The following is a 144,179-nucleotide window of genomic DNA, read 5'->3' as shown; positions in this document are numbered from 1 at the left end:
ATTATGGTTGTGACTCCTGTACCAGCCCTAGAGGCAGTTACAAAGGCTAGCATTCCAAATGCAAAAGCTTTACATCCAAGATGGATACAATGGGTTAATTCTCTTGCTGCAACTGATGTTGAATACAAGCATTCCTGCAATATGAACACAAATGTTGTCTGCCTACTGAAATTGTACGACCAGTACGAATTTATAATTTATACTGACGGATCTGCACAGCCCGCTACGGGGAGTAAACAAGCTTACAGTGCAGCGTGTGCGATAGTTAAAGGTCGCACGCGAGATGGCAAATTCAGACCAATGGTCACAAAAACACAATCTCTAGGAGATTGTACAGCTCAGCGAGCTGAACTACAAGCATTTAAGATGGCACTTGAAAATACAGATCGAGAATTCCCCACACTGATAGTGTGCGATTCTTTTTACTGTGTTCAATCTTACAATGAATATTTACAGAATTGGATTCAAAATGGTTTCAAAGATGCAAAAGGTGGCACAATCAAGCACAAATTGCTTTGGGAACTAGCAGTTCAGTTGCGAAACGGACTACAGAACACTCACGTGATACAAACGCTGAGTCACCAATGTGATGGCGTTCACGTTGAAGGGAATACATTGGCTCATGAAGCCGCGAAAGGGGCTGTGCAAACGGCTTCTGTAGCTCCAATCACTCATTCAAAAACAAAAATAGACAGCGAAATAATGCTGGCTGTCAATGCATCATGCAAAGGCAGTGGCACGGCATCAACTAAAAAGTTTTCACTCAAATACTCATATATAATTGATGCGAATGGCGTTCCGTTTGCTCAAATCCCTGGAGTGGGGGATAGAGTAATTCCAAACATGGAACATAGACTAGGGCTAATCCTAGCAGCACATGAAGGGCTCGCCTCTGCCCATGCAGGTGTTTCAGCCACAGTAGCATTATTAAAACAAAGGTACTGGTGGCCTGGCATAAGGAAACAGACTAGAAATTATGTTTCGGACTGTGAGATATGCCAAAGGATGAAAGTCTCTACTGTGAAACGTCTTGCGCAGACGCCCCAGTTAATTTCAGATAAACAATTAGCTTGTGTTTACCTGGACCACTGCGGTCCCTTACAAAGTGATGGGAACTATAAATATATCATGGTTGCAGTGGATTCGTGCTCTAGGTTCCTATGGATGTGGCCTCAGCGCTCGGCTGACGCTCGAACAGTTATCAAAGATTTGCAAGTCTTTATCAGCACATAGGCAATAGGCACACTTCATTCTGACCCGGGTCCTGCGTTTAGCTCTAGGGCTTACAAAGAAGCCATGGCCAGTCTGAGAGTAACATTGTGGTATTCTTCTCCACTCCATCCTGAGGGAAATTCTGTTGTGGAAAGAAAAAACCGGGACATAAAGCAGTCTATAACAGCTAGGGAATTAGGTTCGGGTGATGGGTGGTTCAAACATTTATATGGGGTCCAGCACGCAATAAACAAATTGCCAAGAAGTTCTCTAGGGGGTGTCACTCCATATGAGGACCTGTTTGGGACTAGAATGTTTGTTTCGGAATTAGATATGAAAGGCACAGTGGTGGAAAACAAACAATTTGAAATCAAAGATCGTTTGGCTGTTGTATAGTACTTAAATGAACTAAGAACGCAACAAAGCAACGTGGTCCTGAAGCCAACCACCACTGAGAAAAATCCGGCAGTTCCAGCAAGGCCTGTCTGGATCCCAAAGCTTGGGGATCTAGTCAGAGAAAAGATTGCGGACAAGAAGGAATTTGGGCCTTCATACAGACAACCAGTACCTGTCCTAGCAATCCACGGATCAAGAACAGTACTTTTGCCGCTCCTTGCTGGTAAAAAGGAGACAAGATTTGTGTCCATTGACCTGATCTAACCACACTATGTGGCCGATACTGAACAGTAGGCCAAGTGGACTCCACCAATGTAGCAGACACACTCCTCTAGCTACAATCCAAGAGGTTCAAATTGAGAGACTCATCACCTTTGAAGATTCAACAGTAAGAAATAGAGGACTAAGCATCAATGCTATGAACCTTGTACCTCTTGAGACCCAAATAAAAGTTTGTCCAGATACACCTGTTTACAACGAAGTAACAAGTGATCAACTGGTTCCAGCAATTTCATCAAATACGGATGCAATTCCAACCATTGGCAGAACTGCTTCTGGCTATTTCATGAACTTTGATACGTTTTCTGAGGATCCCAGCAAGCCTGAAACAACGCCAGTACAAAGAACTTTCAAAGAACAAGCAACAGACTTTTTTCTACTGGAAAAAACGTATCTGGTTTCACCATGGATTGAAGTATGGATTGTTTTGGCAATATTCTTCTTTCTAATTTGGTTAGCTCTGGTAATAACTCTGGGTATGCTGATTAATGGAAGATATATTCAAATGGACACAGCAAGTAAAAGAGTGTCCTTACTTCTCCAGCCACACAAATCATCCCATCGTGAAGCAAGAGACTTGTCAGCAGTGATCATCACAGAGATTCCTATACCTGATGGTGTAGTTTGGGACAAAACCGAATATGACATTTTTGGCCCGTCGGAGCTTTTGAAGATTCCACATTTATTTAATATTTAATGAAGTGACTTTATTACCTCCAGTACCTTTTCTGATGATAGGGACTTCGAAACTGTTAATAATATGATGTCTGATCTAGAGATGTCAACTGCATTCACTAATAATGAATATTTACTAGGTTCATCAGACTATGAACAACTGTATTGTTATAACCACTATGGTCATAATTTCTTGCAGAAATCTGCAACACCTAGAAATTTAATGTATGTATAACCAATGGGAACATTGTCCTAATCCACCAAAGCGTAGCTCGAAAACATTTGCAATGAAATATCCATATTTTTCAGGGTTTAATATCTCAAATGCAGAGACACTTTACTTTAAGAATGTCAACAAGACAGGAATGAAAAATATGTTAACGAATACCAAATAGATTTATTCCACAGCCTTTATTGCCCAACTGTCTAGACAAGGTTACAACTTTTGGAAAGGCAACATTGAGACGGAAACTGTCTGGGGTACTAAAGATTGGCAAGTACAGGTAATATAAGCTTTGTTTAGAGCATGTATCATCCCTGAGCAAATTATGTTTTTGAACAACACTGTCCAACAAACATCATGCCTTGGAATAGCAAAGATAAAAGACATGAACACTCCGTCTATATCTGCACCTACAAGTGAAAGCACTACACAGGGGAAGGTCGACGTACATACTATTTTGAATATTAACAGATCAGATCCTGAATGGAAAAAATGGTTGCTCTGGCCCTTAGACACAAACAACTGTCAAGATAGATTCCTGAACAAAACACAAAGTTTTACCTTTCATAGGCCAGACCCACATTATGTCCAAAGACAGCATCCGTGGGTAGTAACAACTTACAGTGTAGGGAAACTTTTCCTTGATTGGCTACAGAAAGCTACACTAGAGGATGTAAAACAACACTTAACTTTACTTCAAGAAGGTGCAGACCTTAGGGAATTCTTGCTAGGACCAAGAAAACCACGTAAAAAATGTTTCAAATATGCTGGTGTCTACGCTGCTCATAATGAAGCATGGAAGGTCACCCAAGCAGAGACTGCAGAACAAATACGAGAAATTGATCTTATTAATTTAGAGAAATCTCTCTCTGTAGTAGACAATGGGTTAACAACTCTGTTGTCCAGGATATATTCTTTGGACAGCATTGTATCCTCTGTCATAGACATCATGGAACAAGACTTAGTCATGTTGCAACATGGTCAGTCACAGCTACGTTCTATCATGCTATTGCTGGACGCTTCAAAACCTGCGTTCTGGCTATGTGCCTTGGCATTTAATCAATACTACATTACTGTTTGCAGAATTCAATCTCACTGATAGACAGATCAAACTAGCACAAAGGGGAGCAGACTATACTGTGCTGAGCATTGAAAAACTGGAGAAATAACCATTCACTGTGGAAGAAAAACCAGGTACTGAGTGGATCATACATGGTAAGATTACCCTGCCTGTTATGACTTTCCATTTTCAGTATTGCCTAAAAAATATACCAGCAGGCAAATATGAAAGGTTGGGTAAAGAATACATCAAGACATCCTGGGATTTACCTTACACACACAGATGTTGGAGTCGGGGACGTTAAGTGTTTCTTAGCAGTGAAAACTGTGAACACGCACTAAGCGGTTCTCTCCTTTGTCAGGGTATTAACTTACACGGGGCCTGAGACAGTTCCACTACAAACTTATCCTGCCACATGCACGGTTCACCAGCAGCAGTGATTAATCCAATCTTTGGTCGACTTTCAAATGGGAGTTACATTATGTTGAATGATCACAGCTGCTGTGGCATGCTGACAGGTATCCTATATCTAGTAACGGTTACATCCAGGGTCACTTGCTATATGCAAGTCTTGTTTCCCCAAATAGACATAGTCAGGGAGTCGCCTTTATAGCCTTCACTGAATATCTCTTCTATACGAGTTGATAATTTAAGCAGAATGAAAGCCATTCTTTAACAAAAAACTGTGCCTTTGACCTCTGCCAAAGAAACCTATGATCCCCAAGTCACAAGGACTTCTGCTGAGATACATACCCTTTTGTATACAAACTGCCCTGTACATGTCTCAAAAATGTTAGGTCGTATCTTATACATGCCTGATACGAGCGGTATAGTACATGTATTTAAGAACGTGTGTGCAGGACTGTTAGCACCTTTCAAGCAGTCCTCTGAATTTTTCCAAACTTCGTGCACTCTGTGTTTAGCAGACTGCCGCTCCTTTTAGCACTCGTTGCAGGGATACTATTTTTGCTCCTACTGCTACAATATGGCAAGCCAAATCACCAGCGACACCCATTTCACCATGGAAAGAACTCTATTGGAGATGAAGTGTCATGAGCGCATCGTCCAAATTCTGGGTTTACCTCGTCTACGAGAATTAAACACCACTTGGTTTCTATCATTCAGACCAATCTGGCAAGATTGCATCTTACCTCTTCTACGCTGCCTGCTTTGCGGTGAAGAATGCGTGCTGGACATTTGTCTGACACTCCCATCAGTCATGCCTACGGATATCGATACTCTGCTGGACCCGATAATGACCCATGCTATGTGTTGTCCCCAGCGGCTACCAATCCTGATGGCGGCATTCATTGAGATCTCACAGATGCACCATGCTACTACTGAGGTACGAGAGGAAACACCAGCTGCACAGGTAACATACAATCCGGACATTGCTGATGCTTCCCATGCTGAAGGCGATAGTTCGCATCTATGTGCTGTTGATCTTCTACACGAGGTATTCCAATTCTCACCCACAACGGTAGACGACTTGTTGTCTACAGGATTAGAAAATGTTATGTTTTCTCCATCCCCACACACTGACTTTTGATTCAAGCGCACAGTGTTCCGGAGAGGCTCTGAATTTGCCCTTCATTCTTTTTCAAACGTGATACGGATTTTGGAACTTTTTCTATGATTATATATTTTTCTATCCCCATCCCAAAATTGTATTTTTCATTTTTTGGCACAGTGATCTGCTTATAGTAGAACTATTCATAGAGAACAGAATTTTTTGATAACACTTCCAGGGACAGTATGCCACCTTGCCATGAATAACAATTTGACTTGTGTAACCTGATATGAAATGGTTTCGGCCCCTTTTTCTTCTGTATTTACGAGCCATTTCATCACATGTATATATTTTGGTTCATTCATTTAGCATTCCAATGTGATCCTATGCTTAGAATGGAACATTGCCTTTAATATGTACAACACTTTATGCATAGCAATGGTTTTGTAATGTATTTTTAGGACATATGTTTTAGATATGTTTTTAGCTTATTTTAGAAAACCCATGCCATACTCTGTTTTAAGATATGTTTAGAACATTTAGGATTTAGTAACGTTGTTCATACGAAACTGGAGTGGGTGTTGTTTGCAGATTTAGATTCCATATATAGGTTTCCCGATTTATGCCCTTATATAGGTACAATTCACATTGCCCTTATTTGGACATAGAAATCCGGCCCTTATTTAGACATTGTCAGTACAAACCAAATACAGGCATGGCCACCTACATCCGTCCATCCACGTCACAACGAATTCTTGGAAAACCAGACACTTAAGGATTTAGGAATTTTCTTCAGCTTGAATATTGATTTCTCCAAGAGCTCATTAAGTATTCATGAACCTCTATTCATTATGGGTTCATTCATGTTGTTCCTCTGCCCGACTTTTACGTCAATACTGGCATTCCTAGACACCTTCAAGGTATAAATATACCAGCACTTGCCCAGGCAAATTGCGGTTCCCAGATGATTCGATCCAACCCAGACTACGCGGTCCACCATGGCAAGTTTGGAAGGAGATCGAGTTCCAGCCTGATGCACTGACCTGACGCCGCCATCCTCCTCGCAGAGAATCCAGCTCCAGTGCTCTCTGACATCCCTTGCGGGGGGTTAGACTATCGAGTCCAGAAAAGAGATTCCAACCTCTCTCATTCTCAGGTATGCAGTTGACTAGAACTTAGAGAAACTTTTGGCAACTCTTGGCTAAACTAAAAATATAACAAGCTATACTTTATAAATGGCACCTACTTCAAACCTCCTACTGCACTTAGGTTAGGTACACTGGGGTAGAACAATTTAGAAGCATAAGATGAGTATCACATTTTAGCCTATGTTATTTATGTATGTATTTTGATTATTATATGTCATAGCTACAAACCATGCTATTGCAGTATTTTATCTTACTGCTAACCTCGTACATATTGTACTTCGCAGTCTGTCTTGCGATTGTAGCAATTCATATCTCTTGCATGAGAAATAAGACTGTTCAATAAACCCTTTTATTGAAACGCCTGTCTCTCTATTTCTGTGCAACTCTGTAGAAACAAAGCATGCACGATTGACTGAGTGAAACTGTTATCTATTGTTTCCACGATTCTGAGACTGTTCCGATTGTAAAAGGAAACAAAGTTGTCATGTTTATGTGGTTGTCAGAGACTAATCCCTTCTTGTATAGTCGAGAAGTTTCTAGTGACCTCTGAGTTAGCTGGCACACACAAGTAATTATGTTTAATATACTCGATAGAGACATACTTACCTTAGTCCTATGCCACAAATATAGTGTATATTATTCCAATGCGCAGAGCCTATTAGGGATATAGAAACTACACTACAATGTAAGCCCTGCAGCTGTCAAGTGCACATGTTCCCCCAATGCTACCCACATCTCAAGGCATCATATGATCTCACATTATACAAATGCTACAGTTGAGTGACTGAAAGCACAAATCGGTAAACATGAGCACATCACAGTCCGATGAGAACGATTTCATGCTGCCTGCACTTCAATGTAGAATAGACCATTAAGCACAGTTAAGTGATCACACACCTATGTGTTACCCCATTGTGCTGATCAAACAGCCACATCTCAGCTGGCTGCCCACCCCAAAATGTGTAACACCCCAGGAGTCTAAAAAGCTAGGCCACTCCAAAATGACACAGGTGCAGACACCTGATTGCACATTCCACAATGCACTAAATGTAGGCTGACATACAGGAGTAGGAGAACAGAGTGTACTTCATGTCCGGAGTAGGCATACCTGTCCTGGTCCATGTGCAACATGATATTACCCTGAACACTAGGCATGTGTCCATGCATGTGTGACACATATGATGTACATTCTTCTGAGGCCCCAACATTGTCGCACCTGCTGCATGGGTATGTGGTAAATACCCCAGAAACATATGGTGAGCCAGAGAAGCAATTAGAACACATATTAATGGCCCACACAGAGTACATGTCAGATTACTGGCAATGTGCAGACACATGTCAATCCATTGCCTTACTCATGAAGCCCAAAACAATGCCCCGGTACCAGATGCTGTTTACCACCTTAACCTTGGACAACAGCAGGGACACACAACCCAAGTGACACAAGTCACAGACTGAAAGGTAGGGGTGGGCGGAATTTGCGAAATCCACTTTCGCAAATTATCGCGAAAATGTTAAAAATTATCGCAAACACGCGGAAATATCTCAAAGATGCGGAAGTTTTTTTGCCGCATATTCGCGAGATTTTCTGCATGGTTGCGGCTCGCCAACTTACCCATGTGGTTGCTTGCGGGCGCGGCCATCTTGTTTTCAGTTGTCTCGCGGTGCATGATCGCGAGAAGAAAGACGTGATCGCGCGATGCATGACGGCAGTGCGGGCGCGAACTGTCGCTAGACAGTGCAAATGGCTAAAAACAATACAACATCTCATGGAGAACGCGACCGGATCAAGAAAACTTGTCGGCGAATGCAGGGATTCAGGTAAGGCGATCGCGTGCGCCCGAGAATGTATTATTTTACAGCGCGAGCAAGAAACAAATTATCGCCAAGCTGCGGAATGCGGAAATTTTGAAATTTTTGCGCTTTCCGCGGAACGCGAAAATGTCAAATTATCGCAATTTCCGCGAACGGAACGACATTTTAGCCCAGGCCTACTGAAAGGGCCACACCTGTATATCAGATGATGATGGGCTATAACCTAATTTAGGCACAAGACTCTTGTTCAAGCAGACAGACGAACTGTGGGAGTGTAACCAGGCTGAAGGAGTGCAAAGAGCATGTGAGACATAGTTTACAGAATAGGCATGCACTTACCCCCTCCTTGCTGCTGTCTAGCCTTTAACTGCCCATCCAGGTCAGGGAAGACCACCGCTGGAAACCGGAGCATGTGGGGGGTCAGGGTCCATCGTACGACCCTTCTGCGAGGAGGCAACAGCTTCAGCTGGACTCTTGCGATCCTCTGGGTCCAGCCACAAATGCCCTGCCACCTCTTCTGGCAGTTGCTGATGCGGAGCCTGTGGACCCCCACAGATTGAACTGCCCGGGCAATGGTCAGCCAGATCTCCTGTATCTGATGGGCATCAACCCGTGAGGATGACAAAGTTAAAAGACCTTTAATGCACATGCAACATATTTGTTCATCACACAGTTGGATATACATGTCGTTATCACAAGGGCATATGATGTACACAGGTAGTGCAACTATGGTGAGGGACAGTTGTCCTGCATTAACAACATGGAAACATTGCCCTGGTATTGTAACCGTTTAAAAAGACACTTTTCCAGCGCAGTTCCTGTTCACTATAGGTACCTACACACTTTGAGGGCTATAGCTACTCAGTGAGCATGCTAGCCACTGGTGTACACAATGACATCAGTGCTAGTCAGACAACATGATGAATGAGAAAGGATGTGGACTGCACACTCACCTGCTCCCCTGGTTTCCCATACAGCTTGCTGTACTGTGGAAGGAGTGTGTCCAGCAGGACCTTGTTCTCCTCCTCTGTGAAGGCTGGGGCCCTCTCCACAGTCCGTGCCATTCTTGGAGCTAGAGGATGCAGAGACAGCAGCAGTGATAGCAGAGATGTCAATCTGGTGCATGTAGTGCAGGTAAGTGGGCTCTCAGGGTACCAGACAGCCTTATATCTGTGCTGCAGAGGCAGATTCTGTCCCATGTGTCCAAAGCAATAGGTCCAACACGTTTGCATCCTATGAATCCAGCCAATCCATCGCATTGCATGCCTCGTACATGCCTTCCGCATCGTTCAAAAATTTCAAGTTCATGACACCAATGAGTTTGATACATTGTTGTAGGGAGCCAATGGATTTTTCAGCACACGAATCGTACAAACATCAAATCCACGTCCGTCTCCATGATAGTCTATAGGCAATCCGTGCGCCCGGATAATTCCCTAGGTGTGCAACGCGTCTTTTGAAAATTCACACACACCCGTCTCCATGATAGTCAATAGCCAATGCGTGCGCGCGGATCGGTCCCTAGGCATATGAAGCGACTTTTGAGAATGCCACCCGCATCTGACACCATTGCAGTCAATGGGCAAGGCATGCGCGCGGATCGGTCCCTAGGCATACGACGCACATTTTGAGAATGTCACCCCCATCTGACACCATTGCAGTCAATGGGCAAGGCGTGCGTGCTGATCGGTCCCTAGGCATACGACTCTTGAGAATGTCACCCGTGTCTGACATCATTTCAGTCAAGGCATGCGCGTGGATCGGTCCCTAGGCATGCAACATGACTTTTGAGAATGTCACCCGCGTCTGACACCATTGAAGTCAATGGGCAAGGCGTGTGCACGGATAGGTCCCTAGGCATACGATGTGACTTTTGAGAATGTCACCCGCCATTCAGGTCAATGGGCAAGGCGTGCGCGCTGATCGGTCCCTAGGCATACGGCGCGACTTTTGAGAATGTCACCCGCGTCTGTCAACATTGCAGCCAATGTGCAAAAAGGATGCCACCCACCATATCTTTCCAGGGAGCCATGTGCACACCAACAACAATACAGCCTGTGACACAGTATATCAAAAGCATGTCAGGCTGCATTATATGTTTGTGTATGTGGGACAACATGTGATTTAGTAGGTGGAACTTAGTGGCACCCACTCCCAGGCTGTGCAAGGTGTCATGGGGATAGATACCTTGGTGTGTTGTGCACATAACCACTGTGATTGTCAACTGTACAGTTCAGAGCACAAGGCATGAACACAGTTCCAGGGGTACATTGTTTATGACATGTGACAAACACCCTGACTCTTAGGTGGAATGGTATGTGTGGCACAGGGTGTCCCAGTGCCACAAATGTGATGTTCATCTACAGTATGTGTGCATTTTGCTATGCATATGACTCTGATTCCATGTGCTAAATGTGAAACAGTCACCAAATCCATGTGTTTTGTCAATGTGAGTTGATATTGCGTCTGTGTGTCACAGACATCAATGTATGACCTGCAAAAAATCAGGTGGCACTTCATGTGGGTGTCATGTGTGCATTGTGGTGTGTACATGAGACGCTACATGATAGTGGCCTGGCAGCAATACAGGGTCCCTGTCCGTGTGTCTGTCAAAAACCTGTGATGTGGGGAAAACATCTGTCCTCACTAGTCACTGTGGTGTGTGTTTGGTATGTGACGCTCGTACTGATGTACAGTGACAGAGCCCATAGATTTGTCACAGCACAACATGGACCTTGTTGTGTAGACATGCAGAGGTGAGATGTCAGATGATGGGCATGTATCTGACATATGTGCCCATACCCAACAGCACACGCATCAGGTACTTGTGTCCTGTTATGATGTTTCATGTGCTATATAGGGTGGACACTGGCACATAGATAGGGTAACTGACAACCTTTTTTTGCTCATCTATCTACTGCAGGAGACCAGCTGTCCATAGACTGTTCCCTGACCTTGCAACCATGGTTGAACGTGACTGCATCCGACAGTACCGCTTCGCTAGGCCACTGATTGATAATTTGGCGGAGCAGTTGGCCCCACACTTGCAATCTGGCCAGACATACCCTACAGCGCTGACCCCCAAGGTGAAGGTGATGGCAACCCTACACTTCTTCGCCACTGGTACCTTCCGATACACTGTGGCTTCTGCTGGTGGGATGTCACAGACCATGTTCAGCCATGTGCTTTGAGATGTGTTGGAGGGGATTTTGCATTTACTCAACCACTACATCCATTTTCCAACAACACAACAACTCACTGACATCAAGAGTGACTTCTATGCACAGGGGAGGATGCCACATGACATGTCATTGGCTTCATTTAAGGGACACATGTGGCTTTGGTACCACCACAGGCACATGAGCAGACATACCGAAACAGAAAACATTTCCACTCAATTAATGCTCTGGTGGTATGTCTGGCGGATATGACCATTTCACATGTGTGTGCACGTTTCCCAGGTTCAGCACACGACGCTTACATCATGAGGAGTAGTCGCATCCCGGCGATGATGTCACAGATGCAGAACCAGCATTCCTGGCTTGTCGGTGTGTACTGACTGTTTACCATTGTGTGTGTTTTGTAACGTTGTTTCCCACCCTCTTTTCAGACTCATCTAATGTGCAATTGTCTGTATGTAGGTGACTCCGGATACCCCAACATGCCGTGGTTGCTGACACCCCTCAGGAACCCTGTGACACCGGCGGAGCTGCGCTAGAATGAGGCACATGGTCGGACCAGGAGAGTGATCGAGCCGACATTTGGTCTCCTGAAAATGAGATTCTGCTGCCTGGACAAGACAGGAGGGACCCGCCCATATGCACCTACTAAGGTGTGAACAATCTTCATAGTGTGCTGCATGCTACACAACCTGGCAGTGAGGAAGAAGTTGCTACTCATCCAAGATGATGATGACCCACATCCACCAGCTGTGGAGGATCCTGCCCTGGGGCATGATGCCAGTGATGGTGAGGGTGATGTCCGGACCCAGCTGATCCACAACTTCTTCACATGAATGTCAGTATACAGTTATTTGTTGTCAAAGCATTGTGTTTGCCGGATATATGTTGGTGGTGCACTGGTGGTGCTTGAGTGTGGCTGTGTGCTACTATTTTTCCGGATGGTTGCCGTGATGTGTCCTCTCAGGTAGTCTGTACTCCGAAACAGTGTTTACCTGATTACTAGGTTGCGTTTACGTAGCTTGTAATTTGTTTTGGGCATGTATATTGTAGTTGTATGCTGTAATTCTGTGTTTTTGGTTGTGTTTTCTGTCCTTCACAGGGTACTTTGGCTGCTGTATGGTGACGTCTGAACCCCGCCAGCCAGATTGCTCTTCCAGAATGCAAGTTGTCATTGCCCCAAACAATGATGTGCCACACATTCCTGAACATTAATTGTTTACCAGTTGGTTACTTTTTGATCACTGTCACATGAGGTTACCTTGCATCAGTTGTGGAAATCTCAGGTTGTGAATATTTAATAAACCTGTGCTTCACTTTGGGATGTGCTTTGTCTATATCCAGACATTTGACAGTCCTTTGCATTCTGTACCTGTGGGCTGATTGCCACTGACTCAGGATGGGTGTGGTGTATGTAAATTCCACTATCTTTCCTGTCAACATCAGTGTAGGCGATGAGTTAGACGACCATGGTGAGTATGTGTTGTGTTGCCCTAGTGGTGTGTCTCCCTCATATGTGTCACAGTACCATGACTCACATAACGGTGTTCACATTGCTGCAGTAGTTTGCATGCACAGTGCTCATTAGTAGATCATCATCTCCATGACACAGAGCAAGTTTAAATCACAACAGAGGCAAGTATAGTGTAATTGTGATTTTATTTACAAACATATGTGAGGATAGTGAACGTAATTGGAAGTGCTGTACAGTGTACTGGTAATCCAAAGTTCACAGGTGAGTTGGTAGTGTTGGAAGATGAAATGTCCAGAGTAAAGTTCACAGTAATTTGGTGCATTGTTACAACTTAGACCCTCCATGTCAAGTGGGTAAGTTGGGTGTCAGTCAACAAGGTCAAATGGTTTGCACACAAAGGACTATCTCAAGAACAGGTGTTGATTTCCTGGGGGATGTGCATGGCCATCAGCGTCTCACTTGCCCTTCTTCGGACGTCCCCACTTTTTTCTCAGGGGACCCTCAGGTGCAGGCTGCTGCGGTGACGGGGAATCTCCGCCAGAGTCCTCCTCCCTCCCTGTGGCAGTTGCGGATCTTGTGGCAACAGATGTCGTGGGCGCACAGGGAGGAATGGTCATGTTGGCACTGATCTGGCGGAGGCCTGACAGTATGTCCATATGCACCGCTGTTTGATCATCCAATATGTCCCACTTGGACTCCATGCGGGACATGTGTGTCTCCACCCGGGACATATGGGAGTCCTAGCGGGCATAATGGGCAGCCTGCTGTTGTTTGAGGTCCTTGAGGATCCCCACTACCTGGCCAAAACCTCCGGTGCTTTCCTAGTGCCCATCTATGATGGGTCCCAGCTGTATCTCATCATACAGTCCAGCACCGTCTGCAGGTTGTGTCCTCTGCCTGCCCGCCTCCCACCGCCCCGACACACATGGGCAGGACCTGCCGTGAAAGTCACAGGCGACACTGGGCCCCCTTGGGTGTTGGAGCTGGTGCTGTTGTCGGTCTCTTCCAGGGTGCCCTGTGTACCTGTGCCATCGGTGGTCTGTGGCCTTGGTCTGTCCATGTGGGCAGGTGTACTCCGTCTGTTTTCAGATGTGGCAGGAGTGGTTTCAGGGGGGGCTGATGTTCCTACTGCTGGTGCTGCACGATGACTCACACCGGAGGTGCCAGGTCGTTCGTGGTCATCGTCCGAAGAGGACAGAGACTGATCCAGACAGGGGAACTCAGGGTCCGCCAAGGTCTGGGAATGGGACTCTTCTTCAGTTCCTGCTGTCATCAGACATTAGACATCATTATGAGCGTCGGTACATTGCATTGTCCTAAGTTGTGACAGACAGAGGTTGATATTGTTGAAGCACTTCGTCATGGTAACCTGAAGCATTTCAATGTGCCAGTCAAGCTGTGTGCATGACGAGCTCATGTATTGATCAATTGTCTGTACACGGCCATTGCTGCTCAAGTGCCATCACATGCCTGACACAACTGTATCATCCCTGTCCACATTTGTGCTTTAACGATGACATACGTACTCTTACACCTGGGGTATGTTGCAAGCTTGGGTCATGGGTGGTGGCAGTTATTGCTTGTCTTTGTGCGTCACGTTGGTGTGTCTGGACAACATGGTCACAGTCCGGTATGCCTGAGATCTAATGGGAGATACCATTTGGTTGTCTGTGTTCCTAGTTCACATCTCATTTCATACAAGTCATGGTGTTACCATAGCTAATGATGTTGGGGCAGAGTTTTGTCCACGCTAACATCATTGATCTTGTCAATTTACTCCCTGGTGAGAAGGATTGAGCACAGCAGCTCTCTTGCTTTTCCATGCTCATAACCGTGATGGCAAGAGGTGTGTAAGTTTTAGTTCTGCTGCTGTGAGTTGCACTCCACCTCCAATGCAGTCCAGGTTAGTCATTGTGTTTGGAGGGTCTATGACTGTAAGTGATGGGTTGTGTGAATGATGCATACAATGCAGAACGATGTGGGATTAAAATGCATCTCACAACTGTACCTTTTGGGAATGACACTATGCTACAGTGTCAGCTATATGGGTGTGTCCATTCTAGTCACTGTCGGGTGTCCCCTGTCAATAATGTATAGGTGACATTGTGTGTGCTTGGTGCTATGTACTATGTCTGCATCTACCCAATTGTCATCTACAAGACACACCTTCACAGGCAGGTGTCAGGGGACACCCCAGGGACACTGCATCCCCAGACAGTGAGAGGATACCTACAGTCCCAATGGCTATGATTATAAATGTGTTTGAGTTGGCCAATACGTAGGTGAGACTTGCATCCAATTCAAACATCAGGACCATGTGTCAGCCATCTTGCCAAGGCATTTACTTTCGGAGTGACTAGTCCCAAGGGTGGTATTTGTACTGGCTGAGAAGGTGTGTTTTGAGCCAGACTTGATAGCATTTGGAGTCATTGCAGGACCTCCTTCACCCACAGAGGGCAGGTAATCCTTCATGCGGCATGATTGCATTACAGGGAGTCACAGTTGACATTCAGGATGTGAGGCTGTGGTGTCCTGTTGTTTGTTTATGTCTAAGTCCCAGCAGGGCCTTGTGCTCCCCACAGCAGGGCCTAGTGTCAGCCATCTTGTCAGTACTTTGGCACTCCCTGTGAGGTGAGCATGGTTCAATGTGGGCTTGGTGGACCATGTGGGTGGGGGACTATTGGCTGTGACTGCAACTCCCATCATTCTTTTGGCTACACCCCCTTTCCCAGCATACCCTTCCTTCCTTCCTGTGATTCATTATCCCTGTGTGGTGGTGTGCCTGTGTTGATAAAATGGCAGACCGTGGATGTCTTGGTGTTTGTTTGAACAGAAAGTCCCAACAAGCCCATGTGCTTCACACAGCAGAACCCAGTGTGGTAAATCTGTGTGAGATATTTTAATGGAGTCTGAGGGAATGTAATCCCAGGTGAGTTGTGTGGAGTTTGTCTGGGCACAATTGCCAGCAGGGTCTTATGCTCCCCACTGCAGAGCCCATTGTCAGAGTTCTTGGAAGTGGCTTTTCACTCACTCTCTTGTGGAGCATGATCCCAGGTGTGTATTTTGGTGTTGGTGGGAGGGGTGTGTGTGACAGGGGCTGCTGGTAAATGTAGTCAGAGCTGGTGGTCCTCCTCCCCCCAGGGCACATATCCCACCATGCAGCATGCTTCCATTGCAGGGAGTGGAAGTTAACACTCAGGATGTGAGGCTGTGGTGTCCTGTTGTTTGTTTGAGCACAAGTCTCACCAGGGCATTGTGCTCCCCACAGCAGGGCCTAGTGTCAGCCATCTTGTCAGTACTTTGGCACTCCCTGTGAGGTGAGCATGGTTCAGTGTGGGCTTGATGGACCATGTGGGTGGGGGACTGTTGGCTGTGACTGCAACTCCCATCATGCTTTTGGCTACACCCCCTTTCCCAGCATAACCTAATTTCCTTCCTGTGCTTCTTTATCACTTTGTGGTGGGGTGTCTGTGTTGACAAGATGGCAGACAGTGGTGTCCTGTTGCAGGTTTGAACACAAGTCTCAACAAGCCCATGTGCTTCACACAGCAGAACCCAGTGTGGTAAATCTTTATGAGATATTTTAATGGAGTCTGAGGGAATGCATTATAGCAGGTGAGTTGTGTGGAGTTTGTGTTAAGGGGTGTGCGTGCGCAAGAACATGCTGATAGATGTACTCAGAGCTGGCAGTACTCCTTCCCAGCATGAAGCATGCTTCCAATGCAGAGAGTGCAAGTTACCTTTGCGGCTGCCAGGCATTAGTGTCCTGTTGTTTGTTTGAGCACAGGTCTCAGCAGGGCCTTGTGCTCCCCACAGCAGGGCCTAGTGTCAGCCATCTTGTCAGTACTTTGGCACTCCCTGTGAGGTGAGCATGGTTCAGTGTGAGCTTGATCAACCATGTGGGTGGGGGAGTGTTGGCTGTGACTGCAACTCCCATCATGCTTTTGGCTACACCCCCCTTCCCAGCATACCCAACCTACCTTCCTTTTGACTCTGTTTCCCTGTGAGTGAGTAAGACAGCAAATGGTAAGATGATTGACAGTGGTATCCTCTTGTTTGTCTGGGCACAATTGCCAGCAGGGCCTTATGCTCCCCACAGCATAGCCCATTGTCAGAGATCTTGGAAGTGACTTTTCCCTCACTCTCGTGTGGAGCATGATCCCAGGTGTGTATTTTGGTGTTGGTGGGATGGGTGCATGTGACAGGGGCTGCTGGTAGATGTAGTCAGAGCTGACAGTACTCCTTCCCACTAAGCCAGATTTCCCACCATGAGGCATGCTTCCATTGCAGGGAGTGGAAGTTAACACTCAGGGTGTGAGGCTGTGGTGTTGTTTTGTTTGTTTGAGCACAAGTCCCAGCAGGGCCTTGTGCTCCAGACAGCAGGGCCTAGTGTCAGCCATCTTGTCAGTACTTTGGCATTCCCTGTGAGGTGAGCATTGTTCAGTGTGGGCTTGATGGACCATGTGGGTGGGAGACTGTTGGCTGTGACTCAACTCCCATCATGCTTTTGGCTACACCCCCTTTCCCAGCATACCCTACCTTCCTTCCTGTGATTCATTATCCCTGTGAGGTAGTGTAATAGTGGTGGCAAAATGGATGACAGTGTTTGTTGGTGATTTAGGCCAATGCCTTGCAGTATTTGTTGTTAGGTTTGTACATGTTATGACATAGTTCCATATTAGTATGTGATAGCAGGTATTCTGTTTGTGTAACTGGCAAACACGTCACAGGATACTTGCCTTTCTGTTTATATGGCTTTGCTAACAGTACTTAGTTTAACTGTCGTGTGCTCACCAGGCTCTGGTAATTCTGTTAATCCACAGATGCTCTCTGGTGGTAGGATGGCCCGCACCTTCTCCTCCGAGGACCTGAAGTGTGTTGTTTTGGCAGGAGGGCCACCACCAGTCTGCTTGCTCAAGGCGTGCTCCCTGTCGATGAGCTTCTTGACCCTCCTGCGCACATCATAGTACCTGTTCTGAATATCGTCCTTTGTGCGCAAACAAGGTGCTTGTGTGTTGACCTTGTCGACGATCCTCTCCCACATCTTTGTTTTCTGTGACATGGGGGTCTGTTGGACCAATGTGCCAAACAACTGTGGCTCCACTCTGAGGATTTCATTAATCATGACTTCCAACTCACTATCAGTGAACTTTGCATTCTTCTTGGGTGGCATAGTGCTGGGTGGTTGTGGGGATTAATGTGTGTTGAGGGTGTGAGTGTGGTGGGTGTCAGCTTATCTGTGCATGTGTAATTGATTTGTTGAGAGGTGCAACTGGTGTAGATGTTGTGTGGTGTGTGAGTTGTGGTGTGACTCTGCATTGTGGTGGTGTTGTCTGCTGTCCTATGTTTGTAGTTTGCAAAGGGTCATGGGAGGGAGTCTAGCCTTTATGTAGGTGGAGTTGTGGGTGTGCCTTTGTTCCCTTTTTTGTTGTTGTATTTATTGGCTTTGTCATTGCTTGTTTGGTCCTTTTTTTGTGTTTTTTCCTTTGGTTTTGTTGGGCATGATGGAGACGTTCATTTGACCGGGTTAATCCGAGTCTGTCTGTGTTTCTACGTTGGCGTACGTGTCGGTCGCAAAGAAGTCTATTGTTTGCTAGTCACAGCTTTCTGTACGTCTCGGTCTTCTGGATTGTGCACTGTGCTAGTCGGTCTCGTTTCACACGCATTGCATTGTACTATGCGGGTCGCACAGCACATGTATGTGTCAGTCGGGTCCATTCCTGATGCGTGTCAGTCGGTACGGTTCCCGGTCCGTTTACGGGCGAATCACTGATCTCCATTCCCGGTCCGTGTCGGTCGGTACGTTTTACAACCAGAATCAGAATCTGCCCCATGTGTTAGAAACCATGTAGGTGTACCAAAGTTTCTTAACTGCATTTAAGTTCACCATGATGACGATACCAATATTCATTGGTGCCACATTGACACGCCATCAAATTCATTAACTAAGATTCCAAGTTTTCATCTCTTTGTTCAACTTTGTCTATGAACTCCTTTGCAGAAACATGTTGAAGATGAACTCCTGTCTTTATTATATGGTTCACTGTATATGAAAGTGCAGACAAATCACTCTCAAGCAAAAGATGAACTATATATGGAATGCACTGCCTAAACCTTGGATCTCCAGAGTACAATCTTGTTGATTGGTATTCTGATGCTGGAATCCGTGCAGCTCACTCATCAAATCGTCCACCTTCTCCAGTGGGGAATAACGGTGGAAAACAACGAGCTTCTATACTTTTTTTCCATATACTCATGGGAACTCCTTTTGCTTCTTTCATTTGAAATAATTCAATAGTATTTTCTATGATTTCTTTTGAATGGAGGGGATGTATGGTATAATGTTCAAAGATCTTTTCACTCCTGGATTTGTCCATTTTTTCAATTTGTCTACTTGATATTTGTGTTTCATCTTTCAAGCATCTTACTTCTTCATCAACATTTACATTCTTATAATAAATATTATTCTGTACCAGTTTTAATGTAGCATTTTGAAGTTTATTAATATCTTCAAACTGTTGTAAGAATTTTTTACACCATTTACTAGAATTTTTTTCTTAAAATCTAAAGGTAAATACACAACCCTTCTTTTGAGACGGTTTTGTAAATCTGTTGGTGGCAGCTTACCTGTCTTAGGCTCCATATGGACTATGGCCTGGAACGAGTGTACAGACTGGATAAGAATAGACTCATACACATTTAAATCTGTCAGTTCCTGAGGAATATGTATAGGTACCAACTCTAAGTTGTTATGTACTGCACTAGCTGACAATTTTTTTTCTTCTAATTTGTTGTGACAGTACTTACAAATAACGTGATCACTGGACAACTCAAATTGTCCTTCTACAAACAAATAAAGAGCAAATTGTTGCCACTTATCATTGTTTTCTTTTTCACTTTTTAAATGGAAATCAACATTCCTAGTCTGAAGTCTATAGTGAGTACGTAGGCAACAAATACAAATATAGTTTGGTTTTTGAGAGGAAACAGTGTTAAACTTTATCATTTCTTCTGCAAAATCATCAATACTAATCTCTTTATACTGTTCTACTTCACCTAAAGTTGCCAAGCCCTTAGTTTCTGTACACTTCTATTCAGAAACAAAAAAAACAAAACTGTACATTATCACAAACTTTCTGAACATCTGCTACACAACATTGCAAAAGAGATGTATTCATATCACTTAAACATAATGCATGAGTTTTTTTACTTAGTAAAGCCTCCTTACTAACTCCTGCATTTCAGAGTGATTGCAGGTAACATTCTTAAATGATGAAAAGTGCTTTGGCACACTTTTCTTGCAAGACAAGCAAGAGAATGACCCTGTCGCTTAGTATATTTTCCTATTTTACATGGATATATTCCGTGCAACATCTTAATCTTCCGCTTTACACTTTTATTTGCATTGTTGCGTAAAACAATTTGTAATATGTCAAAAGACTCTTGTTGAATAAAGCAAATACTGCAACAATCCCAGTTATATACAGGAGCTTGTGTTACTTATTCTACATTCCTAGGATCTATTTTGTACTTTGAAATGCTGATCTTCTTTTATATTGCTTTAATTTATTTAATAAATTGTGAATTACTCTATTTCTAAACATTCTTTTTCTTAAATCCTTATACTCTTTCGGCCTCCTTGTTAGATGACAAGTTTTTTTCACATGACTAATTCTCTTTTGTATCTGATTTGTTGTTAAACTTTTCTTTTCAACATTTTCTCATTTTTTAATCTTCGTGATTGTGTTTTAAGAAACTGTTAAGTTCTCTTACCAGAAGATGCTTTTCCATCTATCACATTGTGTGTGGCATCTAATTTCTTCTTTTCACTCTTATTTAAATTTTTTGTTGTCTTCTGTTTTCATGTTTTCTTGCCATTTTCAAGTTTTTTATTTAATGAAGTAAATATCAAAAAAACAAACAAAGGTTTCAATAGTAGGTTACATGAACTAATAATTTTAAATTAAGTACATAACATTATTCATCATCATCATTAAGATTTATTTTGACTGTTCAAGTCATAAAAGCTACACAAAACTTGCATAGTAAAACACAGTTAAAAATATAAAAGAAGAATTCAAACAAGGCGACCCACAATAGACATGCAAAACTTATATCTCAAAATTGTGATTTGACAGCAAATTACCTGCATGGCTAAAAACTTGTTAGACTAATGTGATCAAAATTGCATAGGGTGCTCAGTTCAACTACTCACAACAGTTAGAATAGAAAGCACACCCCTGTAGCAACCGGCAAATATATACCTTATCTGTACGACAGCAGCCAGTTGAGAGTTGTACATTATAAAATCTTTTGTACATTTAAAAACATGATTCAATCATTAAAAACGAGTGTGAAACATAAAATTAGTGAAAGATGGTATTTGAAGTGCATCCCAGTGGTTCTGTGTGCCCAGTTGACGACAGATCGGTTTGAGCCACTTGTCCCTAGGCTATGCACTCCACTGGGAAGTTGCAACTGGGGCAAGTGCTTAAATTTGAAGAATTAGGGTGCCCACTTAGCTGTAACCTCACCCACAGGAAGGGTACCAAATCTGAATTGAATGTATAACTTTCTATCCTAGGGGACCTGGATTATATCTAGATAGGGTTCCATCGATCTAACCTGTTTAAGGAGCAAAACTTCCTCTGCAAGTTTCCCCAGAGTAGGCATGGTAAGCTCACGTTGCTCCACCCATTTCCAGAAGTTTTGCTTCAGGACCTCTTTTCGTAGCAGGGTGGGATCTGACTTGTCCCAAAGACCATTGAGCCCGAAATCTGAAACCAAATTCCTGACATTTTTAATCCACCCTACCTTATCGCACGTGTCAAGACAGGCGACCTCTGCCAGGGCTTCCGCAAAGGGCAGCAGCTTCAGTGTCCTCATAATGTGTGCCCAGTAAAGCAGCGGGCAAAGCTTTGCTCTGTCATTAATAGTGCGTATGCCCATATCGAGCATTAGTGGTGTAAGCGGGGTACTTTGGGGAAGCATCACGAGATTCCTGAGCAATTTATTCTCTGAGGTACTATGCTCTGGTGTCTTATCAAATCCCCGCAATTCTGCACCATACAGCACTGCACTAGACGCCTTCAGATCATAGACCTGCAAGGCGGCAGCAACCGGTCTACGATGTGAGGAGGAATGTTCCCTCCCTAGCAGTCCCATGACATGCTTGTGGCCCAGTAACATCTTAGTTATGTAGGGATTTCAGGACATTCTATCTGAGAGGCGGACAGCCAGGTAGTTGAAGGTACCGACTCTTTCCGGGGGGGATCCATCTAGCACTACACTGCCTTTGAAGGACTTATGCAGGTTAAAGGCCATGAATTTGGTTTTGGTAGTGTTAATTACCAAACCTGTGGTATCACAGAATGATTCAAATCTATTGAGAAAAAGCTGAAGTCCCGCCGGAGTCTTGGACATCAGCAGGGTATCTTCTGCAAACAATAGGGTTGGCACCTTGTCCCCCCCAAGGTTGGTGCGTCTCCAGGTTCTTGTTGCAGAAAGCTGACCACCCCGTTCATATAAAATAAAAAAGGGTGGGAGCCAAGACGCAACCTTGGCGCACTACCCTACTAACTGGGATACGCTCTGTAAGTTGTCCCTGTGGCCCCCATCTGACCTTATTTATAATAATCACTAACCAGTTTTTTACAATTACATTGCCATTGTCTCCCTTAGCAAACAATATGTGCAATATCTAATCATGCACTTTAGAAACTCTGTAAATGGTTTAAAATGTGGCAGGAACGTTTTATAAACTGGTATAACCTTTCATTTTCAACATTAAAGACTTTTTATTTATTTTACAGGATAGACTGGTATGAACCTGTGTAATCAAATGCTTACATCAGTCCTATCTAGCAAACAGATTTGTCTTTGTAGTACTAGAATGTTAACTACATTTCATAATATTATCCCATGGGTATGATAGACTGTATACTTTTTTACTTAGTGTAAACAGCTGTACTATACATGTTAAACTAAATGCAGAAGTAGGGAGATACCTAACACATGGTAGCAGTCAGCCATTCAAATTCTACTAGTATATACCCCAATATGTAAAACATACTAGCATTGCACTACTGCAGAGACTTATATGGAGTACTATACAAGTACATCCAGCAGCATGTTTTAAAAATCAGATTTCTCTTACAGTTTCATTAGCGAGGCAGACCTCTCAATGCCAGGCCTATCCTAAATTGAAAGGCCAACTACTATCATGCCACTCCTCTGAGTATCAACATCTATCTAGAAACGTCAATAAGTGTGTCAGTGTCAGGCAAGATAAAACATTCAAACAACTGTATACGTACTACACTACCCTTGTTTCACATTGTAAGTTTTCAAAATGTGTGTTATAAGAAGCTCAATCAATATAAAGTACACACTTTACTATCTATGATCTACTCCCAGAATAGCTATGCAGAAACTTATATGGACTAGGATAGAGGTAAATACATTGATGAACATGCAGAAAACCTTATCTTTGTCTAGCAATTTAATTGGAGAGCCAGCCGAAAGAAAAGACCAGCTCCTGTCATATATCTCTGATGAATGTCAACATGTTTCTAGAGACCAGAGTGGGTGTGTCAGTGCATTTCTGGAGGCAACAAAATACATTCAAACAACATGTACATAATAGAATACCCCTGTGACACACTGCATGCTTTCTACATGTCTGTAGAAAAAGCTGCAGGAATCACTTTCTCCTCATTACACAGCACAGCATGTTAAAGTTTTATAACTATGCCTGCCTAAATGAGGCATCTGTGCTTCTGCGACTGCATTCTGTAGTAGCTCTGACAACATTAGTGCAGCTGTAGGATAAGCTACATAGTTTTTAGGTGAGGGTCATAAGCAACACCACACATGTCAGAAAACATATAGAAGTACAGACATACCAGAGACATGGTAGTAGTCAAATATTCCAACTTGTCAAGGTATGTTTTGAATGTAATGCACATACCTCACTATCTACAGCCTACTTGGAATGTCCCTTTGCAGAGACTTATATCGACTGGAATACAGGTCAAACATCTGCCAACATGTTTTAAACCTGACCTTTCTTTACCAGCTTGCTTATTAATTCAGCAATGTTAATGCCAGGCCTACACCAAAATGAAATGGCAACTTTTCTGATGCCATTTTTGTGAGTCTCAGCATCTTTCTAACCATCTCAATAACTATCTCTCCACCTTTTACAAGTGATGTAACACATCTAAAGAGCCCTATAGATATCAGACTGCCTCTGTTTCACTATGCATCCTCTCAAAATATTTGTAAAAGAAGCTGTACAAATTACTTTGTGCCCATTATACAGGACAGAATCATATTGAACTCTGCATTCAAGTGCTTCTGTGATACCTACCTAGATAAGACATCTATGCTTCTTCGACTGAATGCTGTAGTAGCTCTGACAAGAATTGTGCAGCCGTATGTTAAGCTACATAGTTTTTAAATTAGAGTTATCAGCTGCACCACACGTGTCAGAATACATGTAGAAGTACAGACATACCTTAGACATGACAAGAACAAGAAATTCCAACTTCACAATGTACACTTTCAGTTTGAAGCAGACGCCTACATTTCTACAGCCTATGTCAAGTGTACCTTTTCAGTGACTCATATGGACTAGGATATAGATTAATACATCCGCCAACATGTTCTAAACCTCACTTTTCTCTGGCAGTTTAATTATAGAGTGACAACTCATAATGCCAGGCCTACGCCAAAATGAAAGGCCCAAGCCTGTCATGCCACTCTTGTGAGTCGCACCATCTTTCTGAATATGTAAATGAGTTTGTCTGAGGCTTTTTGGGGTGAAATGACACATCTAAAGAAGCCTATGCGTGCTAGAATACCTCTGTTTCACACTACATGCTCCTTAAATTTGTGTAGAAAAACATGTATGGATTACTTTCTGCTCATTATATAGGGCAGGCGAGTACAAACTTCTGTATTCGAGTGCTTCTGTGATGCCTACCTGGGTAAGGAATATGTTCTTCTGTGACTGAATGCTGTAGTAGCTCTGACAAGATTTGTGAAGAGGTATGATAAAGTGCAATGGCTTTTAAGTTAGGATCAAGAACAGCACCACACATGCCAGAATACATGTACAAGTATACACATACCTGAGACATGGTAGCAGTCAGACATCCAACCTTGTCAGGGTATGTTTTCAATTTAAAGCACACACCTCACTATCTACAGCCTACTTGGAATGTACCTATGGAGAGATTTATATCGACGAGTTAATACATCTGCCAACATGTTTCAAACCTCAATTCACTCTAGCAGCTTGTTTAGAAAGTCAGTGATGACAATGCCAGGACTACACCTAAACAAAATACCAACTCTTCTGATGCCATTCTTGTGAGTCTCAGCGTCTTTCTAAACACCTCAAAAACCATCTTTCCACCTTTTACAAGTGAGATGAGAAATCTAAAGAGGACTATTCATATTAGACTACCTCTGTTTCACTCTGCTTAATTTCAATACTTTGTGCTCATTATATGGGACAGACTCATATTGAACTCTGTATTCAAGAGCTTCTGTGACACCTACGTAGGTAAGGGATCTGTGCTTCTGCGACTGAATGCTGTGGCAGCTGTGGCAAGAATTGTACAGGTATATGATAAGCAACATAGTTTTTAAATTAAAGGCATCAGCTGCACCACATTTGTCAGAATACATGTAGAAGTACAGACATACCTGAGAAATGACAGCAATCATAAATGTAAACTTCACGGAGTATACTTTCTGTTTCAAGCAGACACCTACATTTTTACGGCCTAATTCAAGTGTACCTTTGCCGAGTCTCATATAGACTAAGATTTTAGATTAATACATCCATCAGAACATTACAACCGTCCAATTGTTTCTGAATAACTGCCTAGATGCCACCTGTGCACTATTTTACCCTCCCACACACCTTGGTTAGACTCCACATCACCGCCAATACTATCGCACTAAGACACTTGACTAATTATGTGACCAGGGCCTACTCAGCCTTGCTGCCTCCAATGTATAATTGAGTACACAGTTTAAGCACGTTCTACAGCCTTTCACCCTCACGCGTCATGTTTTTAACTTAAATCGCAGCGATTGCACTCGCCTTGGTTGACACTCCTGCATATGCTTGTCTGTGCGTGCAACTATTTAGCATGGCTCAACGACTTGTCTAACTCTTCGTCTCAATGCCCCATCGTGGCCTTACCTTACTAGGTTAACCACCATACCTTGTCTACACACCGTATTATATACATTGTCCATATACCACTTGAGCATACCAGCCTTTTTCACGTCCCATACTATTCACAACCTACCTCTTCCCATGTTGCTCTCGTATCTTAATGCATGCTAATCAGAACCTTAGAGTCTGAAATGCATGCTTCTGTCACTGCGTTGCCATTATTGAGTTTCCTAGTTATCTGTAATCCTCCTAACTGTTTTCGCGTATGTATCTTCCTTCCCCCCTTGCTCCCCCAGGCTAATGAGGCTCTATTTAACAGGCATGTTATTAAAGTCCTGATGATGATCCGCTCATCCTTTAAACGGATCGAAACGCCGTCGACATCCTAATACATCCTAATACACCTTATACGCAACAAACAAACCGGAAAAGCTTTGCCTGAGCCCCCTGTTGTTCGTTTTCTCCCTTGTTTATGTACTCTACTGGCTAAGTAGGACACAGGATTGTGTCCCATTTTATGTATTGTTTTGTATGATTATATCCTAAACCTACAAGTAAATATCAGACCTCTGACCGGCTGGACAAGTCCACTAAATATAGCTACGATTGAGTCTATATTCATTCCTTTGGTTTCCATTTCACTTTCTGGGGACCACTGTTGTTGAAAACTATTCCTGATCTAACACTTCTCGGACAAGCTACTAAATACTTTCATTGTGTAAGCAGCCCTTCCCCACAATTGACATCGGAGGATCCTAAGGGTGCCCATTAAGCATGGACCCCGCACCATACTTCTCACCTTACAACATCCTAAACTCAGCTGCCCACAACGCCCACAAAATCAATTACCCACCAACTCTAACAAAAAAAGCCAGCAAAGCCCTCAAAAACCGACTTCTCAAACAGCATCCAGAAACACTTATATCCAACCAATACATCTGCGCATCAAAGGTGTTATAACTAATGATCTCATATTTTACACACAAAAAGAGCCCAATGGAGAAAAACCATCTAATCGATGCTTTCTATCCCTATATCTAGGAAAACCTTTCACAGCCTTAGACTTTCAGTAGCCCCCTCAACAGCCCTCAATGCAAAATTAACAATTAACATCTTTAACAATAGGATTATTCTCTTTCAGGCTTCAGACCACCACCTCGACCTATTCAATAAATGCTTCCCTATCATCAAACAGGAGGTAAGTAAAAATAAGACAGCCCCCTGACCATCCCCATATCTTCACTCAACCAGCCTCAGGTTTTATCATCCCAGAGCTCAGCCAACACAGACAGTCCTCCTCCCACCCACCACGCTTCATCACACCTATCAGACCACACTTTAATAGCGTAGACACTCCCCCTGACAAGGTAGAGACAACCCCCCTCTACCCACTCCAGCCCATTCGCTCTCAACTATTCCAGTAGGGCCTTAGAGTGACGCAATGACAAAAGTATATCTATTACTCCCTCCCCACACACAAGGTGAGAGGATAAACCCAAATCTCCCTCAATGCATCCCTCCCCCTTCTATTATTCACATCAACGAGACTCAGGAAAAACACACACCTCAGCACACCATGCCCCAAACCCCGTCCTCCTGCTACTATGCCGGGATTGAATCTAGACTAGGGGAAATGACACTGGTATTGCAACAACTTAAAGAAGATTAAACGCTTCACCAGTAAGCTAGCCTACAACAGGTGTCCATCAGACCTGCAAGTAACGGGCCAATCCTCCATGTTAAATTCAATCACTACTCTGACCGGCCATTAAAATCTTACAACTCCCAGACACCCCAGCGCACTAGATGGTGATCCACTCCCCTACACAACTCCTCCTCAAGACCGGCAAGGACCAAGATCCCTCTATCAGACAATGACAACCAAGCCATTCTCTGCATGTACAAATACCATGACCTGCCACATACACTAAATGCCATCTTAACAATTGTCTTGAACCCACACAGAGAACAGAGACCAAACTCCAGACAGGTAAATAAGGCCAACCTCAAACCAGTACCCATCACAGAGATAACCTCACAGAACACCAAACCCCAACTGCAATGCATAATACTAAATTGCAGATTGGCCTGGAAACACAAAGCCGACATAGCAGACCTTTTCCTCAAACATGACCTTGACCTACTCCTTCTAACTGAAACCTGGCTAAAGAACAACTCTGCATCAATATTTGACATTCTAATCCCTCCAGGTTATGACATCAGAAGAGGAGATAAACCAAAAAGGTCCGGGGGTGGCATAGCAGGCATACACCGCATCAACCTTATGGTGACCCAGTCACAAGCAACCGACCATACCACGTGTGAATACCTAGGCATAATCATTGTGAGCAACAACAGTCACCAATGTAAATTACATTTGATCTACCACCCTCCAGGCAACAATCTCGCATTCCCCGAACAAATCATGGAAATCATCTCCTCCAACTAGGGGCAACACTGCCCCCAAATCTTCCTCGGTGACTTCAAACTTCATTGGAACAACCATAACGACCCCACAGTTAACAGCCTAAAAACATTCCTAACTGACCTTAAACTTGCCCAATTCTGCGATAGCCCAACGTACATCCTGCTAGGTCAAACTCCATCATACTTAAATCAATCGACCCATGTGACTGGATGGACCAGCACAGAATCTCCTTCCTCATCACTGAACCAATGAAGACACATAATCTCCAACATATGAAGCCCAAGCAATGGAAAATAAATACCAGAGACATTAACCACAACGTCTTGTCATCCCTCAGCAGCATCTACTACCGCCACCAGCAGACATGACAGATGTCCACAACCTCACAACCTACTATAACAACTCAATGACTAGCATTCTTGACACAGTCGCGCCCTTTCAACTAATAAGGCGTCCTCCAAAGACTCCAAACCTTGGTACAATGGGAGCCTAAATGATCAACGACGCAACCTAAGACTAGCAGGATGGGCCTGGAGATCCTCACCATCCCTAGAGCACCTTAAGCAACTACGTTCGAGGAGGAGCATCTTCTACAAACACATCAGAATCTCTAATGCAAACTTCTTCAAAGATTAACTAAACAATGATAGAAATCGACCAAGAAAATTGCTCGAAATTATCACACATCAATCCTATCATCAACCCAACGACTCTTCTTTAGGTCCTAATTCGCAACCTAATTGCAACACATTTGCCTCCCACTTCTTGGTAAAATATAAAATGATAGAAAAAGTGCTTCTTACAGTAAACAAACATCTCACATTGTCACCTCCACTCAAAAGCAATGCGTCTTGGAGCACTTTCAAAAGCTTTGATGAAAAGGACATCCTCAAGCTAGTAACAACACTCAAACCATCAAATCACTTCTGCAATCCTCTCCCTGCCAACATCTGTAGCGAGATCAAAACTTCTCTTATACCCACTGGACAAAGATAGTGAATGCATCACTATCACAAGGAACCTTTCCAGACTCCCTAAAAGCACTTTACGCTCATTACACAGGGCACTCAGACATACATGTGTGTGTTCAACTACTTTCATTTTGCCTGCCTAGCTAATAGAATGAAAGTGTGTCTGTCCCCATAGGAGTTGTATTAGTCTCACCATGTTTCTAGACACACCACTGATTGTCTCAATACATTTTATGGTGCGGTAGCACATGTAAAGTATAGTATACATATAACACTACCTCTATTTTACATCTTATCCCTTCCAAATATGTGTGTGAAAGAAACTGCATGGATCCTTTTTCCTTACTATACAGAGCAGTCAGAGATGAAAGTATGTGTTAAATTGGTTTCACAAATCCTGTTTACCTAACTGATCTTCGCTGTTGAAATGCAGTCCTAATGCAGCTTTCACAATATTTCTCTAGGGGTATGATAGATAGAATATTTGTTAAGTTCTTATCAATACCTCTATCACATGCATCAAAGAGCACAGGAAACAACAAAAAATCAGTATGTACAACCTATTTGAATCTTCATTTCAGTACAATTATGTAGACTACAATACAGGGTCCTAAATTTTGAAAGCTTTAAACCTCACATTTCTCTAATGCTTCTCAACTTTTATAAAAACTGCATCTCAGAATTAAAAATGTAATTATATTCACTGAATCACTCCAACACCATACATAAGACACCATAAACATTTGTAACTTACCTCTCAAATCCTGTTGTGCAACAAGAAAATATATCAAACACCTAAATAATTTGTGAGTATCAAATCAAAATACTCCTTCATTTTTTCAAAATCTAAAACCATTTTCTATTGGATACTCATATTAACACCTTATTACTCTCTTCTTAAAGAGCCCAATCTGCTTCTGTAATTTACTGGAGTCGTGACCTCACTGCGGCACCCCACTGTAACATCCCAATGGAGTCATAAACCCTTATGGGAGTTTAAAAACCCCTTTCAAAGACTACTAGTATATTTCTTTAGGAACACACCACTTCTAAAATACTACTGATTTGTAATTTCTTTTATTTTCAAGCATATAACATATATATTAAACATTCCATTCTATGTTTTAAATCCACAGTGTACTTTAAGCCCATCCCCCGTAGTGGTTCATCTTTGTTTCCATAATAACAGTTTCTGCAACATTCAAATGCACCAGTAGGTCAGAAGTTCACTATACTTTTAAATGCAGCATACTAGCTTTCAAATCCTAATAATAGGTGTGGTTGACGTTTGCAAAATGCTACCTTGACCAGTCTACTGTACCTTTCAAACTTTTCTCCATAACCAATCAGAAAGATGCTTTTTTTTCAAAGTAACATGCAACCTATTTTTAAGTACACAAAGATTATGAAGACCCAATTACTTATCTGCTTTTTGTTAAACAACATTTTCCTCACCATTTTGCATACCTCTCATTATACCAAGTGACTTACAGACCTCTTTTGATACCTGGCACACATCGATTCAGAATGCTTACAGTATGGATTGTAGGACACAGCTATATTTTCTGGGGCAAAAGGTATACTTAACACAGAGGAATTCACAAAGACCTGGGTTTGCAAAATGTGAATATTAAATGGTTTGCGCTGAGAGGGATAAAGTGGCACCAATTGCTGCCTTTGGTTAAGACCTTTTTGACATTCCCATCCCCTGAACTCATGATCTTACACTGTGGTGGCAATGACCTAGGCACACTGAATGGGGTAGCATTGTATATCCTAATGAAGGATACCTTTGCACAACTAAAATCACTTTTCCCTCAAACTGGTTTTTTGCACTCTAATATATGCCAAAGACAGAACTGGAAGTGGTCAAATCGGTTCTGTACACAGATTGACAAAGCATGTGAATAAAGCTGTTTCTGAATACCTCAGAGACCATAACATGGGCTGTATCTACAACAACAACCGACGTTTTGACATGGATGACATCTACTGAACTTATGGAGTTCACTTCACAGATGAAGAGAACAGGGTGTTTATCAAACACCTCAAATTGTGCATTTGCACTTACATGAAGCTGCAACCAGCTTATAATGAACAAAAGGCTCTTCTTAGAGCCATCCTATAACCCAACATTGAAAGTAAATATTTTTTAACAAATATACTCTTCATAAATAATTTTGGGGTTAGTGAACCTATCACAAATCCGCAAAACGAAAGAACAAATTCAATTAACAGCATCACATTTCACTTTTTTAAGTATATTTTTCAATTTATATATTTTAAAATGCTTTATAACGAATAAGACAAGTTTATTTATTTATTTTATTTATTTATTTATAAAGTTTTATATAGCGCAAACAAGATCCCAAAGGATATCAGAGCGCTTTACAATCGAACTAGAACTAGAAGGGCAATAATGTAAAAACAACAACAAGTAGGGATAAAAACACGAATGATCATAAGTTACATGAAAATTCCAAATGGAAGTAATGTTAAACAATTGTACAGGGTGGCGAGAAAGGGACACAGTATGTCATAAAAATTGTAGTAGTAAATGTTGGAACAATGGAAGTAAGAACAATGTCAACGGGCCAGAGAGCCTAGCCCACTTACTGAAGGAATGTATTAATCAGTAATCTTTTGACTTCCCGTTTGAACACCGTTGTTACGGCGATTCTGCGTACTTCTGGTGGAAGAGAGTTCCATATCTTTGGAGCAGCGCCAGAGAAGGCTCTGTGACAAGTTAAGGATAAGTGGTTTCAGGAGTAAGTAGTGGCGCTTCTAGAGGCTCTTACACCGCAGGATAGTTCAAGTTTTTATGCCAGGTACCTGGGAGTATTGAAGTGGATGGCTTTGTGCGTCATAGTCGCAATTTTTAACTGGATTCGTGCTTCGTAGGGGAGCCAATTTAGAGTTTTTAGGACTGGCGATATGCGCTCATTGCGTTTGGTGCCTGTAACCAGTCTAGCAGCAGCATTCAGTGATGCCCTTAGAGGAGCCAGAGTGTATTTGGGAAGGCCACAGAGGGTAGCACTACCGTAATCTAGCCTTGGTAGGACAAGAGCTTGGACCACCTGTTTGACATCCTTAAGTGGAAGGAAAGGTTTGATATTTCTGAGTGTCCTCATCAAGTGGTTTGCTCCTTTACATGTATTGCTGATATGATTTTTCATATTCAGGTTCTTGTCCATGGTGACTCCTAGAGATTTGGCTGAGTCTATGATGATGGGGGTGCAGTTGAAAGCAGTGAGGTGGCTCAGCCAGAGGTCAAGATTGGGGATGTGATTCTGAGGGGAGATGAGCAGGAATTCTGTTTTTGAGGTGTTGAGCAGGAGATGGTTCTCAGTTAACCAGTTTTTAGTATACGTTAGAGTGGTGTTGAGTGAGATGATGTTTTCCGGGGATGAGATTTTCAAATAGAGTTGCGTGTCAAAAGCGGAGGAAAGGTCATGGAGGATCAGGAGGCAGGATTCGTTTTGATCGAGAATCTTTAAAATGTCATCCATAACATGAATGAGGGCCGATTCGGTGCTGTGCCCCATCCGAAAGCTGGATTGATGCCGGTCTAAGAGTTGGTAATTCTCAATGTGAGCACAGAGTTGGGATTGAAAGCATTTTTCAAGGAGTTTCGCTAGGGTGGGGATGTTGGAGATAGGTCGGAAATTATTGAGATCGGTCCTATCAGCATTAGGTTTTTTTAGTATAGGGCATACTTGAGCTGCTTTTAGGCAATCAGGGATTTTGCCTTGAGATAGAGACCCATTTACGATCCTTGTCCAGGTGGGGAGGAGTGCATTCTTGATTTCCTTGAAAATGGACAGCGGTAACAGGTCACTGAAGTGGTTGGAAGGGTTGATAATCAGGAGAATATTTTTGATGTCTTGTTCACTAAATGGGGTGAAGGTGTCCCAAGACACATTGTTCTTAGCGTTCAGGGGGGTAGAGTTGAGCTTTTCAAAGCGGTCGGGTGGTGAGGCTGCCCGGGAGGAGAGAAGAACATCCTTCTTAGCAGCGAGGTCAGAGGATATGAGTTTTGATTTCTCAATGAATAAAACAGGCAGTTCGTCACAAGAGGGTGGACTGCCTCCAGGTTCAGGGAGGTTTGGACCTAAAATTGATTGCTGTTTGACCAATTCGAAAAGTTTCTTGGGACGGTTTGCCGCTTGATCTAATTGGTGTCTGAAATAGTAGACTTGGCGTTCCTGATTTGTTTGTAGTAGAGGCTCCTTGCATCTCTAAGGAGTTTAAGTTGGTCCGATAAGGGATTTGATCTCCAGGAGCGTTAAACTGCCCTAAGGTTGCGACGTTCCGTGTTTAGGTTATCATTATACCAAGGTTTGGATATTTTAGTTGAAGCATTTTTATGTTTGATTGGAGCAATGTCATTCATGATGTTGGAGATGGTCCAATTGTAGGAGTCAGTGAGTAACTGCACCTCAGTCAGGTCAGCTTGTGAGGAGAGGCAGATGTACAGTGGGCGGCTAGCTCAACAGAGTTTATTAGTCTGAGGTCCCTTTTACATATCTTTGATTTCATTGGTTGAGCCTTCCACAACTGTACCTCCTTGTTGATATAAAAAAAGATGCAGTGGTGGTCTGACCAGTCACATGGGGTAATAGAATCCAAGGTGACGGTCTGCGCTTTCGAAATAATGAGGTGTAGAATTTTTCCTTTATTATGAGTTGGTTGGTCACAGTGCTGGGTCAGATCATGATCATTTAGAAAGGCTTTAAGGCTTGAAACTGCAGGGTCTTTGGGGTTAGCCCAGTGAAGATTAAAGTCACCAAGGAAGATTTGGGACATAGCTGAGTCAACATTGCTAGAAATGATTTCAAATAATTGCTCAATGAAGGGGAGATTGTCTCCCTGGGGGTGGTAGAAGGTGTGAAGTTTGCAGACCGGCAGGTTCTTACTTGAGATTCTGAGACAGAAATATTCACAAGAGGAGGGCGCAGAGGACTCAACAGGAGAGATCAAAAGTGTGTTTCTATGAATACAGGCTAAGCCCCCGCCCAGTTTCAAAGCTCTGTCTAACCTAATTATATCATGAGAGGGAGGTACTAGGATGTCTAAAATAGGAGTGGAAGCGGGATTTAACCAAGTTTCAGTGAGGATGATAATGTCTAAGTCCATGTGTTGTATGAGGTCGAAGATATCAGTGCTGTGTTTACTGGCTGATCTGCAATTTAGAAGTACACATTTAATTCGTAGTGTCTTTGTGGTGGGAGGAGTCTGGGTGATATTCACATGAGTGAGGTTGATCTTATTGCTGCCTCTGGGATTGCTAGGAGGTACTCTATTTGGGTTTGAAAGGATGGATTGTATTTGTCTCGGCGGGCTCAAGTTGGGGTTGGACTAATTAGGGTAAGAGTTGAGCAGGTCCTATAGATCTGTGGACGCAAGGTAGGTCTCATATCTTCTAGGGCGAGAGGTGTCATTAGGTAGGGGGATGGATTTCAAGATGGAGGAAGGTAAAGGTTGACCATTGGATATCTAGCGCTAGAGGGAGCATTGGACAAGTTTGCAGAGGTGAGCAAAGATCTGAGCATGGGGAAAAGGTCATTTGAGAGGGCTTTCAAGCCATGTAGCTCAGACGTTAGAAAGTGCAACTGAAGAGAAAGCTCATCTAGGCGCGTAGCCAAATATGGGTGTTGAGCGAGAGGAGGAGGGTGATAAAGGGAATCGATCAGTGAGGGGAGGTCTCGGTGTCTGCCTATGGGGTCCGAGGTGGTGAGGGGGAGATCCTGTGGAGGAAGATGGTCATTTGAATCTAGCTGAGATCCAAGTGCTTTTAATAGTGAGGTAGGTGCCTTAGTAAGGGGGGAGTGATCGTTAGGCTGAGGGTTAGGTCCAGGACTCACCAGATTGATTGACGTTGTCTGATCGGTGGTGGGCATTTGCTTGGACTCCAGCCTCATGTGAGACAAAGGGAGAGGACTCAATCATTGGAGGCAATGCAAGTTGGACAGAATGGGTTCTCTCTAGTCGGGGAACAGATAGGCTCGGACTGGCTAGATGTGCGTCGGGTGTGACTGAGAAGTCTCTCCCAATCAGATTCAGGGGTCTAGATAGTTGGGGTGCAGCAACCTGGGATGGCACCCCTCTGTGGTGATCAGGTGGTGAGGAGTGATTTAGAATGAGAAGTGGAAATAGCCTTCCTGACGTAGTGGGGAATGGACTCAATGGGTCCTGAGAGATGGGAGGGTGATTCTGGGTGACATTAGGTTTCGAGGAAGCAGCGTTTTTGAGTAACGGGAAGATGTTGGTTATCTTAAATAGAATGACAGTAGACGCTTGGATTAGGATGATACCATTGTTATAGAGGGTGATGGTGGTATTGGCGTTGAGTGAGGACGAGGGAGCTGTTGTAGGCTTGAAACCATGAGGTGTTTTCCTAGAACTTGTTATTCGGAGCATAAAGTACAAGACTTTTTGCCAGCATGCTCTTTTCCTGGTGTAGAAAATATGGTCATTCACTCTGGTACCGGTGATAGTGGAAAAGTAGACGTCAGAGATTAAGGTTTCGGGCCAGGCCCTGAGAAAGTGATGCTTGTATTTTTTGGCCGCATTTTCGATAGGTTGGGTGGGTAGTTGATGATAGAAGCGTTGGATCCTGAGGGATCAGGACTCAGAGCCATTGTGAGAAGTGTGTCTATTGACCCATGGAAAAGAATTGTCGGTGGGGGGAGGATGGTGTTAAAGTGAAGAAAGTTGGAACCATAAAAGACACCAGGACCACTCCAGGAAGCAACCCAACCGCAGGGGATGTCGAAAGCGTTTTTCTCTTATTATGCACTGCCAAGATGTATGGCTATAAGTTCACCTGCCCATTCCAAGATGGCCACCAAACTAAGAAGGTGAAGGTTGAGCCCGCTCCTTTCTATTTCCATGCTCAGCTGAACATAGGGACCGGGGAGGAGGGGCATCCAGCTTCCAGCCCAGAAACAAGATGGTAGCCAAGCACGGGAGCAGTCAAACCAAAATGGCAACAAATGCAGCAGCAAGTCGTGGGAGCACACAAAAACGGTTGCTCCAGTGCAGTTTTCACACAGTGCCTACGAGCCAACAGTGAAGTAAACCAATTAACAGGGTAGAAAAAACCCTGAACCATTTCTCTGAAAATATAGGAAGGCTGCTTCACCTCCAATCCTGCACAAAGTTCAAGAAAGACCTGGCCTCAGAAACAGACAGTGCCCAGCTAGCAGCACGCAGACACTCCAGGTTTCCCCCCGTACATGTGGAGCGACATCCGCTATCCGACCCTGCTCTTCACCCAGCTCCCGCAATGTGGAGGTGGTGAAGCAAAGCTGCAAGGCGGAAGGAAGAGACGCGGGGGATCGGGAGATAAAGGAATCTCCTACCTGTGAACGAAGGCGCAGCAGACGGACATGACGGGGCTCCCGCAGTGTGGAGGATGCGAGGAAAGGCAGCACAGACTAGCGGCAAGACAGGGAGATATGCACCAATCAATCCCCGCCTGAAATGGATCGGCGCCACCAGCGATCCGCGGGTTCATCGCAGCCTGAAACACAGCCGCGAGACCAACCAAGAGACCGGAAAGGCTGCACCATCAGGTCAGATCGATCCGCAGCAGGGCAGCCACCCCATTGCGGAGGTGGCTCCGATATATCAGCGTCACTGAATGAGATTCACGCAGCGGTTGGAGGCATTGGGTCCAGGCATCCGAGGCAGATCCGACCGGCGGGCTGAGAGCTACGCTCTTCGGGACAATCACAGAGCAGGCTGCAGCGGCACGATGGAGAATCCCTCATCGGCTGGACAAATCGGTGAGAAACGGGTCGCTGCGATGGCGACCGGCAGCCGAATTGTTGGGTGTTCCGTAGATGGTTGGATGGCGGGGAACATACAGGGATATACGGGGATATCCACCAAAAGGTGATCCCAAGCCCCGGAGCTCCTCAGTCGAGCTCCTCCACGTCGGCCATCTTGATGCCCAACGTTACAATGTATGTGTTACAATGCGTGTCATTACAACACATTTTTACAACACAAAATCCATTACAATGCATGCCATTACAGTGCATGTCATTACAAGACATAATCCACCACAACGCAATTCCTATTCTAACTCTGCTGGGGCGTTACTTTGGTGAATTTGTTGCAATGGCATGTGTTGTAATGACATGCATTGTAATGAATTTTACGTTGTAAAAAATGTATGCAATGACACGCGTTGTAACACGTGCATTGTAAAGCATGTTTTACCTCTATAACTCTCCCAATTTTAATATAATTATATAGTTCACTCTCAAAAACTCTTTGTACTGTAAGAGTAGCTCTGTAATTATATCATATTTATTTATTCATTTAAGGTAGATCCGCGACTCCACTGTGACGTTGTGATGGGGTTGGGGTTGGGGTTGCGAATCCTACCAAGTGTGAAAAAAAATATATATATTGTTTAATGCCCTACCTTCTCTTTGTCCATTTTGTCCCCGGGGACCCCATCCTCCGGGGCATGGCCATCTCCTTGGTGACTGGAGCACTTGTTTGCTATGGTATAGTGGGAGCAGTGCTCCAGCCATCCCATAGCAAACTGCAATGTCCCGGGGTGGGCACCCCCGGGACCGGCACGGGGGGTGGCAATCCCCAGGGACATTTATAGCTCCAGGAGGGAGGGCGTGTGGCCCCCCTCCCATTTCCAAAATAGCTCCAGAGAAGTGGTAGTACCTGGGGCTACATGGGAGGCTGGTGCTCCCCACACAATTTTGATAATAAAGCCCCGGGGAGGTGGCAGTCTCCAGGGCTGAGTAGGAGTACTGGAGGCCCACCAAGCATTATTGTAATAAAGTCGTAGGAGGTGGCAGTCCCCAGGTCTGCGGGGGGGGCGCATGGTCCCCCGCATTTCAGATAATTAGCCCCAGTGGATGTGGCTATCCCCGGGGCTGTGGAGAGCAGCGTGGCCCCCTCATTTCAGATAATTAGCCATGGGGAGGTGGCTGTCCTTAGGGCCGCGCAGGCCCCTGCATTATTATATGGTATTGCCCACTGGACCTGGCCCACCCGGTGGCCTAAAGTAAATGAAGAGCCGGATTCGCAGATCCACCGCGAGTCCTGCCAAAAACTAAAAAAAATAAAATATGCTTTTTTTTGGCCCTAGGGGGCCCTTTTTAACCCCATGAACATGCCTAGGGGGTCAAGGTGTTTCTACCCTGCCCCCTTTTCTTGTTTTTTAACCTTTTTTCTTGTGACTCAGTTCAACCGAGTCACAAGATAGCTGCCAAAACTTCCTGATTTGAAGATCGCATCCTCTGCGGCCACAGTTGTATATTTGAGGTTTTTTTTATTTCTCAGGTACTATTCAACAGATTCACACAATTTAACAAAAGGGGTGCTTTCTGGAGGAAGAGTTACCTTTGTGCCAAATTTGGCGTAATTCCGTTGAGCAGTTCGGGTTGTAGCAGTGTCTAAAGTTTCCAATTGAAAATAGCATGGAGAAAAAGGATTATGGGACCCCCCTTTATCTCGGCCCATGCTTGACCAATCATCCCAAACTTTTCAACAAAGCAGCTGAAGTGAGTGGAGAAATAGTTTTAAAGATTTTGTGAAGATTTGTCAAGCAATGCCAGAGTTATTGCCATATCAAAAGCAGCTTTTTGATAGAAATCAGGTCCTAACTCTAACTACCTACTGGCAACCGCCATGTGGAGTTAAGAGTTCTTACCTATATGCACTTACTTTCTTGATATTTTAGTCCTTGATATGTTGGGTATGATACCTGAGCTTACAATCTCGCAATCAGCATCACAGTGAAGGCCAGCTATCAACTTTGATACTACTGGACATATATGCAGCATGAAATGCTTATGATTTAAGAACTATACATAGAAAATAGAAAATGCCTTGAAATAGTCCTGCTCTTTTTTATCTCACTGCAGTCAATTGGTCAAAATCAGATCTGTGATATCTGCCGCCTTGGACAACCACAACCTAGCCCCAGCTAGGATAGGCAGATCCCCCAGAAACTCTCAGTCGGACACCTGGTTCTCTGAGGAACTCAGAGTAAAAAAAGTAGATGTAAACAAAAGGAACGCCTTTGGAGGAAAGAATACTTTCCTTTGGCCAAATTTACCTACAAGGAAGCTCTAAAATATCTTCATAAATCAATGAGGTCTAATAGAAGAGACCACTTTGTAAATCAAATTAACACTGCGGCGAACTCCTGCAAAGAAGTTTTTAGGAAAGTTAGCTCTTTTACTAAACCAAGAGCACTTGAAAGTAAGATACCACTGTCACGGTTGCTGTGTGCTAAACTGTCAGACTTCTTTGAGGAAAAAATCATGAAGGTATATGGCGCCTTAATGTTAAAAATGGATACTGTTGAAACTGAAACAATGGCAACCCATGCTGGGAAGCTCTTCCTCTCAGACTTTTCCTATATCTCTCAACAGGAATCCCTGGCAGAGATTCTGATTTGCAAATCTGGGTCCCGGAAGATCCATGCCCCCCACTATTGTGGAGAGCACTGGCCCATTTTATTAATCCCACCCTAAACCACTTATGGAACAGCTCACTTGCCACAGGTATCTTCCCGCAGCCTTGGAAACATGCCGTGCTCCTGCCTCTTTTGAAGAAGCCCAATGCTGACCTGGGTGAACCTAACAACTAATGCCCGATCTCGCTTTTGCCAGCACCTGTGAAAATGCTGGAAAAATTGGTCCAACGTCAAATGACCAATTTCATTGACAGACGTGGCATCTTACACGAAACGCAGTCTGGATTTCGAGCTGGCTTCAGCACGGAGCCAGCTCTGTTGGAGGTGGCAGAGTCTATAAGAATGTCGGTGGACTGAGGAGCCATGTTAGTGCTGTTGGACCAGTCCGCTGCATTCAATATGGTGGATTACCTTATCCTACTTGCCAGGCTTAAAAGCGCCAAAGTAGAAGGGTCGGCCTTGGCTTGGCTAAAGTCTTATCTTAGTGACCGTACGCAAAGGGTCACTCTCCACCCTTTTCAAGTCAGAAGCCAAACCTTTATGATGTGGGGTACCACATGGTTCGGCATTAAGCCCTCTACTTTGTAAAGTATATCTGGCTCCCCTCCTCTTGGTTATTGCAAAATGGGAAATAAAAGCTATTTTCTCCGTGGATGACACCCAACTGGTATTCTCTTTCAAGGACCACTCAGCACACTCCTTTGCTAGATTTAGGAGATGCCTGAGGACATCTCCAGCTGGATGCACAACAACAAATTAAAGCTTAACGCAGAAAAAACCGAGGTCCTGCTTTTTGGCAAGGCACCCTACCCGGTAGCCGAACTGTGGTGGCCGGAGGAAATGGGTCTTCCTCCATGCTCCTCTACCTAGGGAAAAAACCTGGGAGTCAAATGGGAACCCGACCTGACGTTCTCAACACAAATACATCATATGGCAGCCTCTTGTTTCGGGAGACTGAAAAGCATTAGAAAACTTCTACACATACTGCAGATGAGCAGCCACAGTTCCGTTGTTCACGCTTTAGTGACATTGAGGCTGGACTTTTCAAATAGTCTTTACCTGGGGCTGCCTGCACATCTGACCAAGAGATTGCAGACGGTGCAAAATGTGGCTGCGAGTTTGATCAAAAGAGTACCTTTTAGACATCATATCTCTCCGCACATTAAACAGCTTCACTGGCTACCTGTAGCCAAACGGATTGAATTTAAATCGCTAACGGTAGCTTTCAGGGCTCTGAGAGGCGACTGTACCAGCTACATTAGGAAACTTATTCGGCCCTATCTTCAAGAACGCTCGCTAAGATCCAACTCCCAGAACTTGCTCTGTGTACCTCAATACGCAAAGGCATGTATTAGGGGCAGATCCTTTAGAGTAGTTATGAGTAGATTATGGAACTCTCTTCCAGTCAAGCTTCACCTAATTTAATAGGAATCTGAGTTCAGGAAAGCCCTGAAGACCTGGTTATTCAACCAAAGCTAGTCTCTCTAGTTTTATTCCTGCCTGCTTGCCTGCGTTAGCGCTGTTACACCTCTGTCAGAGGTAGCTGGCTCGCTTTATAAATGTACTTTATTATTATTATTATTATTATTATTAAAAAAATAGAGTGCACAAGATCCTCTTCCAACAGGTTTCTTTGCTATCTTTACCTCTTTTCAGCATCTATATGCGTCAATTGGCTGATCGTTACAGATCCTCACTTATTTGAGATGTATACTAATGATACTGAACTACACATGACTGTATAACAGTGTTAATAATTACACTAGTATCACCACCTGTCACAAACAGGGCTGGAGTTATAGGAGGTATGGGGTAAGTCGTAGACAAGAAGAGCTTTGTGCTACAATTGCACTGGGTTGAGGCACAGCCCTGTCCACCTGAAAATAATATATTGCAGTTGCAATGCGAGCATTCATTTTTGAAACACAAGCAATTATTTACACTATTGCATGCAATAATGAAAACTGCTGGTATTTGTAGCAGTGTGTGCACAGTTATGTGATTGGCCGTGCTCACCTTTCCAAGGAAAATTAGTACGTTTATTTGTTTGTTTTTTAATGTCACAGGAAACTGCAACGCTGTCGCCAAATTTAGATTATTTAAAACAATAAAATTAATATATTTTAATATAATCTATTTATTTATCACAAACTTGAATTTAATTATTAGATAATGGACCTACTTAAACTCATTCATTCATTAAACCTAATTTAGACCATTATAACTAATTAAATGTACACAAACTTATAAACAGCATCTATCTATCTATCTATCTATCTATCTATCTATCTATCTATCTATCTATCTATCTATCTATCTATCTATCTATCTATCTATCTATCTATCTATCTATCTATCTATCTATCTATCTATCTATCTATCTATCTATCTATCTATCTATCTATCTATTGATCTATCGATCTATCTGTCTATCTATCTATCTATCTAACTTCTGGGGGTCGCCAGTAGGTAGTTATAGCTAGGACCTAGTTTCTATAGGAAAAGCTTTTTTGTTTTGGTATCAACTTTGGCACTGTTTGACGAATTTTCACGAAAATGTCAGAACTAGTATGCCAGGTACTTCAGCTGCAGTATGGAAAGTTTTGGGGTGATCCGTGAAGGGGACTGAGAAAAAAAGGTGGCCCCAAAACCCTTATTCCCCATGCAATTCCTCACAGGGGTTTTGGACATGACTACAGCTGAACGATTGAGCAGAATAATACCAAATTTAGCAGAAAGCTAGATCTTGGTCGAAAAAAAGTTCTCTTTGAAATCTGGTGTAAATCTGTTGAGTAGTTTTGGAGTTGTTAAAGTAAAAAGATTTATGTACATCTAGAGATGTGGATCCAGCGCGGAAACTCCATTGATTCGGGGGGAATCATGGATCCACTTACCAACAGCAATGCTGTGATTGGCTGGCCATGACTTTAGTGGAAAGTTGCAGCTGCCATTTTGTGCACCGGGACACAGTTCTCAAAGGAGAAATTAGAATGTAAAAGTGATAGAAGGGGTCCGGGTAGAGGTACCCTGTCCCCATGGGACTGATGAAGGGGTCTGTGAGGGACCTCTCATGGGCAAGAAACTTTCCCAAAACCATTTTGTTTTAGTGCAGGAGGATCTGTGTATCTACTTGGATCCCCCTGGATACAGGGCCCCACACTCCAATTTAAAAACACATAAACCTACTCACAGGCCAACACAACTATCCTCACATACACTGACACACTCACACAACTACTTACTCACCCACACAAGCATTCACACACTTGTAAACCCACTCACACAACCACTCCCAGACTCACAAAACCACTCACACATCCACAGTGAGAAAGTCATTTTTTTTACCATGAGCACCCCCATTTTCTGACTGATACTAGTTGCGACTGACTCTGTGCTTTGCTAACCAGACTCAGGGCCAGTTCTCTTTTTAGAAGGTGTATGTTAATTAGGTGTAATTACAATTGGCATGACAACCTACCTAGAAGTCTCTAGTACATGATAGGGCATGTAGGTTTAGAAGCCCAGTAGACTTAATGCACCCAAATGTGCAGTGCTGTGCTGCCTGCTGTCATTTTGATGGCAGCCCTGCTTTGCAGGCTGCTTTTAAAAGTAAATTTAATGCATCAATATTCATTCCGCCTGGTATCGTACTTCTTGTTGCCAAATTTCACTTAGACTCAATCCATTGAGCACAAGTGTCCTGTCACCTCCTCTTGTATTTTTTGGTAGGTGAACTATTCTAAATTACTTAACAACTGTCCAATAACCGTTACCAGTAGCTCGTGACCTAAAGTAACTATCAGTCGAACACTCACCTTGCACTGCTAACTACCTCACATATTACATCACTCATAATGTGTTCTATGACATCATGGGTAATCTCATTGCAACATCTTAAATGTCATCATTCATGACAACTTTGAGCGTAGTGGGGAACAAATTAAAATTACTTTAGGGCATGAGTTACCGTTACTTGAGATAACTGTAACTGGAGAATTTCAGTTGTTTTGTTGGTTTAAAACAGTATGTTTTAACTGACATTTTAACCTTACTATAACGTCCCATACTATTCTATTCTCAAGCTTCATTCACACAATTCAGTTCAAGTACAGGCAAGCTCAATCAATGGTTGCTTACATCAGTGGATCAGCCCATAGCACCTGTTTGTATTTCTCATAGGTCTGTTGTTTGCCCGTGGAGCAGGCGTAAAAGCGCCCAGAAACTAAACTTCAGATTTTTTGAAACGTTGTACCATTTTTTGGAAACACCAGGACAACATAATAAATAGTAGTAGGTGTTTACAAAATGTATGCCAGTTTCTTTCATATAATTAAGCAAAATTTCAGGAAAATTGTGCATAGTTATGTGAAGGGCAACATTGCCAAATAGTGCTATATTTACATGCGAATTGCACCGTCGAGGATGCATTTTGTGCACAAAATTGCATTAAAAAACACAATTGTCATGATCAACAGCCACCCCCGTTCTCGTTCTTTACCTTGTTCCCACGGTCACGTGATATAATTTTACAAGAAACGACAGCATAATTAGGCCAGTGGTCTTTTTTCCTCTCAAAATGATGCAAATTATGCTGGCGTAATTGATATTTCGATCAGGCCTAATAAACAAAAGGGACTTTCTTTCGAGTGTTACTCAATTCAAGGGGCGCTGGGATAAATTTCCGTACAGGAGCTATTCTCCCTCATCTGTTACCCTCCCTCAGGCAGACATGGAAAGCTGTTGCTGCTTATAGAGAACTGTGTAAACACTTGTGACATTTGCAATCTGGGACAGGCTCACAACTCTCTCTACTTTTAATTAATTCTTGCACGGCAATTAACTGTTTTTCTCTAGAATATTGGACTGCTAACAAATTTCGCTCATAGGCTCCATTAGCAAATCATTTTCCTTCCAAAAAAGTTAAATGCTACTATGTTGCAACCTCTTATTCAAGATAAATAGAATGAAAGGCAAGCAAGTAGTGTTGATTTTATATACAAGATATGCCGTACATTGTGTAGGGAAAGATACCACTTAAATCAATGGCAAAGTAAAAGAAAAAAATAACTCCGTCTGGCTTATTAAAAGGAAAATAATTCAAATTTTTCCTTATCGAAGATGAAACGTAGCTGTTGCTCACAAGTCCATAGTCATTAGAAAAGGATTCAAGTGTGGCAAGAACAATAATGGAGACTTCATGATAGCACGATCATGAAGCTAACTGCAATCAAAAGCAATATCAAATCCACTGTCACACAATTGTCATCAATGTTGAACCACAAACAAACCACAGATAACTGTTCTGTCAGAAAAGAATGTATCCAGGATGGGTAATAAACGGGATAAAGTCCCCACTGCAGTATATTAAAAGGATGTTGCAAGCCACCAAGCAATCCCACAACCACACAGAGAAATGAGGCAGAAGTCTGAGTTCCTTTGTAAGGTATGGAACCACGAGTTGGCTCGTAATATCTTTATCATGGGGTACCTTATCCCATATAATACATGGTTACATCATCACATTTCCCACAAACCTATTAAAACCTTGGTGTGTAGCTCATATTAAGAGCAAACATGAAAAATAAAAATGGGAAAATTAAAAGCAAAATGAAACACTACAAAAACATGTTAGATATTTGTTGCAAAAAAATATTTGAAACAGTTCAATACAAGTCTTTAAAACGAAAAGGTAGCTCGGAATGTGTAGAAACATGCAAAGAGATTATAGCTCTTCTCTATTTAAGGAGTACAAAAAATAAACATATTGTGCCTTATTATGACTTTAGCGGTTCTCCTGCGGCACTGCCACAGCTCCACCTGCAGGACGACCACCAATGGGGTGGTGCGCCCACCGCATTACAACTGTAATCTATGGTGGGCGGGCAGTGCTGCGGCGGTCTCACGGCGTCGAGCTGTTGTTCTCATAGGAGGGTCTAACATGCAGTCCTTGAAAGCTCCTGCAGCCCATTCCTGCACAGTATAGCATGCATGCAGGAACGGGGGTGCAATTGTAGGTGACACAACATTTGATCCCCCATACATGTACCCCCAGGCCCAGATCCAGTAGGGGGCCCTATTAGGGCCTCCTTAGTTGCCTCTCTGTCACCCATTTCATGGCAGGCACAACGACATGAAAAAGGCGGTGAAAAGGCAACTTGTAACAATTCATGCTCGTGCAGACCACCTGCCCAGAGGTTTCCGTGATCCCTTGTAGTATGCTCTTCATGAAGAAATCCAACATGAGATGCTCAAAAGTTAAATTGTAGTTTAATGAACAAACAGGACCCACGACCACCTGCTAATAGCTCCACAGCAGGTTCTCAAATAATGCCCACATCAACATTCTATGAAAGAGAATGCTATTACATAGAACATTCCTTACAAAGATTCCTTAAAGAAAACACAACATAAGAATACGTTACCACAAGGACTTGGGAGATAACAACACCCCCTTTTCTGGATAAACTGGAGGAATCCCCATACAACACACACTTGCAGGTCTTGCACCTTATACTACTGATGACATACATATAATGACCTTCACACAACACCCAAAATACTTTTAACATAACATAGAAAAGCTTCATAGGCATCAGAACAAAAAAAATGATAAAGTATGTCAATAAACGTTATGACAAAAACATAGATGTCTCATTCGAGAAGCTTAGCAAAACAGTCAAAATGACCGGTGAGCGAATTCTCACACGAGGCTCACCGGTGCCTTTTATAACAAGCGAAATGAAAAGGGAATCTTCCATGTGTCTCTGCCTGTCCCCTGGTAACCGTGGATAAAATCACCGCTACTCCAATAGAGCCCTGAACCAGTTCCTCTAATATCGCGTTGCTGAAAAATGCCACCGACAATTTAAGAATAAGCTGTGCTGTCACGAACAACAACATAGCGGCATTGCGATTGAAAAATCTAGCAGGAAAGTCAAACAATCTCAAAACTCCAATCTTAAAATGGTGGTACGTAGGCGACAGCGCGTCGGGTGGCTCTCGGCACGTTGCTGCATGCAGGTTACAGAACAGGAATCCACAGCGCACAGTTCAGAATGTCGGAGAGGATCCATGGAGACATCACAGCTCCTCATTTTTAAACTCCTACACCACGGTTAAACAGTCACTTGAATAAAAAGACGCTTGAAATTGGGATCGAAATACCATTGCTCACCGTTGTGTCCCACCGTGTAAATTCAGCAAAAAACTCCTCGGTTCAGGCACTGCCAAGTCTCTAGTCTCAACACATTCTCTTGGTACGCTGTTGAACTGGCTGTTGAAAGTCCGGTACATTGAGGCAGATCAAAACAGAAAACAGCAGAGCTCCTCAACACCACACCACGATAAGAACAGGTTTCAGAGATTTTGCCATCCTCTGCATCTCTGAATCAGTATAACAACTTGGCAGGAGAGTCAGTCTTCCACAGCATACTTTACAGAGTGTGCAGTACGTCACAGCAGGCCAATATAGGGGAAAAAAATTAGTAGTAGACAGGCAAACAGAAACTGGCACAATTAAGTTGTGGGCGACCGTTGACAGGGTCACTGGTGGGGCATTAGGGGTGCCAGGTTTCTTCAAATCCAGGTGATTCACTTACTTGAAATTCCTTTAATTTCTTCAGTTTTAAAAGTCCAATCTCCATTGAAGTAGCACGCAGGTTCTTTAAAATCGTCGCCAGTGTTACAATTAAATGAAAGATACGTGGTCCAGTGATGTAGTTCAGGATCACAGCTTTATTCTTCAGATAGGATCCATATTAAGTCTCATGCTAGGCCTCATACAATGCCAAGCAATGCCCCACCAGGAGCAGCCTCCTGACTGCTCAGCCCTTCCACACCAACTGATTCCTTCTTCCCACTCAAACACTCTCAACATTCTAATGACATCACATAGACTGAGCAGCAAGGCATGGGCAGCCACAGAGAGGATGCATTAATCACTTACTAGATCATAACACATCCCCCCTCATCAAAATTGTAAAAATACAACCATGCAAGATCAATGTACACACATGCAATACGACTAATTATAAATAAAATGTGCGGTGGTGGAAATACACACATACAAAAATCAACGAGCTTCAAGAATGACACAAAGCTTCAAGACATAACACTAAAGGGTAATTTTGCAATGAAGTATGCTCTTCATGAAGAAATCCAACATGAGATGCTCAAAAGTTAAATTGCAGTTTAATGAACAAACAGGATCCACGACCACCTGCTAACAGCTCCACAGCAGGTTCTCAAATAATGCCCACATCAACATTCTATGAAAGAGAATGCTATTACATAGAACATTCCTTACAAAGATTCCTTAAAGAAAACACAACATAAGAATATGTTACCACATATTACATCCCTGCAGAGCCAGCGGTCTTGTGAAGGTCTGACTGCCACACTGAGAATTCTGCGGCAGGACCCACAGGATAGCCGTGGACGGACCAGCAAAAATCAATTTTCTGTTTTCATTGCTTTAAACAGCTGCTTCTATTTAGTTTCATGACTTGACCTGCCTTTCACTTCTGCTGCTGGCTCTGGCAGAAAGGCACTGTGATGTCAGAACTCTACTGTCTTTTCTTTATAATCAGTGATTGAGTGCGTCACAAGTCGCCAATTAAAATGAAATTAGAGAGGTGCATTTATACAGGGATTACAGAATCCCATGCATTATACAGTAATAATTACTCAGCTAGTTGAAAGTGAATATGGGCTGGAATTGTCTATTTTATATTGGAGTTCCCTTATTTATTTCTTTAGCTGTGTTAGCAAGCTCTACTGGATCGGATACTAATGCCCAGAAGAGAAGAATTCTAGGTAAGTAAGCTATAAAATCATTACTAATTCTCCTTGTGAATAGAAATGAGCTTCTGAAACACAATTGATTTTTATTTTTTATTATCACCAAGGTACACATATATCTTGATTCTAACTTACCAATCCTGACGTTAGGTATATTGGCACACACTCTTTTTGATTCTGGCTCGTCAGCTTGCAAGCTCTTTAAGCCCATGTGGTTGTTACACAACAAGCTAATAAACTTTTTACATTTCCCTTCATATCACCATATGGAGGTCTGCACCCCGAGGATGAATCTCTCCCTATTATAAAGTATAGAAAAAATGTATTAAACTTGAAAATATTTATTTGTTTAAGATTAATGTTACTTAATTTTAAACCTTTACTTTAAATGTAGAACGTAAAAAAAATCTACAGCACAATTAATTTAAGTTTAATTTTAAATGTAATTATTGTATCGGCGAAGGGAAGATGGCTGATTGCCTCCACCGTGGTCAGCACACACCCGAGACTGCTCCTGCATCACCACGCTGACCGCCTGACAAGGGCTGATCCGGCATTGTTCCCGTCCCCTTGCAGTGTACCACAGGAGATAAAGGTGTTCCTAGCATACCTTATGTTTAAGGAAAACATTTGTATCTTCAGTTAAAAAGTCTTTCTGTCTGAATGAGGTGGCAGCACACCAAGGGGAGGTTAACTAAGATTTTGGGCCGTGTTTGCATAACAAAAGTGATGCAAAACAGTGCAATACTTTTTTTTTCTAATTTTCTTTCCAGTTCTAAACTTGCTTAGAGCTGGAAATAACGTCAAAGTAATGAGAAGCAGCACATAGCGCTGCTTCGCATTACTTTGCACCACAGGGCATGCCAAGGGTGATGCATGGGTGTTCCCATGCAACCACCCATGGTTTCCCACACTAAACCCAATTTACCAAATACAGTAGATTGGGTTTAGTGTGAGAAAACTGTGCCCTTTTAAATTAGGCGCAGGAAAGAGAAATGCTTTTATTTATTCTTCCTTTTCCAACTTTGCATGTGTGCTGCACTGTGCAGCACGCATACAAAGTGGGAAAAGCTTTCCCTCGTATCTAGGCATATTATTTTGTACAGGGTGGATATCCTTCCTGAACAAAACCTATGTTGGACTCACACAAACACACCCTAGCGCTATAGCGCTAAGGTGTGTGGGTGGCGTAAAGCAGCTGTAACCAGTGCTGGTGCAAGGGAAAGGGGGGAAGAGAGCCAAATCTTTGAAAAGTTGGTGCTCTCCTGCTCCTTCCCTGTCATGCAACGCAGCGCAGCCTCGCGGGGGGCTGCAATGTGCAAAGATTTGGTTAATCTCCCCCAAAGAGCCTTCACAGTTGTCTGCTACAAGTCAGGGTGGCGAGGTGGCAGATCTGTCTTTGTCTCAGCTGCTTTATTTTTACCCTGCCGAATCCAGTACCGGCAATGGCTCCACCGTGGTTAATCGCTCAGCGTGGAGGACAAGGGAGTGGCACTGCGACAGCTACAGCTGTAGCAGGAGCCACAATTGGCAATGCAGCCGGCCTCCTTCATGCCTGCCGGGAGAAGCATAGTGCTTCTGAAGCATCAATGGAGGATGTGCTGCTGAATGCGGTGCAGTGTGGCTGTAGCAACAGGAGCTGAGTTTTCTCTTTCTGATGCTGCAACACTTTCAGCTGAACTGGCCCCCAATGAATTGGCCAGTGGGTATAAAGTAACGGACTCCCACACAGCTGGTCTGGCTCGGCTGCAAAGTAAATGTTGTGGCCAGAGTGTCTTTGAAAATCCTTGTGACAAGGTTTTTATGCCCCTCATAGTGCATCCTACATTACCGGGGGAACCTTGAAACATCTTTTTTGTTGATCCCGAAGGGGCTGGTTTAGAGAAATGATGTGAGCCGAGTTGGAAGCAGTGCTCATGTGAAGTGGACACATCTGAACACACTACAGCAGGCTCAGGGGGCTCTAAAGCTGTTGAAATCAGGGGTAAATTCATTACTGCAGAATAATTCTGGAGATTTAGAAATAATACTTAATTACACAGTAGTATCGAATATAGCATAAGCAGCCTGTTCATGTTCAGGACGAGGGGCAATTAATAAACTACCTAAGCCTATTGCAAGCCAGAACGATACTTCAACCTGTGCACAAATGGGTCACCTCCAAAGGGGAGGTCAGGCTCTGATTTCTCGATTGTCTAACATGGGTCCCGCCAGCAGAACCCACTCGCCAGCACCTGGGATAGACATGCATGTACCACTGGACAGCAATCTTAACATCAATGCTACTTTTAGCTCTGAGTTTAGTAACCACCCTGGGGAGCCATAGATTCTCCAGGCAGTCCACCCCTCGGGGGTCCTCTCCTGCAGCAGCATTGGATCCTAATATTCTTGACCAGACTAATATGTCTTGTGCAAAAGAGCCCTCATTGTGCACAATTCTTCAGTTTCTGCAGGTGCAACGATTGGAGGTGCAGTAACACTATGCACAAGTCAGAGAAAACAGTATGGCATTAAATCACTTGCTCCTGAAAGTGACTAGTAAGGTGCCAGTGCTCTCATCTGAAATAGCGGGTGGCTGGGGAAGTTGGCTCAGCAGCTGTGAAATCAATTACAGGGCAGGAGAGCCAGCTGATGTTCTTCCAAAGCAAAGTCGAAGTTTTGGAAAATAAATAACACAGAAATAACAAAAGGGTTTTTGGAATACCCGAGTGGAAATAAGGAGGCGACCGCAGAACCTATGTTGTTAATCTGTTTCAGCAAGCTGTCCCGGACATGTCAGATTGGGATATGGACTCTCAGATCCAGTGGGGTTATTGACTTCCTATTTCTACAAGGCAGACAGCTCAATCAAAGTTTTTGCACCCTCACCCTAGCCTAATTTTTGTTGGCAATTTTCTCTTGAGTCAGGCAATTTATTTTAAAGCCCGTCCTGCAACCCCTATAACAATAGACTCCATGTCCAATTCTGTTTTATCCGATTTATTTAAGGCTACAAAGGAAAGCTGCATCAGCTGACAGATCCTCAGAAGGCAGTTGATGCACAGGTAATTCTACAGGAACCTGCAAGACTCAAGGTTATCAAGGATGGACAATCACAATTTTTAAACTCCGAAAGAGAGGCCTCTCAGGCCTTGAGCCATAGACAATGAGAACCATCATTTTTCAAGTGGGGGTGTCAAAATTTGGCTATTCCCAGTTGTTGAATTGTCCCATAATTGTCTTACAGAGGAATGTTTGCTGGAACTTACATTGTGCTGCTCTCATTTTCTTCCCCCCCTCTATCCCCTTTTTTGCATAGTGTGGTGTGCAAAAAATAGGGGGCTAATAATTATCATTATTTTATGTAAATTGTGGGTGGGTATTGGGTTGGTGTTTAGGGTAGGGTTGGTCCCAGTGTGTGCTCCGAGAGGTCTGTCATATCAGCTGACAGAAAAAGGGGTGGATGGTTCCTTTCTCCAGACATGGGGTGGGATGGGTGATTCCCAGGGGTTTAACGGGGGTCAAGGGAGAGTTAATTTTTCTCTTCTATTTGTATTACTCACTTGGGGGAGGTGGGGTTGGGGGGTTTAAAGAGTCAGAATGATTGGAAATGGGATTTTGAATACTATTTAAGACTTGAGAAAGAAATTAACGTTAGGGAGGGACTAGTAAAGCCAAGATCAATATAAAGCCTAGTCTGAAATATATGAGTTGGAATGTTGCTGGATTGGATCAACCCAGAAAGAGGAAATTAATATCGGAGGAATTAAAATCTTATAAACCACATATATTGGAAATCCCTAAAAGTTAGAACAGCTGGGGACCAATTCCAATAATTGCACGTCCTAAACAGCCTCAATACAGGATGTGGCCATAACAAAATCTTAGAACTTGAAAGTCAGAATTCTTATAACCTCTGCACATAGTAGGGGGAGGTGGGCTACAGTCCAACTTGTGATGTATAGGTGAAAATATACTATTTTGGTTGTTTCTGGCCCAAATTTGGATGATCCGGATATGATCGACTATTTAACGATGGAACTGCTGGATAGGTCCGGATTTAATTTTTATGGGTGATTTAAATTGCATAATTGATTATAGTATTGCCTCTACTAACCGTCAAGACACATATAGGATGACTAAAACTTGTGCTTCTATTTTGGAACTCATGCAGCTTCATGGGTTAGTGGATGGATGGAGAATGTTATTCTCTCTGATACCAGGGTGCACTTTCTGCTCTTCCACCCCATAAGCAGTACTCACACATCGACATGATTCTTATGAAAGGGCAGATATTGGAGGGAGCATGTATTAAGATATACCCTAAGATTTCATCAGATCACAACCCTATGATGTTGAGTAAGCTGGTATCACAGTTTCTTTTCCTAATCACCTTCTTGCCAATCTAGATTATTGGCATATTTTAGAAGTTCATGTATTGAATACTTACGAATAATTAAGGACTCTGCTCCAGCTGTAATTGTATGGGAGTGCATGAAGACATACATTAAGGTGGTTGACACTCCAGTTTATCTTAAATAAAAACAAATGTATGCAGGACGAAGAGTCTCAATGCTGGCAGGATTGTCTGGTGTTAGAATTGCAGCATGCACAGGCAATACTTACTAGAAACATATGCAAGCAGTTCATTTATCTGAGACTGATTGAGAAGTGGCAAATGCTTAATGGGGACTAACGGACAAGGTGGCTGCTATCGGAAGAATAAAAAGTATCAATATGTATATGGTGAGAAAGTTGGCCGCCTCCTAGCACATCAGATCTCTGATGAAAGGTCTAGATGTACCATAAAGCGCATTATGGTTGATGACGGGGAGGTACATACTCACCCTCAATCTATAGCTGAGCAGTTTACCTCCTGTTACGAAAGGATTTATAGTAAGCCCGATTGCTTTGACTATTATACTGTCATAAACAATTTTAGGGGAACAGCCTTCCTCGGCTTGATGCCCAGCAGGAACTTATACTAAAAGGGGATGTTGGCTTGAGGAGATTGAAGCAGCTATCAGTGTTTTGCCATCAGGGAAAGCGGTGGGAGAAGACAAAATACCCCTTGAATTTTATAACATAGTTATGGATATTCCGGTGCCAGAAATCATTGATCAGATCACATCTATTGGTGGTGGAGATACAGCTCCGGTATTGTGGGGGAGACTAATATTGTGTTGTTTCTTCAAAAGGATAAGCCACCTGCGGAAAATAGTTTGTATCACCCTATTTCATTTATAAATTCATATGCCAAGGTCTTATCCAAAATCTTGGCAACAGGATTAGCTCCCCTCATGCATAAATTAGTGTAAGACCAAAAGCATAATTTGGTCCCTGGTAGAGATACTACAGCAAGACCTAGGGACGTTCTCTTGCTCCTGAGGTGGAAGCCGGGAGCTAGTCAGCTATTGTAACACATTTTAAATTGTTTTGCCTGTACTTTTAAAAAAATAAATATTTTACCTGCTTATTTGCACCTGACGTTTGTATGAGTGACTGAATACACCCACCTAGCGCCGCACCCTTCGGGGACCTCTTAGTTTCTTCGAGCCGAGTTGGGCACTCTGTTTTCCGGGACCTAGAGGGGCCGATCCACTACAGCGGCCATCTTGGGGAGGACAAGGTTGCCGCGCTAGTTGCTGGGAGGTAGGGCTGGACACGACGCGAGAAAGCGCATAAATTGAAACGGTCCATCTACGCGCTAGCGTACGCGTTTGCGGTCGCGCCTTAGAGCGCCGAAGGAGCGCCTAAGGAAATCCCGTCTGTGCCCGTCCGTGCCAGGCCGGACTAGGACGGGGCTCAGGGCCATATTAATGGAATCCCCACCTCCAAACACCCTCAGTTACAGTGGTGATCTGCTAAGGGCTCTAAGAGGTGATGTGAGGTCCATTTGTCTGATAGAGACCTTACCAGAGGACGTAATATCCTTCTATCCCCATTGCAAGCCTTTAAAGCTAGTGAGAGCTGATATTGCCCGTTTTACATTCGCCCTGTTAAGCTGCAGATCTCTCCCGAGGCACGCCATGGAGATCCATTTGATCCTAGAGGAACGAGGCCCAGACGTACTCTTTTTAACTGAGACTTGGCTGACCGAGTCATCCGACCCGGATATAGTCCAGGCGCTCCCGTCCAATTATTCGATCATCAGAAAGGATCGTCTAATAGGGCGGGGAGGAGGTGTGGCAATTATCTATAAGAACATCTTTAGATGTAGAACCTCTGAGAGTCCACTTACAGAATGTGAGAGTCTTGGCTTCTCCATATCCTTTTCGCCCACGTGTACTTTTTCAGGGATTTTGGTGTATAGACCCCCGGGTGATTACCGTGACTTCTGTAATAACCTTCTAGATAAGATTTCTCTCTCCATTAGCAGTGCCCCCAATTTCTCCATCTTGGGCGACCTCAACATTCACCTTGATGAAGTTGATGCAGCTGCATCGCAATGTCTGCTCGATACCTTGGGAGTAGTACACTTGGAACAAATTGTGACAAGCTCTACTCATGTAGCCGGGCATCTACTAGATCATTGTTTTACTAACCTTGCGAACATTGTGTGTGATCAGCCCTACTTTGTTCCCTGGTCAGACCACGCCCTACTCTCCTTTGTGTGGTCTCCAGAAATACAGAATCATAGGGTTACCCTTTCAAAGAAAGTTGGCCGAGTTTGGTCTAGATTACCGGTCAGGGACTGGGGGGCAGCCCTGAAGAGGTGTCCGCCTATTCCCCATGAGGATCCAGTGGTTGCTAATGAAGCCTTTGACAACTGGCTTAATTACATCTTAGATGCCACCCTCCCAAAAAAAGAGATGCGGCATCGGGAGGGTCATAATAAACAACCGTGGTACTCTGTAAAACTTAAGGAACATAAACAACTGTGCAAACGAGCAGAAAGGAAGTGGAGAAAGGACTTTGCACCTGTTGCAAAAACTGAATATAAAGCATCCCTCAGATCATACAAAAAATTATTGAAATCCACGCAAGCAGCATATTACCAGGGTAAAATCTCGGAAGCAGCCAATGCCCCCAGAGAGATTTTTAAAATCTTTCAATCTCTGGTTGCTACTCCTAGGGCTACCAATCCTGCTCCGGACCCTCAGAAACATTGCGAGGACCTAGCCATGACAACTCCATATACTCCAGACGAAATGGAGAGTGGTCGAATGGGGGAGCCCCTAACTTATTTGGAGATTTAAAAGCCTTTCCGCTGTTAGATCTTGCTATTGTTGAAAGGCTCCTTAACAACTTAAAATCGGGCTCTCCTCAGGATGTTGCTCCTCCGACGGTTCTTAAGCAGGTTTCGGAAACAGTATGCCTGGTGATAACGCAGGTCATCAACGCGTCTCTGGCCTCAGGAGTAGTAACCCCCAACTGGAAGAAGGCAAAGGTGCGGGCCCTGTTAAAAAAACCTAATCTGGACCCGGAAGATCTGGCTAACTACAGACCTATTTCGAAGCTTCCGAGTCTCAGCAAAATAGCTGAAAAACACGTTAATCAGGCCCTCTCTTCATTTGTTGAGTCTACGGGCTCATTACATTCAACCCAGACTGGATTCAGAGCCAAGCAAGGAACAGAAACTGCTCTGGTGGCTGTGGTGGAGGTGACTAGGGGTATTGTGGATTCGGGAGGCTGCGCTGCGGTGGTCCTATTGGACCTCAGCGCAGCCTTCGACACTGTAAACCACTCTCTCCTGCTGCATCGGCTACGACTTGCAGGGGTCTCTGGATTGGCCCTTAAATGGCTCCATTCCTTTCTATCGGACAGATGCTTCTCCGTTTTTGAGGATGAGGTGTCATCGAGCCAGCTGCAACTGAGTCACGGCGTTACCCAGGGATCATCACTCAGACCCACGTTGTTTAACATTTACAGGAGACCTTTGGCTGAGGTGGTGCTTCCCTGGGGAATCCAGCTTATCACCTACGCCGATGACACGCAGCTGGTTGTTTCTTTAGTGAGGGACGATGCCTTACATCAGGGGATCAAAAATCTGACCTCGTGTCTCACCAAAGTCCTTGAATGGATGACCTCATCTTTTTTAAAGCTAAATGGGGCCAACACGGACATTATGCTGCTGGGCTACAAAGCCCCAATTAACCTGGACCCTGGTGGCCGCATTGTTTGGGACCTCCTCCGGTGCCCAAGACCAAAATAAAAAGCTTGGGGGTCTGGCTGGACTCCGCCCTGAATTTCCAACATCAGGCTAAGAAGGTGGCCGCGACCTGCTATGGATTGATGCGAGTTCTAAAAAAAGTCCTAGATCTTCTTCCATTTGAAGCCAGACGCGTATTGGTCCAGTCGTTGATTCTTTCGCGACTGGACTATGCAAATGCTATTTATATGGGGGCACTAGCAGCTACCATAAAAACTCTGCAATCTGTGCAGAATTGTGCAGCTCGCTTGCTTATGAAAGTCCCCAAACGATTTTCAGCGAAGGCCTCAATTCGGTTGCTTCATTGGCTACCAATTCAGGAAAGGATCGTGTTCAAGACTATGTGTTTGGCACATAAGTCCATCCACAATGTTGGCCCGTCCATTCTGGACTCCCTCTTTCATCGCCATCAATCTGTTAGATCTCTTAGATCCAACCAACGAAACCTGCTTGTAGTTCCCAGGGTGAAGTTGGCCCGGATGGGCTGCCGCCTGCTTTCTGTCCAAGCGGCCAAAGGATGGAATAAACTCCCCGACAACATCAGGCATGAATCTAATCATCTGGCTTTCTGGAAGCGACTAAAGACATTTTTGTTTCAATAATGTCTTTTAACGTTCTCTGGTCTTACAGCGCTGGGATGCTCTAGGGTAGCCATGCGCTATACAAGAAAGTACTCACTCACTCACTCACTCATATACCAACACCGCAATTGCAGCGTTTGATGCTGCAGGGAAAACAAAAGACCGGATTGGCATAATAATGTTGGACGCTGAGAAGGCCTTTGCCTGAGTCACGTGGCAATCACTCTGGCTGACTATGGGCGCATTTGAGTTAGGCAGCCAAGTTATTGCACTGGTGCAGACGTTAAATAAGAATCCGGTGGCTAAGGTTTTGTTGGGTGGAAACTCTTCACCTTTATTTACAATACATAGAGGCATTCGTCAGGGGTACCCACTTTCCCCTTTGCTATTGGCCCTCTACGTAGAACCATATTTAAGAAATGTATTGCAGAGCAAGGGTATACAGCCAGTTAAACTAAATAGTATCGAGCTTAAAATAACCACTTATGCTGATGATTTACCTGTCTTTGCTACACACCCGTTGGTTACTCTTCATCTTATATCAAAGGAGTTGAATACATTCAGTGCTTTCCCTGGGTACAAGCTTAACTTATCTAAAACGCAGATAATTCTTAATTTTCAGCCGGTTAGCTGAAAACCAAAGTTACCGACACAGCTACTTATTTAGGAATAAGGCTGAGCAGCTGCGTGGAGGATATCACTATGATTAACTATGGGCCCCCTTTGAAGATCATAACAGCCACATAATGGCAATGGCATCAGCTCCCTTTAAGTATTATGGGTCAATGTAATATTATCAAAATGAATATACTGCTGAAGTTCCTTTATTTATTTCGATCTATACCACTTTGTGTTCCTGATTCTTTTTTTAAATGTCAAGAGGGTATGGTCAGTAACTTTATATGTGGCTATAGGAGGGCTAGGCGAGCTATCTGGTTTTTAAAACTCTCATACATAGAAGGAGGATTTAAGCTACTGGATTTCAAGCTATATTTTAGGGCATTGTTCACCTGCTGTACTCAGAGCATACTGACTGGGTGTGAACCTGAGTTATCTACGCTTGGATATCAACTCGCACTTGGCCCGGATACTAGATACTCATTAAATAAACTGATAAGGTCAGATTCAAGATACTCAAATATGTAGAATGTATTTGGCAGAAAATTCTTACCAAATATTCTCTACTTGCACTTCACATCCATACTCTACTATGGGGCAACCCAACACTCCAGGATATATTTCAGGATAATGCCGGGAAATCTTGGGGACATATGGGAGTATGTAACTTGGGGCATTTGTATGACTTACAGGGGTTGCAGACGTTTGCCTCACTTCAGGAAGCAAATGGGCTCCCGCAGCATCACTTTTTCAAATGCTTGCAGGTGAGAGACTATTTTCTAAATGGTCATGAGTTTAGTATTGATCAAGAAACATCTGAAATCCACACCAGGTTATATCAGATCTCGTGGGAAATAAATTAATAAGTATAATTTATCAGAAGTTTATTTTACATATCAAGGATTATAGCACGTAATTAGCTTCAAGATGGTGCCGCTTTTTTCACCTGAAACTGCGGCTACAGAAATACAGGTGGCTCTTACAGTGCTGGTTCAGCTATTGATCTCTGTTAGCCTTAATTCACAGCAATTTAGAACAGTTTGGATACTTTAATATACACCTGAATGTATCTCAAAATGGGTATCATCAGGAACTCCTGAGAAGTTATACTGCCCATAGTGCCACTGTTACAAGGCTGATATAGTTCATATGTTTGCTGAATGTCCAATGCTTAAAGACTTTTGGTGTAGTTTATTTCAACTGACATCAGCACATTTGGGGTTTGAATTCCATCTGAGTAGTAAGGAATATTGTTGGGTCATAAGTTGGATGTGGATGTCAGCTTAGGTTCACTGATCTCGATTATAATTGATAGTGCTTGATTATGCATTGCCAGGGTATGCATTGACCCTTTACCACTGAGAGTGACAGAATGGTGGGCGATGCTACATCAACTTTATGAATGTGAACTAGCAGTAGCTAATGCTAGGTATCCTCAATCCATTAAAAAGGTGGAAAAGGTTTGGTCCAGGTTGCAGTGGATATATTTTCTGAATCTTTATAGCTAGAACTGGATTTGTTATAGATCTAGCCCTTCTTTTCATGTCTATCATAATTTCTCGCTTTCTCATTGTTTTCACTTTTTTATGTGTTTTTCTTGTCCATCTGCATGGTGACATTGTCAAAATGTTTATTTATATCATGGATGTATTGTTTCGAATATTTCTGACTCGGGGAAAATACAAGAAAAACTATTTAAAAAAATTAAATTATTGTGAATATATTAGATTTAACAAAAACTACTTTTTTAAAGTACATAATAAAAAATCCCACCTAAATTAAAAGAAATCTTCAGCTAGTTAGCCCGATATCAAGCTTTAACATTAGGGTAGAGCCGGGGGAGGTCAGGGTGCCTAATCTGTGCTCAATTTAACATGGTTTGAAGTTTGTTTTTCTTTAGTTTTATTCTCAAATGGTACACTGTGAAACTTGAACTGAATCCTGTGGATGTACGGGCCTTCGGGCCAATGCTGTACCCTGTATAAAATCTGGATAAAACTTGTTATAAAAAAAAGAAAAAAAACTTTCCTTTTCATTATGTATTAATAAATATTTAAAAAGATGTATAGAATTAGTTAAAAGTAATTTAATTATATTCTATAAAAGGTAATGCCAGATTCATTCTAAAATAGAAAGGTATTAAATATTTTACAATAAACTAATAAATGTTTAATTTTTAGATCTTATTGCCATGAAATTAAATGTATTTATATTTGAACTATTTTAGATAGTTTCATTCAATCTAACATTATTTCCTGCATGATTTTATTTTAAGTGCCTATTTCTATTATTAATATAAATTCTATGAAATGAAAATGGTTGCAGCAAGCTCAGATTCAGCAGTCTTCCATGCCTTATAAAACACTTATACAGCGCGTCTTCAAAACTGCCCCAATTTGCAAACATGGGCCACTTTTTAAGATTTCAAATCCACTAATGGTGGTCACTTTTATTTTCATGCCCACTCAATGGCCATGTGTGGTGATGGATTTACAACTGTTTTGGGTCATTTTTGGCTGTAGTAGTCTTTGATATACAGTTTGTGAATTGCAATAGGCTTAGTCTTTTGTGGGTGAGTGCCTGTCCCTCTCTAAACCACTCCCTACCCATCCCTAAAACCTTCCTTACTCCTCTTTAAACTCCTCCCATGTGCCAGTAAGTATGCCTCTTTTTCCAGCCGCTCATTTTGGACTCTCCCACTTTTATTACTAAGATTCTGATTGCAGGTATGAGTACTATTTATCGAACCTGGTAAACAAGGATACCATGGTAATAAATAGCACATATTATTAATTTCTCATGGATAACATGTGGTCCTTTGGTGTTTAAGGCACCAAAATCTGCACGATACTGTAAATACTGTATGGTTTTTCCCTTTTGAATTTCTGCAGACTTGCACTGCTGAAATTTAACCAAGGTTGATGTATTTAATGCATTCAATAATTATTGGACACATTAAATAACACTCAACTTTTAATTCTGATCCATGCGTAAACAGGGGTATACCTATGGGTCAGAAACAAATGAGTGATAGTAATCTGATTCGTAGCACACCGAGGTGGCATTCGGCCTCTCCCAGTGGGGCCCGATGATGAAGCATGTCACCAACCAGGTTGGTGAGTGAGGGCTTTCTAAAGAAACGAAAAAGGTTTCTACAGTAGTGCTCTTTAGCTTATCCTAAGGCACACTCTCTTGTTGTTTTGATTGTACTCACATGGGGGATTGAGAGTGGCCAGCGACTCCTGTCCTTTCCCTCACTCTCTTGTTGTTTATAGCACATTAAATAACACTCAACTTTTAATTCTGACCCATGCGTAAACAGGGGTTTACGCATGGGTCAGAAACAAATGAGTGATAGTAATCAGGTCCTAAGCAGTTAACGTGCTTGAGTGAGGATCTCCCCATAAAAATGATAAAGGGGGTTGAGGTGGAGATTTACACTTGTTGGTTTGCAAATAGCATTTTGTATTATGTTAGTAGTACTATTCACAAAAGGCAGTTTGTGAATAGGGCCCTGAGTGTATCTCTTGCTCTAAACACAAATGCACTCTCAACCATGGTCACTTAGGGGTATATTCGCAAGCCCCTTGCGCAGCCAGTGCATCACTTTTTGTGATGCGCCGGTGGCACAGTGGGGTGCTTCATATTTACAAGGCCATGAAAAGCCACCCTGCATGGCTTTTTGTGGCCTTGTAAATACGGCCCCTTTTCATTCTGAACTTTGCGTGAAAGGGCCGTGCCATGGGTGTCCCACACAACACCCATGGATTCTGCTGTATTCCCATTTTTACAACATTTTATAAACCTGGGAATGTGTCAGAATACTACGCCATCCCAGGGGAGGCATAAGGAGGCACAATGAGGAAAAATACTTATATTTCTAGATGTGTTTTCCTCTTTCTATATGTCCTGCATTCTGCAGCACACCTAGAAAGAGGAAAACAACTCAAATGATTATTTTTGTGCAGGAAGGTGTCCCATCCTGCACAAAAGCAATCTTCCCTAAAATGTAGACACCCTTTCACCATGGCATAAGGTTGCCTGTGCTGGTGTATGGCAGCTAATTGTGCCATGGGACAAAACAGGGATTCAACATATTGTTGCAAATATGCCTTAACCCTGTGCTTTGCAAGGGAAATAAAAGGTGAGTAATTCTGAAACAGGATAACTGCAGGAAGTGACCCGATTAGGGTCACCCATGACCGCCTCACAGCCTTCCATACAAATGAAGAGTCGGTCATAGTAGAGAATACAAACCAATATATTTATTCATATAAACTGGAGCGGAGCCCAGTCTGCCCAGTCTCTTAGCTGCAGAGCTACTGACGTCAGCAAACATGGTGATACATTATGTGCGATTCAGAACCCATGAAGGCACGCCCACAATGGAATTTTCCAGACAGAAACAACTACACAAAGAAGTACAGAAGGATAAGTTTCGATCCTTGGGCCGGGCACACACTATCTCCTACTCAAGGTTGCTCCATCCCTGCACACCGCTAGACTAGTGGGAGAAGGCCTCTATCTAGTGGGAAAGGTATTCTCTAATAAGAACAGTGTATTCATAGAGAAAAAAAACAGGGCCCAACCTTGGAGAAACAAGGCTTACCAAAAGCTGCTTTTTCAGGAAGGGAAAGATTAGTTTCGATCATGGTTTAAAGTGGCGGCCAAATATAAAATGGTGCAGAAAATGCTAACTTACATAGAACAATATATAATCAACACAGCGAACAAAAAAAATATTCTAACATCACTAATAAGGTTAAAATATAGAAGCAAACAATCCTAGGCACTAGTAACAAAGGTTCTAAATGTGAGTGTTAGTAATACGAATGTGTCAATTGCTTGAGAAGAAACAGCAAGAGAACATGTATTCATTGCTCATATCCTGAAAGAATATGCATACCAATCGCTCTCTGCCTAGGACTTCAGATAAAGACAACCAATAGCTGTGCAAGAATATGGTTTGTAAAGCATTTTTGTATTGGATAAAACGTATCTTATTAACCAAAGAAATTTCAACACTAAAAGAACAGACTAGCTACCAGTGATTATCAAATTGGTTTTTATAAAGACAATTTGGGTGCATATAATGTGTGTCACAGGTGTGCTGTGCTCTATCGCAGATGAAGGAAGCAGCACAAAATCTTCAGTGCTACGAGTAGCTTTATTGATAAAAGAGCCCATATCACTAAGCAGACCATATATCTGAATAGCTATCATCCACTCCCACACTCTCCCAAGGTTCCAGCCCTCTCTGACTGCACAATCCAGATGGAATACCAGATGACAAAATGAACATTCTACTTGGCCTAATGCAAAGAGTTAAGCCAAACAGTGTGCAAAGTGTGCAAAAAATAGATACCTTCCACATGTTTCTGTTTCTCAACAATCTGAGCAGTCTTTATTTGGGCTCCGGGTCATATTTATCAAAGTTTTGCGCCACTCTTGTGCCACATAAGGTGACGCAAGGGCACCGCGATACCTAGATGAGATTTACAGTGCCACCCAAGACCATCTTGCGTGGCCCTGAGGTATTTGGTGAATCTGGAGTAACGCAAGTCAGCGCAAGTCGCTGCCTTGCGTTACTCCGCCCCAGGGAGCGGTTCCATAGATTGAGCTGGGGTGTTCCCATGCATTCACACATGTTTCCTTGGTGTATTCCCAGATTTACCATTCATGGTAGACCTAGGAATATGCCAAAATGCTACATCTACCCAGGTGAGGCGTAATGAGGAGAAATATCTTTATATCTCCTAATTCTTTCCTCTTTCTACATGTGATGCTTTCTGCAGTACATGTAGAAAGAGGACAATGCCTCAAAGGATTGTTTTTGGGGTGGAAGGTGCCTCCTCCTGCAGATAAACAATCCTGCCTGCAACGCAGGCACCCTTGCACCAAGGTGCAAGGTTGGCTGCATTGGTGATAAATGCAAAAACAACAGTTGATGGACAGAATGCAGAACAATGTCATACATTCACCCCAGTACAGAAATCCATCGTTGTTTTGCTCACCATGCCATTCCAGTTTGAACCCAGCCATATGCAAATCAGTCTTGACCCTGTGCCGCATGGGTACAGTCCAGCCCGAACTGCCAAGCCAGGTCCTCCCTGGACTGGAAACAAGCATCCTAGGACCGGTTTCGGGGTTTCACCCCTCTTGAGCCAGGATAGCTTTATTCCAGTGGCATAAAGAGCACGGGACCCATGTCTGGGCATACCCTTCCCACTCGGGGTGCCAAATACAAAAACAACAGTTGATGGACAGAATGCAGAACAATGTCATACATTCACCCCAGTACAGAGATCTGGGCCTAAATCCAACGTTTTTTTCTCTCCATGCCATTCCAGTTTGAACTTAGCCATTTGCAAATCAGTCTTGACCCTGTGCCGCATGGGTACAGTCCAGCCCGAACTGCCAAGTCAGGTCCTCCCTGGACTGGAAACAAGCATCCTAGGACCGGTTTCAGGGTTGCACCCCTCTTCAGCCAGGATAGCTTGATTCCAGTGGCATAAAGAGCACGGGACCCACGTCTGGGCATATCCTTCACACTCGGGGTGACAAATGCAAAAACAACAGTTGATGGACAGAATGCAGAACAATGTCATACATTCACTCCAGTACAGAGATCTGGCCCTAAATCCATCGTTTTTTTGCTGACCATGCCGTTCCAGTTTGAACCCAGCCATATGCAAATCAGTCTTGACCCTGTGCCGCATGGAAAAAGTCTAGCCCGACCTGCCAAGCCAGGTCCTCCCTGGACTGGAAACAAGCCTCCTAGGACCGGTTTCGGGTTTTCACCCCTCTTCAGCAAGGATAGCTTGAATCCAGTGGCATAGAGAGCACGGGACCAACGTATGGGCATACCCTTCCCACTCGGGGTGACAAATGCAAAAACAACAGTTGATGGACAGAATGGAGAACAATGTCATACATTCACCCCAGTACAGATATCTGGCCCTAAATCCATCGTTTTTTTGCTCACCATGCCGTTCCAGTTTGAACCCAGCCATATGCAAATCAGACTTGACCCTGTGCCGCATGGAAAAAGTCTAGCCCGACCTGCCAAGCCAGGCCCTCCCTGGACTGGAAACAAGCATCCTAGGACTGGTTTCGGGGTTTCACCCCTCTTCAGCCAGGATAGCTTGATTCCAGTGGCATAAAGAGCATGGGACCCACGTCTGGGCATGCCCTTCCCACTCGGGGTAACAAATGCAAAAACAACAGTTGATGGACAGAATGCCGAACAATGTCATACATTCACCCCAGTACAGAGATCTGGGCCTAAATCCATCGTTTTTTTGCTCACCATGCCGTTCCAGTTTGGACTCAGCCATATGCAAATGAGTCTTGACCCTGTGCCGCATGGGTACAGTCCAGCTCAACCTGCCAAGCCAGGTCCGCCCTGGACTGGAAACAAGCCTCCTAGGACCTGTTTCGGGGTTTCACCCCTCTTCAGCCAGGATAGCTTGAATCCAGTGGCATAAAGAGCACGGGACCCACGTCTGGGCATACCCTTCCCACTCGGGGTGACAAATGCAAAAACAACAGTTGATGGACAGAATGCAGAACAATGTCATACATTCACCCCAGTACAGAGATCTGGACCTAAATCTATCGGTATTTTGCTCACCATGCCTTTCCAGTTTGAACCCAGCCATATGCAAATCAGTCTTGACCCTGTGCCACATGGGTACAGTCCAGCCCGAACTGGCAAGCCAGGTTCTCCCTGGACTGGAAACAAGCATCCTGGGACCGGTTTCAGGGTTTCACCCCTCTTCAGCCAGGATAGCTTGATTCCAGTGGCATAAAGAGCAAGGGACACACGTCTGGGCATACCCTTCCCACTCGGGGTGACAAATGCAAAAACAACAGTTGATGGACAGAATGCAGAACAATGTCATACATTCACCCCAGTACAGAGATCTGGACCTAAATCTATCGGTATTTTGCTCACCAGGCCTTTCCAGTTTGAACTCAGCCATATGCAAATCAGTCTTGACCTTGTGCCGCATTGGTACAGTCCAGCGCGAACTGAAAATCCAGGTCCTCCCTGGACTGGAAACAAGCATCCTAGGACCGGTTTCGTGGTTTCACCCCTCTTCAGCTTGATTCCAGTGGCATAAAGAGCACGGGACCCACGTCTGAGTATACCCTTCTCACTCTAGGTGACAAATGCAAAAGCAACAGTTGATTGACAGAATGCAGAACAATATCATACATTCACCCCATTACAGAGATCTGGGCCTAAATCCATCGTTTTTTTGCTCACCATGCCGTTCCAGTTTACACCCAGCCATATGCAAATCAGTCTTGACCCTGTGCCGCATGGGTACAGTCCAGCCCGAACTGCCAAGCCAGGTCCTCCCTGGACTGGAAACAAGCATCCTAGGACCGGTTTCAGGGTTTCACCCCTCTTCAGCCAGGATAGCTTGATTTCAGTCGCATAAAGAGCACGGGACCCACGTCTGGGCATGCCCTTCCCACTTGGGGTGACAAATGCAAAAGCAATAGTTGATGGACATAATGCTGTCACAGTTGAAGGCTCGAAGAAAGTGGTGGAGGGACCTCACTGGAGGAACAGCGAGAGACACCCAAGGTAAAGAACTGGGATAACATTAGTGTCCTACTTGAGAAACAGGATCATTATTAAAAGTTCCTGTGTGACGTGGTGTCTAGCTGGTACAAGGGGCCTTGGCTGTCACCTGTCACCGTGTGTTTGGAATAAGGGTCCAGAAAGGGTTGGACAGTGTACCCGTGCCCTGAAGAAATTGCCGCTACAAGATCCGATTCCTCCGTTGAAGAAAGGATAGAAGTTATAATCTTCTGCCATCTTATATTGGATGCCATATGGATGTCCAGAATATTACCTTTTAATAATAACACCGTAGAATATCAACTTCAAGAAGAATACATTTTGGGTTGCACTGAGTAATTGAAGTAAAGAATTTGAACTGCAACACGAATGAGGTGTAAATATCAGAGCGGGTTCTTGACGAAGGCCTAGCCGAAACGCGTTGTGTCAACCTACCGCCTATGTGTCCATCTATCGTCTATAGAGTAAAAATCTGAAAAAGAAACTCTTACACTGCTTTTTGAATATTGTTATTGTCTATGAGATAATTGAAGAGCACAACAAGTGAGAAACAATTGTGGTATAACTAGTATGCACTGCAGCTTTATTAGGATTGGTTAATCATGTTCCTATGCATTACATAGGAAATAATCTGTATATATACAAGCATTTATGATGAGATATTGTTGTCCACAAATGTACATGTTTACATAGAAGAATTAATTCATTGAAAAATCAGAAAACTAAATTAAATAAATATTTATATTTTGTATTAATTAAAGAGACATAATATCAATATATTAGTTTGTCTGTTTCATTATATGTAGTCATATGTTTGTCAGGCATGCATGTTAATTATTAGTCTACTTTTAGGTAATCTCATCCAATTGGGAGCCAATTTGCAACTTTTTTGTTAACTACACCGTGCCCGGTGTTCGCTTTTTCCTTATCCATAATGCTGAACAATGTCATACATTCACCCCAGTACAGAGATCTGTGCCTAAATCCATTGTTTTTTTTAGGGGTGGGCGGAATTTGCGCAATGGCGTTACGCAAATCTCCGCGAAACGGTAAAAAATCTCCGCGAACACGCAGAAATTCCGCGAACACGCGGAATTGCTTGTTCGCGATGCTTTTTTCCTGTTCACAATTGATGTTTGCGTGCTCGGGGAGAAATATCTCGCGAACACGCATTTTGAGAACACGAACAAGCAAAAATTTCGCGAAATCGCGGAAAGCAGACTTTTTAGCAATTTCGCGTTTTTACGCAAATTACGCAAATATCGCGAGCGGAACGGAATTTACCGCCCAGGCCTAGTTTTTTTGCTCACCATGCCGTTCCAGTTCAAACCCATCCATAATCCCCTTTTGTATCGCTTTTTTCACCCTAAGTTGGCAGGGTATGCCCAGACGTGGGTCCCTTGCTCGCTTTGCCACTGGATTCATGATAGCCTGGCTGATGAGGGTTATGAACCCGAAACCGGTCCCAGGATGCTTGTATCCTTTCCAGGAAAGACATGGCTTGGCAGTTCGGGCTGGACTGTTCCCATGAGACACGGGGTCAGACTGATTTGCATATGGCCATGTCTGAACTGGGGTGGTGGAGTGAGCTAAAGAATGATGATGGATTAAACCCAGATCAGTTGACTGGGGGTGAGTGTTTGATTTGCTGAAACGCTCCATCCATCATCCCCTTTGGTATCGCTGCATTGGTGATAGGCACCACTTAGTACACCAGCTCAAGCAGAAAACAGGATTCCGTCATATAATGTTAAATATGCTGGTTTCCTACTCTCATCCTGTCACGCAAATCAGCACAGCAAGGTGTCCTGCTGCACTGTGTTGTAGGACATTTTAATAAATATGGCCCTAGGTATCAAACCAATAGTTACGCTAGCGCGGGTGAGGTTTGCAGAAGGTTCCGAGGCACTCAACAGAAGTACCCTCAAAAGTTGTTGTGAACTTATTTATGGGCTGTGCTCTGAGGTGGAGAGATCACCCACTCCCCAAAGTCACTCAGTTTGTACAAGAAATTGGTTTCCCTAGTACATGCTAATGTCAACACGTATTACTTAATAACAGATATCAACAATTCTTGTATTTCTTTGTATTTGTTAGGTTTAGTCTCATATGCTCTTGTTCAGTTCTTTTTTTAGGCTCTATTTAGACAGCACATGTTTCGTAACCCATGGGAGGTGGTGGCGACTTTCTCAGGTTTCGACGGTATGGTTAGTGTTATCTTTTAACCTGTTGCAGTTCCGTCCCGGTATCCCCAAATAGTTGCTTATCTTTGTTAGCTTTTCTCTCCCAATCATGTCAGTATTATCCCTTATTATTTGTTGTCATCCCTTTTGCCACCTTCTGAGTGTTTGCTCATGCAGACTTCCGGCGTCCCAGCGATGCCGCTAAGGTGCAGTGTCCTTTGCACGTTCATGCATTGTATCATGCACCATGTTGTGCATGGCACACACTGCACGCACAAAAGTGCATGGAGGCGGGAGGCACAACATGTGGCCCATGCATTACCCCAAAATCACCGGGGGGTCCAGTTTGGGGCCCCTTCCTTCCCTTTTTGTTCATCCTTTCCATGACACGGTTCCAGCCATGAAAAGGCAGGCAAAAAGGGAAATTGTAATCAGACGGCGGTGCCTCCCTTGGCACTGCCGTCATTCAGCACCGTCTTCACCTCCGCTGCATGATCAGGATCCTAGATACTGGAAGTGTTGGCAGTGTTTTGTAGCCCTGGTGGAGGTTCAACCACCAAACATGTAATCAGGCAGTCGGACCGCCTAGGTTGCGGCGGTCAGACTGCCACCATGGGTACGGCGGTCTCAAGACCACCATACTCCTAATCAGCCCCTAAATACATAAATAAAACATATTTAACAAAAATAACAACAATCAAAAGCAAACAAATACTAGCAAAAGTGTAAGCAAAATCAAGAAAAGTGTTAGACTTTGAAGCGGTTAGATTTACTATTCCCACCCCAATCTAAGCAACAGTAGGGGCAATGTTGTAATTTGGGGGGGTTACATTTACTATTACCACTCTATCCTAAACAACAGTATGGACAGTGTAGGACTTTAAAGGGATCTGATTTACTATTGCCACCCCAATGTTTGTAAAATAAGGGAAAATGTTGGGCTTTGGAGGGTTTAGATTTACTTTTCCGACAACAATCTAAACAACAGTATTGAAAGTGTTGAACTTTGGAGGGGTTAGATTTACAATTTCCATTCAAGCAAAAGCAGGGAAAGTGTTGGACTTCGGAGGAGTCAGATTTGCTATTCCCACTCCAGTCTAAGCAAAAGTAGGGAAAGTGTAGGATTTGGGTTTCATTTACTAATCTGAATATAGATAGGAGAAAACATGTTGCCCTTATGAAGGGTTACATATACCATTAAATTTCTAATAACAATTAAGCAAATATTTTAAAAGCTACCAACATTAAATTATTTAAAAATTTTCAAAATAAAAAATAGATAGAATACAAATAAATAAAATTAAATGAAAATGAAATGTAGTAATATGAAACTAGCTAAAACAAACCACAGGAAATACATTTAAAATAGATACATATGCCTTTCTACTTCCTCCCCCAAAAATCCTCTACACCCCCAAACAAATTACAATAAGATATAAATAAAATATTATTTAACAATACAATATTAATTACGTCTGAGAAATAAAGTGAAAACCAACAATAAACATGCAATTTATTTTGCAAGCTTTATCATTAATAATACTTATTAATAAATTAACAATTAATATAAACCCTAACATATCATGTACATAGCAAATAATCAATTTAAACTGTACATGATTAATTACCAATTAAATATTTAATAGAATGAATTCAGAGAAATAGAATATAATAATTTGAATCAACCACCCATACTGCGCCCCAACAAACCCAACAACCCTCAACTAAACTATAAATTATTAATTAAACTGTATGAAAATATACATTCAAAATAACTAGATAAACTTAAATAATTAAAAACAACAAATATTTAATTAACATAGCATATTAATTGAAAGTAAAATAAACAATCCTTTAAAATTAGGGCTCCTAGTTTTATAGTATTTATTTTTCTCACATTTTCGCCTGTCTTTATCCATATTTATTTTTCACTAATTTTATCCATATTAATCCATATTTATTTTGGGCTTTATAGAAAAAATTTACCGGAAACAGGTATATTTCCACATTTACATAACTAATATATATGAACTTATGATGATTGAATGCCTGCAGGTTTCAGTGATATGAATACCTGCAGAAGATGAATCAATGCAGGTATATGAAATTATGCAAATGTCAATATCAAGCATGTGCAAATCTACTGCTGTTTAAGCCTCTTTACTAAAACTCTTTTCTTTTTTAACCCCCTTGCTTATCAATCCACACAGCTATTGGTCATGGAAGAGAGTATTTAGAATCAATCAAAAACCAACTCAATTTTGCAGACAAGAAAATAAATGGTTTCCTGTCTGTATTTATCGGTAAAATGTGTAAAAATGGAAAACAGGGAGATTTATTTATAAATTAAATAAATTCCCACTCTATTCCCCTACAAGCCCAGTAACCTTTCAATTAACGTTTAAACTAAGAGTTGAATGCGAAAAGAATAATTACAAATTAAAAATGGCATACTACATTAAAAAAACTAAACAACCACGTAACAAATTAAATAATGAAAAAGACTAACAGCATGATTTATTATAGTAACTAGTTTACATTAAATTAATATAAAAATATAATAAATTATTAATTATTCATTAAAGAAGGTATCAAACAACAGCAGGGCAAGCGCACTACCAAGATGGTCCATTTTGTTAAATGGAACATATTCTGGTTGTTTGCTAGTTGGCTTGCCCATACTTTGTTGGTGCTTTATTTACTTTATATAATAAAAATCTTGCATCTAATTGAAGGAATACATCTATTTTTCACAGCTTTAATATCAACATTATCAAATACCGCCATGATATCAAGGAAGCCATAACAGAAGTGTTAACTAACTGGAGTCTACCTCCAGTCAACTTTACAAGCCAGCACGTCAGCGCTTCCTCCACATGTGAAATAGGTCTGTAGTTGTTATGTGACTGACGGTTACATATCTTGTAAATGGGGACCATTAAGACAAGCTACCAAGAGGATTGTATGAATCTATTTTCAATTTTTTACTAAGCAATTGGGTAGCTGCTTACCCAAAATTTCAGTAAAATAAACAAACAAGTCCATTGAGACTAAATCTGACCAAGTGTGGGCATTTCCTATTTTTCCGTACCCTGATATTGTTCATTACATCATAATGGGTAAAGGGAAGTAGTATATCTGCTCCTTAGGTCAGAGAAATTCCAACAACTGTGCTTTGTTTTTTTATCTCAGCGTAAGTAAACTATGATCATGCAATGTAGGGAAGAAGGAAAACCAGACATCTGTTGTTATATGATGTTCTGAAACGTTTTCCTAACCAACCAAGCTCTTGCCTGCTAAGGACCAGAACAATTGCCAACTTTTCGTATCTACTGCATTACGTAAATGGTCTCAAAGGTTATTCACAATATCTTATTTCACTAACCAGGAAAGTTTTATATTCTGAATAAAGTACACTCATGCTCTTATCTGTCATCTTTTGGACCTTTTATTGTATCTGGAAATCAGGGAACCTTGTTTTTGCCATGGACCACTTTCGATCCCTGAACTACTATATTGCTTTTTCTAATTATTGTCCCGTGTAGATAAGACAAATATACCACTACAGCAGGAACTATCTTTTCGAAAAAGGCACAATGGACAATAATATCACCTGTTAGAAGTGTTTGCATATTAACATTTTTCTAAAACAAGTACTATGTTGACAGATATTTCTGTATATTTATATTTCATCTTGTTAACATCACACCGAATTCTGTGCCTATCCAGACTTGTCAAGGTACCTTTTAATTGTTGCAGAAAATGGGCTAGTGAATGCCAGCCCATCTGAATTTAAAAGGTTTTACAACTGTTGTTGCTTTCTACCTGGTCCAATACACAGCTTTGGCTCAAAAAATATGTAATCCATCTACTTTCAGTACTGCCACCTCAAACGTGTATATTGCCAGGAAGTCTTAAAACAGCAACTATTTAGTGGGCGGGATCAACTAATTAAACAATAAATTTGAAAGTAGGAGTCTCCATTTTGTTTTACAGGCCTCTTTCGTAAACACTGGTACCCGAGTGTCAGCAAGGCATTCTGAACAATGGATGATTTTAGTGTCTTATGAATAGTATTAGTGAGCCTTTACTACTGGCAACTTGTCAATTTCTTTTTGAATCTCTGCACCTTATTGGTTGCTCTTGCATCTCACTTTCCCAGATATCAAATTGTGAAAGAAAGAGTGCAGGTGACCAAAGCTTTACTTAGAATCAGGTAGCCCCTACCATTAAACGTTGGTGCGTTGAATACCAAGGCTGGTAGTCTTTTTCCTTTTCCAGACACTCCCTGTCCCTTTTTCTCACACTTGCAAGTTTCTACTTTCTCTCTTTGTTATGGTTTAGCTGCCCTTCTCTTCCTCCATCTTTCTGATCTGCGTGTTTCTCCCTCTCTTGCGCTCGGTAAATAGGAAATAAGTGCTGATGCCCAAAAATAAGTGTTTGTGTCCCCCACCAGCAACCACCAGCTAAAATTGTGCACTGCACTTTCCAACTTAGGGAGGGAAGTGAAAGATTATTAAGATAATCATCAATTTTTGTTGGTTGCTTTGGCCCTGGTTTCAAGTTGGTCAGCATATTCCGACCCGGGCATAAATCCTTGTTTATGCACTTTTCGGAATTACCAGTTGTTAGGTATTTAGCTCATCTAATATTTATTAGATAGGATAAATACCTTAGCCTTTCCGAAATTTCAGCAGGTCAAATCTGCCAAAATGTAATGGGGGAAGCACCCAGCATTTACGAGATCATGGGGATTTTAGTAAGTTAAACACACCATAATCCTCATGCTATTCCTCCCCATCTCATAATAAGTATTATTTATCGCTCCTGATAAATATCATACCTAATGGGATCCTTCTTTATTAGGTGAGATAAATAACACCAATGCTCACAAAAAGGGATGAGGGCTTGATGAGAGTGGTGGCAACATACTTCTCCTCACCGGCCTCTCTCTTGACAGGAGACTGCTCCTTTTGGTCCATGGTTTTACTTGTATTGTTGGTCAGCAGCCTGCGCCTCACTTGATAGAGAGGTCTCTGGATTCTGGTGTCAGCTAATTCACACACCTCTCTACATCTCGGTGTTGACTCACTACACTGCAGGCACCACAAAATAAGAGGAAAGACTGTCAGGGCCCAATTGTGGACTTATCAGAACCAGCCGCGGCCCGTGGAGGGAGTTATTTATTTAATTGTTTACTTACCTGCAATTATCCATACTCCGATTTTTAGAACCCACCACCCTGCCCCTCCCCCGTCCCGCCTTACCGCCCCACGGAACTCCCTCCACGGGCCGCGGCTGATCAGAACCACTGCCATCCGACAGCAGCGGGCATCTGGAGAATGGCATCAATTCAGCCGTATCCCGACCACCACATTCCGAAATGATAGAAGGGCTTGGTGGTGGTGGTGTTTATAGAGAGAGCCTGAAGCAAATGCCACTGCATGCAAGCATCACATGCAAGTAAGGTGCACTCTGTACCTTGCACCATGTAGTACATAGCACGGAGTGCATGCACAACCATGCAGACAGAGTGGGGAACAACATGTACCTTTATGCACAGTCCCCAATCGGAAAAATCGCCCTGGGGCCTGTTTGGGGCCCGTTCCCTTCCTTTCATGTTGGGGTCCCCCATGAAAAGGTAGGTGGAAATGCAGGTTGTGATCAGCATAGCGGCGAGTGCATTGGCACTGCCTCCATGGCCTGCCACTTTCTCTGCTGCAGCTGGATCCAAGATCCTGGCATTGGTGGCGGTCTCGTGGCTGTCCTTGGGACTGATGAACTCGTAATCAGGCTCTGAGATTTGGACGTTGTAGTCAATGCAGTTCATCATTAGCATCCTCATTATCCTAAACATCATCTTCACTAATCCAAACAATTTTAAATAACTATAACTGTAAACACATTTTCTTGTTAGCCAGGACACTACTTAAATACAGGAAAAGCTCCAAAAGCCACACTCACACAAGCCACCAACAGGCATATTCAGACAAAAAAATGAAAGGGCATTTTTACAAGCCCCTAATGCCACAAGATCATCACTGTTTTTGATGTTCTGCTGGCGATTGGGGCTCTGCCTTATTTAAAAGGCAGTGTTGAGCCATTTATTTTAGCTTAAAACCGCCTTGTAAATAAGAAAGCGTTTCACACTATACTTAGGGTGAAAGGGGTGGGCAATGGGTGTTGCGGTGGGTGTTCCTTACATTTGTGTCACTTTCATACGCATGGACCTATCTGCACAATACAAATACCAGGCCATCCAGCAATAAACAAATAAAATAAATAAATAAATTAAAAAGAACAAAGAGAGTGGTGTCAGCCAACAGCAAACATTCTGCACAGTGCTGCACTGAACTTACTTGATTATCCCCAGATATGTAAAAAATCCAAAGGTGGATGATGCAGAAGAACTTGCAGACAAAGAACAAATGATGTCATACATGTAAAATCCAAATCCAAAACAGTCAAGAGCTGAAAAAAAACAGGGAAGAGTGTTCAGGAAAGAAAGACAAACTTGATTCTGTAGGTACAATTGCCTCCCAGGCACTATGGTCTACTCTATAAATATAAATAAGTAAATTAAAAATGTTGTATTTAATGCTCAGAAATACCCACCTTGGTCTGCTGAGGTAAGAAATCAACTCACAAAGAATTTTGAATTAATTTTATTGGCACATGCATTAAAGAACTGCTTTTTGGGTAGTTGACGTTGTTCCTGTGCTCTAGCGATAGGATTTTTTACCTGAACGGACATCTTGTTTATGAAACATTGTATAATTTAGTATTCTCAGACATTACACGTCACTTCCGCCACTTGAAAGGCTGATGATTAAGCAAGATTATGCAGGCATTTAAAAATTACGCCAGGTCTTAAGCTTTGGAGAGCTACAAGTAGTAGATGATCAGGATTTACAAAGCTTGGTGTCTTTGTGAGTTGAGTTTTGTAATGGTAACAAATCACAGGAGCTAATGTTCCATCTAGTTATGTATTTTAACTTCAAAGCGACAAGTGATTGGCTCTGAGGAATACCTGGCCAAGTTGATCAATTGATGTGTGGAAGGGAGTTGCAGGGAAGATGAGTAGAGGTAAATTGAGTAAGTTACATCATACAAGAGTAGTGTAGACACCACATAACAGTAGGGGAAGGCACAGGTGAAGTGGTAGGGAAAATGATTCTGAACAAGTAAGTAGAAATATTAGGGAAGATAAAAGAATTTGCAATTGAAGATTAGTACAGCAGAAGGAAAGAGAGAAAGGGCAGAAAGTGAGTGTGAATAAAAGTAACAGTGTAAGAACTAATGGTAGGAGTAAGAACTACAACGTAGGTGTATGTATACGATTAATTGGTTAAGTGTGAGAGTGAGAATTGGACTAAGATGAGGAGTAAAATAAAGTTACATTAGAAGTAAAAGTATGGGTAAGTAGAAGAATGAGTAATAATAGGGGAAAGTAGTAGTAACAGTAGATGCAAGTAGGAGTAAGTAGCAGTAAATATGAGAAAGAGCAGTAGTATGTGTAATTATAGTACCCTGGATAGGGACGGGACTGGGAGTTGTGGATAGTTTGTGGGTGTGAATATGTATAGGTGTGTAATAGCATTAATGATAAATGTGGGATCAGGATAGGAATTAGGAAAGAAGTAGGAGCATATTCATCCTAATTGAAGTTTCTTTAGAATAAAAAAGCGACTTAAAATCTGTCACTGGTCCCCCAGATGCCCAAACCCACCAGGTTGGACCACCACTGCTGGCCTTACATTAAATCCAAAAATCCACAATAATGCACCAGCTGTGTAGATGCTGGTGGAGAGTAAATTATTACTTAATAGTTATACATTTACCAAAACAGTAACAATTCCTACTCTTTCCTTAACCTGAGTACAAAAATTATTTTAATCCCACCGAACTCAAATAAAAAGATATTTTTAGGACTTCCTTGTATTCAACACATTAAATATCCCTGTATCAAAACTATAACATAACCAGTAATTAATTCAAGGCACTAGTGGGGCAAGTATGGATGAGGATACTGCTGCTGCTGCTGCAGTTGCTGTAGCAGAATGCAATAGCAAAACAATAAGAAAGGCAAGACAGGTGTGAACGATGTAGCAGGTGAAGTTGTCCCTGTCAGCCTAACCTGGGTCAATGCCTTGAGCATTAATATTGCCTGTGCTGTCAGGCTTGAATGCCCTACAGCCACAAATAGAGGTTCATGAGGAGGATTATTCCCTTACATCACAGATGTCTCCGTTAAAAGGGACAAGGCTCTTTGGGCACACGTAGGGTCTTTGGTCACATGTAATAAACTACTTAGGAGACCCCTTAAATAAGTACTTCACCCATAACATTAGTGGCACCATGTAATATGGTTCCTACTAATTCAGTAAGCCTCTGTGTTTGGACTACATATGTATCAATACTATGGGTCCACTCATACCATCAGAATATGTTGATATTATTCCTGGCTAGCTCACGGTGCACCATCTGGACCCCTAAACCGCACTGGGTGCTGGATGGTGTCTGCAACCTCAGAACATGACAACCCTTATTCCCCAAAGGATATCATGCTAACATAGCAACCCTTTTATTGTTTTCTCAGGCATGCCCAAAGGGAGGTAGAAGAAATACACTCATTTCAAATATGTATTAATGCAATTGGATTCATGTGTAGAATACATGTGCTGCAATTATTTGCAGATGGAAACAAAGCATGGTACCCAGTATTACAAGAATGGTGAAAAAGATGAATAGTTCAACCATTATAATTATTGCGGCGATTATATGAATGCATGTAATGTTACTCCTCTTTAGCACAACCTATCCTAGAAAGCATATCGAGAATGCATTTCTGCCAGATAAGTTGGAGTGCCTAACTCCCTGTTTACCTGTGTGCATGATTCCTCCGGAGTCAGTTTTGTCAAGAACAGGTTTCTGTCCCTCGCAGGATAGTGATCAGAGTCAGCACAGCTGGAAGTCAGACACAGGCAAATGATAAGGATAATACATGAGAAATGCTCCTCTCCTGAATGAAAGTTTGTGGTCCCTTTATATGATAAGAACTGGGCCCCTTTGCACTGTACTTGAGTTTAGATGCGTACATCATTGTTTATGTTTATGACTCAGAGCTGTCTCCTATTGGACAAAAAAAATCAAGGTCAGCGTGCTCAGTGTACTCAGTCCTTGGACAAGATGTACAGTGTTGTGATACTATGCAGATGAAGAAATTTGTAAGCAAAATACTTACTGAGCACATGCAAGCAAAATGTGCTGAAATTCACCATCAAAAAGATGTCAAGTTTAAATGTAAACATGTTAAAATGGGAGCATTTGTGCAGTGGCCCTATTAACCCTCAAAACATCAGGACCACTGTGAGAAAGTACAAGACAAGGATGAAGCAGAACACATCAACAAGAGAAGCCTGAGGTGCTGAGACCAGTGCAAGTGTGAATGTGGAGTTCTGCAGGACGGATTAGAGTGGGAATGAGCACCGTGCACTGCTAATTGAGAAAGAGGCCAGAGACACTGGGGACTCCAAGATGTAGAGTCTCTCTCTGAGTCCAAGATCTAACCAGGAATCACCACACCTGACACTGCCTTAGCCACGCCCGAATCTGCAAGACACCGGGTAAAGCATGCAGCAATCAGCACTTCCGAAGTGCGGTATTTGCCACCATTTCTCCCCTGAGGTTGACTGTTCTCCCTCCTGTGTTGCAGGTGCTCAGTCTAATGACACCATCTTGCTCTGACCACACAATAGGTTTAATATCCTCCCATCCGGTGCCCTTGAGTGCTATTTTAGTAATATGGCTTCAAACCCAAAAACAGTCTAAAGATGTGTCGCAAGATGTTCAAAAGTGTATTTAACATTGTAGGTATCTATCATCTGTACCAGAGAGAAAATCCATACTCTCTTCAAATGCAAATGAATAGAGAGAGTAAAAGGAAATGTGTTGTTTAGCCGGAGAGAGCCTAGTAGATTCTTATATGTAAAATCTTACCAGTGAGGATAAGAATAGAATTAAAAGTCACATCATAAGACTCTAATGGCAGAAAAAAACATGCTTCATGTAGTCTTCAAGTAAAATTGTATCCCAGCTTTTATGTATGTTAAATGGGACAGATGAAAGAAGACAAAAACATATAATCAGAAGCAGAAATCTTACCCTTTAAAACCTCATGTTACAAGTAGCGCGCCGGCAGGGTATTGATACAGTGATGATTAACAGATTGTAGTTAATTTAAATGAGCAGATAGAGAAAACATTATTGTTTATATGAAATGCCACAGTTTCAGAGTTTAAACCTTGTTTTACTTTATACAGCTTTTCATCTTTCCACCAAACTCCTTGCTGTCTCCATTTATTTTCTCTTTAGCCTCTGTAATGCTCTGGTGGTATGTGTTCAATGCCTCACATCTTTCGAATGATCTCTACTATTCACAATATGATATTACAATAATTTTCTTAAGGGCTATCATATGTTCTTGCTACATAGATTTAGGCATTCACATGGAACAACCTCTATGTGCCTTCAAACAGATTGACTTTAAGATATAATCACAGAACTTAGATTTGCAATTAATAAAACTATATATCTGATATTCTTGCTCAGTGTAACTATAAGAAAACATGCGTATATCATTAGGTATTTATTTATTGTAAATACATTACCTACATTTGAGAATACCATGTTAGAAACCAGGTTTAATTAAAAATTCTACCACAAAACGTATAGTGTCACCAGTACTTAACATACTCTGTATTTTTCTGGTACAACTCTTTGTAATTTGTGGATATTCTCCTATATATTTACTAACATGTTTATCAGATTTATGAATGTTTCAATGCCATTTATTATCGATACTATCCTCTGTTATTATCATAATCGTATTCTCACATTGTTTTTATTATTTAAGGGTTTCCCTTAAAAATGTCCTTGCTTGAGATTTTACTGATTTGTTGTAGGGTATCCCCATTACATTTAGTGATATCATTAACTAATTATTCCCTAAAGTTCCTTCTCAATCTGAACATCTCCCTTTAAGGTACATTATCTTTCTGATTTCTCAGGTTCCCAGAAGTATAACAGAGAAAGCTATTGCTAGCTTTCAATATTGTACATGTTTTGCAAAGGATCATGTTTTCTTTGATGTAAATCTATAGATCTCATAACTTGACGATTCCCTTTCAATACTTTGAGGACATTTCCTCATTAACAGTAACTGCTATAAACAGTCCCAAATAAGCAAAGTATTATTGACAAATCACACTCACAATAGAATTGATTTGAATCAAACAGATTGCCATACCCTCCGCCGCTCATAGGAATATGGCTTCCATGGGAAAACCGGGGTATCTGTGGATTCATGCAGGAGTCAATTTGGTGTCATTTGGGGCTAAGATGTACCTGGGGTCTGAGGGAGTGGGGTCTGACTGTGTTTCAGGGGTCCTGGTGGAGTTTCCTTCAGTCAGGTTCTTGTGCAATCTATCTCGAAGTTTGGCTTCTCTGGAAGGCAAGGAGGAATGTGGTTAACACTCATCAACAGTTTCATAGCCGTCCTGGAGGAGTACGACTATCACTTGTATAAAGGCCTGCAGAAGCTTTTTAAAGACTTCCATCCAGTTCAGGGTTTCTTTTATTCAGCCAGGAAATTTCAAGATGGAGGTTCAATCTTTTTTTTTGCTTCCTTTTCTTAATCAATCAACCAGTGAACTTTATTCGGTTTCAGCATATAAAACCATAAAAGTTATCAATACATAAAACAATTCGCAAAATCATAATATGTTTCATCAAACAATAAATTAGATTCCACAGGAGTCTATAATAATCCAGTTAAATACATATTCCCTTGGCCCTCGATTAAAAATGTGAACGATTAAAGGAATGGGTCCCAAAACCTTGCCTAATATATGAATATTGTTGTAGTAAAAGTAAACCCTGACCAATACTAACAATTAATCAAGGAAGGCCCGGGTCTTCACCGCAGATTTCAGGAAACTACGAATAAAAATAATACATTCTTCATGCAGCAATTGTAAAGAGATAAGAGCTGGACGGGCCTGCTTAAAATTCATCCTCTTTAGAATAGGAACTATAAAAGTTTTCCGGGGGACCTCATAGAATTTGCAGAATAATATCAAATGTAGCAAATCCTCTGGAGACTCTCCGTTGCAGCCACAGAGTGCTAACAACTGTACTCTTCTTCTCCCCCTTGGCATAGCCAACATAAAATGAAAAAAGTCCAGGCAAACCCTGGTCAATAAAAAACATTCATAAGTACTCCCCAGGAGGTATGGCTCAGATGATGGTGTTGTTTTCAGCATTAAACGTTTACAGACACTGGGTTTTCTCATTTCCAGCTCTTCCCTCTCCGATTTCCTTAAACTGCTAAATGACTCCCTTATCAGCCCCACATCCTTTTTGGTTCCAGATTCAGGATTCATGTATAGTTCAGCTCTTCCTAAGCATTCAAAGCTCCTCTTAATATATCTGAGCCAAGGTATGTGGAGGGCATGATCAAGGTTCATACACTCTTTCAATATCATTTGGCTCAATGATGATCCTTCCCTCAGCCAAATTTTCATCCAGAAAGTTAGAGGGCGGAGGGTCAATCTGTCAATTAGGTAAGGCACCCCCAATTCTTTGTGTTCTTCTATATTAAATGTGCTGCAAGGGACACCTAATAAGCGCTTCAGGAATGCATTCTCAGCTAGTTGTAGATCGTCTGCAGTAACATGCCCCAATATTTTGCGACTATAAGAGACCGTTGCAACACTCTTGTCCTGAAAAGATCTTTAAAAGAGCTGAGATCGGTCTCTTACCTAATTTCAAGGCGAAGTTAAAAATAGCTGCATTCATCTGCACTATTTCTACACTCTTTCTCTGTTTGAGAGGGCTTTATTTCATCTGCTCATCCATTATGACCCCCCAATACGAGAAAATCTACTCCTTTCATCAATAGAGCTTTATCCATATCATTAATATATAGGTTAAACAAGAAGGGGGCTAGAATACACCCTTGGTGTACTCCTCTCCTTATGTCGAAATTACTCAAGACTTTTAGATCATGCGAGAATCTAACATGGGCCTTATTTTCATGGTGCAGATCTTCTAAAAAATAAAAAATATTGCCATCTACCCACATATTCAACATGGACTGCCAAAGCTTGACCGTATAAACGCGATCAAATGCGGAGGACAGATCTATGAATGCTAAATAGATTGTGCCAGAACGAGCAACCATGTATTTATTAAGGATCATGATTAGATTAAGGCACTGAGCCACATTTGACCTCCCTGGGCGGAACCCATACTGAACGTCTGATAACATGGTATGTTCTGCCGCCCAGCTATCAGTCTATCTAGGACTACTCAGCCCACCACTTTAACCACCGAGTCCAACATTGAAACCGGTCTATAGCAATGTGTGCTATCTCGGTCACCTTTTTCAAAAACAGGCACTATAGTCGAGGTAGCCCAGGAAATCCTGTTATTACTGCAGCATTAATTACTGCAGCAAGGACCGGAGCCAAGAAAGTTGGATCTGATTTAAAAAGATCCGGTGGGATTATTTGTCAACCCGGCAATACCCTCCTCGATCTATTCTATACTAAAGATCAAATTCAGGATATCATCCTCACGGTCAGGCAGGCAGTTTAGCTCAGGGGGGCTCTCAAACATTGTTTCACAATGGAGCAACCACTCCTCCTCTGTGATATGTGCAGCTACTGCACTTCCCCCCTCATGTAATATTTTAAATATAAACTGATTTTAGAGTCCTTTCTAATTCTCCGCAATATTTCCTCTTAGCGCATTTGAACCCGGCGGTGTCCACCTGTTAGAGCGGGCCTGCTGCACTCTTGGGTCAGCGCTCTAGTCTTTGCTAACATTTGGCCAGAAATTGTCAAGATGGTGTGACCGCGCCGAGGGCGTGCTAAAGGCAAGCCCGTCTGCCCCCATCCACGCACCGCATGCTTAACGCCAGCCATGCTGCAGGTTTGAGGAGGAACTCCGCCGGGAAGCTAGGTTACCGCTATACAGGTGAACAACTGCGGGCCTTGGGTGAGTGGGGAGGTGGAGCCGGGGAGTTTAAGTTGGCAGGGACTGCTGGGCTAGAGTCAGATTTTATCAAAAGGGATACCCTGAGGTGTGGCCTGCTTAATGTGGTCATTACCAACGCACTAGCTGGAGATTCAAATGTTTCTGGAATCACATAATCTGGATGTCCTGTTTATGACAGAGACATGGACGCACCCTGGGTCAGATATGGAGCTGGGCCTGACCTGTCCACCAGGATACAAAGTATTTCATAAGCCAAGATCTAGTGGTAGAGGTGGCGGTGGTGGGATTATTTTTAAGGAGATATGGGATATCTCTCCAATGGATATTGATGAGGTGGCAGGTATTGAATTGATGAGCTTCTCATTAGAAGACCACAAAGGACAAGTGTTGACTGGTATTAATTGTTATAGGCCCCCTGGGGCAGTTAGTCTTCAACACCAGCTGACGGTTTTAGTAATATGGCACTTACCCATGCCAGACTGCTCATCCTGGGAGATTTTAACCTGTGAACCAATGGGAGCCTGGATTCAAATTATAAAAATATCCTACAATCCTGTGAGAACTTGAACCTGCAACAATGGGTTGCAGAATCTACACACAGGGGAGGGCATGTACTGGATTTGATCTTTGCTGATTAAAAACTCAATTTGAGTGGAAAATATCCTACCGGTGGGTTGGTCCGATCACCACCTGGTTACATTTCGGGTGTATAACCCCAGGCTGGGTGCTTCAACCACCAGGGTGGTAAGGAGTATTCTAGGCAGGGACTGGAATGGACTTTCGAAGAGGCCAACACTATCCCCTGTATTCCATAGTAATGGGTCCTTCGATTCAGGAAAACAGGTGGAAGAGAACTATGCGGCTTTTTGAGGACATATAAATGAAAGGCTTGAACAGATTGCCCCTTTAAAAAATAAAAAAAAAATAAGTAGATCTTCAGCCCCTTGGTATAATGATAAACTGACAAATTTGAAAAAGGGATGTAAAAAGGCAGAGCGGAAGTGGAGGAAGGCCTATGTAGATAAGGATAAAATCACCTGGAAGGAGATAATAGTTAGCTATAAAAAATAAATTGTCACCGCAAAAGCAGAGTACTTTGCAGATGTTATTCTGAAGGAACCCAACAGTACTAAGAGTGTTTTTAAAATTGTGAATGATATTGCTAGCCCGGATTGTATAAAACAAGATTCTTCCCACACAAGATCTATGTGATAGTTTAGCAACCTTTTTCGATGATAAGATAAGCAAAATCATTGAAGGGCTAAAAGTGGACGATTTGGTCATCTTCGTTGAGGTGGATAGTATGCCACCACAAAATAAGCAAGAGGGTTGGGTAGGTGGGACGAACCCATCAGATCAGGTGGCCCTCTTAGATCATTTTGAGTTACCCTCAGAGGAGGACTTCAATAAAGTAGCTCTAGGTGTCTCTTCAGGTTCCCCTATAGACCCCCAATACTTCAACAGTTGTGTAGTCAATCCTTGAGTAGAGGGCTGGTACCAACATGCTGGAAACAAGCAATAATAACTCCACTTTTGAAAAAAAAACACTCTCTATCTAGCTTGCCCTAAGAGTTATAGGCCCATTTCTCTTCTACCTTATCCAGTGAAAATAACAGAGCGTCTGGTGAGCAAGGCACTCTCCCAGTTCTTGGAGGTTGACAACAAGCTGGAGGATGTGCAATTTGACTTCCGCCCAGGACATGGGACTGAGACTGCCTTGGTAACTGTTCTGGATGATCTTTGAATGCGAGCAGACAGGGGACAATCAGCTATATTGATCTTGCTGGACCTGTCTGGCGCATTCGACACGGTTAACCATGCAGTCCTTTTACCGAGGCTGGAGGGAGCCGGGGTGGTGGGCGAGACGCTGAAATTGTTTCAATCTTATCTGGCCAACAGGCAGTGGCTCACCCCCCTTATCAATCAGATTTTGTTGATATTAGGCACGGTATTCTCCGGGGTCTGCAATCAGCCCAATATTATTCAATGCCTCAATGAGCCGTCTAATTGCATTCATTAAGTCACATAATGTCAGCCTTGTGAAATATGCTGACATACAGCTCATTCTGTCGCTGAAGGGGGATCATTCCGTCTCACCAGAAAAATGTCATGCTTGTATGCAGGATACAGTACACTGGCTGAGAAATAACTACATGCAATTCAATGGTGACAAAATGGAGATCCATTGCGGTGCTACTGGAAAAGTTCCATTCTCACTCCCAACTGGTTTCTGGCATAATCCCACGGGTATACCATTGGTACCCACTGAGATGGTACACAACCTGGGAATTAGTTTCAACGATAAGTTGAGTCTAGAAACTCAAATTAATAAGATTGTGGGGTGTAGTTTCTCTCTCATCAGAGTACTTCGGATGATTCTTCCGATGTTACCAACCCAGGCCCGAGCACTGGTAGTAAGGAGTGATATTTTGAGCCGACTGGATTATTGCAACACTTTGCTGCTGGAGTCTCCAAGGTACTTGATCCGGAGACTCCAGAGAATCCATATTGTGGTGGCAGAGCTTGCTTTAATGAGACCTCGACGGTCATCAGCATCTCAGGCTCTGGCGGAGCTGCATTGACTCCCTGTATTACAGAGGATACAATTTAAATCACTCTGCAATGTTTTTAAGGCGCTGCACGGTCTTGGGCCGAAACCGCTGCAGAGCAAATTTGGATGGACTGCCCCATCCGCAGTATTCGCTCTTCCTCGGCCAATCTGGTAAAAGTGACCAGGATTAAAAGAATAAAGTTGGGGAAAAGAGCTTTAAGCATTGCAGCAGCGTGGCATTGGAATGGTCTTCCACTGATCTGAGACAGATGAAAGACCTGCTGCAGTTTCAAAAGAAAATAAAGACCTGGCTCTATCCCAGAGCATAAGCATTTAAAATGTAGCATGGTTTTATTTCAGCACTTATGGTGGCAGTGCACATGTATTTCAGCGCCAGGATGCCCATAAGGTTACAGCGTGCTTTACAATGATTTAGAAAAGGGCTATTAATAATGCTCCAAAATCTTTAGCTATTCCTCAACGCACTAGCCTTGATTAAACCCCTCCAGGCTTCCTCCTTCCAAGCGGACTTACGTTTTGCCAGTTCTAATTTATAATCTCTCCGACATGATCTGACCAAAATCTGGTTTCTTAGGCTCCTGTTTATGGCTTCCCGCAATTTTCTTGCAGCCTGCGAGTAAGAAGAATCAAACCATCTAGGTGTCTGAATACCTCTGATGGAGCAAGGTTTTGCATAAAGAGAAACTTGCTCGTATGCAATCCTCTCAAATAACCTTTAACATTGTGATCAACCTGTTCGTGATTATTAATTATGCACCACATTCTACATATTGTATTTAGGGGACGCTTTTCTATGTGCTTCAATAATGAATAACCCGAGTGTCCTAAAAGGGCCGCCAAAAACACGGGAACTCTTTTGCGCATGTGTCTACTACATCTACATAGTATGACGTTTTCTGTCGCTTGGGGGAAAACTCTGCAGCTGCGCAATAGCTTCTAATATGGCTGCTTCAAAGTAACATTCTATCGCACATGTTATGCTGAAACTAACCTATGCAAGTTTTACTAAGCCATTAATGCAAAAGATTTATTAGGTAAATGGGGTTAGAGTAGAAGTAAGTGGTATACAGTGAATTCATTTTTGGTTGTATTCTAACATGTTCTTCTCTGACTTTATTAATAGTTCGTATTTGGGCCTTGGAGGGTGACCGCGTCTCTGTTTCCTTGTGGCTCCTACGCATGCGCAACGGTTGCTTGTCCTGGAACAAGTGAAGTAATTGACTGACTGCCAAACCCTAAGCCCAGCAAGGACATGTGAAAAACAACTTTTGACCCTACGAGAGGAAAAGGACGCTACACTGTAATAGACTTATCGATCCACATATGAAATGCTTGTGGGAATAAAGCTTGTGGGTATTAAAATTAAGGGGCGGGAAGTTAGACAATAGACTAAAGAAAAATATTGCACTTAGTATGGTGTGATGTCCTCACCCCACTACTTGGCCCAATCAAATTGCGGGTGAACATGGAATTGAAACATTTGGGGATGGATCATACATTTGAATTGGTATAACAGAGGTAAGCTCTAGTTAGTTAGACACACTTGATGCTGAGATGCTGATGCTATGCTGAGATGCTGCCCGATTTTGCTGCAAAAAGAATCCAACACTAGGGAAATGTGTGGAACAACCATGGAGGCACATCTAGGAAGGGATCCGGACGAGCCCGAGCTGGAGAGAGTAGCACCAGAGAGGGGTGTAACGCTGGCGTTACACTAGAAGAGGTCACCTTCCCTGTCCTGAGCTGATCCTGAATCTTTGACACGCTGATGTCGGGGTCCTCACACCATTTGTAGGTAAATATAGTTGTAGGGTAAATGCTCCGTACTTGTTCTCTATCCTTTCTCTCCTCAGGTGCTGTCATTGCAAGAATTTATTTATTCAAATTGATTATAAGCTAACTGTACTATTTTTCCTGATGGAGAATTCTGGTATATCCACGTGTATTCTGTTTAGCAATCATGAGGTTTCGACGGACAGCATCACAATGTTGACTTATAAAAGAGCCTAACATAGTGATGTAACACTCACCCTTGGAGCATGATTGCGAGTTATAAAAATTGATAAGACCCACTTTGTTCGACCCCTTACTTAGTACCAAAGTCTGTATACATGAACTCTATATGGGCAGGACCAGTATCTTGCATTCTACTGCCAGAGAGATATAAATTGCAAGACCACCCTTTGGTCTGCCAACTGAAGAAGGGGAGGCTGGGACAAAAAAGGACTTATATCCTTCTAGAAATAAGCTACAATCCATCAGCAATGTTTCCTGCAAACATATCACACTAAATTGTTTCACAAATTCAATCCACGACGGGTCAGAAAACGTATTGGCTAATCCTGCGATATTCCAGGATATAACGTTTTTATCACGTTTACCCAAAGACCTATTGCTTTGCACTAGAAAATCCCGCTGGTCATTTGATTTCTCTGGATCCGTGAAAGAGGGTACACTAAGTCAATCACAGGCGTTCATAGCAGCCAGGGAGGTGAAACTGTTTGACAACTCCTGAAAGGGTGGACCAGGATCCTGTCGACCTTTGGGGCATCCAAATTAGGTGAGTTGAAGTAGGAGGCAGATTTGAATAGGCATTCCTGATAGGTAAATGTAATGGTGTCAGTCCGTTGTATGGGGCCCTGTTAACAATATTAAAGTGGATTCTCCCCGATGACTATGGTTTATGAGAGAAGCCAAGAGGTAGGGCCATTATAGACGACTTGAGACCAAAAGGAGCAGGGTGCAGGTCTGTTAACAGAATCCTTTCTGCTATATGGGGCCTGTTGAAATTTATGATAACACAATTGCCCTTACAAGACTTAAAGGAGCTGCCAATCCAATTAACACTTCGTACCATATTAATGTTTTTCTCCACCCTCCTTCCTAGAGTGGTGCTACAAGATAGCCTATGTGGGACTTTGTTCTTTAGTTGGGAAAAGCCCTCCTTAGTATGCTGGGGGAGAGTTGGCACAGTACACAATATCACGACATGGGGAGTTGATTCGACCGGCAGATGAATAACAGGTAGGTTCTGCATAGAAGTCTCCGCTCCACTCTGTGATTGCCCCCCAGGTAAATAACTCTCCAAGGCATGTAAATGTCATGTGGCCATCCTATCCATATGTCCATGGTTTACACCCAGAATTGACGCTGGGTGGTGAGCTGGTGCCTGACCCCCTGATGGCTGTGGTTGTTCCCCAATGTTTGGTAGTGAGGCTGTCAGGATGGGGTGATCTATGACTGAGGGAGCCGTTGATGGTCCTAAGTTAACAGCTACCCCTCCTGTTGGTACACAGCATTTGAGGTCAGATGGACCCTTTTCGATCAAGGTCAAACGTTGGATTAACAGACCCAATTTGGGTCCAACAAAGTCTTCATAGAGTCTTGAAAAGATTCCAATAAGCCCATCAAGTCTGCCTTGGTCAGTGCTTGAGCGATCGGTGGCTCTTGGTGCTTCCTTTTCTTGATCTCCTATGATTGTGCTCATGTGAATCCTGTGTCACTTCTCTTTCCTGTCTGTACTCTATAATTATTAATAGTGGGAAGGCACTCCGGAGTCAAGCAAGAATCGTTCTTACCTCTGACAGATATGAGACCGGACCAGGAAACTTCCACTGTGTCCCTTGACACAGGTAGGAACTCGTTCCAGGACACCAAAAAACATGTTGGCTGTTTTTTTATGCTTTGAAAGGTAAATCAACTGACTGTTTCATGAATTTTGAGTTGTATCCATTGGGTTTTGAGTATTATAAGCCACTTGTTTATACATAGTGGATAGTGTTGCTACAGGTAAATGTTGTATATAATTAGATTAAGTATAGTTTATAATGTCATTTAAGAGTGGTTAACTTAGTTGAAGGATAGAGTTGGTTTGAATTGATTTGGTTTTGGCTTTGAAACTTTATATCCAACAAATTGTATTGATTAAATCATTCAAGAAATCAGACGTTCAAACAAATTATTAATTACAATAGTATGTTTAGTACATCACTTTAGAACTCTGAGTGCTGTATTATTACATATTCGGACTGTAGGTAGAGCGACCTAGAGATTCTTGAGCTTGATGTGGGACATGACTCATTATTCAATGTTTTTGTAGACTGACACATGCACAATTGTCAACCCTTGCTTTAATTGTAAAATATTAAGGGCCAAGGCTCTGATAAGGAGGTCACTGCAGCTTGCACCATGCATCCCCCTTGTCATCACAGCCAAAACAACTACTAATCATCTCTCTCATATGTAAATGCTACAGTTCAGAATATTCCAAGTCCCCAAAGCTAAAGGAATGGCTGGGGAGGCAGATATTAGCAATTTTAATGTATAGTGTATTCCTAAGCAACAGTTGTTCTGTTCATCTCTAAATGTGGTAGACTGTTCTAAGTATTGTGTTGGCAATCAGGTGCCGGTGCAGAGCACCGTAAACCAATTCAGTGCCCGTGCTGAGCACCGGAAAGCACTGGCTGAAATTAAGCACTGTTGTGAACTCACATGGTGCCATCTGCCAAATCGCATGGTGTCACCGTGTGTCACTCAATATCAGCTCCCTTCACACGTCCACCCATTGAGGAGCCAATATCACACAGTGAGTGGGAAAACAAGCTGGACATACCTTCAAATTGTTGATTTCCAGCTCATCCTTCGAGGTTTTAAACAGCTGATGTCTAAAATGGGGTGTGAAACCACTCCAGGACAGTGCCACCAGCCTAAGCAAGCTTTTTTTTGGAGAAGGAGGTTTGGTGTCTCTTGATATCTGCTCCCTACACATGGTCACCCAGTCAGGAGCCAATATCACACAGTGGCTGGGAAAGAAAGCTGGAAACCACTACAAATAGTTGATTTCCTGCTCATCCTTGGAGGCTTTGAATAGCTGATGTCCATTAAGAGGTGTGAAAACACCCCAGGACAGTGGCACCAGCCTCAGCAAGCTTTTTGTTTTTGGAGAAGGGGGTTTGGTGGGGGAAAGATGGCAAAAGTGTCTCTTAGGGACTTCCCAGCATGATGCCCCATCCCTCCAATGACCCGCCCTCTCCTTTCACAGTGAGGTTTTTTCATTTACTTGGCAGGTCTGCACACGGTTTCATCCCTTCAAACATAGCAACACGTTGAGGAGATATTATCACACCATGAGCTGCAAAACCTTGCACAGAATAGTTTTCAGCTAATGTTAGATCTCTATACAAAACTGAGCTCTATTTAATGTCTTAAGAGTGCTTCGTTAGCAGTGCAAGGGGTTCAAAGCCTTACTCTCCATTTTTTGTTTGTTTTGAATCTGCTTTTATTTATTTATTTTTTGTTAACAGCACAGACATGCAGAGTGTAAACTGCATTCTGGTTCAGCCATTATTCGTTACTTAGAAGACGACATATATTAGTACAAATGCGACCTGGACGTATCTGCGTCTCTGATGACGACACTCATGTGCTCATACTAAACTTATATACGCCTCACATGTTGAACTCTGGTCCAAAGCCTTACTCTCCATGGCCACCAACACTCTCCAAGACACTGACTCCTTTAACAAGGTAAAAATATTGTAAGGTTACCAGGTTAGACATTAGACATTGTGTTTCTGTATATTGTTCTCGATCCCAGCAGGCTCCTTCGAGTTATGTCTTTACCCCTAAATGTTGGACAATTTATTGTTCCAATCCTTCATTTTTAGTGTGTTTTCTTGAATAATGTGTTATTTTCCTTTCTCACTTAGGAAAAAATGTATCTAAGCAGGGGCGGCTGGTGCATAGGGGCAAATGGGGCGTTGCCCCACCAGCCTCCGGACGCGTTGCCCCACCAGCCTCCGGACGAGAATCGGGGTCGGAGGAAGACAAGAGAGACACCTTGAAACTGAAAGGAGTCTGGTGGTCTGAGGCTGCATCACTCTGGTAGCAGTGCAGCACGGCCGTGTACAAACACACACCCTGCGCATGACGTGTGGTGGACGTCGTTCGACTTCAATATCGCCCAAGTCACGCATGTGCAGAGTGTGTCTGTGAGGCAGTGGTGAGGGCAAGCAGGCGCTACCTGAAGTAGCTGGTTTTCCAGGACTTCGATCGGATTTTCGGACGTAGTCACGTAGCTCAGAACATTCTTCTAGTTCTAGGATCCCGCCTCCTCCCCTGACTGGATGACGTTGATACAGAGTCACCCTATGACAAGAGGCGGGATTTCAAGTACTGCTTCCTGCGCTGAGTTCGCGTTTCCCTCTTTCCTTGAACCAGCTTCAACCAGGTCCGAGAGAAACCCCGTGATCAAGCTGAAAACAGTGAGTACTTGATTGAACCCTCAGTGCTGTGCTGGTTCTAGTTCTGGCTTCTGTTATTGTGTGTGGCTTGCCAATAGTCCCGATATAGTGAAGGACATGCTGAAATTTGTAATGCAGAAGTGATCGGGGGACAGTCTATATGTACGTTTTACATCTATAGAATGTGCACCGATCAACCCTGCAATACAAATTAAATGTGAGGTGAGTCACATTTGACCAGTCGAAACACCACACACCTTGTTCACACACAATGTACAGCAGTTAAGCCTCCATTGAATGGTGACATTGCACATGCACCCATGACAATCCCAGGGGTGGTGGCTAGATATGGGTTTCACTAACACAAGACACATAGCTAGGCATAACACATGCTTGAATTTGTCACTCCACTTAGGACTGATGACAAGTGCATAACGTGAAATGTAACAGAAACATAGCGAAACCCAACACTGTCCTGTAGCAATGATACACCCAAGGAGACCTACAAATAAGACACGTTGACATCAGGTGACAGAGAAGAGAAGAATATGCTGAGTGTGAGCAGTAATACACACATACAAGTGGCGAATGCATGAAAACAAAAGAAAGATAAAAAAACTCACTAATGTTGGTAGCATAGATGTGAGTTGTGAAATCTTAATTGTGTCTATTGTGAGTTTACACACAGCGCAGGCACTTAAAGCAACCACACTATGGCGGTCACCAGATTGACTCATTTTGTCCCATGCACCCACAGCACGGACACTCACAATCAAATTGTCTGTAAAATCAAAGGACAATTTTGCAAGCCTCACTGATACGAACATCTGGAGGGACTACAGTCTTGGTAGAAAAAGGGCTGTCGACACTAGACATTAATGCTCACATAACATACCATGGGCTTAGGAAAGATCACAGAGTAACATACTGCCAAGAGGTGATTTCACTACTGTTGAAGTTCCGCTTAGTCAAGCTTGGTCCTGCCATGTGTCTGCCTTGTCAGAAAGAGACTCAGACATTGACTAAACTATTGCAGCACACAGAATACTGTGTACAGCTGTGTTTCCCAAGTTGGCTACACATACTCAGAATCCACGTATCCCAAGTGGCACCAAGTACACAGATGACTTGTTCATCATCAATGCGCTAATATGCATGTCCATTGGAGTGGTGCGTACCATTAGAAACAGTAAAAATTAGCATAAATGTCAAGACCAACATATGTGCTAAGTGTACGCCACAGATGGCAGGGGTTGGGAAAATAATGTCACACTCCTTGTCAAAAACTATGTTGCTCGTGACAACAAGCCATTTAAGCCTACAACAACTCCACAACATACTGTACTAGGAAACATATCACATGGACCTCAGACAGTCCATCACATCACTCTATCATGATTTGCCCTAAACAATATTACAACAGCATTTGCAGTACAATAACCAGCAACATAATGTACACCCAAAAATGTTTCCAAAATAACAAAAAATTGCTTTATTCAGCATTTAAATGTGCCATCACGATTCTCGTAAATAAAAAAGGCCAATGTCCAGTCCATGTCAATGAGTCCTTCAGGGCCTATATAGGATGAGTTGTAATACACTGATGGCCTGCACTTACATCACTAGGGGGCAACTCCCCAAGTAGGGGCAGGCCTGGCACCGCAGGGGCAGGATTAGGGTATAGCAGGATGGGTAATAGGAGGATTTGGGGCAACTGGAGTGTCTGTAGCAATTGCAGTGGACAAATTGGATTGAGGGGGTGCTGGAGCTACTGCAGTGGACATGTTGGACTGAGTGGTGGGGGCTCCACTGCAGTGCCCATGTCAGATTGCGGGGGTAGGGTATCCACTGCAGTGGACAGGTCAGATGGGGGGCCAGGGTCTCCACTGCAGTGTCTGGAAGTGACTGAGTGTGTGGGAGTGGAAGTGCCTGTGGTAGGGGGTGAGGGCCTAATCATCTTGGGGTTGGTGTAATGGTGTGTGGGGGAACCGGTGATGGCTTTTGGTGTGTGAACTTTGGGATGGGTGGTCTTGTGTTGGATGGATGTAGCTTTGGGGGTGAAGTGTGGGATGTCTTTTCGAGGCCCTATGCGGGCCCGTGGAGGGTACCCCCTCCATTTGCATACACAAGGTGGCAGGCACCTTACAGTGCCTGCCACGTTGTATATGCTAATGCACAACATGCCATTTTGGCATTGCGGCGGGTGCTGCTCTAAGGAGCCCCCCCCCGCAATGTCAAATATGCAGGATGTGACCGCCAGGGTGGTGGTTGCATCCTAATTAGCAGTGCGGGCCCTCTACACATCCGGCCGCCGGTCCCAACACCGTGAGGGTGGCGGGCGGACTCAGGTCCGCCCGCCATCCTAATGGGCCCCTAATTAACAAATGTTCAGAATAGAAAACTGAAATGAACAACTGTTATTAATATTTATATTATTTTCTCAAATGCTTCTAAACAAACGTAAAACTACAATTATTTGATATTACAAAGTTTACATAACTGTATTAAAAAGTTTACCAATGTTAAAGAAAATTGTTTACATAATTATGAAATGTTAAAATATACATATGTACAGCATATTTTGTGTCTTTAAAATAATATGATTTTTTATCTATATGTCTTGATTTATATTACATACATGTAATATTTTTTGTTGATTACAAAGTCATTTACTATCAATAAACATCAATAAAATATCAAATGTCTATTTTTTTGTGTATCGTTCTATAAATGTAGTTAACGTTAAAAATTATGTTTTAATTAAATATACTGTATTAAATAATATTTTTAATTAACTATATATAAAGTTATTTTTTTTTCATTTATAACTATGGCATATTTAAAATACATTACTACTACAAACTATATTAATTTTTTAAGGTTACAAATTAATACATATCTAAAATACTATTCCCACTCCAGTTAATATTAATTCAGGGTAGGTGCTGGACACTAAACTTAATTAATTTACAATTCCCACTCCAGTTAGAATTAATTCAGGGTAGGTGCTGGACACTAAACTTTAAATAATTTACTATTCCCACTCCAGTTACCAATAAGTCAGGGTAGATGCTGGACACTAAACTTAATCAAGTCACTATTCCCACTCCAGTTTCCATTCATTCTTGGAAGGTGCTGGACACTAAACTTAATTAATTTAATATTCCCACTCCACTTAGTATTAATTCAGGGTGGGTGCTAGACACTAAACTTAATTATTTACCATGCTCACTCCAGTTAGCATTAATTCAGGGTAGGTGCTGGAGAGTAAACTTAATTCATTTACCATTCCCACTCCAGTTACTTTTAAGTCAGGGTAGGTAATGGACACCAAACTTAATTAATTTACTATTCCCACTCCAGTTTCCAATAATTATTGGTAGGTGCTGCACACTAAACTTAATTAATGTACTATTCCCACTCCAGTTAGAATTAATTCAGGGTAGGTGCTGGACACTAAACTTAATTAAGTTACTATTCCCACTCCAGTTAGCATTAAGTCAGGGTAGGTGCTGGACACTAAACTTAATTAATTTACTATTCCCTCTCCAGTTAAAATTAATTCAGGGTAGGTGCTGGACACTAAACTTAAATAATTTACTATTCCCACTCCAGTTACCATTAAGTCAGGGTAGGTGCTGGACACTAAACTTCATTAAGTCACTATTCCCACTCCAGTTTCCATTCAATCTTGGAAGTTCCTGGACACTAAACTTAATTAATTTAATATTCCCACTCCAATTAGTATTAATTCAGGGTGGGTGCTAGACACTAAACTTAATTATTTACCATGCCCACTCCAGTTAGCATTAATTCAGGGTAGGTGTTGGAGAGTAAACTTAATTCATTTACCATTCCCACTCCAGTTACCATTAAGTCAGGGTAGGTAATGGACACCAAACTTAATTAATGTACTATTCTCACTCCAGTAACTATAAGTGAGGGGAGGTGCTGGACACTAAACTTAATTAATTTACTATTCCCACTCCAGTTAGCGTTACATCAGGGTACGTGCTGGACACTAAACTTAATCAATTTACTATTCCCACTCCAGTTAGCATTAAATTAAGGTAGGTGCTAGACACTAAACTTAATTAATGTACAATTACCACTCCAGTAACTATAAGTGAGGGGAGGTGCTGGACAATAAACTTAATTAATTTACTATTACCACTCCAATTAGTATTAATTCAGGGTAGGTGCTGGACACTAAACTTAATTAATTTACTATTCCCACTCCAGTTAGTATTCATTTGGGAAGGTGCTGGACACTAAACTTGAATAATTTACTATTCCCACTCCAGTTAGTATTAAATCAGGGTATGCGCCGGACACTAAATTTTATTAATTCACTGTTCCCACTCTGGTTACTATTAAGTGAGGGGATGTGCTAGACACTAAACTTAATTAATTTACTATTCCCACTCCAGCGAGCATTTAAATACGGTAGGTGCTGGACACTAAACTTAATTAATTTACTATTCCCACTCCAGTTACCATTAATTCTTGGTAGGTGCTGCACACTAAACTTAATTAATTTACTATTACCACTCCAATTAGTATTAATTCAGGGTAGGTGCTGGACACTAAACCTAATTAATTTACTATTTTCACACCGGTTAGCATTAATTCAGGGTAGGTGCTGCACACTAAACTTAATTAATTTACTATTCCCACTCCAGTTACCATTAAGTCAGGGTAGGTGCTGGTCACTAAACATAATTAATTTACTATTCCTACTCCAGTTAGCGTTACATCAGGGTACGTGCTGGACACTAAACTTAATTAATTTACTATTCCCACTCCAGTTAGCATTAAATTAAGGTAGGTGATGGACACTAAACTTAAATAATTTACTATTTCACTCCAGTTAGTATTAGTCAGGGTAGGTGCTAGACACTAAACCTAATTAATGTACTATTCCCACTCCAGTAACTATAAGTGAGGGGAGGTGCTGGACATGGACACTAAACTTAATTAATTTACTATTCCCACCCCAGTTAGCATTTAATCATGGGAGGTGCTGGACACTAAACTTAATTATTTACTATTCCCACTCCAGTTACCATTAATTCAGGGAAGGTGCTAGACTGTAAACTTAATTAATTTACTATTCCCACTCCAGTTACCTTTAATTCAGGGTCGGTACTGGACACCAAACTTAAATAATTTACTATTCCCACTCCAGTGACCATTTAACCAGGGTAGGTGTTGGACACTAAACTTAATTAATTTACTATTCCCACTCCAGTTAGTATTAAATCAGGGTAGGTGCTGGACACTAAACTTTATTAATTTACTGTTCACACTCTGGTTACTATTAAGTGAGGGGATGTGCTAGACACTAAACTTAATTAATTTACTATTCCCACTCCAGTGAGCATTTAAACAGGGTAGGTGCTGGACACTAAACTTAATTAATTTACTATTCCCACTTCAGTTACCATTAATTCAGGGTAGGTGCTGGACAGTAAACTTAATTAATTTACTATTCCCACTCCAGTTACCATTAATTCTTGGTAGTTGCTGGACACTAAACTTAATTAATTTACTATTCCCACTCCAATTAGTATTAATTCAGGGTAGGATCTGGTCACTAAACTTAATTAATTTACTATTCCATCTCCAGTTAGCCTTACATCAGGGTAGGTGCTAGACACTAAACTTAATTAATTTACTATTCTCACTCCAGTTAGCATTAAATCAAGGTAGGTGCTTTACACTAAACTTAAGTAATTTACTATACCCACTCTAATAACTATAAAGTCAAATAAGTTGCCAGACACTAAACGTATTTAATTTTCTTTTCCCAATACAAATAATATAATATCACTAACTATATTCTACATTAAAATGTTACCAATTTATTAATTCTTATATTAATTTAGTACACTATATACCATAATTATTTTAAATATTTTTAAAGTTATACAATTTATATATTTATTTTGTAATATATTTATATAAATAATAATATGTTTTTCTAAATAATTATCGAAGGGTAATATTTTAACGCCAGACTACAAGTCCCAGAAAGCTAAGGATATCGGAAGCCCATCAAAGGGCGTTATAACAGCGAAGAGGGACTCCACGTCAGTGTATCTGAGAGCATCAACCGACCCGAGAACAAGGAGCAAAGGAGCTCCGAAACGCGTAGGGTCTAAGCAACACGAAATGTTCTGAAGCGCTGCTAGTCTAAATAATAAAGAACCCTGCTGACAAAGCCTGGTTTGATTGTCTCCGTGAGTGCCTTTGTTGTGGGAAACTTTTTGGATGAAAATATACCGGCCCGTCCCGGTTGGAAAGGCAGCACCACTGTGATATTTAAGCGGACTGTTGGAGTCTGATACACAGACCTCGTGTTAACAGGGAGACAGGCTGTATACATTGGACTGGCTGTGTAACCGGAGGCTCTATGGAGAGCCGTGAACAGAATTGGTTCAAGGCAGAGCCCATCAAAGGGTAATATTTTAACGCCAGACTACGAGTCCCATAAGGCTAAGGATATCGGGAGCCCATCAAAGGGCGTTATAACAACAAAGAGGGACTCCACGTCAGTGTCACTAAGCAACACTAAATGTTCGGAAGCGCTGCTGGTCTGAATAATAAAGAACCCTGCTGACAAAGCTATGTTTGCCTGTGTCCGTGTGCACCTTTGTTGTGGTCAACTTTTTGGATGAAAAAAAATAAATTATATATATATATATATATATATATATATTACCTACTGGCGGTCGCCAGTAGGTAGTTATAGTTAGGACCGTGTTTCCATAGGAAATCCGCAACATTCTATTTTGAGTAACTTTGGCGCCGATTGACGAATCCTGACGAAATTTTCAAAATAGGTGGGGCGCTCCGCTCCACTCCTACCCTGAAAGTCTCGGGGGGATTCGTCAAGCGGGGGCTGAGAAAAAGAGGGGGTCCCAAAACATGTTTTCCCCATGCATTTTTCCATAGGACCTTTAGTCCAAGCTACAGCCCGAACGGCTGAACAGAATTACTTGAAATTTGGCAGAGAGGTAGTCCTCAGGTCAGGGATGTGCCTTTTGTAGGTCTGGTGTAAATGTGTTCAGTATTTGCTGAGAAAATAGCATTTAAATCAATATATATATCTATAGGCGCGCTCCGAGCGCGTACGGTAAGCTTACCGTACGCGCACGCTGCCGTGTGCGCAAGCTTAATTCTGATTGGTGGTTACATGACTGTAAACATTTGAATCGGTCGAAATCAGGAAGTGTCGGCCTCCATTTTGTGTGTCTCACACTGATAAACAAAGGAGGAGAACGTGGAAAGGGGGCAACGAAGAGAGTTGCAGACCTCCTAGCGTTTGTCAGGGGGTCCAAGAAGGTCATGAAAGTATGAAAAATACATTTACATTTTTTTTTAAAAATCGCGGGGTGCGCGTACAGTAAGCTTACTGTACGCGTACGGTAGAAAAAAAACACAATAAAAAAAATAGAAGTAAAAAATAAATTTAAGTGTTAAGATATTAGGGGGCTCTAAAAAGAGCCGTTGAGTTTATGAAGTGTTTTTTGGTACCTACAAGTAAGTACCAATGCAGAGTCTAAAGTTCAAGAGGAAGACTCTGTTGCCTTCATCAGTGAAATGTACACCGTCTCCTCTATAAATGCCTTGCATGTTGTAACGCAAGTTGTTGTGGTATATAGAACCTATACCATAGTCTCTGAGGAAAGCAGAAATAGATTTGTTGACGTGCTTTCTTGCTTTGTCAATCTGCGGACAAAATTGGTTGGACCAGTTCCACTTTTGCCTTTGGCATATGTTAGAATATACAAAGGCAGATTGAGGAAAAAGCGACATCAATTGTACAAAGGTGTCCTTAATAAGCATTTCCAGACCTACACCAGTTAAAGTGCCTAGGTCATTTCCACCACAGTGCACAATAATAAGGTTAGGCTGTGGGATGTTGAAAGGTTTTCATCAAAGGCAATAATTGGTGCCACTTTAAACCTCTCTGACCAATCCATTTAATGTCTACATTTGGAAAAGCAAGGTCTCTCATCATACCTCTGTTTTCTGCATACTTTTCACTCCAGAAGACATAGCAGTGACCTACAATCCACACTGTGAATATCTTTCAAGAAGATCTGGATGCACTCAGAAGGTGTCTTTCAGTAGAATGGCAATATGAAATGAAAGACAGTTGTAAAATGGAGGCATACATATTTTTTTTAAATAAAAAGAACTCATTGGCTGATTCAAATCTTTTTACAGTAAAAAGTAGGCTGTATGTGTACATTTTTAGAAGCATGTTTTGTATTGGTTCAGAAAATTGTGTTCCCACAGAAGATTAGTTTGGATTTGCTGTTAGGTTGGACAGGTGAAGCACTCTTGCTCTTTGGATTTGAAACATTGTGTGCTGAACTTCTGACCTCTCTCCTCACAGCAGTGTTCCATGAGCTGTTGATATGGTAGCAGGCAGAAGTCAAGTTGGGGGAAGGGTACATTTGGAAAAGGGTTGAAGTTTTCAACCAATAGAAATGTGTGATTTCATTTGAAAAAAAGTGGGAAGCACTGAGATTTGTAATTAACATGTATATGTGTGAAAAAGAGAGGGTTTTTATTCTTCTGTCGTGCCATCCAAAAAGCCATTAACGTATTTGCTTTTAACTGAATCATACTGATAAGTGATGTGAATTTTACTTTGGACATTAAGGTTTTAGTTCAATGTGGTATTTATTTAGGGGGGCAGGTTTGTTTTGTGTTATTTTTTGTAATGATTTTAAGTAATCAAACAATAAATATATCTATCTATCTGAGAGGGAAACATTGCCATTTACTGGTTCTGGAGAGAGGAGAGAGGTGTAGAGCTCTGATATTTTGACTCTGATAGTCTGCTGTTTGAGTACAACATTTCTTTCTCAACTAACTAATTTTAAAGGTGAGTTATGAGTTTGAGAGGGGATGTATGTGGTGATTTTTGATATAAATATTAGAATTGTGATTCTTCTTTAAAAGTTATGTTTCAAATTTTGTGGTTTGGGAGATATTAAACTGTCTTTAACTAGTTAAATATTATGGAGTGTGTTTTTACCATAAGTTAAGGTGTACTGGTATCACTGAGGAATACTCTTTTGTGCCTAGAATCAACCCATGAGTCTGTGTGCACACAGGAATGAATTGTTGTTAGAGATTTTAATAGTGATGGTCCGGTTCTGTAAGAATGGCATTTGTAGGAAAGGGGCAGCTTTCTTTCTGTAAATATGATGGTTTCCTTTCAGCATAAATCAGTAAGACACAAATGGGAGGCAAATGCTAACACATTTGAAATTGATATCGCAGATTTTGCTTCTAATCATGCAATTGCTGAGCTTGGTCATACATATACAAAACTGCAATTAAACCTTGCCACACATGTACTTTTACATACATTACTACAATGTTTAAGCTGTTATGGATGCATGCATGAATATGTCTCTTGCAACTGAAAATACACAGTCTGCATAAGCAGACTGTTAGCACACACCCAGGAGTTTATCCTGTAGAATCATGTTGAGTATTCACAAGTGAGTGGTGTTTCAGGTAGCAGTGAGTAACGCTAATACATTCAACATCACTAAGGCTGATTTCTTTTGCTGGAGTGTAGTCAGTCACCAGGGTCACACATGTTCATGGTCTCAAAAAGCTGTTTGCACATGTGCTCTTTTCTGTTTCTGAAAACTGTAATGAAAATGTATCAGACTGTTAGAGTACTGAACACTTGCAGAAAAAAACAGTAGTAAGTGTGCTTTGAAATTGGCAAGCAAATTTCATTTTCTGCCTAGAATCACAGCATGAGTCTGTGAGCACACATGAATTGTTGTCAGAGATGTATTTCGTGTCACTCTGGGTCTTTTTGGATGTATCCATGCATATGTCTCTTGTAACTGAAAATACACAGTCTGCATAAGCAGACTCTTAGCACACACCCAGCAGTTTATCCTGTAGAATCATGCTTAGTATTCACAAGTGAGTGGTGTTTCAGGTAGCAGTGAGTAACGCTAATACATTCAACATCACTAAGGCTGATTTCTTTTGCTGGAGTGTAGTCAGTCACCAAAGTCACACATGTTCATGGTCTCAAAAAGCTGTTTGCACATGTGCTGTTTTCTGTATCTGAAAACTGTAATGAAAATGTATGTGACTGTTAGAGTACTTAACACTTGCAGAAAAAAACAGTAGTAAGTGTGCTTTGAAATTGGCAAGCAAATTTCATTTTCTGCCTAAAATCACAGAAAACAGTAGTAAGTGTGCTTTGAAATTGGCAAGCAACTTTCATTTTCTGCCTAGAATCACAGCATGAGTCTGTGAACACACAGGAATTGTTGTCAGAGATGTATTTCGTGTCACTCTGGCTCTTTTTGGATGTATCCATGCATATGTCTCTTGTAACTGAAAATACACAGTCTGCATAAGCAGACTCTTAGCACACACCCAGCAGTTTATCCTGTAGAATCATGCTTAGTATTCACAAGTGAGTGGTGTTTCAGGTAGCAGTGAGTAACGCTAATACATTCAACATCACAAAGGCTGATTTCTTTTGCTGGAGTGTAGTCAGTCACCAAGGTCACACATGTTCATGGTCTCAAAAAGCTGTTTGCACATGTGCTGTTTTCTGCATCTGAAAACTGTAATGAAAATGTATGAGACTGTTAGAGTACTTAACACTTGCAGAAAAAAACAGTAGTAAGTGTGCTTTGAAATTGGCAAGCAAATTTCATTTTCTGCCTAAAATCACAGCATGAGTCTGTGAGCACAGAGGAATTGTTCTCAGAGATCTATTCCGTGACACTCTGCTTCATTTAGAATTGCATTCGTATGAAAGGGGAAGCTTGTTTTCTGGAAATGTGATGGTTAGCATTCAGCCCAAAACAGTATCTCAAATAAGAGGCAAATGCTAACATATTTGAAATCAACATGGTAGATTTTTCTTCCACTCTTGCAATGGGTCATGTAGTTGCTACATACAAAAAACTCATATTAACCCTTACCACACATGTAGTCTTACATACATGTTTACAGTGTTTAAGCAGTTATGTAAGGGTCCATTCAAGTCTCTCTTGCACCTGACAGTAGACAGTCTCCAGAACCACACTCTTAGCAGAGAGCTAGCTGTTTTTCCTGTACACTCATGCTTACTAATCAGCACTGTGTGGTGTTTTAGGTTGGAGTGAGGAATGCTAATGCATTGAACATCACCAAGGCTCATTATCTTTGCTGGAGTGTAGTCAGTCAGTCAGCTTACACATGTACATGCTGTGAAAAAGCTGTTTGGACATGTGCTCTTTTCTGCCTCTCTAAACTATAAAGAAAATGTGTCAGACTGTTAGAGTAATTAACAGTTGCAAAAAAAAAAGTAAGTGTGCTTTTGAATTACAAATGAAATATCGTGTTCTGCCTAGAATCACACCAAGAGTCTGTGTGCACACAGGAATTGTTCTTAGAGATTAAATTCGTGTTGGTTTTGTTGTGTGTTTCACTTGTAGGAAAGGGGTAGATAGTGTTATAAGATTAGAAAAGATCATAACAAATATAGTAATATATTTAAATTACAAAAAGGTATTTTTTTTAGTTTCTTTCAGGTATTGCTGCAGAGCAGTGAAGGAAATATAAGATGCCTAGAAAGCGAAAACAACAGAAAAAAACATGTATATTTGAAGACAACTGGAGGACCCAAGTTAGTTGAAGATGCTCATGTTGGGAAAAAGAAAAAGTCTTCTGGTAAGCAGACAAAGGAATTCTTTAAAAATATATTCAAAAAAAGGAAAAATTTAAAAAATGTCCCCATTAGAAAAACTGTTTCAAGTAGAAAACAACAGGACAATAGTGAGAATTTACTAAATGCTAATGTAGAAGCACAAGCAATAAAAATTGACTTGAAAAGAAAATCAGCATTTAAAGAGATCCGTAGGAAAATGTTTCAGAGAGGAGTGATGTCCAATTTGCTAAAGGATGTGAAAAAATATAAGAAAAGAGCTAAATTTTACAAGAGAAAAAAAGATATTGAAGCCATTGTAGCTAAGGCTTTAGAATTAAAAAGAAAACTATTTTAATTTTGAACAGGATGCGTACATTAGATAAAATGGTCAATGTAATGAAGTCACAAAGCAAAACGAAAAGAGTAGTGAAAAGAAATAACTTTTGTAAAGTGTTTTTAGGAAAATGGATGCATAGTTCAAGTTCTGAACCATTTTTTAATGAAGAGAGTTATTTTCAAAGTAATAGTTTGTTGCATGCAGTTGACACCAGTGGCCGAGCTTATGAAGTGAAAGATGGTTGTATAATGGAAAAGGAGAAAATGGTTCCAAGAAATGAGGAAGAAGTGATGGCGGCTGAGGTTATGGGGAGACGTCCTAAAGCCCCAGTGTACACTTGGAATTGTAGTAGTATTTGTACTGTGCGACAGGAATCTATTGATAAATTACGTGAGTTTCTAAGAGAATATAGTAAAAAAAGTGTTAAACAGAAGATTAAGGTGCTTCAAAGACTAGATCCATGCAGAGTGAGAGAGAATACTGGTTTGCAAGGACATTCTCTGGCTTGTCTTTCTAGGAAAGTTTGTCAAAGTGTTTTTCACCATTTTAGGATGCTGGCAGTACATCATACTGAAATAAGAAAATGTGTGAGAAGATTGTATTCTGCTAAAAGTCCAGCACTAAAATTAAATGAGTTGAATAGGGCTCTGTTCCGTGGAACTGTATCAGATGTTCAGAAGGTTACTGATGAAATTCAGTTTAGTTACTTTGGTCCGGAACGAGAAAGTGCAGAAAATGACACAGTTATTGAGGAAAATGTGGAAGAGAAAGTAGAACCCTCTGTAAGTAAGAAATTTGAAGATCATATGACAAAATTTGCTATCACCTCTAATGAAAGACCAAATATTACTTGTATATGTTGCCGGAGAAGCCATTACAAAAATCAAACAAGGAATGTTGATCTGTATGAAAAAGTGAAGAAGAAGATAATTATAAGTGGAAGGGTTTTGCAACATATATATTTCTTGAAAAATGTTTTGATTTGGGTGAAGATCAGCGTATTTGCAAATATTGTTATAACAAGTTAGAAGAAAATAAAATGCCTGCTAGAGCTGTACATAATAATTTAGAACTGGTTGATATTCCAGTTGAACTTTCTGATTTAAATACGTATGAGTCTATACTCATTCAATGTGTTCATCCGTTCCAGACCATAGTACGTATGGAGCCAAAAACCGGTAAATTACCTCCTTCAGATTTACAGAGAGGTTTAAAAGGAAGAGCGGTCTATTTGCCATTGGATTTGAAAAAAAATATGGAAACTATTGATGCAGATACTTTGGAAACTGAACCATTAGTTATTCTGGTTAATGGTGTACCTACGAAGAATAAGAAAATTTGGCAGGAGCTGGTAGATGTACGGAAAGTACAAAGAGCAAATTTATATTTGAAAAGGAATAATAAATGGTATGAATCAATTTATATAGATGAAGACGAAGAAGATGTACTAGGAGATACAGAAACACCAACTGGGCAAATTGAAAAAGTTGACAAGTCAAAAGAAGAAGAAATTTATGAACATTTCAGCATACATCCTCTTCATTCAAAAGAAGTAATGGCAAACATTATTGATCTGTTTCAAATGAAAAAAGCCAAAGGAACTCCCGTGAGTGTATGGGAGGAGAGCTTGGAAGCTCGTTGTTTTCCCCAGCTGTTTCCTACAGGAGAAGGTGGACGATACGATGAACGCCCAGTACAGATTCCTGCTTCTGAGTATCGGACTACAAGATTATATGCAGAAGATCCAAGATTTCGTCAAAGTATTCCATATTTGTTCCATCTGTTATTTGAAAGTGATTTGTCTGCACTATCTTATGCAGTAAACCACATTTTAAAAAGTGGAACACATCTACATAATGTGTCTGCTAAGGATTTTATGAACAAAGTGCAGCAGCGAGATGATCATTTGGAATCACAATTGATCAATCTGATGGCTTGTCAGCGTGGGACAAATGAATATTGGTACCGACGCCATGGAGAATTGAAATGTATGTTACGGAATTTAGGAACTCCTACATGGTTCCTAACCCTAAGCTGTGCCGAGTACGCTTGGGATGATTTACTGGATTTTCTACGAGAGGCAAATTCAAACATTAAAAACATCGAATACAAGACAGCAGAAGAACTGTGCTCATTGGATCCGGTTAATGTTTGCAGATATTTCAATCATAGATTTGAGGCTATGATGTCCTTCATCTGCAATAAAAAAAATCCACCTCTTGGAGAAGTTGTGGATTTCTTTTGGAGAAAAGAGTACCAAGCAAGAGGTGCTCCTCATATTCATATGCTGTTGTGGATCAAGGATGCTCCAAAATTTGGAACAGATGCTGATGAAGCAGTGTTATCTTTCATTGAAGAATATGCAACATGTGCTATACCTACAAGCACAGAAGAGAAAAAGTTAAAAGAGCAAGTTTTACGTTTCCAAAGTCATCGGTGTGGAAAATACTGTCAACGGAAGTACAAGACCAAAGATAAATTCTACACAAAATGTCGATTTGCATTTCCTAGACCTGTTCTTTCAAAAGGAAGAGTCAACAGTTTTATGTCAGCTGTGCGACATACTATTACAAGAAAATATCCCAAAAATACGTACAACCTAAGAAGAAAAGAAGAGTCAAAATATATAAATGACTACAACCCAGTCATTTTATCCATGTGGAATGCTAACATGGATATTCAGTATGTGGCAGACAATTCTATTGCTGTTGCTCGGTATGTCACATCTTACATCACTAAATCTGAGAAAACGGAATTGAAGGAAATGTGGGAAGAGATTTCTCACGAAAAGACTGTCAGTAAGAAGCTGTACAGTTTCAGTTTAAAGATGTTATCACATCGAGAAATTGGATCCTACGAATGTTCAGATAGGTTACCATCTGCAAGTCTGTACTCGAAATCAAGAAGAATAATTTGGGTCAGTTTAGGCCTTGCAGGAATGCGAAATCGGGTACTGAAATCTGTTGGAGAAATTGAATATTTGGCCGAGAACGACCCAGAAAGTACAGATATTTTGAAAACAAACATGTTGGACACATATTACCCAAAAAGAAGTCATCATCTTGAGAACATGTGTCTCTATGAAGTGCTGCAGAACTACATGTTTTCACAGAAAGCCACAGAAGACATCAACAATGGAAAATATAAAGTCATTGGTGAGGAAGGATGTTTGGTGAAGCAAACAAAAGGAAGTTTGATTAATCACAGGAAGCTGAGTTGTGACACTACTGACAAAAAGGAATTTTACTACTTGGCACTTTTACAGCTGTTTAAACCATGGCGTTCAGAGGACGAACTACTTGGAGAATTTCAAAGCTATGAGGATTCATTTAATGCATGTAAAGATACCATGGAATGCAGTATTTTCAGGAATTATGTCCAAATGTTAAACGAAGAAATTGAACAGGAAGCTACAATTGCAGCTGAAGTAGCTAGAGACAGTTCTCAAGACAGCCAAAGTTCTGGAACGCTCAGTCAAGATCCACTAGGACAACCAATCGTAGAAAATGAAGCTGCAATAGCCATGACTGAAGTGGAAACGGCTATGAATCAAGCTCAGGAAGATTTAATAGACTTACCAAATTTGGAACAACAGCTGAATGAAGAACAACAACAAATTTATGAAGAAGTCAGAAAAAAAATTGATCACGGATTACTACATGAAAATAAAGAGTGCACATGCACATCATGTGAACCAATTAGGTTGTATGTGAGTGGACAAGCTGGAACTGGGAAAAGTTTCTTAATTAAAGTCATCAGAAGCTACCTACAGCAAAAAACTGATTCAACTTTATCTTGTGTTGTTACTGCTCCAACTGGGTTAGCAGCATATAACATTAAAGGAATTACTCTCCATCGCTTGCTAATGTTACCAGTGGAGCATGAGAACAAAATAGAATATCACAAGCTAACTGGCGAAGCATGCTTCGAAGTTTCAAGAGTGTTGAAGAAGATGCAAGTTCTCATTATTGATGAGGTAAGCATGGTATCAAACTTAATGCTTGCCTTTGTGCATTTAAGAATGCAGCAAATTCTAAAGAGAGACTATGACGTGTTATTTGGTGGAAAACATGTTATAGTTTTTGGGGATCTTCTACAGCTTACTCCAGTTAAAGGACAACCAGTGTTTAATACTGTGACACATGAGGACACGAAGAAGTCATTAGGAAGCATTGGTAATGCAAATATTTGGTCATTCTTTGAGTACAAAGAACTCACTACCAATATGAGGCAAGCAAACGATGAAGAATATGGAAGTATTCTGAAAGATATCAGAATTGGACTACTCACAGAAGTTGGCAGAAAAGCATTACAGAGTCGGTTGCTACATAATTTATTTCCAAGTGAAGAAATAGTTGCAGAGAAAATATACAAGAACATTGCAGAAAAAAATACTGTAATCTGCTTAATGCCAACACTACGTGAACGCTCAATATTCAATGAGGAACTTTTGAAATTGGAAAAGGAAGAGATTAAGAAAATGGAAGCAGTGGACAAAATCCAACATGAAAGAATTACTATTACATTAACAGGCGAACTGAAAAATAAATTGGATTCTCTAAAGAAGAACATTTTGAAAACAGCTGGATTAGAAAACAATCTATATCTTTGCATGAACTGTCGAGTATTTTTAAGGAGAAATTTGGATGTTGAAAAAGGTTTAGTAAATGGAGCTATGGGTAAAGTTGTGGGTTTTGTTAACTACCAGAAAAAAGAAGGAATTGAGTTTTTAAAAATAAAATTTGATCAGATTGAAGAGGTAAAAGACATTAGTCGTTGTTCAGTCCGTTTTTTGCTTGTGAAAGACTTATATGTACGTAGGAAGCAGTTTCCATTTTCTCTAGCATATGCTGTAACTATTCACAAGTCTCAAGGATTAACTGTTGATAGTGCATTTGTAAACATTGGATCTACTGTGTTCAAAGAAGGTATGGCATATGTTGCTCTGTCACGAGTAAAAACATTATCTGGTTTATTCATGATAGACTTTGATGACACAAAAGTTAGTGCAGATGCAAATTGTGTAAAGGAGTACAATAGATTAAGGAGAACCTATGCTCCTCATTTAGGTCAGTATCCTGTGTTGGAAAAACGTGTTGTTTGTCGGAAAAGGAGATTTGAGAATATCTGTAATGAGGATGTAGAGAACAGAAAACAAAAAAAGAGTGATGTGACTGCAAGCAAAAAGAAAAAGAACAGTATTGAAGAGGTTGTTGGTTGTCATTTTGAAAATAGCTCTGGTGTCAACTGCTACGCTAATGTAGTGCTGAATGTTGTATTTTATCTTGAAAGTTTGCAAGAGCAGATAATAGAAATCATGAAAAAAGATTCTGTTCTGTGCTAAGTCTTCTTTATGAGAAGCTGAGTGTTGATAAAGCTAAAATAGAAAGTGCGACTGAAATTAGAAATCTATTAGATGTATGTTCAGGACGAACACAGTTTTCTCAAAATGTCCAGCAAGATGCACAGGAATTCTTGATGTACATCCTTTTGTTACTGGAAGATGAAGGGATAGAAATTGAAAATTTGTTTGGTCTCTGTTATAAATGGGAACATAGTTGTGAAAACTGTTTCTACACATGCAGCTCTAATGTTGAATCAGAAAGGTTTATCTATTTAACATTGCCAGAGACTAAATCAGTGGCTTTTAGTAAATTAGTTAAAGATGCCAATCATAGCATGGAATGTTGTGAATGTAAATCTGACATGTTTTCAACCTTACTTTTAAAGAAATATGGACAGTATGTAATTTTAATGATGCAACGTTGTAGAGCTGATGGAACAAAATTGGACACTTTAATAAAGAAATTTACAGGACAGCAATTATCAATTTCTGGAAAAACTTTTGTCACAGTTGCAATAATTTTCCATGATGGGCTTATTGTAACTTCTGGTCATTACACAGTTTTTCTTAAATGTGAAAAAGGCTGGACACTGTGTAATGATTCTCAATTGGTTTTCAAGCAACGTTTGCCTTTTGATTTAGCAAATTCCTATTTAATTTTTCTGAAACCAAAATTTTAGACAGAAATTGCAACATCTGTACAAAACATTATTGCAATTTAATTGGATTACCATTGAAAATGTCATCAAAAAATATTTAAAAAATTACCATTTGGCCTAAAGGAAAGGTAATAATTTTCATTGTGGACTTCTTTGACACAAAATATTTTGATGATTATGCTTATGCAACAGCATTTTCAGACGATATTTATTGGAATTAGTTATTGTTCTTAGGTGAGATTTTTATTGCAAATGTTACATTTCTATAAAGGTATGTTTTAGTGAGAAGAGATTCTGGGCTTTTTTTAAACAATCTTTCAGATTGTTTTTTTTTTTTGCCCGCTGTTAAGTGATGAATGCAATTGCTTTCACGATTTACAGTGAAATGCAATATATTCTGAAAACAGCAAAAAAAGGGCACAAAAATGTTTGTTGAAATATGAAAATATGTGCACTGTATTCTAAAATGTATTGTTAAATATTAATACTTTTTTCTTTTTTTACAGATTGAGAAAGGAAAAATAGGAAAAATAAACTTCTTTATAGAAAGTTAAATAAATCACTTATTTTTAATTAAGTTATTTTGATTGGCAGGTAAGTGTGAAATTTCTGGAATTATCACACATTTACTTTAATGCTCACTTTTTTTCACTACTCTTCTCTATGCTTTTCTCATTTCTGTAGTAGTCCCTCAAGGACCTTGTAGGGTGATTAAAAAATGTTTGTTTTACGCAAAAAAAAAAGTGTTTCAAAAAAGTTAAGAGGTAAGGTTGGCTCTTAAAAGAACCATTGTGTTCATAAAGGGAAAGAGGAATGAAAGAATGGGAATACTAACAAGAACCACAGATGTGCTGGTCTATCCTATTGTTTATTAGGGAAACACTGGTCTCCGCATGAGCAATTAGGCCATAACATCTTGTGCAAAACGAGGGTTTATATCCAGAGGAGCAGAAGAGGATGATGCTCCCACCGCAGAGGAAGGGCTCAGCTGAGCTGCCGAAGATGTACTCGGCTGAGCTTCTGCGGGTGTGCTCGGGTGACTTACTGGAGATGTTTCTCCAGTATGTCGAGCATAAGTCCTGGGATGTTTATCCCTAATGTGTCTAACCATAGAGTGATTACCAAAGGAATACTTCTTCCTTGGATTCCCTCTAGATAAGACACGCTCACAAAGTGAGCAGGTGACTAAAGGAGCATTTACCTTTTTCTGCCCCTATGGATAGGTAAAATATTCCCATACAAAAGAAGTCTTTTGTTTCCTCCTTCTCTCTCTGATGATGCTGCTACCAGGCTCACTCTCAGAAGAGGACTGCTGTTCTGCCATCGTATCTCAAAGACAATTCAGCTCCTTCTCCTAAGGGGTCACAAGCAGTAATGAGGGGAATGGGTGTGGTGTAGGAAGGTTCTAGAACTGAAAGTAGTTTAAACCAATCAAAAGTGTTGTTTCTTGATCACATGATCAACCGTACGCGCACGTTAAGCTTACCAAGCGCGTACAGTAAAAGTACGCATGCGCGTACGAAAGACACGCGCACGCGCGCATGCGCATTACAGGCATGCTCGAACACTTCCGCGTAACGTGCGCGCGCACGTGCGCGTGTAAAGCATGCGCTTACGCGTCGCGAAGGAAGTACGGACGCCTACGCAAATTGCGTAACCATACGCAAACAGAGTAGAAATATTACGTACATAAAACGAACCGTGCGCTTACGGTAAGCTTACCGTACGCGCACGGTAAAAAAAAAATAAAAAAAAAATAAAAAGTTTGTTAAAGAGTTTCACTATGTTATACAGCTATATCTTACCTTTTTTAAAAAAAAAGGTGAAACTTTATATATTGCAGAATGCATTACATTTTTGCATAGTGTTTAAAGGGAAAAAAAGTTAAAAAAAAAGATGGAAAAAACCTTGCAAAGTAAAAAAAAAAAAAAAATGTTTCACACACGTTAAATTTAAGAATTAGCATTTAAAAAACCATACAAATTCACTGAAAAAACCATGGGTTTCACACACGTTATAGTTAGGAATTAGCAATTAAAAAACCTTGCAAATTCACTGAAAAAACCATAGGTTTAACATACGTTATAGTTAGCTGGACATTTCACTCGTAAAAAACCAATGAAATTCCCCCGTTATAGTTAGTTCAGCTAACTATAACTCACGCGCCCGCAATCCACTGCTGATGACGTCATATATTACATCACTCATGACATGGTCAGTGACATCACTCATGACATCACTGATGACATCTCAAATGACATCACTGATGACATCACTGAGGACATCATCCTTGTGACAGAGTGGCAGACCTAATCTCACCCTAATATAACAATTGATACACACATTCAAAAATAGAGACTTAAATTTTCAAAACAATGGACATACCAATACCAGTTACAACAATCTCTTCAGTAATTCTAAGATCCACATACACATCCACTCATTCACCAACAGTCCTATACAGTCACTCATACATGTACTCACTCATATGTACTCATACACCTATACATCCTGTTACACAATGCCACTCATCCATAGAGTTACTCACACACATAGTCACTCATGCTAATAAAGAATCAAACATATATTTACTTGCATATACATTTATACACACACCACCACACTTACTTCTACGGAAACTTACACATACTTAGTCTTTTAAACAATCACTTATAGAAACACATACTTATTCATACAGGAACTCTTTCAATCTCTCACTCTCACATATACTCACTTATGTACACCAATAGTCACATATACTAGTTTAAAACATATGTAGTTACTCATAAAGACACTATTGAGACAGTCATTCACTCACTAACACACCCTTACGCACACTCATCCACCCATACAGTCCTGCACACATGCTGTCTTCAACACATACAGTGAGTCACTCATTCATGCACCTATGCACTACGTAATACCCCACCGAACCATGCAGACACTCAGACTGATACTCAAAAAACCATAGAAATTCCCCCGTTATAGTTAGTTCAGCTAACTATAACTCGCGCGCCCGCAATGCACTGCTGATGACGTCACATATTACATCACTCATGACATGGTCAGTGACATCACTCATGACATCACTGATGACGCCTCAAATGACATCACTGATGACATCACTGATGACATCATCCAGTGAATGTGTGTTTTTCTGAAAATTACATATGTTTTATATATGTATATCTCAAGGTCGATGGAAGAATAAATGGGTATATAAGTGTCTAAATGGATGATTTGTTTTTGAAAAATTGATTGTATAACTGACTGATTAAGTGTATCTTAGTGAATACATGGGTTAGTGAGTAATGTTTAAATATGTAAATATCTGTATCAGTCTCTCACTTTGTGTATAAGTGGCTGCATGGGTTGGTGAGTAGCTACATGAGTGTCTATATAGGTTATTAGTTGGTTTTTGAATATCAGTATAAGTGTCTGATGTCTGGATGGTTCGGTGGGGGCTATTATGTAGTGCATAGGTGCATGAATGAGTGACTCACTGTTTGTATGTGTTGAAGACAGCATGTGTGCAGGACTGTATGGGTGGATGAGTGTGTGCATGGGTGTGTTAGTGAGTGAATGACTGTCTCAATGGTGTCTCTATGAGTAACTACATATGTTTTAAACTAGTATATGTGACTATTGGTGTATATAAGTGAGTATATGTGAGAGTGAGAGATTGAAAGAGTTCCTGTATGAATACGTTTGTGTTTCTATAAGTGATTGTTAAAAAGACTAAGTATGTGGTCATTTCTGTAGAAGTAAGTGTGGTGGTGTGTGTATAACTGTATATGCAGGTAAACGGATGTTTGATTCTTTATTAGCATGAGTGACTATGTGTGTGGGTAACTTTATGGATGAGTGGCGTTGTGTAACAGGATGTATAGGTGTATGAGTACATATGATGAGTGAGTACATGTATGAGTGACTGTATAGGACTGTTAGTGAATGAGTGGATGTGGATGTGGATCTTACAATTACTGATTAGGTTGTTGTAACTGGTATTGGTATGTCCATTGTTTTGAAAATTTTAATTTCTATTTTTGAATGTGTGTATCAAAGGTTATATTAGGGGGAGAGGAGGTCTGCCACTCTATCACAAGGATGATGTCATCAGTGATGTCATCAGTGATGTCATGAGTGATGTCACTGACCATGTCATGAGTGATGTAATATGTGACGTCATCAGCAGTGCATTGCGGGCGCATGAGTTATAGTTAGCTGAACTAACTATAACAGGGGAATTTCTATGGTTTTTTGTATGAGTGAGAAGTCCAGCTAACTATAACGCCCCTGAAACCTATGGTTTTTTCAGTGAATTTCAAAGGTTTTTTAAATGCTAATTTCTAGCTATGCCTACAGAGATAGGACATGTGAAGAAAGAAGGAAAAACGCACAGAAAGAAAAAAAAAGAAATGCAGAAAGAAGCAACAGAAGTCCTCAAAGACGAAGAAAAGTGCAGGAAGAAGGATAACGTGCAGAAAGAACAAACAGAAGAGCAGAAAGAAGCCTTGTTGCAAAATCATCCTGTACCCTCAACTTTTTCAGACGGATACTGGTGGTAACTGAGTCTGACTAACCAGTCCTAGAGCCAGTGCTATGTTAAAAGACACTCAGAATACAGTGAAAACACCTACATACACTAGGGCACACTATGTGTTGGGGTCCCCCTGTGATTAGCATGACCTCATCTGTAAGCCCCTAGTATATAATAGGGCAGGGGATTAAAACTACCTCTTAAAACGCACCACAGGGTGTGTTTGAACACGTCACCTCATGCCCCGTCCCCTCCCTTCCCCACTGTGTAAACACGCCCTGTAGCCGTTTTAAGTTGGGAGATTAAGTCCCCTCGAATCCTGAGGGTCCCTAGGGTCCAACTATACCACTAGGTACCTCCAGTAAGCGCCACAAAGCTGTGTTGCAGAGAGGTGTAAAAAGTGGCACGGCCTGCACCACCTCTCTGCAACGCAGAGCAGTGGTGCTTACTGGAAGCACCTGGTGGGCTAGTTGGACCCCAGGGTCCCTCAGGATTGAAAGGGAATTGTTTCCCCAACTTAAAAACGTGCCACAGGGCCTGTGGGCGTTCTGAGTTGAGAGATTAAGTCCCCTTGAATCCTAAGGGTCCCTAGGGTCAAACTAGTCCACTAGGTACCTCCAGTAAGCGCCACAGAGCTGCGTTGCATGGAGGTGTAAAAAGGGGCGTGGCCTCAGAACACCTGTCTGCAACGCAGCTCCCTGGCGCATACTGGAGATACCTTTTGGGCTAGTTGGCCCTCAGGGACCCTCAGTATTGAAGGGGAATTAATTCCTCAACTTACAACTGGCCAGGGGGCGCGTTTGCAGAGTGCTGCAAGGAGGGGGCGTGGCCTCCGGCGCGATGCCGGTTTTTTATGTATGTATTTTTAAGAAGGAGGGCTGTGTGGCCCCCTTTCTTTTTCTAATTTATTAGCCCTGGGGACCCCATCCCACAGGGCCTGCACCCTAATTTTTTTTGTTGAAAAAAATTCATTTGGCCCTCGCAAGGCCTTAATCGGCCCCGGGGACCCCAACCCCCAGGTCATGGCCTTTTATTTTATTTTTTATTCTTTAGTAAGGAGGGCTGTGTTGCCCCCCTCCTCAGGCCCCTTATGGCCCCGGGGACCCCATCCCCCGGGGCCGGCCTTTGTTTTTTATTTAAAAAAAATATATATATTTATAGAAACACCTAGGACATGCTGGACAAACCGTATGTACCTACCACCATGACTATTTGCGTGATATTCATTAAAAGGCGACTATGCATACAATGAATCCACGTAGAATGTATTCACACCGCTAGTGAAGCTCTGGCATGTCTGACACCCTACCGTGCCTAATCCTGGCGCCCCTGCTGGTGGGTACTCTCCAAGTAGACACCCTTGTCGTTTATTTATACAAACATGGATAGCTATTGACGGGCACATTTAATACACATGCACACCAAGCCATTCAAAGGGGATTCGACAAAAATTCGACCAAACTATGCAAGAAACCCCTTCACGGTTAATAAAACACACATCCACCGCCAGATGTGTAATACTTTTTATTTTACTCTCTGGAAAGGAGACAAACCTCACTTGAGAGTCACAGCGTGCCCCTGGCTGAGCCCAATGCTGTGTTACACCCACCAGTGCCCGCCTAGTGCCACACACCTCTGTGTTGTATTCCACCAGCTAGTGCGTATGCTATGACACTCTCTAGCCCATGTGCACTGTAACACCACCCCGTGAATATGTCATGCCACACTTGCCTTCGCACGGGTTATATTGCCCCATCTAACGTGCCTTCCTCGATGCCTATGTTATAAAGCACAGCGCTATGCCATACATATTACAATCTGGGATCCATATCTTTGTCACAGTGCATATGCAATGTTACACTACCCAGCACATATTTTATATTACAACTTTAGAGACTACTTAGGTTACACAACACTGCCCTGTGCATATTACACTGCAAGGCGCATATCACATAGCAAGCGCTAGTGCCTGTGCTATCTCGCGCTCTCCAATCAATCTGTCATTGCGCACAATGTATTGCATATTATATTTCATGCCCCGGTTCATCTTATATCACACTTTTTGGTGCATAGTTTATACTATATAGTATATCTAGTTTTCATTTTCAATCGTGCTCTCAGGACTATGTTCTATATAACACTGCGTCCACCTACCCTTTTCACGGGCATTTTTTGCGATGGGGGGTGGAGGGTCAGGGGATGTTTCTGCCAAGTGAGCCCGGAGTCACAGTCCCAAACGTCCTCTTCTTCCTGAATAAAAGTGAGATTATGCTGCATACTTGTTCATATTTTAAGTAGTTCGCACAGACACACATTTTAAAAACAATAAAGTTCCTAATACCCACCTTCTATGAACAGTTAGCTTGCTTCCCCATCCACCTCCTCCCTATCCTCTGTTGTCTGAATCCATGGTCTCCTCCCTCCTGCCATGCATGGTCTGATGTGCTGCCACTGCCCTGCATTTAGCATGATGTACCAGTCCACTCATCCTGCCCTCCATTGCCCAATTCTATGGCCCATCATTGACCTCCTGCTTAGCCTCTGTGCTTTGCTTGCTGCCCCTATTCTCCTTCTACCTGCCCTCCGACGTCTTTGTGCATGCCCCTGCTCCATCCTTTTCGACCACCATGTTCCATGGACCTGCCACTCCTATCTACTCTGAGTGTTCTGTTGAGCTGCCACTCCCCTACCACCTGCCTAGCATTGTCAGATGACTGTAACCTGTCCCTGCCACCTCCAACCTGCCTGTCCACATGCCATGCCCCTATCCCCTTCCTCGTGTCCTCCATGGTCCATTTTACTGCCACACCCTTCTGCCCTCCCTGGTCTGTTGTGCTGCAACTGCTTCTCCTGCCTGCCCCGCGCGGTCTGTTGTGAGGCCCCTTCCCCTGAACTCTCTTGTCTGTGCCCAGGTCCTGACCCTCCCTTCTATCCTCCATGGTCCTTTGTGCATGCCCCTGCACCCTCCTTCTTGCCCATCATAGCCATTGTGCTGCCACTAACCCTCCCGCTTGCCATGCATGGTCTTCTGTGCTGCCATGGCCCCTCCCACCTTCCCTGTGTGGTCAGCTAGCTGCTCCTGACCCCCTCCCACCTTCCCTCCATGGTCTGTGTGCATGCCATCATAGTATCACTGTTGCTCTCCATGGTGTGTCTTGTTTCTAGTGCCCATCCTGCCTGACCTCCATGGTCATCTTGCTGCTCCTGCCCTGCCCCCTTGCCCCCAGCCCTCTGTTTCCATGTGCAGACCCCTATTCCCTCCCTCCTGGCTTGTCGGTTCCATTGTAATGCCCCTGATCCGTCCCTTCTGCCCTTTATGGTCTGTTATGCTGCAGCTTTCTCTCCTGTCTGTCAATTATGGTCAGCTAGCTACCATTGCCTCTTTCCCCTCTGTTGTCTGTTGTCCATGTGCATGGTCCTGTCCCCTCCCTATTGCTTTCTATGGATTGTTGTGCTGCACTCCCATCCCGCATGCCCTGTGTGGTGTATTGTGCTGCTGCAAACCCCGATGCCTGCCCTGTAGGGTCAGTTTGGTGCACCTCTCAATGTCCCTCCTGTCCTCTGTTATCCGAGTCCATGTCCCTACCCCAATTCCTCCTGCCTACCATGATCCAATGTACCATACTTGCGAACATTTTGAACTTGGTAAGAGGGAGGTTTTGAAATAAAACAGGGGTATTGATTTTCCCCTTTGAGTTACATTGAAAAAGAGATGATTGAAGACAGGTTGTATGCCCACTGCCTCTTCCTTCTGCCCACAATGGTCTATTATATTGCCACAGCCTCTCTTGCCAGTCCTGTATTGTTGGTTTGTTGCCCCTGCCCCCCTTTCCACTGCCCTCCATAGTCTGTTGTGCTGCCACTGCCCTTCCTGCCTGCCTAGTGTGGTCAAATTGTTGCCTCTGCACTCTCCTACCTGCCTTAAATTTTCAGAGTCCGTGCCCCTGGCCTCTGCCTCTCAACAGTATCCCAATGAACAACTAGATTGCTAACATTCTATATTTATTACAAACGTGTGGAATGCCTGACGTCATCTTGATGTAATCAAAACTGTAATGCCTAGAGCATTTCCTTTAGAAATTACATATATGAGAGGGTCTTATTTGCAAAATTGTGGTTAGTGCTCTAAAAAACTAAAATGAGGACATCGTTTTCTGAGTTTTCAAATAGCGACAAAGAACTTTTAAATTATTTGTAATCTTAGTTTTTTTATCCAGTTGACCACTTGATTAAATGTTGCATCCAAGGGGAGAGGGTGTGGTGTTACTTCCAGAGCTGCAGACTTTGCAACTGGGGAACCAGGTTGGAGTTTCTGCTTCAGCTCAACATTCTGTGATTCTGGTCAAATCACTTAATCTCCCCATGTCTACAACCAAATGAATTTGATCTTGTGTGATGTAACCAATGTTCATGTAAAGCACTCCAATACCTGACAAGTCTGCACTATATAAAACTGCAAATACACAAAAAATAAGTGTCTTGCACACTTCTGTCATTGGGCTACATTTGGGCTACATCTGGGTGATATTGGGGCTACATTTGGGCTCTTTTGTCTCTGGTGGCCATTTTAGGAGATTTATTTGTTATGAAGTTTCCTAATTTCCTCATTTACTGCAGTCTCCTCAGTAGGAAATACTTTCAGTTTTTTACTTTGATTCCATCAAGAAGGCATTCAGATGTGTCACACATTTTCCATAAATTCTGAATGTTAGCACTCTAGTTGCTCATTAGATCACTGTAGTAAAGCTACTGCTCACCAGGCAAGTCTGCTGCTGGTATTCAAAGTGCATGTTTCAGTCTGCATGTCAGAATGTTTTTATGAAATAAAAGAGGATTTCAGAAGTCAAAATGTGCCCTAGTTTTTCTTTCTGCAGCACTAATCATAATTTATATGGCAAAATTAACCCCCTCATTTTGTTCCTTTGTAAATTAAATGTTTTAAGTGTTACCACTTTATTCCAATCAAGATGGCTTCAGGTGTGCCATACTTTTGTCATAAGTAAGACTAGTTGTTCTTTACAGCACTCTGGGAAGCTGCAGTAGAACACAAAGGAATCAACTGACAGTCTCTGCCCTTGTTGGATGTACATGTTTTACTGAGAATGTCAGACCTCATTCTTACATGACTGAGAAAGATAATGTGAATTTACAGAAAATATGCTCTCAGTTTAGCTTATAGATCACCTTCCAAACCTCTGTGGGAAAAGTATGAGAAAATAGTTTTCTCTCAAACATGGTTCGTGATATCACAGCAGAAGGCTTTTTCACATGGTAAAATCACCTTAGAACACACCACAATTCCTAAAAATGAGTATGGTACCATCAACAAATGATTTATAATGTAACTAAAGTCTTAAAACCTTCTATTAACTGCAATGCTTTTTAATGAGGTGCTATCATGTACATTGGTCCCAAGATGGCTGCCAACACTTCTTGGATGAAGTACTGACAGCCAATCAGATCTCACGATGAGATGTGTGGTTAGGCTCTGCCCAGATATGTATGTGATTTTACTTTTGATTTTCTCAGGAACTACTGAACAGATTGACACCATATATGCAAAAGGCACATGCCTGACCTGAGGACTACCTCTTTTCCAAATTTCAAGTAATTCTGTTCAGCCGTTCGGGCTGTACCTTGGACTAAAGGTCCCTATGGAAAATTGCATGGGGAAAACGCGTTTTGGGACCCCTTTTTTTCTCAGCCCCCGCTTGACGAATCCCCCCGAGACTTTCAGGGTAGGAGCGGAGAGGAGCGCCCCACCTATTTTGAAAATTTCGCGAGGATTCGTCAACCGGTACCAAAGTTATTCCAAATAGAATGTTGCGGATTTCCTATGGAAACACGGTCCTAACTATAACTATCTACTGGCGACCGCCAGTAGATAATATATATATATATATATATATATATATATGTATATATATTCACTTAAAAAACCATAGGTTTCACACACGTTATAGTTAGGAATTAGCATTCCTCTGCTGATGACGTCAGATATTACATCACTGTATTTAGCCACCTATTTACCCATGTCTTCTTCCATTAATCTTTAGCTATACATATATTATAAATATTTATTTTTCAGAAAGACACATATGTAATCAGTGATGTAATATCTGACGACATCAGCAGAGGATTGCGGTCGCGTGAGTTATAGTTGCCTGCACTAACTATAACGGGGGAATTTCATTGGTTTTTTACGAGGGAAATGTCCAGCTAACTATAACATGTGTGAAACCTATGGTTTTTGAAGTGAATTTGCAAGGTTTTTTAAATGCTAATTCCTAACTATAACGTGTGTGAAACCTATGGTTTTTTAAGTGAATTTGTACGGTTTTTTAAATGCTAAGTTATGTATTTATTAATATTTTTTTTTCAGGTTTTTCACCGTGCGCGCACCGTGCACGCGCTGTGGGCACACGGTGCGCTTCGCGAACCGAGCGCCCATGAAGCGTTGTGTGTGCTGTGCGCGCACCGTGCGCGCACCCCACGCTTTTTCATCAAAAAATAAATGTTTTTTTCACCCTTGGGGGTCCTTCAGTGACCCCCTGACAAAGGCTAGGGGATCAGGAACTGTCCACCCTGCCCCCTTTTCACGTTTTCCACCTTTGTTTTTCACTGCCTCAGACTGCGAGAGACAAAATAGCGGCCGCCACTTCCTGATTTCGACCGATTCGAATGTTTACTGACATCTAACAACCAATCAGAATTGCGCTCGCGCACGGCAGGGTGCGCGCACAGTGCGCGCATGGTGCGCACGTATAGATATTGATATAGTTTTTAATGCTATTTTCTCAGGAAATACTGAACAGATTTACACGAGACCTTCAAAAGGCACTTCCTTGACCTTATGACTACCTCTCTGCCAAACTTCATGTAATTCTGTTCAGCCGTTCGGGCTGTACCTTCCACAAAAGGTCCTATGGAAAAATGCATGGGGAAAACGCGTTTTGGGACCCCCTTTTTTCTCGGCTCCCGCTTGACTAATCACCCAGAGACTTTCAGGGTAGGAGCGGAGCGGAGCGGCCCACCTATTTTGAAAAAATTGTGAGGATTCGTCAACCGGCGCCAAAGTTATTCAAAATAGAATTTTTAGATTTCCTATGGAAACACGGTCCTAACTATAATAACTATCTACTGGCGACCGCCAGTAGATAATATATATATATATATATATATATATATATATATATATATATATCTATATGTTTTCAAAAGTTACCCCTTCCGGTGGAGGGCGCACTCGGGATCACTCCTCATTACAGGTAGGTGTGGCAGCCACATCCTCATTATTTTGGCCAACGCGTTTCGGGCAGGGACGCCCTTCTTCTTGGGCCATAGCTGTAGATGACAACAAAGAAGCACTGTCAGTAAAAATCCCTCTTTTATTTCTATAATCAGCATGTTAATCATCACCCAATGTATTCTGGGACTGGCCGCTGCTACATTGGAGTTCCACCCCCGGAGCCACGCGGGTCTGCTTGCTGTTTGGATTGTACAGTTTGAGTGGAGCGGGAGATGCCAAATATATTGTACAGTGAGGCGGACAGCACCTTTTATCCCATTTTGATTGTTTAAGAAGTGACTTTGACGACGCCCACATGAGTTAGACATTTTGCACTACCAGTCCCAGAATACATTGGGTGATGATTAACATGCTGATTATAGAAATAAAAGAGGGATTTTTACTGACAGTGCTTCTTTGTCGTCATCTACAGCTATGGCCCAAGAAGTGATGTCACTGACCATGTCATGAATGATGTAATATGTGACGTCATCAGCAGTGCATTGCGGGGGCATCAGTTATAGTTAGTTGAGCTAACTATAACGGCCGAATTTCTCTGGTTTTGTACGAGTAAAATGTCCAACTAACTATAACATCCCTGAAACCTGTGGTTTTTTCAGTGAATTTCTAAGGTTTTGCAAATGCTAATTTCTAACTATAATGTCCCTGAAACCTATGGTTTTTTCAGTGAATTTCAAAGAAGCAAGAGAAATGCAGGAGGAGGAAACAGAAGTTCAGAAAGACGAAGAAAGGTACAGAAAGAAGCAAGAGATGTGCACAAAGAACCAACTTTTTGCTGACGGGTACTGGCAATAACGGACTCTGACTAACCAGGCCCGGAGCCAGTGCTATGCTGAAAGGCACTTAGAATACAGTGAAAACACCTATATACACTAGGGTACACTATGGGTTGGGGTTCCCCTGTGATTGGCATGACCTCCCCTGTATGGCCCTAGTACATAATAGGGCAAGGGGATTAAAACAATCTCTAACTAAGAGGTGCAGAAGGTGTAGAAAGAAGCAAGAAAAGTGCAGAAAGAGGCAAGTGAGATGCAAAAACAGGCATGCAAGGTACAGAAAGAGGGAAGACGAGTGCTGAAAGATACAACAAGGGTACACAAAGAAGCAAATGAGGTGCAGAAAGAGGAAACAGAAATGCAGAAAGAGGAAAGAGAGGTGCAGAAAAAGGCAAGAAAAGTGCAGGAAGAGGCAGAAGAGGTACATAAAGAGACAATGAGTGTGCAGAAAGAAGCATGGAAAGTGCAGAATGAAGCAACAGGGGTGCAGAAAGAGGCAGGAGAAGAGTAGAAAGGAGCAAGGGGATAACTGCATGAGTATTTTGGTACTGACTGCATGATTAGAGTACTGCAAGGAGAGTACCTGGGTGAATTTATAAGTGTTTGAGTTTTGGCGCAGTGAATGGATTAGTACATGGTGCTGAATGGGTCCCTGGAGGAGTGCAAGGGGAGTGACAGTATGATTGCTGAAGTGTATAGGTACTGCCTGGGTAATTGAAGGTGTGAAAGACAAGTGTGTAGGTGGATAGAGGACTGCATGGGTAGTGGACAGTGGTTTGTAGCAGTGCATTTGTTAAGGTCTGGGTTATTGCATGAGTACTTGGGCATTGACTGAATGGTTAGAGTACTGCAAGGAGAGTGCCTGGGTGAATGGATTAGGACATGGTGCTGGATGGCTGACTGAACGAGTGCATGGGGAGTGACAGGGTGATTGCTGGAGTGTATGGGTATGGCCTGGGTAATTGAAGGTGTGAAAGACAAGTGTGTAGGTGGTTAGAGGACTGCATGCATAGTGGACAGGGGTTTGTAGCAGTACGTGTGTTAAAGCCGGGGTCACTGCATGGGTACTTGGGTAGTGACTGAATGATTAGATTACTACAAGGAGAGTGCCTGGTTGGATTTGTAAGTGTTTGGGGTTTGGCGCAGTGTTTGGACTAGTAAATGGTGCTGGATGGCTGACTGGAGGAGTGCAAGGGTATTGACAGGGTGATTGCTGGAGTGTGTAGGTACTGCCTGGGTAATTGAAGGTGTGAAAGAGAAGTGTGTAGGTGGTTAGAGGACTGCGTGCGTAGTAGACAGGGGATTGTAGCAGTGCATGTGTTAAGGCTTAGGTCATTGCATGAGTACTTGGGTACTGACTGAATGATTAGAGTACTGCAAGAAGAGTGTCTGGGTGAGTTTATAAGTGGTTGGGTGTTGGCACAGTGAATGGATTAGTACATGATGTTGAATTGGTCACTGGAGGAGTGCAATGAGAGTGACAGGGTGATTGCTAGAGTGTATAGGTACTGCCTGGATAATTGAAGGTGTGAAAGACAAGTGTGTAGGTGGTAAGAGGACGGCATGCATAGTGGGCAGGTGTTTGTAGCAGTACATGTGTTAAGGTCTCTGTCACTGCACGAGTACTTGGGTACTGACTGATTGATTAGTGTACTGCAAGGAGACTGCCTGGGTGAATTTATAAGTGTTTGGGTTTGGGTCAGTGTTTGGATTAGAACATGGTGCTCGATGGCTGACTGGAGGAGTGCATGAGGAGTGACAGGGTGATTGCTGGAGTGTATAGGTTCTGCCTGGGTAATTGAAGGTGTGAAATACAAGTGTGTGGGTGGTTAGAGGACTGCATGAGTCGTGGACAGGGGTTTGTAGCAGTGCATGTGTTAAGGCCTGGGTCACTGCATGTTTACTTGGGTAGTGACTGAATTACTAGAGTCCTGCAAGGAGTGTGCCTGGGTGAATTTAAAATTGGTTGGGTTTTGGCACAGTGAATGGATTAGTACATGGTGCTGGATGGCTGACTGGAGGAGTGCATGGGGAGTGACAGGGTGATTGCTAGAGTGTATGTATACTGCCTGGGGAATTGAAGGTGTGAAAGACAAGTGTGTAGGTGGTTAGAGGACTGCATGCACAGTGGACAGGGGTTTGTAGCAGTGCATGTGGTAATGCCTGGGTCACTGCATGAGTACTTGGGTGCTGACTGAATTATTAGAGTACTACAGGGAGAGTGCCTGTCAATTTATAAGTGTTTGGGTGTTGGCACAGTGCTTGGATTAGTACATGGTGCTGGATGGCTGACCTGAGGAGTGCATGGGGAGTGACAGGGTGATTGCTGGAGTAATTGAAGGTGTAAAAGAAAAGTGTGTAGGTGGATAGAGGACTGGAAGCATGGAAAGTGCCAATATATCAAATATACCAATATATATGAATAGAGCACAGCAGCAGCAGCAGCAGCCGCTTCGTTTTTTTTTTTTTTTTTTTTTACATTTTATCCCAGAACAGAACAGGGCAGCATTTAACTGGACAGAACAGGACATTGCAAAACAGAACAGGGCAGCACAGATCTGGAAAGGACAGCACAGAACAGGGCAGAATGGAGCAGTGCAGCCCAGAACAGTGCACAATAGAATAGGGCAAGACACAATTGCACAGGACATTGCAAAACAGAACAGGGCAGCACAGAACAGAGAAGAGCAGAACAGTAAGCACAATCAAGACCAGCAGAGAGTAAAGCAGAAAAGAACAAATAACAAAAGGGCAAAGCTAACATTGGGAACAGAAAGGAGGAGACGTGCTGCGTGAAGAAAGAAATCAAAAGAAAAATGGCAAACGTGAAGGAGATAGAAGGGAACAACAAAGAAGGGAGAGGAAGGGAAAGAGAGTGGGGAAGGCAGGGCATGCCATGGAACCTTGTTCTACCCATCAGGGGGGCACAAAGGGGACTCTAGAAGAGACTGGAAGTGATCAAGATAAGAAACTGAGAGAGGAAACAAAGACTTATCTAAGGAGGAAGACATGGATTTGTGTGTGCACGTGTTTCTGTATGCATGCATGCGTGAGGGGCAGGTACAGAGAGCTGGCCAGCAGCATCACTGTACTTGTTCTGCCCCTGAACCTCATGTGCAACTCTTGGGAGCGGTACATTGCATGCACCAGCCCCCCCCCCTACCACCATATATGAAAAGAACACAGCAGCAGCTGCTTCATTTTTTATTACATGTTTTCCCAGTACAGAACAGGGCAACAGTTAACTGGACGGAACAGAACATTGTAAAACAGAACAGGGCAGCACAGACCTGGAAAGGACGGCGCAGAAGAGGGCAGAACAGAGCTGTGCAGCCCAGAACAGTGCACAACAGAACAGGGCAGCACACAACTGGACAGGACATTGCAAAACAGAACAGGGCAGCACAGAAAAGAGAAGAGCTCAACAATAAGTGCAGTCAAGACCAGCCGGAGCGATGGGACTAAAACTTTCTGAAAATAAAGTTTACCTTCCAGAAAGGTTAGCGTGCACAGCAGTGAGTCCCATACAAGTCACAGTCACACTATGAACTCACTCCCTTCCACGACTGAACATCGGAGAGGCATGCTACAAACCGAACAATGTGTGCACAGAGGAAGCCACGCAATGGACTGTATTGTGTACACAAAACTGTGTATTTGCAACCAGAGCTACGCTAATACGACTGCCCCTGTCTTCCAGCACAATAAAACCCAGTACTGCTTAAAGAAACTGCGAGCTATGTTCTTATGCACAGCGCTTCCTATTGCACAGGTGCTGTTTTCTGTGTAAATAAATAGCAGGTGTTACTGAGACCGAGCAAAATGGTGCTCAGTTTAGGCACCTCAGAAGGATGAAAGGCTGAGCCGGTTCTGCCCAGCGCTAGGCCTATGAACTGTAAACTACATACTGATCTGGTATGTACCAGCAAGCACTTAACTCGCAGTGCTGTTTTGTTTCCCGGTCGAGAAAGTCTCCTTCCGAATACCAGAACCCGGATGAAGAGGGATGGGGTGCCTAGAAGACACCGAAGAGTTTCCAGCAGCACCCTTTTATCACCTTGTTACAGTCAGGAAAAAGAAATACGGCATTATGGCCCGTGTGTATCAACGCATTTCTCCATAGACCCAGAATGGACCCCCCCTCGCTTAAACTGCACTAGAGGACTGTATCACCCATTTCTAGTGCTTTTAGTACATGCATCTTCAAGGAGGAGCACTCCATCACTTCTACCCGTACTCGTGAAACTACAAGTCACAATCACTGACAGTTTGCACGTTTTACCTTTGTACTGATGCTGTTCCACAGGCATAGCTGCCCAGGTTCCAGATTGCTTATGTGTGACATTTTCATAATTTCACTGTAATTATGAATGACATTCAATGGCTATGAGTGACACTTTTTCATGAGCAAAATTAAGCAGTGATGATGAGGAAAACATAAAAATTTCAGAAATTGCTAGGCCTGGACGGTAAATTCCGTTCCGTTCGCAAAATTTGCGGAATTTGGGTAATTTCGCGATCTGCGGAGACCGCGAAATTGCCCAAAATTCCGCTTTCCGCGACTTCGCAAAATTTTTGCTTGTTCGCGTTCTCAAAATGCGTGTTCGCGAGATATTTCTCCCCGAGCACGCAAGCAGCGATTGTGAACAGGAAAAAAGTATCGCGAACAAGCAGTTCCGCGTGGTCGCGGAATTTCTGCGTGTTCGCGGAGATTTTTTACAGTTTCGCGGAGATTTGCGTAACGCGATTACGCAAATTCCGCCCACCCCTAGAAATTACACACAAGACACTCTAAGATCTTAAAACTGCTGCAGACCACTAGAAATGGAAGGACATGAACCTAGTAAAAAGTAGTAACTTACAGCTAATCCTTATAAACTAGAGGTTTGTGAGTATGCATGGTTTATGTTCTTTTGTGAAAACTGTTACTTAACGAAAGCTGATCTTGCCCTAGAAATGTATTATTTACCAGTTATCTTGACATTGTTATTGTTGCATGAAAGCTCTTAGGCACAGAAATAATTCAACCCCACTATCAGTTCATTTTAAACGCATGTTATTTAAACAAAGCACACGCCACACCTCCGGTGAGTGCCAGATGCAGTGTGCGACAGAAATGTCATGATAGAAGTAGTTCCCGAGTCACTGCAGCCAGGCCGGGACAGAAAGTGTTTTTCGTCGGGCTGGGTAGGGGGCCAGAGGCTGCAGTTACAGTGTGGTGATGGGGTCTGAAGGGCCAGCCTGCGAGGCCTGCTGGTGATTTTCTTGGCCTTGTACTTTCTGCAACAGGCCTGTCATTGAGTGCGCTGATAGAGAGGCTTTTCATTTTTGCTTGCAGAATTACCTCTAGTCCCTTGTGTGTCCCGGCTGGTGGTCAGTTGGACCTTATTATTAATGTGTATAGAGTAGTGCTATTTGTACGGCAAAAGCACAGCCCAGCCCGCCCGCAACAGAGTCCAAGCACATCCTGGGTAACGGAGAGCAAACTGAAGTTAGTGAGCAGGCTGAGAAGTAAGTAACAGGCTCTGCAGTCAGTGTTACCACGCTGTGAATGAAATATAATCTCCTAGAAAAATGATGCTAAATACCCGTTAGTGAGTGACAGTCACTTACAGCCAGCCATGTTTGTTTTGCAGTTTAATATAGTGCGAATACGACCCGTAGGTATCAGAGCGGTTTACAGGAGCACCAGTTGCATTACAGGGGGACACATTCATTTTTAGCATGGGGAGATTGGGCGATTTGCACAGAATCACAGGATGCTTGAGCATCAGTGCCGAGACTTGAGCCTGGTTCCTGAGCTTCATGGTCGGCCACTTTAGCCCTTAAGCCACATCCTCTCCCCAACTTACGTTTAATATTTTAGATGGTGATTAAAAAGACTACAAGTCCACGTTGCAAAGTGAAAACCCCGACTTAATGGTCAACTCGCGCATGGATCGGGAATACTTAAGAGCTCCGGAAACATATCAAACACTTTGGATGATTTTGAAAAGCTCTTCATTTCCAAAGAGTTTGATTACGCAGTTTGTGACGTGGGCGACCAGGGCTAGTGTCCCTGTGTTCATGGACTCCTTCAACCCCTCACTCCCGAAGCCCCCTGATGAGAAGCAGACTAAGTCAGATTCTGTTGTTGGCGAGTTGTGTCATGCACCGGCGACTTAATGCAGTGACAGTAGGAGGCGCCACCCTACCTGTTCCAACTGAAGGGTCTTCCGTCCATTCTTGGCGAGATTGTAGGCAGCGCATCAGCACTGAATTCCAGCCCCCCAGCACGATGCAGTCGTACACAGTGCTGTGGCTAGCATGCTTGGCCATATTTTCTCAGGCTCTGCAGCTAAAAGCCATGGTATGGGCTAGCCGTGACGACTTCTTCAGCAGCGGTCCAGTCCAGGGACCCATGTGGGCACCATGAGAGCGTGCTGCAGTGCAGCTCCAAACTCTTTTTGAGCCCATGGCCGGCGTTCGTCCGGTCAGCTGCGTGAGGTCCAGACTCACGAGGCATGCGTCATTACTGAGGCGGGGACAAACTGGTGCAGCACAACACTAGCGCGTGAGCACTGCAGCATTTGCAGCTGCCAAATATTAAGAAAAAATAACTGTTGCCCGCTCACACGTGACAGCCTGCCTATAAATCCTGTCTCTCTGCATGCTTTTTGGGCAGCAATCATTCATTTGTTGCAACCTCTCCATGGCGCCATGTAACGTAGTGGTGAACTGAAATTAATCATGCCGCAGCGACAGTGTAGGTGAACGGAGCCAGCCGCAAGCAGCGTGGAACATTCAACAGCTCTTAACGACCTGATGGACGATAATCAACCCCTCCCAACCAAGAGGGCCGCCATAAATAATTTCTTGATTAGTGTGCAAACTAACCCCAACTGCTGCTGTTGGTGGCAGTTACATTCATTTTCACTCCATGTGAGGCACAAGATGGCTGACAACACTTCCTGGTTTGAAGTGTTGGCAGCCAATTAGAGCCAAGCTCGTGGTCGGAAGGTTAGGCTCCGCCCAGAAATCGAAACTTTTAATTTTTTGAATATCTCAGGAACTACTGAACGGAATTACACCATTTAACAAAAAGGTTGTTTTCAATAGCAAGGGCAACATTTTTGCCAAATTTGGGGTAATTCCGTCCAGCAGTTCAGGCTGTAGCCGTGTCTAAAGATTCCCATGGAAAATAACATGGGGAAAACATGTTTTGGGACCCCCTTTTTTCTCAGCCCCCGCTTGACAAATCACCCCGAAACTTTCATGATAAGAGCGGACTAGAGCGCCCCACGAGATTTAAAAATTTCGCGAAGATTCGTCAACCGGCGCCAAAGTTATTTGGAATAGAATGTAGCGAATTTCCTATGGAAAATAGGTCCTAACTATAACTACCTACTGGCGACCGCCAGTAGGTAAAAAAAATAATATATATATATATATATATATATATGTATGTATATATACATATAATATATATATATATATTCACTTAAAAAACCATAGGTTTCACACACGTTATAGTTAGGAATTAGCATTTAAAAAACCTTGAAAATTCACTGAAAAACCATAGGTTTCACACACGTTATAGTTAGGAATTAGCATTTAAAAAACCTTGCAAATTCACTGAAAAAACCATAGGTTTCACACACCTTGTAGCTAGGAATTAGCATTTAAAAAACCTTGCAAATTCACTGAAAAAACCATAGGTTTCACACATGTTACAGTTAGCTGGACATTTCACTCGTACAAAACCATTGAAATTCCCCCTTTATAGTTAGTTCAGCTAACTATAACTCGCGCGACCGCAATCCACTGCTGATGACGTCACATATTACATCACTCATGACATGGTCAGTGACATCACTCATGACATCACTGATGACATCTCAAATGACATCACTGATGACATCACTTTTTTTATAGAGATCAACATTCCTTGTTTGAGTTTTATAATGGCTTCTCCGGCAACATATACAAGTAATATTTGGTCTTTCATTAGAGATGATAGTAAATTTTGTCATTTGATCTTCAAACTTTTTACTAACAGTGGGTTCTACATTCTCTTCCACATTTTCTTCAATAACTGTGTCATTTCCTGCACTTTCTTGTTCTGGACCAAAGTAACAAAATTGAATATCATCAGTAACCTTCTCAACATCTGATACAGATCCACGCAACAGAGCACTATTCAACTCATTTAACTTTAGTGCTGGACTTTTAGCAAAATACAATCTTCTCACAAACTTTCTCATTTCAGTATGATGTACTGCCAGCATCCTAAAAAAGACAAGCCAGAGAATGTCCTTGCAAACCAGTATTCTTTCTCACTCTGCATGGATCTAGTCTTTGAGGCACCTTAATCTTCTGTTTAACACTTTTTTTACTATATTCTCCTAGAAAGTCACGTAATTTATCAACAGATTCTTGTCGTACAGCACAAATACTAATACAATTCCAAGTGTACACTGGGGCTTTAGGACGTTTCCCCATAACCTCATCAGCTAACACTTCTTGGAACCATTTTCTCCTTTTCCATTACACAACCATCTTTAACTTCATAACTTCGACCACTGGTGTCAACTGCATGCAGCAAACTATTACTTTGAAGATAACTCTCTTTATTAAAAAATGGTTCAGTACTTGAACTATGCTTCCATTCTCCTAAGAACACAGTACAAAAGTTATTTTTTTTCACTACTCTTTTGCTTTTTGACTTCATTACATTGACTATTTTATCTAATGTACGGATCCTGTTCAAAATTAAAATGAATAGTTTTCTTTTTAATTCCAAAGCCTTTGCAACAATTGATTCAATATGTTTCTTTTTCTTATAAAATATTGCTTTCTTCCTATATTTTTTCACATCCTTTAGCAAATTGAACACCGCTCTTCTCTGAAACATTTTTTTACGAATGTTTTGAAATTCAGTTTTTCTTTTTAAGTCATTCTTTCTTGCTTCTGATTGTACATTAGCATTTAGTTATTTCTTTCTATTGTCTTGTTGTTTTCTTCTTGAAACACTATTTGAAGTGGATATACTTTGTACATTTTTTCTATGTTTGAGGATATTTTTTTTTAAATCCTTAGTCTGCTTACCAGAAGACTTTTTCTTTTTTCCAACATGAGGTTCTTCAACTAATTTCTGTTGTCCAGTTGTCTTCAAATATAGATGTTTTTGCTGTTCTTTTCTATTTCTTGATTTTATAGGCATGTTTAAATTTTTCAGTGTTGTTCAGCAATACCTAAAGGAAACTAAAAAAAATACCTTTATGTAATTTAAATATATTACTATAATTTTTTTGAGCTTTTCAAATCCTATCATATGAGCTGCCCCTTTCCTACGAGTGCAGGTCTTACAGAACAAGAGCAACACAAATTAAATCTCTGACAACAATTCCTGTGTGCAGACAGACTCATGGAGTGATTCTAGGCAGAAAACGATATTTGATTGGCAATTTCAAAGCACATTTACTACTGTGGTAGAGCAAGTGATAATTACTGTAACAGTCTGACACATTTTCCTTATAGTTTAGAGAGGCGCGAGTTATAGTTATCTGTACTAACTATAACGGGGGAATTTCATTGGTTTTTTACGAGTGAAATATCCACCTAACTATATTATGTGTGAAACCTATGGTTATTTAAATGAATTTGCAAGGTTTTTTAAATGCTAATTCCTAACTATAACGTGTGTGAAACCTATGGATTTTTCAGTGAATTTGTACGGTTTTTTAAATGCTAAGTCATGTGTGTATTATATTTTTTATATATTTGTTTTACAATAAAATACGTATGAATTTTTAAAAATTTTTTATGGTTTTACACCGTGCGCAACCCCGCGATTTAAAAAAAAAAAAAATGAAAATGTTTTTTTCTGCCTTTGAGGTCCTTCAGGGACCCCCTGACAAAGGCTAGGGGGTCAGGAACTCTTTACCATACCCCCTTTTTACGTTCGCCACCTTCCTTTTTCACTCTCGCACTGAAAACAAACAAAATGGCGGCCGACACTTCCTGATTTTGACCGATTCGAATGTTGACTGACATGTAACCACCAATCAGAATTATGCTCACGCACGTTAGAGTGCGCATGGTGCACGCATGGTGCGTGCACGGTGCGCGCACGGTGCGCGGCTATAGATATGTATGTGCTTTTAACTGCAACTTTCTCAGCAACTACTGAACAGATTGACACCATATATCTAAAAGGCACATGCCTGACCTGAGGACTACCTCTCTGCCAAATTTCAAGTAATTCTGTTCAACCGTTCGGGCTGTACCTTCGACTAAAGGTCCTATGGGAAAATGCATGGGGAAAAAGTGTTTTGGGACCCCCCTTTTTTCTCGGTCCCCGCTTGACGAATCCCCCCGAGACTTTCAGGGTACGAGCTGAGCGGAGCGCCCCATTATTTTTAAAAATTTCGCGAAGTTTCATCAACCGGCGCCAAAGTTATTCAAAATAGAATTTTGAGATTTCCTATGGAAACACGGTCCTAACTATAACTATCTACTGGCGACCGCCAGTAGATAATATATATATATATATGAATATATATATATTCCCTAAAAAAACCACAGGTTTCATGGACGTTATAGTTAGTTGGACATTTCACTCGTACAAACCCAGAGAAATTTGTGAGTTATAGTTAGCTCAACTAACTATAACAGCCGAATTTCTCTGGTTTTGTACGAGTAAAATGTCCAACTAACTATAACATCTCTGAAACCTGTAGTTTTTCAGTGAATTTCTAAGGTTTTAAAATGTTAATTTCTAACTATAACGTCCCTGAAAGCTATGGTTTTTTCAGTGAATTTGTAAGTTTTTTTAAATGCTAGTCATGTATGTATTATTTTTTTTTAATATATTTATTTTACAATAAACTACGTATAAATTGTTTTTTTTAATGGTTTTTCACCGTGCGCGCACGGTGCGCGCACCCCTGCGATTTAAAAAAAAAAAAAATTAAAAATATTCTGCCTTCGGGGTCCTTCAGGGACCCCCTGACAAAGGCTAGGGGGTCAGGAACTCTCTACCCTGCCCCCTTTTCACATTCGCCACCTTGCTTTTTCACTCTCGAACTGAAAACAAACAAAATGGCGGCCGACACTTCCTGATTTTGACCGATTCGAATGTTGACTGACATGTAACCACCAATCAGAATTTTGGTCGCGCACGTTAGGGTGCACGCACGGTGCGCAGCTATAGATATGTATGTGCTTTTAACTGCAATTTTCTCAGGAACTACTGAACAGATTGACACCATATATCCAAAAGGCACATGCCTGACCTGAGGACTATCTCTCTGCCAAATTTCAAGTAATTCTGTTCAGCCGTTCGGGCTGTACCTTCGACTAAAGGTCCTATGGGAAAATGCATGGGGAAAACGCGTTTTGGGACCCCCCCTTTTCTTGGCCCCCGCTTGACGAATTCCCCTGAGACTTTCAGGGTAGGAGGTGAGCGGAGCCCCCATTGGTTTTGAAAATTGCGTGAAGATTCGTCAACCGGCGCCAAAGTTATTCAAAATAGAATTTTGAGATTTCCTATGAAAACACGGTCCTAACTATAACTATCTACTGGCGACCGCCAGTAGATAATATATATATATATGACTATATATATATTCACTGAAAAAAACACAGGTTTCATGGACGTTATAGTTAGTTGGACATTTCACTCGTACAAACCCAGAGAAATTTGTGAGTTATAGTTAGCTCAACTAACTATAACAGTCGAATTTCTCTGGTTTTGTACGAGTAAAATGTCCAACTAACTATAACATCTCTGAAACCTGTGGTTTTTCAGTGAATTTCTAAGGTTTTAAAATGTTAATTTCTAACTATAATGTCCCTGAAACCTATGGTTTTTTCAGTGAATTTCAAAGGTTTTTTATTTTTTATTTTTTTATTTTTAAAAAACCTTTTTCTTTTAAAGCAGTGACACAGCTATTCAGCCGACAACCCGGAGGTACGACAGCTTTAGAAGCACAACACATGCGAGTGTCCACATTTCACTGACAGGAGAATCAAAGGTTCTGTTTTAAATAAACACAAACCCAAACCTAAACACAAGCAAGGCGATAAGTACTGAAAGCACAAAAAGGGTTCCCATCAGGGGGAGCGAGCCCCATTTCGTCCATCAGACACAGGTCCATAGTAAGGGAAAGGAGGGGAGGTCAGAGACTCAAGAAGACAAACACATACCAGTAAGGATTACAAAGCCGGAAAGAAAGCTAAGGGGAGAGCTGCTCCTCAGGCGGGTCCGGGGGCAGGCATATGCCCCCTCTGTATTGGTTCCATCGCCCCCATACCGCGTGCCATTTCCGAGGGCGCCCTCGAGCACAGTACACTATCTTCTCCCTAAACATGCTCCAATCCATGTTTTCCATCCACGCTGTCAATGTAGGAGGCCCAGGAGAGCCCCACAGGCGAGCGATGTCGCGCTTGGCTACCATGTTCCCTAGGGTCACCCAATGAGTCTGTGCCGCGTCGTGGTCAGTAGGACCCCAAACATTCAGAAGACAGCACCGCGCCTCCGGCTGCATGACGATGCCCGTCACCTCCCCCATCACATCGTGGATTCGCTTCCAAAACTCCATAATCGCACCGCATTCCCAAATAATATGTAGGAAGGTGCCCACCATACCACAGCCTCTCTTACATAAGCCCTCCTCGGAGAAACCCATATGGACCAGCCTGGGCCCCGTCACGTAGACCCTGTGGAGTATTTTAAGCTGCACCAGCCGCAGGCCCGCAGGGATCGCGACCTCTTTGGGAGAAGAAACTGCATACTGCCAATCCTCATCATCTAGTTCGAGGCCGTCCCTGGTCCATTGATCGCGCAACCCTAGAAGAAGATCAGCCCGAACATTAATTAGTTTCTTATAAATGAGCGAGATCGTACTCTCTGGCATATGGCCATCCAGGATCCGGTCCTCTAACGGAGAGGACTCGGGCACCTTCTCCCCCTCTACAAGGACCGACCGCAAGGCGTGGCACACTTGAGTGTATCGGAAGAACTCCGTGCTCCCTAGCTCATATTCCTTCTGCAGCTCCTCGAATGACTTTATCCTACGCTTAACCAAAAGGTCTCCAACCCTGGATATACCGATCAAGTCCCATTTCTCAAACCCTTTTGTATGCCAAAGCTTTCCCAGAATATCGGAGTCAAACAGAGGGGTGGCAAGGGTAAGCTTACCCTTCCAGCCCAGTGAATCCGTTGCCACCTTCCATACATGTACGGCCATCCTGGTGGGCCCCGTAAGGGTTAAGTCCGACGACTTCGAGTACAACGCTCTGTGGTAATTACCCCCACGCAGCAACCATCGGTCCATGGCGTAGCCGGGGCTCAGCGCCGGACCATATACACCATGGTTAATCGCGCTCAACTGAGTGGCCCAATAATAACGTTGAATGTCTGGAAGCGCGATACCCCCGTCATACCACGGAAGCGTCAACTTAGCAATCGCTATGCGCGGACGCCCTTCCCACAATAGCGCGCGTTGGTGGCTTTCAACCTCACGGAAATAACTAGCCGGGACCAAGTCAAGGGTATTCTGCAGGGCATAGAGGAAATGGGGGAGAGACATCATTTTAAACAGGGCGGCGCGGCCAAGGGGGGAAAGCGGCAACCGCCGCCAGCCCGCCACGTCCCGCCGCAGACGTGCCAAGGGAGGGAGCAAGTTCTTCTCGTATCGCAAAATGGGATCAGTGGAAATATAGATCCCCAAATACAAAAAGCCCTGCTGGGCTATCTGGATCGAGCAGTTGCGCGGGACAGGCGGGACATCCCCACACAGGACACACAAGTGTGACTTCCCCCAATTGATGACAAGACCAGAGTTCCTACCGAAAGAGGTCAAGACGTCACAAACCACTATCAGAGATTTCTTAGGCGAGGCGAGGTATAGCAGAATATCATCGGCGTAAAGTGAAATACGGTCTTCGTGGTCAGGCGACCAACGAATCCCACGTATATCCGGGTGCCACCGTATCCACGCCGCCAGCGGCTCAAGAGCAAGGGCGAACAACAACGGCGACAGGGGACAGCCCTGCCGGGTGCCTCTCCCGAGCTCGAACGGTGTCGACGCCCACCCGTTCACCACGACGCTAGCAAGAGGCCCCTCATAGAGCAACCTCACCCAGCCTACAAATCCAGGCCCAAAGCCGAACTTGGCTAGCACAGCCCACAGGTATGCCCACTCCACCGTATCGAAGGCCATCGTGGCATCTAGGGACGCCACAATAGCCGGCTCTCGCATCGTGCCTGTCCTAGCAATCACTCCATGAAGGCGTCTAAGATTCAGTGCAGTGTTACGGTGCAGGATAAAGCCCGACTGATCCGGGTGGATCAAGTCGCCAAGTACCCGGACCAGGCAGTTAGCAAGGATCTTAGCAAGGATTTTCAGCTCGGCGTTGAGAAGCGATATCGGCCGATAGGAGCCACACTTGTCCCGGGGCTTACCGTCTTTATGTATTACCACAATCGTCGCCAGCCGTTGATCGAGTGGAAGAAACCCATTCACCCGCGCCTCCATGAACATGGCGCGCAGGTGAGGAGCCACCTTATCCGGACGAAGCTTATACAGCTCAATCGGCAAACCATTTGGGCCCGAGGCCTTACCGGAGCACAACGCACGGATAGCACACTCCACTTCGTCTACAGTTATATCTCCATCCGAAACCGAGGTGTATACCGTACGAAAATAGTCCGAGAAACACTGAACTATACCGTCGGGGTCAGTGACAATCTTCCCCCCATCCATCGACAACTCAGGCACCACTCGATTGACACGCTCCTTCTTATCCAACCACGCCAGCAATTTCCCGGCCTTATCACCAACATCGTACAATCGACCCTGCTGCTCCCTATTGAGGGTCTTGGCAGCGTTCGTCACCAGATCCCTATATTCCGATTGCTTCAAGCTCAAATTATGCAGTGTGGCCGGTGCAACATCCTCCTCCAAGGCCACTTCTAAAGCCGCTATCTCGTCCTCTACTTGCATCACCTCAGCGTCTCTCCGCCGCTCGGTGGCCACTGCCAAGGAAAGGGCCTCCCCTCTCAATACAGTCTTAAAAGCTTCCCACAAGGACACCGCAGATTCAACTGAGCCCTGATTATCATGAAAGTAGTGATCAACTGTCTTCAGCAACGCACTGCGCAGCTTGGGGTCACGAAAGTACCAGGGGTTAATGGGAGCTACCCTACCCCCCACCACCCGGCCAATATCCAGACGGGCCCACACCGGCGAATGATCAGATATGCCCCGTGCCATGTGCCTTGCCTCAGTCACCAGTGAGGCGTGCCCAGCCAGAATGAGCAAGTAATCAATCCGAGAGAGACTCCCGTGGGCCCCGGAATGAAAGGTATATTGCCTCTGAGTGGGGTGCCGTAGCCTCCAACAGTCTACCAGACCAAAAGTATCTATAAAGTCGGGAAGCCACTTCTGAGCACCCCCGGTGTCCCTGGGTGGGTACCTATCGAGCATTCCAGAGCCAACTGCATTGAAGTCTCCTCCCACCACTAGCAGCCCTTCGGGGAGTTCCAACAAGGCCTTGCCCAGATCAGCAAACGTGGAGGCCTGCAGGGCAGGGGGGACATAAACAGAAACCAATACCAACGTTCTGCCCTCCCACCTCCCCGCCACAGCCACAAAGCGCCCCCTGTTGTCAGCGATGGTGGAGTCAACCTCAAATGGTAGGGAAGCTCTAACAAGTATGTCCGCACCCCTGGAGCCCGAGGAGAACCCCGAGTGAGCAATGAATTTATAACCCTTTCTGTTAAGTGCATAACATGTATTCCCTATAAGGTGGGTCTCCTGCAGGAGGACCACATCTGGCGAGGTCCGTTTCAAGAATTGCAGGACTATCCCCCGTTTAATACGATCCCCCAAGCCATTAACATTCCAGCTAATTATGTTTAAGCCCCTATCCCCCATCCCCAAACACAAAGAGACCTCCACCCCCCCCGGAGAACCACGATCGAACAATACTGACAACAATTACTACGCCTTGCAAGAAAAAAAACCACCCCCAACAACAACCCCAACATCCCCAATCCCCCCCCTCCCTGCACCCCTGCGTCAGCTTACAAAGCCCCCCCAACTTGCAGTGTGCCTATCGCCCTATCAAAAACAAATCTACAAAAAGTACCCCAAGGGAGGAAAGAGCTCCTATCTTCCCCCCGCCGCCCTCCCATTACTGCAGTAAGGTGCAAGTCACTGTACGGGGCTGAGCCAAAACAGACCAACACCGGAGGTATCAATTCTGTCCATCCCTGTCGCCTTCCGCTCCATACACGCGGTCCCGGCCGGGCTGTCGCCGAGGGAGCGCATCCAACCAGTTCCCTGCCATGTCCGGTGATTCGAAGAAGAAAGTCCGATCATCATACACCACACGTAGCCTGGCAGGAAAAAGCATGGCATACTTCAGGTCCATCTCCCTAAGCCGCCGCTTCACCCCCAGGAAACTCTGCCTCTGTTTCGGCACCATCTGGGTGAAGTCAGGATAAAAGTTCACAGAGGCATTCTGAAAAGGCACAGGGCCTGTCACCCTCGATGCTTGCAGGATAGCGTCTCGATCCCGAAAATTAAAGATCCGGGCGACAATCGGCCACGGGGGGGCTCCCACCTTAGGCCGTCCGCCAGGCACTCGGTGAGCCCGCTCAACCGCAAAAAACCTGCCGAGGCCCTTAGGCACAAGATGATTCACCACCAAGTCCTCGACGAGTAAATCCACGGAGAGCTCCTCCGAAGTTTCCGGGACCCCAATAAGGCGCACATTGTTGCGTCGGGCCCGACCTTCAAAGTCTTCGAGCCGGCGGGCGGAGAGGTCATTCGCGGTTCGTAACTTACGAACCTCAGCCTGGAGTTCCGAGACATCATCCGCAAGACCAGTAGTCTTGAGGTCCAGGGACTTGACCCGCTCATTAGTTTTGCCCAGGTCCGCGCGAATCAAGTTGACATCAACCAAAATCATGTCCACCTTGTGCGCCAGGGTCTCGAACTGTCGCCCAATCGAAGATTGCATCCCATCTATCGCCCCCTTGATATCCTGCAATGATAACTCCGAGGCTGGGGATGAATCGGCCTTCTGTGCTTCCAGCGACTGTCCCGATCCACCAGGCGACCCCTTCTGCTGGGCATAGCGATCCATATTGTTGGATTGGGTATAGGCTCCCCACCTGGTAGTCTTAGACTTCGGCTTGTCTGCCTCCGATTTGGTCGACATCTCGAACAGCAGGGCGGCCAGTAACAAAAGGACGTCCCTCACTCAGCCAGAGGAAACAGGGTCAAATAGGACTTCAGCAGCCAGCCAGGGCGAGTGGAGGTCTTCCAGTTAACAGGGGATCGGCACGAAGCACTCCCAACCCAGAGCAAGCAAAGGGCGGGAAATCGAAAGTGAAAGTGCAGCAGCACCCGTCCGCCAGTTCACACCTCCCAAGGCCGATGTTGTTCAATTAGTGGCCGGGCATCCTGCCAACGCAAGCCCCTGGCATCCTTCGGAGGTAGGCCGCAATCTTCCGCCATGCACAACTTCGGTCCCTGGTGGGCGATCTTAGCCCGGACAACGTCAATCGCCCCAGCAGTGACTCATCTGCAGGATTCCGTGCATGAAAATCAGGATTTAGAACAGGATGATTGCAGGTGGGCGCGAGGGTCGCGGGAGCTCAGGGCTCACGCGGCCATCTTGGTCAAGCGCTAGGCTCCTCCCCTCAAAGGTTTTTTAAATGCTAATTTCTAGCTATGCCTACAAAGGTAGGACATGTGCAGAAAGAGGAAGAAAGGCTCAGAAAGAAGCAAGAGAAATGCAGGAAAAGGCAACCGAAGTCCAGAAAGACTAAGAAAAGTGCAGAAAGAAGGAAGAGATATGCAGCAAGAACCAACAAAGGTACAGAAAGAGGTCTTGTTGCAAAGTCATCCTGTGCTCCCAACTTTTTGATGACTGGTACTGGTCGTAACTGACTCTGACTAACCAGGCCCGGAGCCAGTGCTATGCTGAAAGACACTTAGAATACAGTGAAAACACCTACATACACTAGGCAAACTATGGGTTGGTGTACCCCTGCGGTTGGCATGACCTCCCCTGTAAGGCCCTTTTACATAACAGGGCAGGGGGATTTAAAGTACCGCTAACTCAGAGGTACAGAAAGACGCATGTGAGGTGCAGAAAGAAGCAAGAGCAGTGTAGAAAGAACTAACAGAGGTGCAAAAAGAAGCAAGAGTGGTACAGAAAAAGGTAGGAGAGGTACACAAAGAATAAAGAGAGGTACAGAAAAAGGCAGGGGGTGCCGAAAGAAGAAAGAGAAGTGCAGAAAGAGGCAAGAGAATTGCAAAAAGAAGCAACGGAGCTGTAGAAAGAAGCAAGGGAATTGCAGAAGGAGGCAAGTGAGGTGCAGAAAGAAGCAAGAGCAGCGCAGAAAGAACCAACAGAGGTGGAAATAGAGGCAAGAGGGGTACAGAAAGAGGTGGTAGAGGTGCACAAAGTGGCAAGAGAGATACAGAAAGAGGCAGGAGGGGTGCAGAAAGAAGGAAGATAAGTACAGAAAGAAGTAACAGAGGTGCTGAAAGAGGCGCAGAGGGTGTAGAGAGAGCAAGAGAAGTGCAGAAAGAGGCAACAGAGGTACAGAAAGAGGCACGTGAGGTGCAGAAACAAGCAGGAAAGGTGCAGAGAGAGGGAGGATGGGTACAGATAGAGGCAAGAGAGGTGCAGAAAGAGAAAAGTGAGGTGCAGAAAGAAGCAAGAGAGGTGCAGAAAGAAGCAGGAAAGGTGCAGAAAGAGGGAACGTGTGCAGAAAGACACAAGAGGGTACAGAAAGAGAAATGAGTGGTACAGAAAGAGGCAAGAGATCTGCAGAGCAAATCAACTGAGGTTTAGAAAGAGGCAAAAGTGGTGCAGAAAGAGGGAAGAGAGGTTTAGAAAGAGTCGAGAGAGTTGCACAAATAGGGAAGAGGGGTGCAGAAAGAGGCTGGAGGGGTATAGAAAGAAGCAACAGAGGTGCCGAAAGAGGCAAGTGATGTTCAGAAAGAAGCAAGTGAAGTGCAGAAAGAGGCAACAGAGGTGCAGAAAGACACAAGAGAGATACAGAAACAAGCAAACGAAGTGCAGAAAGAGGCAAGTGAGGTACAGAAAGAAGCAAGAGCAGTGCAGAAAACACTGACAGGTGCAAAAAGAGGCAAGAGGGGTGCACAAAGAGGTAGGAGAGGTGGACAAAGAGGCAAGAGAGGTGCAGAAAGAGACAGGAGGGGTGCAGAAAGAAGGAAGACAAGTGCAGAAAGAGGCAAGAGAATTACTGAAAGAAGCAACAGAGGTGTATAAAGAAGCAAGAGAAGTGCAGATAGAGGCAAGTAAGGTGCAGTAAGAAGCAAGAGCAGTGCAGAAAGAACCAACAGCGGTGCAAAAAGAGGTGAGAGGGGTGCACAAAAAGTTAGGAGGGGATATAAAAGGGCGAGAGAGGCACAGAAAGAGGCAGGAGGGGTGCAGAAAGAAGGAAGAGAAGCAGAGAAAGAAGTAACAGAGGTGTTGAAAGAGGTGCAAAGGGTGCAGAAAGACCAAGAGAAGTGCAGAAAGAGGCAACAGAGGTGTAGAAAGAACCAACAGAGGTGGAAAAAGAGGCAAGAGAGGTACAGAAAGGGGTAGGAGAGGTGCACAAAGAGGCAAGAGGGGTACAGAAAGAGGCAGGAGGGGTGCAGAAAGAGAAAGAGAACTACAGAAAGAAGCAACAGAGGTGCTGAAAGAGGCACGAAAGGTGCAGAAAGAGACAAGACAGGTAAAGAAAGACGGAACAGATTTACAGAAAGAAGCTTGAGTGGTGCAAATTTTCTGTGAGGGGAGAAACGTTGTTCCTACACTGCCTGCTTCGAAACTTATTACCAGCTGCACCAGTTCTTGCCAATGTATATTCAGCATATTCTAGGGATGGGCGAGGGGGAGAGTTGATGAACTCCACCTTCTTTCGGAACTCTGTGGAATTTGAGGAAGCTTATATGCAACTCTGCGGAATTACCTGTAGTGTACCTCTGTGAGCTCTGCCCACCGGTAGTCAGAGTGTTCAAGGAGTTAGCTATTCAGGTCTGTTGCTTAATGCTTGTAATACAGGATTTCCTTGATAATTTTAGAGCCCCGTTCTACGCTAAGCCACAGGACCAGAATCAGAGGATATATTCGGTGTGCCATTTGTAAGGGCTCTGTCACCACTTGGTCCATTGTCCTTGTTCACAATGTCCTCATTCACTGCAGTAGAAGTGCAGTCACTGGGTTGATCAGAATGGTCATCAACAAGACTAACATTGTGGTGATCCACTGGTGTAGGTGACAGAGGCTAAGGTAGGTGAGAGGATGGTGAAGCTAAGGGAATCACATCTGCAACTGTGAGTGACAGTCTTCTTTTCACCAATTGGAACACCTTAGATATAACATCGACCGCACGCACCAGAAAGCCATCTATGGTGGAACGAGTGTGGGAATAGGAGGGCCCCTGGGTCAATGGTGGTGCTTTCCATTTGCCAATTGTCATAAAGTTGTCTGGGAGACATTCTTATTGTGGGAAACCAATCCTAATAACCACAAACACAGTATCTTAAAACAACATGATTGCTCCACAGTGGTGCAGCTTCAATGTAGGAAGCAGGGGCTCAGAGAGGTGGTCCAGCTCATTCTCTTCCAGGCAATGACCAGTGAAGACAGGGCTGCCCTTGGCCTGGCTTTGCCTGGGCACTACCTGTGCATGTCCCTTGCAGTTGGACTGTATAGTGCTATGAGTGCAATATGGCTTGCCACGACCCCTCAGAAGATATAGTGCAGGTGCTCCTACTGGCCCATAGAGCATTGGGAGATAGAGTCCCCTGGCTTAGTAAGGGTCCATGGAGGTTGAAGAAGACCTTTGCTGCCACCAAAAGTTCCTGTGTAGTGGAACTGCAGAAAGCACTAGAAGCATGATATGGCTGGCCATGCCCCCTTCAGAAGATTTACTGCAGGTGTGCCTCCCGGCACATAGAGCATTGGGAGATGGAGTCCCCTAGCATAGTGAGACTGAGAGTCCATGGGGCCTGAAGAAGCCCTTTGCTGCCACTAAAGGTTCTTTCGCAGCTGGACTGCAGAAAGCGCTATGAGAGACATATTGCTGGCTACTCCCCCATCAGAAGATTTACTGCACTTGCGCCTCGTGGCACATAGAGCATTGGGGGATGGAGTCCACTGGTGTAGTGGGAGTCCGTTGGGGCCAAGGAAGCCCTTTGCTGCCACCAAAGGATCCTGCACAGCAAGCCTGCAGAAAGTGGTATTTGCACGATATGGCTGGCCACGCCCCTTCAGAGGATTTACTGTAAGTGCGCCTCCTGGTGCATAGAACATTGAGGGATGGAGAATACTGGTGTAGTAAGGGTCCATGGAGGCCAAAGACACCCATTGCTGCCACCAAAGATTCCAGGCAGCAGGATGGTAGAAAGGTCTATGAGCGCAATATGGAAGGCCACACCCCCTTCAGATGATTTACTGTAGGTGCACCTCCTGGCACATAGATGGTTGGGAAATGGAGTCTCCTGGCGTAGTGAGTGGCCTTTGAGGCCAAAGAACCCCTTTGCTGCCTCCAAATGTTCCTGCGCAGTGGGACTGAAGCAAGCGCTATGAACGGGGTACAGCTGGCCATGCCTCCTTTAGAAGATACACTGCAGGTGTGCTAACTGGCACAAGGGGCATAGGGGGATTGAGACCCCTGGCATAGTCA

This window comes from Triturus cristatus, chromosome 7, assembly GCF_964204655.1.
Source record: "Triturus cristatus chromosome 7, aTriCri1.1, whole genome shotgun sequence".
NCBI lineage: Eukaryota > Metazoa > Chordata > Amphibia > Caudata > Salamandridae > Triturus > Triturus cristatus.
This window is presented reverse-complemented; position numbering follows the sequence as displayed.